Source organism: Dendrobates tinctorius, unplaced genomic scaffold (assembly GCF_039654945.1).
Source record: "Dendrobates tinctorius isolate UK_male_01 unplaced genomic scaffold, ASM3965494v1 ptg000102l, whole genome shotgun sequence".
Classification (NCBI taxonomy): domain Eukaryota; kingdom Metazoa; phylum Chordata; class Amphibia; order Anura; family Dendrobatidae; genus Dendrobates; species Dendrobates tinctorius.
In genome coordinates, this window is record NW_027361770.1 from 40,843,276 (window position 1) to 40,987,454 (window position 144,179).

Genomic DNA, 144,179 nt, shown 5'->3' on the forward strand with positions numbered 1-144,179 from the left:
GGAAAGAGGTGTGCGGTGACGTCACCGGTTACAACTGGACGGAAGTTGTTACAACCGGAAGCTGCTTAGGGCTTTTATTATTATAGATGATACCTGTGGCCTGCTGGGGTAAGTGACGGAGTCAGGGACTTTGTGCTTCGTCACAACAGTAAACAGTTTGGGTGTCTGGAGAACACTGATTCTTTTAACAACGTAGCAGACAAGGCAGCCCACGACCAGACAGGTTCTTCTGGCATTTGCCAGAATTGCCAGATGGCCAGTCTGGCCTTGAATGTCACTGATGATCATTGTATTAGCAGTACACTGACACTATACACAGAGGTCCTGTGTATAATGTCACTGGTGATCACTGTATTACCTGTACACTGACTCTGCATACTAAGTACAGATCTCCTGTGTATAATGGCACTTATGGTAATATTAGTATTGTTTTTTTTATTAATGATCAGTATTGTAGTATTCAGTCACTATGTGGTCTGGTCATATTGTGGTGGTATTTGTTCCTTGTATGTGCTATTATTTGGTCACTGGTGGTAATATGGTGTCTGATCATGGAGTGGCTGTATTTGTTCCTTGTATGTGGTATTATAGGTCACTATGTGGTGGTAATATGGTGTCTGGTCATGGAGTGGCTGTATTTGTTCCTTGTGTGCGGTATTATAGGTCACTATGTGGTGGTAATATGGTGTCTGGTCATGGTGTGGTGGTATTTGTTTCTTGTATGTGGTATTATTGCTCACCATGTGGTGGTAATATGTGATCAGGACATGGTGCTGTGGTATATGTCCCTTTGGATGTGATATTATTGGTCATTTTAAAAATTGAAAAATAAATAAAAATATACCTAAATTGTATTGGATATTTTAACAAATGTTTAATAGGTTAGAGTAGAGTAGGGCCCAGCCAAAAGAGTCTACCTTGTTGTGGTGGCAGATTAAAAAAAATATTTTTGCCAAAACAAGAGCTGCTGGCTATATGTGTGATCTGGTGATGGGAACTGTTAATGTATGATTGGTGAGAAGTGGAGTTTTCCAAGAGAGCGGTGGTACTGTGGACAGTTCGAGGGGTGGAGGTAGGGCTGGGGTGGAGCTGGTTGTTGCTATGTATATTATCAGAGTCTTGGGGTCTGCTGCAATGTGTACTATGTGAGACTGGTGGTCTGCTACCATATCAATTATGAGGGGCTGGGGGATGCTACGCTGTTATGAACGGGTAACCGAGGAGGAAAAAAAGACAACAAGCTAAGTCTCAGAAAACCAGAGAAGTTGGTAACTATGCAGATTGCAGATCCCTGATCTTAACCGCACAACTAGCAGCAGTCGTGGAGCGTTGCTATGATGGTTCTAGACGCCTCATCACAACCGGAGAACTACATAAGCCTAAAGCAGGAAAAAAGGAAAACTAACTGCCCCAGAGCAGACCCCAAAGGAAAGACAGCCCCCCACATGTATTGACGGTGAAAAAAGATGAAAATACAAACAAAGGCAGGAAAATAGGCTGACAAATGATGGGGCCCGGCTAACTAAAAAGGACAGGAAAGGAAAGACACTGTCTGCAATCTAGACTTCTGAACCTATATCAGCACTCTGAAATATTCTGAGACAGAGCAAAAAAAGGCCAATCTAATAAGGAACAAAAAGCAGAATGGCAAATACTGATTAATAGGAGTGGAAATTCAGCATAGCCCCAGCAGGGGCAGGCTGATTACACAAAAAACTGAATTGACCAACAAGTGCAAGTGTGAACAATAGCAAAAAACAAACTTAACTTGAGAAGACTGGAAGAGAGCTGAAGTCCAGGACCTGAGAAGCAGACTGAATCACCAGCAACAGGATAGGGCGTTGGCTGTCTTATATCCAGTCTGATACTCCAGAGATCCAATCGTTATCTTCCTCATCAGGTGGCAGATCACTACCACTTAAACCAACCGCACTACCTCCTGTCACCACCAGAGGGAGAATGGAAGGGGAATTCTCAACTGGTGGAGCAGAAAATGAGTTCATGACAGTACCCCCCCCTTGAGGAGGGGTCACCGAACCCTCATCCATGCCACCAGGCCGATCAGGATGGGCCCGGTGAAAAGCACGAACCAATTTATTGGCATGAATATCAGAGGCAGAGAACCAAGCATTATCCTCCTGGCCATAACCCTTCCATTTGACCAAATACTGGAGTCTCCATCTAACCAAACGAGAATCCAATATTTTCTCTACCTCATATTCCACATTGCCTTTAACCAACACAAGATCAGGAGGTGCCGCCACAGGAACCACTGGCTCAACAAACCTCTTCAACAGTGACTTGTGAAATACGTTATGGATTTTGAACGTAACTGGAAGAGCCAATCGAAAAGAAACAGGATTAAGAATCTCCAAAATTTTATAAGGTCCAATAAATCTTGGCTTAAATTTTGGAGATGCAACCTTCATAGGAATATTCTTAGACGACAACCAAACCATATCACCCACTTTAAACTGGGGACCAATGGTCCTACGCCGGTTGGAAAAACGCTGGGCCCTTTCCTGAGAGAGTGACAACTTATCCACCACTTGGTCCCATATCTGCTGCATTCTCACAACCACAGTGTCCACACCTGGGCAGGACGAAGATTCCACTTGCCCTGAAGAGAATCGAGGATGAAACCCAAAATTACAGAAAAAGGGTGACATCAGAGTGGCAGAACTAGCACTATTGTTCAGCACAAATTCGGCCAAGGGCAAAAATGAGACCCAATCATCTTGATCAGCAGATCTAAAACATCTTATATAAGACTCCAGGGTCTGGTTTGTTCTCTCAGTCTGCCCATTGGTCTGGGGATGAAACGCGGAGGAGAAGGATAACTGAATTCCCAGATTGGAACAAAAGGCTTTCCAGAATCTGGAAACAAACTGGACCCCTCTATCGGACACAATGTTCTCAGGAATCCCGTGTAACCGAACCACCTGTTGTAAAAACAAGGGCACCAACTCAGCGGAAGATGGCAACTTTGAGAGTGGTACAAGATGGACCATCTTCGAAAATCTATCACAAAGCACCCAGATAACAGTCATTCTCTGAGAGACAGGAAGATCATAAATAAAATCCATAGAGATATGGGTCCATGGCCTCTTGGGCACCGGCAGGGGCATCAGCAACCCACTAGAACGAGAACAGGGTTTAGACCGAGAACAAGTCCCACAGGACTGTACAAAATTCCTGACATCACGAGATAAGGCAGGCCACCAAAATGACTGACTCACCAAATCTCTGGTACCAAAAATACCCGGATGACCAGCCAATGCGGAGCAATGGACTTCAGACATCACTCTCTTTCTCCACTGGTCAGGAACATACAATCTTCCCATAGGGCAACGCTCAGGTTTATCCTCCTGAAATTCCTCCAGGGCGCGTCTCAAATCTGGCGAAATGGCAGAAAGAACTACCCCCTCACCTAGGATAGTAGTAGGCTCGGTCACATTAAGAGAATCAGCAAAGAAACTCCTAGAAAGGGCGTCTGCCTTAATATTTTTAGTGCCCGGAAGAAAAGAGACTACAAAATTAAAACGCGTGAAAAACAAGGCCCATCTAGCCTGTCTAGGATTCAAGCGTTTGGCCGAATCCAGATAAATCTGATTCTTATGATCGGTGAGGACCACAAATTGATGTCTAGCTCCCTCCAACCAATGTCTCCACTCCTCAAATGCCCATTTCATGGCCAATAATTCCCGATTCCCCACATCATAGTTGCGTTCAGATGGGGAAAACTTTCGAGAAAAGAAGGCACAGGGATTCATCTTAGAAGTCACAGGGTCCTTTTGGGACAACACAGCTCCTGCACCAATCTCAGAAGCGTCCAACTCCACTTGAAATGGAAGTGAGACATCAGGTTGCCGAAAAACTGGAGCTGAAGTAAATCTCCGCTTAAGCTCCTGAAATGCTGAGACAGCCTCAGGAGACCAATTCAGCACATCAGCTCCCTTCTTGGTCAGATCAGTCAGTGGTTTGACAATACTAGAAAAATTACCTATAAATTTACGATAAAAATTAGAAAAACCCCAAAACTTCTGGAGAGCCTTCAAAGAAGTAGGCTGAACCCAATCATAAATGGCCTGTACCTTGGCCGGGTCCATTTCACTAGTCGATGGAGACATGATAAATCCCAAAAATGAAATCCTCTGTACACCAAAGAGGCACTTCGATCCCTTAACAAACAGGGAATTCTCCCTCAAAATCCGGAACACAGTCCGGACATGTTCCACATGGGAATCCCAATCACTAGAAAAGATCAAAATATCATTCAGACAGATGATCAAAAACTTATCCACAAAGTCTCGGAAAATATCATTCATAAAGGATTGGAAGACAGAAGGGGCATTAGAGAGCCCAAAAGGCATCACCAGGTACTCAAAATGTCCCTCCGGAGTATTAAACGCCGTCTTCCATTCATCCCCGTGCTTGAAGCGAATAAGATTATACGCCCCCCTGAGGTCAAGCTTAGTAAACCAGCAGGCACTCTTAAATCTGGAGAATAAATCAGATATAAGAGGTAGCGGGTACTGATATTTAACCGTCATCTTGTTGTGGGAACGATAATCAATACACGGTCTTAATGAACCATTTTTCTTGGCCTCAAAAAAAAAACCAGCGCCTAACGGTGACGCGGATGGTCTAATATGACCCTTCTTCAATGACTCCTTAATATAGGATCGCATAGCATCATGTTCGGGTACAGATAAGTTGAAAAGCCGACCCTTGGGAAATTTAGACCCAGGCATCAACTCAATTGCCAGGCATCAACTCAATTGCACAGTCATAACTCCCATGAGGAGGCAAAGATGCAGACTTACTCTCACTAAAAACATCAGAGAAATCAGCCAGATAATCAGGAATATCATGAGACTGAGGAGAGGTGGAGAAAACAGGAGCGTCCCTAAGAACACACTGACAACCCCAACTCACCACAGACACAGATTTCCAATCCAAAACTGGGTTATGAGTTTGCAACCAGGGGAACCCCAGAACAACAGTATCATGCAAATTATGCAGCACCAAAAATTTACAATTTTCTTGGTGGTCTGGGGCAACTCGCATTATCACCTGGGTCCAAAGCTGAGGTTTATTCTCCGCCAAAGGAGTGGCATCAATACCCTTCAAAGGAATAGGCATCTGCAGAGGCGTCATGGACAAACCACAACATTTAGCAAAGTCCAAATCCATCAGATTCAGAGCTGCTCCTGAATCCACAAAAGCCTTAGTGGAAAATGTGGACAAGGAACAGATCAGAGTAATTGCCAAAAGGAACTTAGGTTTTATACTGCCCACAGCAAATGTGTGTGCAAAATGTTTCTCTTGTTTAGGGCAGACAGAAATAGTATGAGAGGCGTCTCCACAGAAAAAACACAGCTTATTAAGCCTTCTAAACTCCCGACATTGCGCCCTAGACAAAACCCCATCACATTGCATAGGTTCAGACATTTGTTCAAAAGGTGGCAGCGCCTCCCGTGTAGTTTTACGTTCACGTAAATGCCGATCAACTTGAATGGCTAATGACATAGAGCCATCCAGACCAGAGGGAACAGGAAATCCCACCATAACATCTTTTACGGTCTCTGACAAACCTTTCCGAAAGAGAGCTGCCAATGCACTATCATTCCATGTAGTAAGGACCGCCCACTTTTGGAATTTTTGACAGTACAACTCTGCAGGATCCTGACCCTGGTTTAATGCCAACAGGGTTCTCTCAGCTTGATCAACAGCATTAGGTTCATCATACAACAACCCCAAGGCCTGAAAAAATGCATCCACATTAGTCAGAATAGGATTTTCAAGTGTCAGAGAAAAAGCCCAATCTTGAGGATCGCCGCGCAGCAAGGAGATGACAATTTTAACCTGCTGCACAGAGCTCCCCGATGAGTTAGGCTTCAAAGCAAGAAATAATTTACAATTATTCTTAAAATTCAGAAATTTAGACCGATCCCCAGAAAACACATCAGGAGTAGGAATCTTGGGTTCAGCAGCATGTGACTGAATAAGGTAGGTGGAAATTCCCTGTACTTCAGCAGCAAGCTGCTCTCCATTAGGAAAAAATCCTCTTGCGACCTCAGAGAAAAAGAGGAAAAAAGTCTGACACTTTTTTTTTGTTTTTTTTCTAACAATTCTTTCCTGCTTTGGAGTACCCTAGAATCTGCAGTATGGCTAGTGATTCTGTTATGAATGGGTAACCGAGGAGGAAAAAAAGACAACAAGCTAAGTCTCAGAAAACCAGAGAAGTTGGTAACTATGCAGATTGCAGATCCCTGATCTTAACCGCACAACTAGCAGCAGTCGTGGAGTGTTCCTACAATGGTTCTAGACACCTCGTCACAACCAGAGAACTACATAAGCCTAAAGCAGGAAAAAAGGAAAACTAATTGCCCCAGAGCAGACCCCAAAGGAAAGACAGCCCCCCACATGTATTGACGGTGATAAAAGATGAAAATACAAACAAAGGCAGGAAAATAGGCTGAGCAAACGATGGGGCCCGGCTAACTAAAAAGGACAGGAAAGGAAAGACACTGTCTGCAATCTGCCAAAAAAAAACTGCAAAAATATTGTCCAACACTTCTGATAGTAAAATTAACCCTGAAGTCACTAGACTTCTGAACCTATATCAGCACTCTGAAATATTCTGAGACAGAGCAAAAAAAGAGGCCAATCTAATAAGGAACAAAAAGCAGAATGGCAAATACTGATTAATAGGAGTGGAAATTCAGCATAGCCCCAGCAGGGGCAGGCTGATTACACAAAAAACTGAATTGACCAACAAGCGCAAGTGTGAACAATAGCAAAAAACAAACTTAACTTGAGAAGACTGGAAGAGAGCTGAAGTCCAGGACCTGAGAAGCAGACTGAATCACCAGCAACAGGATAGGGCGTTGGCTGTCTTATATCCAGTCTGATACTCCAGAGATCCAATCGTTATCTTCCTTATCAGGTGGCAGATCACTACCACTTAAACCAACTACCTCCTGTCACCACCAGAGGGAGAATGGAAGGGGAACTCTCAACTGGTGGAGCAGAAAATGAGTTCATGACACTACGCTTTATACTCTGTGTGTTTGAGGGGTGTTGCACTGTTTACTGTTAGAGTTTGGGGACATATAACCTTGTGTACTGCGTGTAGCACTGAATTCTATATTGGTGGATGTTATACTGTGAGGGGCATGGGGATTAATTCAATTCATCGCTGCACACTCTGTGCTGCTATAAATTTTCATGGACTGGGGTTGTCACAGTGCATGCTGTGTGTGTGGGGAGCAGTAGTGTAGCTACCAAGGGGGCAGAGGGGGAAGTTTCCCCGGGCCTCACTCACAGCTACACTACCCTTACGCCGTGGTCACACTAGGGAGAGCATCAGATGTGATATGCTAATGACTCTCAGCTCCTGCTCTGCTGCGAGCAGGAGCCGAGTGTCGTGCTACTGTGCTCTGAGTCTCTCGCACAGCTGTGGAAGAGGCAGAGAAATGAATTTCTCCATCTCCTCCATTGCCGGCGTCGGCGTATATCGCATAGCGTTATGGTGGAAAATAAGCATTTGGTCTTTAACAAAAGTTCATTTCCACCATAATTTGCAAAATAAATCTTACCAAATCAGATAAGGTGATTTTCTGGATTTGTTTTCTCATTTTGACTCTCATAGTTGTGGGCTACCTATGATGTCAATTACGGGCCTCTCTCATCTTTTTAAGTGGGAGAACTTGCACAATTGGTGGCTGACTAAATACAGTAGTTTTTTTTCCCCACTATATACACTCAGTGATTGAGGAGGATGGGACTGTATATACTGTGACAGTCACTGGCACAGTGTATGAAGGGAGATATGTGTCACTGTGCCTACTGCTGTCAATGATGTAAAACCAGAGTGTTTTTTTCCTCCAGCACACTAAGTGCTGAGAGGGTTAATAGGAATGTATGTTATGGGCTGGTTTTAGTGGACTTTCATAGAGCGGGTGGGCCGAGGTCTACTGTATCTCCACATGCAGAGTCCTGCCAGGACCTGTGTGAGGTCAAGGTCATGTGACCATCACATGGGTGTTAAATACCTAGCCATGAGATTCAGTGTAGGTGTGTATTGGGAGAGCAGGAGCTACCACGTAGCTCCCGGAGGAGCTAAAGGACTGTGCGGGATTACTGCAGGTGAACACTGCAGGGTATGGGCTCAAAAGGACTGTGTTTTTGTTTGTTTTACCATTATGCCAGCAAGGCTCTGTTTATTTTGCTGAACCCTGCCAAGGTTTATACATCCACAATCAACCAGCAGTTGATTCTCTACCAGAATGGTTCCTGTGTCTACCTGAGAAAGCAGGCAAGTTGTGGTGTTTTGCGTGTGGGCAGCATTCCAGGAACAAGCATGGAGGAGCATGTCAAGCATCTCATCCAAGTACAGCAGCAACATCCACTCACCAGTCAGTAAAAGCGAGCGGCGCAGCAGGAGACAAATAAGCCATTAGTACAGCAGCTTCAACACCAAATGCAGCAGCAGCGACAGCAGCATGAAGCGCTAACACGGCAAATGGATCTCCTCGCAGAGGCGGATCTTGTAAAGCCGGTGGTCTCCTCTCTGTCTCCAGGTGATAACTCGCACGTTCGGAACACAGTAAGACGAGCTTTACAGAAAATGACCCCGGGTGATGATGTTGAAGCCTTTTTTACTGTGCTCTAGCCGGTAGCGGAGTGTGAGAGGCTACCAACAGAGCAGTGGGCAGAAGTGCTGGCCCCCTATTTGACTAGTGAACCCCAAAGGGCATATTACAACTTAGCCCTCCGGGATGCCAAAGAGTATGGCAAATTAAAAAATGAGACTTAGGCATGCCTGGGAGTGACAATGTCGGTAAGGGCTCAGCGAGTCCCCACGCTCCCAGATGTTTGATCTGTTGCACCTGGTTAAAAAGTGGCTGCAGCCAGAGACTTCCACTCCAGTCCAAATGGTTGAGCATTTGGTGATGGACAGGTTCGTCCACTCCCTCTCCAGGCTAATACAGACTTAGGTTGCCCAGGACGACCCCCAGAATGCAGATGACTTGGTTTAGACACCAGGCTGTGGAGAAATCCCTTAGGAAACCAGACCTTGCTACTTCCCCATACTGGGATACCCCAAACGGGGTGGGCTCACCATGGAGGGTGGCTAGACCCACAGCTGAGGGGCGTCCCAACCCTGCTGAGGGGTCACCTAAGCCTGTTCTGAAGGATGTGGTCTGTTGGCGGTTTCACAATCCTCGACACGTCGCCATCCGGTGTTATATGCCCCCTGAGCCTATGAACTGTAGTTTAGACCGGCGCTGCTCCTACTATGCCTACCTTGCCTGCAGTTTGGACTGTCAGCCCAGCGAGGGTCCACAGTCCTGTGCCATATCCGTCAATGGGGTAATGGTTCTAGCACTGTTGGACTCTGGAAATCTGGTGACCCTAATGAGCACTACACTGCCCCATCAGTTAATCCTAAATAAGTTTGTAGGCATCCGTTGCATGCATGGAGACACCAAGGACTACCCTGTAGCCCGCGTAACCATGGGAACAGCCTGTGGTGATAGAGCCCATGAGATTGGGATAGTAAAGGACTTAATCCATCCTGTAATCATGGGGCAGGATTTTGCTCTGTTTTGAAACTTGTGGCAAAAGGGGAATGTACAGAGTGTCCCGGTTAAAAGCCAGGCCCCTCTGAAGGTGAATACATCAAAATCAAGGTGAAGGAGTTCCCCTATGCGTCCTCACTGGAGAGGAGGACAAGACAGTAATAGAGGAGTCCAGCTTCCCTGACTTAGAGGTGCCAGAAGAGAACTTTGGGACTGCTCAACTTCGGGACCTTACATTGAAGGGGGCATTTGAGAATGTGAATGTATGCTATGGGGTTGCTCAAGAGCCGGGGGCAGACACCAGGTTTCCTTATTTTGCAGTACATGGTGAGTTGTTGTATCGGGTGACCAAACTGAGGGGAGAAGAGATAGTAGAGCAGTTGTTAGTTCCAGAACCCTACTGGCGGAGGGATTTAGACATGACCCATTCACATGTTTTAACACACAGTAATCTCCAATGATCTCAGGCAGGAAGGTGGTTAAAAAAAATTATTCCTTTATTTCTTTTCGTTAAAAGAGCATGTTACAGGTAGTGTATACCCCAGTGGATGGTAAAAATCCAACGCGTTTCAACTCAAGAGTCTTTTTTTAGTTTAAATGTGTCGGATTTTTTACCATCCACTGGGGTATCCACTACTTGTAACATGCTCTTTTAATGAAAAGAAATAAAGGAATAATTCCTGCCAGAGATCGCTGGAGAATATTGTGTGTTTGGACCTGTATCCGCCAGGCCAGGGCGGCTCCGTGCGATGGTGTGGATCCTGTTATCCGGAGGACGCTAAGGGGTGAGCTGAAACATTTTCTTCACATTCACATGTTTTGGGTGGACATCAAGGGGTGGAGAAAACTCAGGAGAGAATCTTACAGAGGTTCTATTGGCCAGGGTGTTACCGAGAGATCCTGAATTATTGTGGGTCCTGTCCCACCTGTCAAATAACTGCTCCTACCTCTCACTTCCAAAGCCCCTTAGTGCCCTTGCCTGTGACAGAAATCCCCTTCGAGAGGATTGCTATGGACTTGGTAAGTCCCCTCATTAAATCAGCACGTGGCCATCAGTACATATCAATGGTCATGAATTACGCGACCAGATACCTGGAAGCAGTGCCACTGAGGAACGCCTCAGCTAAGAGTATAGCCTGGGAGCTTGTCCATATCTTTGCCAGGACCGGTTTGTCCAAAGAGATTTTAACGGACCAGGGGACCCTGTTTATGAGCAAAGTGATTCGGGAGCTGTGTAGACTCCTCCAGATCGCCCAGGAACAAACCTCCATTTACTATCAGCAGACCGATGGGCTGGTGGAACAATTCAACAAGACCTTGAAGGCCATGCTCAAGAGGGTCATTGAGAAGAATGAACAGGACTGGGACTATGTGCTCCCGTTCTTGCTTTTTTCTATCAGAGAATTCCCACAGGCCTCCAGTGGCTTCTCACCGTTTGAGCTCCTGTACGGCTGACATCCACGAGGGCTATTGGTCATTGCCAAGGAAACTCGGGAAGCCGAGGTCATGCTGCAACGGAGTGTCATTGAACCTGTCGCCCAGCTGCAAGAAAGGATGGTACACGTAATGCCTATCGTAAGGGAACATCTTCTCCAGGCACATGAGGCCCAAGCGAGGGTATATAACCGATCAAATTGGCCAAATACATATTGTAATCAAATGTTCATGCTTTACAAAGATGGCCTCAAAATAAATTTACCTATATTATGTAATTTGCTATTATTAAAATACTTGTAATTTAGCCTATCCTTGGCTGGAGATCCCTCTGTGTACAGTTATTTGGTTACATACATAAAAAAATTGTAAAACTTCCCGCATATCCATGTTAGCTGCTTAGTTACCTGCTTCATCTTTAAATTGTATATTTTATATGTATTTACCCTTAATAAAAAATTAGAATTTTAATTTTGAAGCATTTATCCCTTCATAACCTGAGATGATAAATTTTCTTGGGCTGTGTCCAGAAGTGATGATAGAGAAGGGGTATGCACTTTATGATTATTGTGACAAGTGTGGAAATTTACAAATGCTGATGTAAAACTCTGACCAAATACTGAATGTGTGAATGTGGCCATGTCTGAAGATAATACATACAGATGCTTCTCACAAAATTAGAATATCATCAAAAAGTTAATTGATTTCAGTTCTTCAATGCAAAAAGTGAAACTCATATATTATATAGAGTCATTCTCATTACCAACAAAGTGATCTATTTGAAGTGCTTATTTCTGTTAATGTTGCTGATTATGGCTTATAGCCAATGAAAACCCCAAAAGTATTAATCTCAGTAAATTAGAATAATTAACAAAAGAAAAACCTGCAAAGACTTCCTAAGTATTTGAAAAGGTCCCTTAGTCTGTTTCAGTAGGCTCCACAATCATGGGGAAGACTGCTGACTTGATAGATGTCCAGAAGGCAGTCACTGACGCATTCCACAAGAAGGAAAAGCCACAAAAGGTCATTGCTAAAGAAGCTGGCTGTTCACAGAGTGCTGTATCCAAGAATATTAATGGAAATTTGTGTGGAAAGAAAAAGTGTGTTAGAAAACGGTGCACAAGCAACCGGGATAACCGCAGCCTTGAGAGGATTGTTAAGAAAAGGCCATTTAAAAATTTGAGGGAGATTCACAAGGAGTGGACTGCTGCTGGAGCCATGGCTTCAAGAGCCACCACACACAGACGTATCCAGGACATAGGCTACAAGTGTCGCATTCCTTGTGTCAAGCCACTTATGACCAATAGACAATGACAGAAGTGTCTCACCTGGGCCAAGGAGTAAAAGAACTGGACTGTTGCTCAGTGGTCCAAGCTGTTGTTTTCAGATGAAAGTAAATGTTGCATTTTATTTGGAAATCAAGGTCCTGGAGTCTGGAGGAAGTGTGGAGAGGCACACAATCCAAGCTGCTTGAGGTCTAGTGTGAAGTTTCCACAATCAGTGATGGTTTGGGGAGCCATGTCATCTGCTGGTGTAGGTCCACTTTGTTTTATCAAGACCAAAGTCAGTGCAGCCGTCTACAAGGAAATTTTAGAGCACTTCATGCTTCCCTCTGCCGGCAAGCTTTTTGGAGCTGGAAATTTCATTCTCCAGCAGGACGTGGCACCTGTCCACACTGTCAAAATTACCAATACCTGGTTTAAAAACAACAGTATCACTGTGCTTGGTTATTCAGCAAACTTGCCTAACCTTTACCCACTAGAGAATCTATGGGGTATTGTCAAGAGGAATATGGGAGACACCAGACCCAACTATGCAGACGAGCTGAAGGCTGCTATCAAAGCAACCTAGGCTTCCATAACTAAACACCTCAGCATTGCCACAGGCTGATCGCCTCCATGCCATGCCGCATCGATGCAGTAATTGATGCAAAAGGAGCCCCCACCAAGTATTGAGTGCATTTACTGAACATACATTTCAGTAGGCCAGCATTTCGAATTTTGAAATCATTTTTCAAGCTGGTGTTATAAAGTATTCTAGTTAACTAAGATAATGACTTTTGGGTTTTCATTGGCTGTAATAATCAACATTGACAGAAATAAACACTTGAAATACAGTAGATTACTCTGTTTGTAATGACTATCTACTATATGAGTTTCACTTTTTGAATTGAAGAACTGAAATAAATTAATTTTTTGATCATATTCTAATTTTGTGAGAAATACCTGTAAGTCTGTAATAAACTGGATGTCACTACGGATCCAAGACAGACCAAGAAGTAAAGGTTTACTTATAGGGAATTTTCTCTCCATGCAGGGAGGAGCAGTGGGGGGTTAAATTTGACAGAGTAAACAGTAAAACATCAAAATAGAGTAAAGAAAGCTATTTAACAGTTATGCAGCATTGAAATGGTTAAACTGGGAGTATTATATCTTATCAGTCCGGGGAAAGCTTAATTGAAGGGTCTCCTCTCACGTTGGCACTTACAACAGCGGCGCTTGCAGTCTCTGTAGTCTGTCTTCTGCACGAAGTTGGAACTTCAGGGGTTAAAGCAAGGAGCAGGGAGACACTGCGGACCTGAGTCTCCCCTGCTCTGAGTCTCTATATGATACCCCGACTCTTTCCACAGGAACGATATTGTGCACACTGGGAAGTCTCTCTGCCACACTCAGGGGCTCCGGCTTGTCACTGTGGTCACCGGAACTGCGCGCTCGGGTCACTGTCTCTGCAGTGTCAGCGAGGAAGTCTCCTCTGCTCACGGAGGCTACCGAGTACACGTACTCACATACAGCACTCTCAACGTCTTATCCTACAGTCCAAGTGCTCTGACGGGGAGTTCTCTCTCTCTGGGAGCGCAGTGCTGGAGCCTGCTCTCCGTCTGGCACGCTCAGCTCTGTCTCTAGCGCACTCTGCTCTGTGTCTGGCGCGCTCTGCTTTCGCGCACTCTGCCTGCATAGCTTCCGGTCCACCGCCCCTTCCCTTTCCTCATTACCCCCAACAGTCACATGGTGCAGTCGGTCCAGGCCAGAAAGTCTTCACCCCGGCAACCCTGCTACTCGGCTAGTTGGTTCTGGACATGGAGCATGGGAGGTAAACCCTTTTGGGCTCTTCTTCCTCTTCACCCTCTTACAAGTCCATCGAGGTCCACCTATTATCCTGCAATTGTGATCCAGCAATAAACAAAAAAAAATAGGTTGAACTTTTGAAGCTACCAATATTTCTGTTAATTACTAATAAAATGTCATCTGATGTACAATTCTAGACAAACACTTATGTAGCTAAACACATAGAAAATCATACCATACAGGTCTTTTATTACCGTATTTTGTGGATTATAAGACACTTCGGATTATAATACGCACCCCAAATTTTGAGGGGAAAAATAGGAAAAAAACTTTTTTTTAATAAAATGGTGGTGCTTCTTATAATCCATGTGTCTTATTGCTTACTGGGGGAGGTGGCTGCGGTGAAGCAGGGTCCCAGGGTCGCTGCTGGAGGAGGCAAGAGTGGAGCGCTGCTGCAGACCGCAGGCTGGGATGAGGGGGTGTTTGGAAGTACGTTGCGCCACTGTGGGTGTCTGGTGCTGCGGGTGTACAGTGCTGCGGGTGCTCTGCCAACATTTTGTGAAAGGCCAGAGCCCCCGCAGTTTCATGGTTTCCTATGCGGTGGACTCCGGGAAAATGGCTGCTGGGGGCGGTGCATGCACAGATGGAGATCTCGGCACCAAGATCTCTGGAGATGAGATGTCAGTGCTGATCACTGATAGTACTGAAGGTAAAGATGCCGGAGCCACCACCCTTGCCTTATCTCCTGAATCAGCCCTCCGTCTGTTCCCTTCCCCCACCCAGGGAAGAGAGGAGCTGCCGTGCACCGCAATGCACCAACCCGAAGTACAAGGCAACACAAACAAGGGGTAACTTAAAATACCAGGCATGCAAATATTCACTCACATACAACAGAGGAATGCACCGGTGAGTGCAGGATGGGTAGAAACCAAAATAGGAGGGAAGGGAATTATCATACTTACAAACCCAAACAACAGTCACAAATAACTCCTCCAAACTCCTTCTCATATAAGCACCAAAATACACCTCTCCTCCTAGCCATGCAGCATAAACTAGCTCTGACATGTGTTTGAATCAGGACCCAGATTATATAGAGGATAGGAGTGGCTAACCGAGCTCAACTGAGAGCTCAGACTCCCAGAGCTTCCAACATGGCCAATTAAACTCTGTTCTGCCAAAATAAATAAGCACCATTTCAAAAGAACGTGAAGTGCTTCCTTTCAATGCATTAGTAGGAGCAATCGGAAGCTGCGGTCTTCTGGCTCCTCTCTGTGGCGGTAACCCCATGATACCATCATTAGGTTGGAAAAAAGGAAGAAATCCATCAGATTGCAGAAATGTCAGAAGTGGCCAAATCAACAGTTTGGCACAATCCAAAAAAAAAGTGCACTGACGAACTTGGGAGCTCAAATATAATATGATTGGCCCCAATCTCTATCCTGGCATGCAGGGACCCCATCTCCATCCTAGTATGCATAGCCCCATCCTTATCCTGGTATGCATAGCCCCATCCTTATCGTGGTATGATTGGCCCCATCCTTATCCTGGTGTGCATGGCCTTCATCCTTATACTGGTATGCATGGTCCCATCCTTATCATCATATGCATAGCCCCATCCTTATTCTGATATGCATGACCCATCTTCAAGGTATGCATGGCCCCATCTTTATCCTAGTATGCATGGCCCCATCCTTATCCTAATATGCATGGCCCCATCCTATGCATGGCCCCATCCTTATCCTGCTATGGTTGGCCCCAATCCCTATCGTAATATGCAGGGACCCCATCTCTGTCCTAGTATACATGTCCCCATCCTTATCCTGGTATGATTGGCCCCCATACCCATCCTGGTATGAGTGGCCCCCAGCAGAAAAAAAACATTCTTACCTTCCCTGTGCGCCCTCACAGAGTCCGGCTCAAGTGCCAATAGATGCTTTATGCTTGTAAGCAGCACATGGCAGTGACGCCATGCAAGTGGAATGCAGTGAATATTCATTGTGTTAAGTAGCCCGCATACTCTTAAGCCAGGCTGCTGTGGATAACACTGTGCTCGTTATTAAAGAGAAATGAATATTCACTCCTTTCCACACCCATGGGAGTGGAATGCAATGAATATTCGTTTTTCTTTAGCAGTGGGCACAGGAGTTAGCTGAAACAGCCGGCTACTGCCTCCTGTGACCCACTGCTCCGCCGCTGCCGCTCCACCACCACAGCCAGATTAGGGACATCCGGACTATAAGACACACCCCCATTTTCCTCCACATTTTTGGAGGAAAAAATTGCGTCTTCTGCCTCCTGTGACCTGCTGCCCCGCCGCTGCTGCTCCCCCACCTCCCCATCACAGCCAGATTAGGAACATCCAGACTATAAGACACCCCCCATTTTCCTCCACAATTTTGGAGGAAAAAAGTACGCCTTATAGTTCGAAAAATACGGTATGTCCACCATAAAGAGAAAACTTCATGAGAGCCTATAGAGGGTTCAGCACAAGGTGAAAATCATTAATCAGCCTTAAAATGAAAAGGCCAGATTAGACATAAAAAAAATCCAAAGAAGCCAGCCCAGTTCTGTAAAGCATTCTTTAGACAGATACAACTAAGAACAATTTGTACTAGAATGATGGGAAGAAGAAAGAATGGAGAAGGCTTGGTTCGGCTAGTGATCCAAAGCACAGCATATCCTCTGTAAAATATGGGTAGAGACAGTGTGATGGCATGCATGGCTCCCAATGGCACTGGGTCACTAGTGTTTATTGAGGATGTGAATGAAGACAGAAGCAGCCAATTGAATTCTGAAGTGTACAGGGCTATAGTTTCTGCTCAGATTCAACTAAATACAGCATGGTTGATTTTTCAGTCCATCACAGTACACATGGATGAAGACCCAACCCAAAACATACTGCAAAAGCAACCCTGGAGTTTTTATGGCAAAGAAGTGGAATATTCTGCAATGGCAGGGTCAGTCACCAGATTTCCACCCCATCGAAAATGCATTTCACATGCATAAGACAGAACTCAAAACAGAAAGACACACAAACAAGCAAGAACTGAAGCCAACTACAGTAAAGACCTGGCAAAGCATCACAAAGGAGAAAACCTAGAGTTTGGCAACGTCCATGGCTTCCAGACTTCATGCGGTCATTGCCTGCAAATGTCTCTCTACAAAGTATTAAAAATGGCCATTTTATTTATGGTAAAATTAATTTGTCCAATTACTTTGAGCTGCTGAAATGAGGAGGCTTTGTAGAAAATTGGTTGCAATTTCAAAATGTTTCACAGGATATTTTTGTTCTATCCTTTTATTTAACAAGAAAGTCTTCACTTTAATTGTTTCTCAGTTGTTTCATTTTAAATAAAAAATAGTGGCATGTAGAGCCAATATCACGATGATCAGGTAACTGTCCAAATATTTCTGGACCTAACATTATTTATGAATCCTTGATTTATCTATTTCAAGTTTTAAAAGACTGCGGTGTGCATTTCCTTGGGTTAAATAGGCATCATTTAATGAAGAGTTTACTATGTCCCTCTGCATTTCACCTGACATTTCATTTTCCTCTGTGACTGCAATAGAAGTTAAAAATTAATATAAACCTTCTCGTCATAACGCTGCAAATTTTAATCTCATTACCTATTAAACGGCCGACCCATTTAGATTTAAAATTTTCACACTTTCTATCAATATAGAACATTTTAGGATTCACGTTATTATGTCTCTTTGCCTCTTTTATCTGTTTTTCTTTTACTTTTTTTCCTTATAGCTTTATAGTTATTCTTGATTGTTTTTGTGTTTTTAGTAGTTTAAATACTTTCGTTTTTGCATTTATGGCCCCATGACATGTTTATTTATCCACATAGGTTTTCTCCTGTTTTTACGCTTTTTATTCCCATGATGAAAAATACGTGAAAATTAAAAAGGTTGCTGAGCTAATATTAGGTACAAAAAGATTGGTAAAAGAAACTGAATATTTTTTGGCCACCTGGTAAAATAAAGTCAAATGGAATTGAATGTCATAATCTAATAATTCCACTAGAAAGGAACGTTTGTATGAATTTACTATAAATTACAAAGTTATTAAGCTGCAAACATGAAGATCGGGGTATCTTATGTTCATGTAAAATGGAGCTTTGGTTGATAAGATGAAGCTGTGACGGCTAACTTTGAGATAAAAAAGCATAATCGTACAGTGCCAGGAATAACACATAATTATTGTTTAATAAACCTACCTTCTCTTATCGATACACAGTGAACAATCCAGAATGAAACAGATAAGAGTCAGCAGGGCTGAATAGGAAATGAAAAACCCACTTAAGAAGCAGAGGTTTTCCAGATTATTTATGTCATGGAGGACAGCTGAATGACAGATGAGCTATAGGGAATTGAAGAAATCTTCAAAAAAGTAGCAAGGTTACAAAAAAAAGATAATGAAATGTGTAAAGCAGAAAATAGCAATACCTTTCGATTAGTTTGTATCAGTTACAAAATATGTAAGATAGTATCAAGGCTTTTACCAGTATGAGGAGATTAAAAACAGATACAAGAAGAACAGTAAGAAGCAAATAATGAAAAGGGGGGAAAAAGGAAAACGTAAAAAAAAATGCTAGGATGGTTCCATTTGGGAAATAGAGGGTTATGGTATTTACTGTTAGGTGAATAAACTATACAGCATTCCTTTAAGATATCAATATAATCTGTAGAGTTTATCAACAGTTATATGAGAGTAAATGATATTTCTACATGAAATATTAATGTGAGATAGTGACTGGCAAAACGATTGGGGTCAGATATTTTTTTCCCAGAACTCAGATTTTGTGATTGAAAAGGTTTTGTGATGGTTCAGGAATATGTTGAGTTTTGAAAACTGTGATCTTTAGTAGTCTAGAAAAGGAAAGGGCTAGCAAATAGTAGTAATTTGCCACGTGACTTGCTGACAATTCTGCAGATTAACACACAAAACAGTGTCCGTTAACAATCACGTTAATAAGTCAGGACTATATTACTGCAACAGGGAAAAAGAGACTGGCCGGTATTAGTTGGTATAAAAAGAGGGGCATCGGGAGAGCAGTATGGTAATTATTGCTTATTTTTTATTTTATTTTTTACAGAATGTGCATATTGTAAAGAACATTCTAAAATCAATTTTGCTATAGTCATAACTTTAATTTCTGTTGTGATTTTAATAAATTAACTTTGTTCAACCCAAGAGGAAAGTATCCCTATTTAGGGTACAACCATAACACATTACAATAGTAAGAAAAGAAAATTGCATAAAAAGTGCATCAAAGATGTGGGTTTGTGTAGGAGAAGAAGCCAGTTGAATTGGGCAAGAATTTTAATTGTAATCCATTTGAGAAAAATACCATTGCATCCAAAGATTAGAGGTATGACTCGGAGAAGCCTAGTTTCATATGATGAGCAGATGGCTACCAGTTAATCTAATTTACAGGCAATGAACTATTTAACCTTCCTGGCCATTTCCTCACATCACTTAACCATGCAGCCATTAACATTGCATTTGTCTAATGAACTGGAGGGGTAAAGGCTACAAACCTGAGAGCATAAAAATACGACTGGCTTTTACAAGCACTGAAATTTTTATATTTCAAGGAGTATACCCATCTCCATTATTCTATCCCAATATCTAGTAGGTGTAATATGTCCCATTCCTCATGTGTAGGCATTGCAGGACCTTAGGCATCCATGGTTATGTCCACTGATGAAGTGACAGTTAGCTAGTTGCAAGTGGTCGTAACCATGGATGCCTAAGGTCCTGCAATGCCTACACATGAGGAATGGGACATAGCAAATAAAAAAAACTGTACTACATTTAGAATTGGAGGTATTTGCTACTATTATTATTATTACATCTACTACATATTGGGATAGGATCTACTACATATTGGGATAGGATCTTGGAGATGGGAATACCCTTTCAAGGTTAACAGGATTCTATGGCCCCCCAACTAAAATTGAACTACTTTAAAATTATACAGGATCTGTACATTATAGTAAATTTGTTGTACAGGAAAACTGTTTTATTAGATATACAAATGATGGGGCTTCAGTGCACTCTTGGCATGGCCAAGGGCTCTATGCACCATTTCGCCCCCTGAATTACCATCCTCTGTCCCTCCCATTATGGTGATTGACAGTGCTTGCTTCGAAGCACTGTCTGATCTCAATTTCCAGTTCTGCGCACACTGACACAGCATGGGCTGAGTTCTCATCCCCTCCTCCTGTGTGCAGCAGGTGCTCGCTGCATACAGGATCCCAAAGTAGCAGTGACCAGTGCTGACAGGAGATGAAGAAAGTTTGCGCCTGTGCTTGGCCCCTGCATGTTAGTGTACGGGAGCTCTCATCTGCCTTTCCTGTTTGTAGTGGCAGCTTGATGCAAATGGTATCACATGGCAGAATGCAGCTACTATATACAGGAGAGGGGTTGAGAGTGTGTACACAATAACATTGTGCACATTTTTATTTCAGTCTACTTTCAGCAACTACATACAGGAGAGGGAGATGAGAGGATTTGGCCCCTGCACATAGTGGAGCTGTGCGCTCATGGTCCATGCAATGTGAGCATGTGCAGGGCTTGGAATTTAGATCAGGCAGAGCTCTGAAGCAGATGTTGTTAATTACCATAAGGGGAGGGGAGGAGGAAGGTAAAGGCCCCGTCACACTAAGCGATATTGCTAGCAATATCGCTAAAGCGTCACCGATTTTGTGACGTAGCAGCGATATTGCTAGCGATATCGCTATGTGTGATACTTACCTCCGACCGGCTCCCCCGCTGGTTATCGCTGATCGCGCGAGAACGTCCTGGGTTGTTTCTCGGCGGCGGCTTCCTGCTGGGCTTCCTGCTGGCGCCGACGAGCGACGCGTGGACGCGGGCGGGAGGACGTCATCATCGCCGTGTCTGACAGGTAAGTAACGACCGCTGCTGCGTCGCTACATCGCTAGTGAGATCTGCCTGTTTGGCAGCTCACTAGCGACCACTTAGCGATGCAGTAGCGATCCTGTCCGGGTCATATCGTTGTCGGGATCGCTGGTGCATCGCTAAGTGTGACGGGGCCTTAATTGAGGGGGCAGAAAAGTGCGCAAAGCCCTTAGCCATGCCTAGAGTGCACCGTAGTACCATCATTTACATGTGTAATAAAACTGCTTTTCTATACAACACTATTAACAACAACAACAATACTAAAACCTAACGTAGCAGTATGATTTTTTAGGGGCTAGGTCATATATGAACAGTTAAATAGTTTTAAGGATAACTCCCTTTATACTTTAAATGAGTTGTCCCTTTCAGACATTGTTCTTTCTGCAGGTTGTTAAAAAACAACAAACTGCGCTATATTCACCTTTCCTGTATTCACCACTGCTCCCAGTGTCTGGCATTTGCTTTGGCATTAAAGTCACATTGATAGTAGAGCAGCCAATCAGTGGATGCAATGGCTCTGCCAGTGTTGTTGAAACTCTCGCTTCAGAGCCGCCGAGCTCAGTGGTTTGCTGGCACGCTGTCGTCATAAGGTCACTACTGAAGCCAATGACGGACACTGCATGGTTTGGTGAGTACTGCGTGGTTTGTCTTTTGTTAACATACTGCAATGGGTGTAGAACATTGTTTGAAAAGGGACAACCCCTTTAACCCCTTTCTGACCTTGGACGTACTATTCCGTCCATGTGCCCTGGGACTTAATGCCCATGGACAGAATAGTACATCATACACAATCAGCCATGCTCACGGGGGGAGCGTGGCTGATCGCGGCCGGGTGTCAGCTGATTCTCACAGTTGACACCTGGAACTAAGTGCCAGGAGTGGTCACGGACAAACACGATCGCAGTGTTCCAGTGGCATACAGAAGCATTGCGCAGGGAGGGGGCTCTCTGTGTGCTTCCCTCAGAACAATGCGATGTGAGTGTTTCCATGGAGACCCCTAGCTCCAAGATGGCCGCTGGGTCCTGCAGTGACGTGGCTTGTCAGTGTCTGCTGAGAGCAGGCATCGGCAAGCCTCCTTCACTGCCTGTCAGATCGCTGATCTGACACAGCGCTGTGCAAAGTGTCAGATCAGCGATCTGACATGATATAATGATATCCCATCCTGGAACAATGTAATAAAGAAAAAAAAATAACATGTGAAAAAATATTTTTTAAAAATTCCTAAATAAAGAAAAAAAATGTTTTCCCAATAAATACATTTCTTTATGCAAATGAAAAAAACAATAAAACTACACATATTTAGTATCGCCGCGTCCATAACAACCCGACCTATAAAACTGTCCCACTAGTTAACCCCTTTAGTGAACCTCAGAAAAAAACAAGGCAAAAAAAATGCTTTATCATCATACCGCTGAACAAAAAGTGGAATAACACGTGATTAAAAAGACGGATATAAATAAACGTGGTACCGCTGAAAATGCCATCTTTTCCTGCAAAAAATGAGCCGCCATACAGCATCATAAAGCGATCCAAAAATAATTATTTATTATATAAAATAGTCTTTATTGTATAAAAGCGCCAAAACATGAAAAAAATTATATAAATGAGGTATCGCTGTAATCATACTGACCCGAAGAATAAAGATGCTTTATCAATTTTACCACACGTGGAATGGTATAAACGCTCCCTAAAAGAAATTCATGAATTGCTGGTTTTTGTTCTGCCTCCCAAAAATCGTAATAAAAAGCAATAAAAAAATGTCATGTGCACGAAATGGTACCAATAAAATCGCCAACTCGTCCCGCAAAAACAAGACCTCACATGACTCTGTGAGCCAAAATATGGAAAAATTATAGCTCTCAAAATGTGGTGATGCAAAAATCATTTTAAACCCCACTATAAATAGTAAATCAAATCCCCCTTTATCACCCCCTTAGGGAAAAATAATAAAATAAAAAAAGTATTTATTTCCATTTTTCTGTTAGGGTTAGGTGTAGGGATAGGGTTAGGGTTGGGGCTAAAGTTAAGGTTGGGGCTAAAGTTATGGTTAGGGTTTGGATTAGGGTTAGGGCTTGGATTAGGGTTAGAATTAGGGTGTCATGTCCGCCATGTCTGCTATGTCTGTTTTGTCTCAAGAACTCCTGGATCAATGTGCATGCGCATATCTTGTCTGCTATCCTGCTTGTTCCCTAGAGCAGTGTGCACACTCACCTCATGTCTGAGCTGCAGGATGCCTGCGTTTCTGCTCTGTCTTCTGTGATCTTCTCGTCATGTCTAGAATCTCTGATCAGGTGTCCCTGTCTGGATCCTGCACTGTCTGGTTCTGCAATCATCTCGTCATGTCTGGAACGCTGATCATGTGACCTTTCCTAGGATCCTGCACTGTCTGGTTTGGCAGTCGTCTCGTCATGTCTGGAACTCTGATCATGTGACCTGTCTAGGTTTCAGCACTGATTCTGCAGTCGTCTCGTCATGTCTGGAACTCTGATCATGTGACTACGCTGTTATCCTGTGGATCTGAACCCGGAAGTGCTCCCCTGGTCCTGACCTGGAAGAGGAGGTGCTATGCCTTATATCAGGCCGCCCCTTCCTATGCTCAGGGCCTGAGTATTGTGTGGTGTCCCTGCATGGCTGCTTGGTCTGTGGGGTGCTCCCTCTATTCTGTGCCCTTGCAATCTGCTCTGTCGTGCGTCTCTGCACATGCTCCATGCTCGTATTCCGTCTCTGGTCTTGTGTCTTGTCTAGTGTTTGTCCTTCGTGCCATGTCTTGTCCCTGCTCTGCTTTGCCTTGTAGTCCTTGTTTGCTCTGATTCTGTTTCGTGTTTCTGTCCTTGTTTCATGTCTCGCTCTGCTTTGTGGCTTCAGGTACCCTGCCTCTGTACCATGTCCCTGACGTGTCTCCTCACACATGCAGGCCTCCGCTCTGAACCTCTCCCTGACGTGTCTCCTTACACGTGCAGGCCTCCGTCTCTGTACCATGTCCCTGACGTGTCTCCTCACACATGCAGGCCTCCGCTCTGAACCTCTCCCTGACGTGTCTCCTTACACGTGCAGGCCTCTGTCTCTGTCCCTGGCGTGTCCTTACACGTGCAGGCCTCCGTCTCTGTACCCTGCCCTGACGTGTCTCCCTACACGTGCAGGCCTTCGTCTCTGAACCTGGCCCTGACGTGTCTCCCTACACATGCAGGCCTCTGCTCTGAACCTCTCCCTGGCGTGTCTCTACACGTGCAGGCCTCGCTCTGTACCCTGTCTAGTCCCAAGGTCCTCCCTTGGCCCGGCTCTGGGCTTTGGCCTACGCTCCGCTGCTAGACTGTCCCTGTCCCTGGCGTGTCTCTACACGTGCAGGCCTCCGCTCTGAATCTCTCCCTGGCGTGTCTCTACACGTGCAGGCCTTGCTCTGTACCTTGTCTAGTCCCAAGGCCCTGCCTTGGCCAGGCTCTGGGCTTCGGCCTATGCTCCGCTGCTATACTGTCCCTGTCCCTGGCATGCCCTCCGCATGCGCAGGTCTCTGCCTCGTTCTTTGTCTTGTCCCTGTTTCGTGCGCTCTTGCACATTTCGTACTAGGCTTTGCCATGCTTTCTCGCATGTGGCTCTGTCCTGTACCCTTTGCCTAGCTCTGCCTTGTGACTCCGTGCCTCTGTGCACATGCCTGGTCGCCTGTGCCTACCTGGTGTGCCTCAGCCGTGCCGCCTCTAGCCGTGCTCGCCTGTGTGCCCCAGCCATGCCCCGTCCAGTGCTATAGTGGTCTGGCTGCGTGGCCCCGCAGTGGTGCCACCTCTAGTCATGCCCGCTTGCAACTGCCATCATTGGTACCACCTGCCGGTGCTCCCAGCCATGGTCTCTGTGCTTCCTTGCACTCACGCTGGTTCTCTCTCTGTGCCTTTTCGTGCTACTCTTGCGCAAAGCCTTTGTCTCTTTTGCTCTTCTCTGTTCCCTAGTTTGGCTGCCAGATTCCATAACCTGCTGACCGCTGCCAGAGGTCCGGACCTAGATGACTGCGGCCTGATGTCCGGAGCTGATGTCCGTAGCCAGATACCTGGACCCTGTTGGTCGATGCCAGCATTTGGATTCCGATGCCACCGTACTCTGTGCCTCTCCCTGGCATGCCCCTTGGCATGCGCAGGCCACCGTCCTGTGAACCTGACCCATCCCTGGCATGCCCCTTGGCATGCACAGGCCACCGTCCTGTGAACCTGACCCTTCCCTGGCATGCCCCTTGGCATGCGCAGGTCTCTGTTCTGTGAACCTGATCCTGGCGTGTCCGTTGACACGCACCATGTCATTAACCCTGTCTTGTTTCCTTGCATGGAACCCTGGCTGACTTCTGGATGTCTGGATCCTGCCGATCACCCTCTGAGCTACAGGCCCGGATGCCCTGGTGGATCGTGGACTGTTGTCCGGAGTCCGATGTCCGCATACCATCTGCACGTTCCATGCTTGGACCTCGGCGTGCCATTGCACACACCCTGTTCCACGAACTCTGTGTGTTCACGTTTGCTCCTGTTGCACCCTGAAGAGTTCCTCAAGTCTTGGACCTCGGCGTGCTCTTGCACGCACCTTGCCTTATGTTCTGTGTGTCCACGTTTTGCACCTGTTGTACCTGAAGTCTTCCTTAATGAAGTTTCTTTGAATTAACGACTCATCTTGCCTTGTTTTGTTTCCCTGAGCCGGCCGTCTGGTCCAGTTGCCGTGGTGGCTCACCCCCTTGGTCTTGCTCCTGACACTCCCTGTATAGGGGGTGGTTCTCATTAGGTCAGCTCGCCCTAGGTGGGTGGGTGCCACGGCCCAGAGGGTCCACTCTTTCAAGAAAGAAACGACTCAGTGTAAGCTGACACTCGTCACATAGGGTTAGGGTTGGGATTAGGGTTAGGGCTGGGATTAGGGTTAGGGGTGTGTTAGGGTTAGGTTTGTGATTAGGGATATGGCTAGGGCTGGGATTAGGGTTAGGGGTGTATTGGGGTTAGGGATGGAGTTTGAATTGGAGGGTTTCCACTGTTTAGGCACATCATGGGCTCTCCAAATGTGACATGGCATCCGATCTCCATTCCAGCCAATTCTGCGTTGAAAAAGTCAATGGTTCTCCTTTCCTTCCGAGCTCTGCTGTGCGCCCAAACAGTGATTTACCCCGACATATAGGGTATCCTCGTGCTCAGGACAAATTGCACAACAACTTTTGGGGTCCAATTTCTCCTGTTACCCTTATGAAAATAAAATATTGGGGATGAAAAAATAATTTTTGTAAAAAATATGATTTTTTATTTTTATGGCTGTACGTTATAAACTTCTGGGAAGCACTTGGGGGTTCAAAGTACTCACCACTAGTGTTGAGCATTCCGATACCGCAAGTATCGGGTATCGGCCGATACTTGCTGTATCGGAATTCCGATACCGACTTCCGATATTTTTTCAATATCGGAAGTCGGCATCGGAATCGGAAGTTCAAAGTTGATTGACAGCCTGACGTCATCATGATGCGCGGTGTGTGCGCATCATGATGCGCTGTCATTTCGGGCCTTCCGGGGGTCTCTGCCGGCCTGCCGGGGGGCTGTGTCGGCCTGCCGGGGGGCTGTGTGGACTGCCCGGGGTCTGTACCGGCCTGCCGGGGGGCTGTGCCGGCCTGCCGGTGGTCTGTGCACCCTGTGGGGGTCTGTACCGGCCTGCCTGGGGGCTGTGCCGGCCTGCCGGGGGGCTGTGCTGATGTCCGGGGGTCTGTGCAAGCATCGTCCGATGGGACTACAAGTCCCATCTGGCGATGCCTGCTACCATGACAGTGATTGACACATTAGCCAATGATGGGACAGTAGTAGTCCCATCATCCGGCTAATGTGTTAAATGTTAAAAAAAAAAAAAAAAAAATACTACATACATACTACATGCATGCTACATACATACTACATGCTACATACATACTACATACATACTACATATATACTACATGCATGCTACATACATACTACATATATACTACATGCATGCTACATACATACTGCATGCTACATACATACTACATACATACTACATACATACTACATACATGCTACATACATACTACATATATACTACATGCATGCTACATACATACTACATACATACTACATGCTACATACATACTACATACATACTACATACATACTACATATATACTACATGCATGCTACATACATACTGCATGCTACATACATACTACATACATACTACATGCATGCTACATACATACTACATGCTACATACATACTACATACATACTACATACATACTACATACATACCACATATATACTACATACATACTACATACATACTACATACATAACACATATATACTACATACATACTACATACATACTACATACATACTACATATATACTACATATATACTACATGCATGCTACATACATACTACATACATACTACATGCTACATATATACTACATACATACTACATACATACTACATGCATGCTACATACATACTACATGCTACATACATACTACATATATACTACATGCATGCTACATACATACTGCATGCTACATGCATGCTACATACATACTACATACATACTACATGCTACATACATACCACATATATACTACATACATACTACATACAATACATTCATACAATACATACATAGACATACAGTACATATAACATAGAGTAACATACTTACCAATACTTGTCACATTGTTCCCCGAAGCCATTGTCTTTTACGGAATAAATATTAACATAACAAACCACAAAAATACTCACCCACGATCCGAAGCAGTCCACGAGTGTGTCCCACGACGATCTTGGGTAGAGAACTGCAGCATCAGCTGTTGCTGCCGTTCTCTACGGGCTGCAGGAATCCAATGACGGAAGGTAGGTATCCTTCCGCACTGTATTCCTCCGCCACTTAAAAAAAAAGTCCCTAGTCTCACTTTATGCCATTGCTGTGTGGGAAATTCTGCCAAAAAGTCCAGCATGCTTGAGTCCAGCTCTCAGCAACCAAGTCCAGCATTTTGAGTGCAGCTCTACACCACAGCTGCCACTCCACCAATCCATGCACGAACTCCTTGCTGACACCATAACTGCGACTCCACCATGCCATGCCAGCACTCCTTGCAGACACCATAGTTGACACTCCAGGAATCTCACTGAGCTGCCCATGACTCTCCTTTAGCTCCATCCTTCAACCAGGCTTGCTTGCAAATGAATACTTTATCATCACCCGTGATTAACACACCTGATACTCTCTTATAGAGCACTCACACCTGTAACATAATTATGTGCACAAACTAAGGTAACCAGAGTGTAATGACCCTAATGGCCACCGGGGGGAAAACTACAACTGAAATCACCACAGTGCAATGACCCTAATGGCCACCAGGGGCAAAACCACCTTTTGGCACACAGCCAAAGGGAAAAAAAAGTTACTTTGTGCATTTACTCTGTCAGATCCAACCTGGATCATGACATTATCCCTTAATAAGCCTAACTTTTACTAAAATAATGCCTTTTTTGGTGGTGTGAATCAACTTGCATTCCAAATGGAAGGTATATACAAAATTGAATGAGTCAAAATAGTTTAACCCTTTAATGTTGTATCTATGAGTCATGCTTGGAAACTGTATATAAAACAATAGATACGTTTTGAGCCTGCTTATCAGAAAATAGTTTTTTAGCAATAACAGAAAAAAACAAGATGATCAATGGTCTTATGTTTAACTCACCATTTAATGTGAATTTTACTTTATGTAAACTGATTCTGCAGTTGTACTGACTGTAAATTGGGGCAATGTTACATGTCTATCCAAAACATTAAGGTAACATAGAGGTTGGGAGTTTCTACAACTGGGAAACAATGCAATGCTAAAGAACTGTCTTTTCACAGTGGTACAAATTGAACTGAAATTATTGTTTGTTGAAAATGCACATTCAATGAAAAATTGCAATTTTAACTCTGTAACATCCAGTGGCACGTTCATTTATGAAAAGCACCCGTGTAGTCAAAATGTTCTTTACACAGTTGGATGGGAGCAGTTCTAGAGTCAGTTTCTGTTGTACTTGTACTTTAGCAGCTTTGCAAATGCAAAATGTTGACCCCAAACTATTCCAGCAATATAACTATGCCAATTGGTGTTCTTTCTATTCTGCTGTATGCCCAAACAGTAGGGTATGACGTAAATAAGGTATTGCCATACTTGGAAGATATTATAAAACAAAATGCAGGGTACTTTTTCTGAAAAATAAACTACAATCAAATGTTTATAAAATAATGACTGTTGTGAGTTCATTTTCCCCTTCGTCACTGAGGTCTGGTGAACTCCCTATTCTGGTAAAGGAAGGTAATGAGCCTGATTATCAGGCACCTGAGCCTAATGAGGATGACTGGCTGAGTGGAGTCACGGACTGGATATAAGGCTGCCGACGCCCTTCTGCCCTGCAGGTGATTTCTCTGTGGACTTCTAGGACACCAGTCTGATTCTTGCTCCTCTAAAGCTAAGTTTCTGTTTTGCCTGTTAGCATTTGTTTTTTGTTTTTGTTTTCCTTGCTTTTCTGGATTCTGCCATTCCCTGCTGGGGTGAGCTGAATTTCCTTTTGCCTGTTGCTCTGTCTTCAGAATATTCCTGAGTACTGACATAGCTTTTTTGAAGCCTAGCGTCTTCAGGGCCTTTTTCACTGTCAGTCTGTTGGCTCTTATTTTTATAGGGTTTTTCACGGATTGCAGACAGCAGCCTTCCTGTCCTTTCCTATCTAGTTAGCTTGGGCCCCGTCTTTGCTCAGTCTATCTTTCTGTCTGTGTTAGTGTTTTCATCTTGCTTCACCGTCATTATATGTTGGGGGCTGCCTATTGCTTTGGGGTCTGCTCTGGGGCAGTTTAGATTTCCCCTTTCTTTCTTTAGGCCTATTTAATTCTCCGGCTGTGATCGAGGGGTCTAGGGCATCGTAGGAACCCCCCACGGCTACTGTTAGTTGTTGTGGATAGGATCAGGGGTCTGCAATCCGATAGCTGCCAACCTCTCTGGTTTTCTGGACTTAGCTAGCATTTCTGTTTTTGCCTCCTACGGTGACTCAATCATAACAAATGACATATTTCAATTTCATGGCCAAAAGTTATAAAAATCTATGAAACACCATTGAGGTAAAAGTGCTCATTGTATCGCTTTTTCTTGCTTGATTTCTGTGTTTTGACAACTCAAGTCTGCAGTAAGAAGAAAGCCGATCAAATGCCTCCTCATCGTTTTTACGTGTGTCTCATTGAATTACTTCCTGGATAATCCATTCTGAATGTATAATCTGTCCAAGCCAGAATTGAAAATACTAAAAGAATATCTAGACGAAAATTTAGAGAAAAGTTTCATTAAACCTACTTCTTTGCCAGCAGTAGCACCCTTGTTTTTTGTAGAAAAGAAGGACTCAACCCTGCGGCCATATATTGATTATAGAGAAATAAATAAAATTACCATTAAAAATTGCTACCCACTCCCCTTAATCCCTGAGATGCTGGAGAGACTGCGTTCTGCCAGAATTTTTAACAAACTCGATCTAAGAGGGGCTTATAATCTCATACGAATCCTCCCGGAAGATGAGTGTAAAACTGCCGTTAGAACTCAATTAAGGACATTTTAAATATCTGGTTATGCCTTTCAGCCTCAGCAACGCCCCTGCCACCTTTGAGCACTTCATTAATCATGGTTTTCAAGATTTCTTGGACTGATTTGTTGTTGATTATCTTGATGACATTCTTATATTTTCAGATTCCTTGGAGGAGCATCACAGACATGTCCAGTTAGTCCTGTAATATGCAAATTGCCTCTTCAGAAAGAGAGAGGATTTTTACACTACAGCGCCACCTATTGGTAGTAGCGATCCTACAAGTCACAATCAACCCTTTAATGAGTCTTGTAATATGACTTAGGATAACAGCCAAATCAGGATCTCAATTTGCAGACACGGTGTTTCGGGCTATTGGCCCTCGTCAGTGCAAATTTAATGTGCAAATTGCCTCTTCAGAAAGAAAGAGAACTTTTACTCTACAGCGCCACCTATTGGTAGTAGCGATCCTACAAGTCACAATCAACTCTTTAACGAGTCTTGTAATATGACTTAGGAAAACAGCCAACTACCAATAGGTGGCACTGTAGAGTAAAAGTCCTCTTTCTTTCTGAAGAGGCAATTTGCATATTAAATTTCCCAGAGGAGCATTGCACGGCGAATAGGCCTCCTTACCTTGACAAGCCAGAGCTGGTATGTCACTCTCCACAAGGAGAAACCTTACCCCTTAGTCCTCAGTCCAGAGCCTCTCACCTAGCCAAATCAGATCTCATACTTTGCACTGACGAGGGCCAATAGCCCGAAACACCGTGTCTGCAAATTGCGATTGTGATTTGGCTGTTATCCTAAGTCATATTACAAGACTCATTAAAAAGTTGATTGTGACTTGTAGGATTGCTACTACCAACAGGTGGCGCTGTAGAGTAAAAGTCCTCTTTCTTTCTGAAGAGGCAATTTGCATATTAAATTTCCCAGAGGAGCATTGCATGGCGAATAAGCCTCCTTACCTTAACAAGCCAGAGCTGGTATGTCACTCTCCACAAGGAGAAACCTTACCCCTTAGGCTTCAGTTAGTCCTGGAAATCCATCTCTATATCATACGCAAAAAATGTTTATTTAAACAAACCAGAACTCAATTTATCACTGATCCACACTATAGGAAAATAAAAGAGCAGAATAGGGTCTTATCTGGTGGATAACTCAGGAACAATATTCCAAATGTACTCACTTGCTATGTGAGAAATATCCCCTGAGGAAGACGTTTCAACCCCTTTACATGGTTTGCACGTTCATGACCGGGCCAATTTTTACAATTCTGACCACTGTCCATTTATGAGATAATAACTCTGAAACACTTCCATGGATCCCGGTGATTCTGACACGTTTTTCTCGTGACATATTGTACTTCATGAGAGTGGTAAAATTTCATTGATATAACTTGCATTTATTTGTGAAAAGAAATGGAAATTTGGCAAAAATTTTGAAAATTTCGCAATTTTCCAACTTTGAAATTTTATGCCCTTAAATCGCAGAGATATGACACACAAAAACTTAAGTAACATTTCACATATGTTTACTTTACATCAGCACAATTTTGGAACCAAATTTTTTTTTTGTTAGGAAGTTATAAGGGTTAAAAGTTGATCAGCGATTTCTCATTTTTGCAACACCATTTTATTTTTACGGACCACATCACATTTGAAGTCACTTACAGGAGTCTATAAGATAGAAAATACCCAAAAGTGACACCATTCTAAAAACTGCACCCCTCAAGGTGCTCAAAACCACATTCAAAAAGTTTATTAACCCTTCAGGTGCTTCACAGGAATTTTTTGAATGTTTAAAAAAAATGAACATTTGACTTTTTTTCACAAAAAATTATTAAGGTCCGATATTTTTTATTTTATCAAGGGTAACAGGAGAAATTGGACTGCAAAAGTTATTGTGCAATTTGTCCTGAGTACGCTGATACCTGATATGTGGGGAGGAACCACTGTTTAGGCGCATGGCAGAGCTCAGAAAGGAAGGCGCACCATTTGACTTTTTTAGCTGGAATTGAGATTGGAAGCCATGTCGCGTTTAGAAAGCCCCTGATGTGCCAAAACAGTGGAAACCCCCACAAATGACACCATTGTGGAAACTTGACCTCCAAAGGAACTTATCTAGATATGTGGTGAGAACTTTGAACCCACAAGGGCTTCACAGAAGTTTATAACGCCCGGGCGTGAAAATAAAAAAATCATATTTTTTCCACAAACATGAACTTTTAGTCTCCAACTTTTTTATTTTCCCAAGGTTAACAGGAGAAAATGGACCCCAAAGTTGTTTTGCAATTTGTCCTGAGTAGGCTGATACCCCATATGTGTGGGTAAAACACTGTTTGGGCGCATGGCAAAGCTTGGAAGGGAAGGAGCACCATTTGACTTTTTCAACGCAGAATTGGCTGGAATTGAGATCAGACGCCATGCTTCGTTTGGAGAGCACCTGATGTGCCCAAACAGTGGAAAACCCCGAATTCTAACTCCAACCCTAACCCCAACACACCCCTAACCCTAATCTCAGCCCTAACCCTAGCCGTAACCCTAGCCCTAACCCTAGCCCTAGCCATAACTCTAAGCCTAGCCCTAACCCTAATGGGAAAATGGAAATAAATACATTTTATTTTTTTATTTTATAATTTTTCCCTAACTAAGGGGGTGATAACGGGGGGTTTGATTTACTATTTATGGTGGGCTTTTATGTTTGGCAGCTGTCATATGCTAAAAGACGCTTTTTATTGTAAAAACAGTTTTTGCATCATCACATTTTGAGAGCTATAATTTTTCCATATGTTGACCCACGAAGTCATATGGGGTCTTATTTTTTGCGAGACGAGTTGACGTTTTTATTGGCACCATTTATGGGTACGTGACATTTTTTGATCGCTTTTTATGCCGATTTTTGGGACGCAGAATGAACAAAAACCAGCATTTCAAGAATTTCTTTTGGTGGGTGCGTTTACACCGTTCCACATGCGGTAAAATTGATAAAGCGGTTTTGTTCTTCGGGTCAGTATGATTACATCAATACCTCATTTATGTCATTTTTTATGTTTTGGTGCTTTTATGCAAGGAAAATAATTTTATATAAAAAATAATTATTTTTGCATCTCTTTATTCTGCGAACTATAACTTTTTTATCTTTTCGATGATGATGCTGTGTGGTGGCTCATTTTTTGCGGGACAAGATGACATTTTCAGCGGTACCATGGTTATTTATATTCGTCTTTTTGATCGCGCGTTATTGCACTTTTTGTTCGGCGGTATGATAATAAAGCATTATTTTTTGCTTTGTTTATTACTTTTATTTTTTAAGGGGTTAGCTAAAGGGGTTAATTAATGAGACAGTTTTATAGGGCGGGTCGTTACGGACGCTGCGATACTAAATATGTGTGTTTTTATTGGTTTTTTTTATTTCCAAAAAATGAATTTATTAGGGAATTTTTTTTTTTTTTTTAATTTATTTAGCGACGATTTTTTATAAATTATTTTTACACTTTTTTTTTACTTTATTAGGGGGGGACATCTCTGTCATGTGTCAGATCGCTGATCTGACACATCACACAGCGCTGTGACAGATCAGCGATCTGACACAGGCGCTGCACAAGGCTTCCTCATGCCTGCACTCTGCAGGCAGTGAGGAAGCCGCCTCCCTGCAGGCCTCCGAAGGTCCCCGCCGCCATATTTGATCTGTGGACCTGCAGCGAAGGAGGCCCCCGCAGCAGCGCTGCACATCGCACTGCTGTGGGGGTCTCAGGGAAGCAAGGAGGGAGTCCCCTCCCTGCCGATGCTTCCCTAAACCCCGATACACTGCGATCGTGTTTGATTACAGTGTGCCAGGGGTTAACGTGCCAGGGGTGGTCCATGACCGCCCCTGACACATAGTGCCGGGTGTCAGCTGTGATAATCAGCTGACACCCGGCCCCGATCAGTGGCGCTCCCCCCCGAGAACGCCGCTGATCGCTATGACGTACTATCCCATCCATGGGCATAGGGGCCCAGGTCCCATGGACGGGATAGTACGTCAGATGTCAGGAAGGGGGTTAAACTTTGAAACACATTGGGATAATGAATAAACCATCATCTCCTTTATGAATAATTGATCTTGAGTCATAATTTGGCAGCGCATTAAATCCACAAAATCTCCATTATTTAAAAGAACTTAATTCATGGTATATATCTTGTCCCCAGAAGGTCTGAGCATGGATCACAGCAAAATCAGAGCGGTAGTTGATTGGCCTAACCCAAGAAATTTAAAAGACTCTCAGTGCTTTACAGGATTTGCAAATTTCTACGGAAGATTCAATAAAAACTTTTCAAAAGTCATTTTACCAATTGCTTCATTCACAAAGAAAACAAAAATGTTTTTCAGGTCTCTAGAGGCTCAAGTGGCTTTCGACAATCTAAAGACACTTTTTACTTCCACGCCATAGTCCATCCAAATCCTGAACTGCTGTTTGTAGTCAAAGTAGATGCCTCAGGATCTGTGGTGGGAGCCGTGTTGTCACAGCGAGTTGGAGACAAAATGACACTTCATCCATGTGCATTCGTTTCTCATACCATGTCATCTGCAGGAAGGAACTATGACAGTAGAAATAAAGAACTTTTAGCTATTAAATTCGCCTTTTCTGAATGGAGACATCTTTTGGAAGGGGCCAATCATCCGATGACTGTTCTTACTGACCATAAAAATGTAGAATTTTTCCATACAGCTGAGAGGTTGGCTGCAAGACAAGTATGTTGAGCATTATAATTTCTTAGCGGCCTGGTTCAAGAAATGGCAAGGCTGATGCTCTGTCCAGGATATTTACTGAACCTAAATCTCAGGAGATGTCTAACCCTGACTGTACCATTCTATGTCCAAAAATTTTGGGGGGAATACTGGACTCCAAAGAATTTTTAATGAAACTTAAAGATGGATGTCAAACTGATTTTTTCTAATCATCCTTCAAAAGACATAGATCTTTCTTTTCTAAGCAAGGGTTTTGGATGCAGAATCACCAAATTTATGTCCCCGAATTTGCTCGACTTGAAGTCCTCAAACTTGTCCATGATTCTAAACTTGTAGGACACCATGGAGTCATGAAAATGCAAGAACTACTGTTTCGTTCATTTTGGTGGCCTAACTGTAGGAAGTGTTAGGGCTGGCGGAACGCACCAAATAATAAAATAATAGTAAGGTTCGTTCGCAGCCCGGGGTCCACCGTGCAGGGTGGTAAACTGCTGCTTAGTAATGGCGGAAGTATAAAGCGGTATACAAAAGGCCGTACGTGGGTTAACATCACCCAGTGTGAACAGGGCAAACTCTGTTGCCTCACAGAGCTGCACTACCGCAGAACATAAATGCCGGAGCCTGTTTAGCTCACAGAGCTCGGCAACGGAGCGCACAGAATGTGGTCACAGAACTCTGCCCCAAGGACACGGGGTCAGAGTCCCTCTAGACCTTCTGAGCGCGCGGCCTCGCACCTGCGGACGCCACTATAGACGCTGACTATGGTGGAGTGTTGAGCACGTGCACCGTGGTGTGCAGAGCCACCGGTGGACACTGATGCCAGTCTCAGACTCTGACTCTACCTACACCTAAGCCTGGGCGCTTAACAGGCTAGTCTGCACAACACATGCGTACCAAGGGTAGGGGTTTCTTAATGAGTCATTCACCAGAGACATTCATACATGCATACAACACTCACTCCACATAGTCTGGTAATGCATTCTATACTAGCGCATGGCCGAGCGACCATGCAAACCTTTTATAGCAGAGTCCTTCCGGGACCTTCCTGATGGTCCAATCTGAGCTGGAGAAGGACCTGAGCATGTGACCTCCGATCTCCAATGAGAGATTGTCCCATGGGCATGCTCAGTGGACCGAAAGGAGGACTTAGTCCCTGGAGTAGCTCGCTGCTGACCAGCATGCGTTGCTATAGCTGAACCAGAGGTGGCAGCAGCAACCAAACCCACAGAGCTGGTCTGAGCAGAGCGCCAGGATCGACGAGACTGCTGAGCAGCCTCCTCTGCGGCTGGAGAGGAATGGGAGACTGCCGAATGCAAGGCTCGGGATTCCTGCTGTGCCGCGGCAGGAACCTGACGTCTAACAGGAAGATTGTGAGAAAATATGTTTCCTCCTGTTTAAAATGTGCACGGATCAAGACACCATGATCTTCTCTAGGACTCCTTCAACCTCTTCCAGTTCCATCCAGGCCTTGGGGATCAATCTCAATGGATTTTACCATGGGCCTACCTTCATCTAAAGAAATGACTGTTATCCTTGTTGTTGTGTATCGCCTCACAAAGATGGCCCATTTTATTCCAATTAAAGGGATTCCTACTGCTGAACAAACTGCACAATTAATAGTCAAAGAGATATTTAAGCTTCATGGATTTCTTAACAATGTAATTTCTGATAGAGGTGTTCAGTTTACATCAAGATTTTGGAAAAGCCTTCCTTCCAACCTCAATCCAATGGCCACACTGAAAGAACTAACCAAACCCTTGGTGCAATACCTGTACTGTTTTATTTCTTACCTACAGAATGACTGGGTGGACTATTTACCAACAGCAGAATTTGCTTATTATAACTCCAAACACAGTTCTACATCCCAAAATCCATTTTTTGCTAACTATGGCTTGCATCCAGCATTTATTCCTAAATTTCCATTTAGTACTTTGGTTCCCGCTGTTACAAACAGACTTACAGAGTTGCAGAAAGCTCAAAAAGAACTGACTGAGCTGTTACAAAAGGCCCAAGAAGATTACAAAGAATCAGCAGATAAACATCGCAAAGTCCCTCCTTCCCTTCAGGTCGGTGACAAGGTTTGGGTTTCTAGAAAAAAAATCTGAAAACGAACGTACCATCTTCTAAATTGACTATCCCTGACTACTCTACATGCTGTTCCTTTAAAATACAATGCTGCTCCTGTGCACCGACTCCTTGACTATCCCCTAACTATGCGACCTGCCACTGCTGCCTCTAGTGGTTGCAATACCCCCACTCCAACTCAGGTCAGTCCTTAACAATGAGCTTATTTGCTGAATTGATCAACTATCACCCAGATAGCAGTTTTCACGCAAGACAGAGGCAAATCTGTGATGAAACCCATGGACAAATGAGTCCATGGTCTTTCTGGAATTGGCAATGGAGCCAATTACCCAGCTGGCCAGCTATGATTAGCAATAGCTTTCAGTGTAGCAGTAACCCCAGGATGACCACTCAAAAATGATTCATGAAATTACTGTAACACCTGCAATCTTAGGTACACGGGCACAAATAATTTGGACTTTCAGTAGTGGAAGGGGCCAACAACTTGACTTTCACGGATCTCCTCTTCCAATTCCGAGGTTACCATAGAAACTACAGTACACTGAGGAATAATGGAGAATGGAAGTTCTGGAGGAGAAAATGAATCAAGACTACAAGATCATTTGTCAGCTTTCACATTATTAGACCCTGGATTGAATGTAGTTGAAATATTAACCTAGAGAAAAACAAGGACCATCTGGTCTGTCTAGGAGTCAACCTTTTAGCTGATTCAATGTAAGCTAGATTCTTGTGATCAGTGACCACAGTAACTGGTTGAACCGCCCCCTCCAAAAAATGCCTCCTTTCCTCAAAGGCCAGTTTGACAACAAGTAATTCATGGTTCTCAACATCATAATTTCTTCCCGCTGGCGAAAATGTTTTAGAAAATAAGCACACGAACGCAGGTTAGTCAGAGTTTTGGGCTTCTGTGATAAAACTGCCCCTACTCAGACCTCCGAAATATCCACCTCCACATGAAAGGTTCTTGGAGATCAGTTTGGATCAGAATGGCAGTAAATATGAAACACTTTTAATTTTTTGATAGCACCCGGCAACCAAACCTTGAAATTCACCACCTTATGTGTAATGTCAGTAAGTGGTTTAGCATTCTGAAAAAAACCTGTGATAAATTTCCTATTATAGTTGTCGAATCTCAGAAAACGCTGCAAAGCCATAAATTCATAGACTGTAAGCTTGCGAGCAGGGCCCTCATAGCTCTTGGTATCTGTTATGATCTATGTGTTTAATTGTTGCGCTGTAATGTCTATTGTCTGTACAAGTCCCCTCTGAAATGTAAAGTGCTGCGGAATATGTCGGCACTATAGAAATAAAATTATTATTATTATTATTATTATTAAGATCACGAGGTTGAACCCAATCACTTATGACATGCACCTTCTTAGTGTCCATCTTAAACCCTTCTGCTGACAAAATAAACCCCAGAAATGAAATTTCCTGAACAGAAAAAACGCATTTCTCTAATGTAACAAACAAAGAGTTCTTCCTCAATCTCTGTAATACAATACAGACGTGTTCCTGGTGAGAATCCAAATCTGGCAAGAAAATTAGACTATCATCTATGTAAATCACAACATATCTTCCAATGCAATCAGAGAATATATACAGGTGCATCTCACAAAATTAGAATATCATCAAAAAATTAATTTATTTAAATTCTTCAATACAAAAAGTGAAACTCATATATTAGATAGAGTCATTACAAACATAGTAATCTATTTCAAGTGTTTATTTCTGTTAATGTTGATGATTATGGCTTACAGCCAATGAAAACCCAAAAGTCATTATCTCAGTAAATTAGAATACTTTATAACACCAGCTTGAAAAAATGATTTTAAAAATCCGACATGTTGGCCTACTGAAATGTATGTTCAGTAAATGCTCTCAATACTTGGTCGGGGCTCCTTTTGCATCAATTACTGCATCAATGCGGCGTGACATGGAGGTGATCAGCAGACAGAAGCATGAAGTACTCTAAAATTTCCTGGTAGACCGCTGTGCTGACTTTGGTCTTGATAATGTAAGGGGTGAAGCACAAGAAGACTCAGAGAGAGGTTACCTTCTCCGATCCTGATCTGGAACCACTTGGCCAGACAGCAGGCTTGCTAGGGGGAAGACTTTCTGCCCTGGACGTGCTGGGCCATGTGATTGCTGGGAGGCGATAGGAACAGGAAGGAGGGCAGCCTGAGAGCGCGCGAAGCTCAGAGCAGCGTGTGCAGGGGACAGGGCAGGTTGCAGCTGCACGTAGGGGAGAAGAGAGAACTCCAGTTCAGAGGACAAATCCAGGGGGACTGTGCAGAGAGACTGCATCTTGTGAGTATGTGAGACCACAGTCTGCAGTGAATGGAGAGGTGCGCTCTGATCCCCCTGCAGAGACAGTGACCCCTATGTGTAGCCTCGGTACCTGCGGTGTTGGTGAAGAGACCCTGACTCCTGTTGAGATTCTTATAGAGACACAGAGCCCTTGATTCCTGCGGAGAGACTGTTTAGTTTTGCAGCTTAGACTCAGAGCAGGGGACACCCGGAATTCCTTGTGTTCCCCCTGCCTTTCTTCATTAACCCCCGAGACCCCTGTTGTGGGTCTTTAGAGACTGCAGAGTCTACAGCGACTAGTGAGACGACAAGTGACACTGCTGACGGCGCCGATGCGGGAGAAGACGACCCTACAAGCAAGTACTCAGCAGACTGATAAATTCCAAGAACATCTGTTTCTAACTGTTATTCTTTTTGACTGTTTGATATACTGCTTTAAAACCAGTTTAACCCCCACTGCTTTCTCTCTGCGAGGAGTATCATATTCCTGTAAATAAAACCCTTTAACTTTTGATCTGTCTCGGTTCCGTGGTGAGATACCAGCACCTGCACGTTTATTACAATAAAACATAGTGTACCTACACCAGCAGATGACATGGCTCCCCAAACCATCACTGATTGTGGAAACTTCACACTAGACCTCCAGCAGCTTCGATTGTCTGTATCTTCACTCTTTCTCTAAACTCTTGGACCTTGAGACCAAAGTCAGCGCAGCCGTCTACCAGGAAATTTTAGATGGAACTTACCTTCCTCAGGTCCAGAGCTTGATCTCTGCTTCTGCTCCAGTCTATGTGTATGGGCTGTAGTGATGTCACCACTGCTCCAGTATCTCTGGAGGAAAGCTGGCCCTGGCCACAAGGAAGGTGAGTACCATCTTATTTTACATTTTTCACACGGTGTTGGATGTAAGAGAATGGTCAGCCATAATATAGTGAGCAGCCATGTTGGCTCTAGCAGCCATCTTGTGCAAAGTTATAAACCAACTAATTCTGGTTCTAAAAAGCTAATAAGAAGTACTTCTGAAAGCCATAGACAGATTGGAGTCACAAGATGAAATAATGGCCTTTAGCAGGTATAGCTGGCACACACACAGGATAATTGGATCAGCTGCAGAGTAATGAGATAATAAAAAAGGGGTAATATATGGTAATAAATGTAAATAAAAGGCATGTCACACTAAGAGATATCGCTAGCAATATCGCTATAACTAGTGATGTTATAGCGATATTGCTAGCGATATCGCTGTGTCTGATACTTACCTACGACCGGCTCCCCGCTGGTTATCGCTGATCGCGCGAGAACGTTCAGGACTGTTTCTCGTCGTCAGCTTCCTGCGGCGCTTCCTGCTGTGAAGGCGAGCGACGCGTGGAGCCGGGCAGGAGGACGCAGGATCGCCTAGTGTGACAGGTAAGTAGCGACCCCCGTCCCCTGCGATGTCGCTGGTGAGATCTGCCTGTGTGGCAGCTCACTAGCGACCACTTAGCGATGTACCAGCGATCCTGACCACGTCATATCGCTGGTCGGGATCGCTGGTACATCGCTAAGTGTGACAGTACCTTAAGTGTATTAAGTGATCAATGACAGTAGCCAAGAGGAACATGGAGATTTACGAGTTCTAATGGAGTTTGGTGAAAAGATACTCAAAGTCATTACTTAACTATTGCATGCTTTGTTCTTAAATATGTTTTTCTCCACAGTATGGTGTTATCATGTATATGCCCTTTTGCTGCAATGTTCTTTCTTTGTCTCTATCCTGTATAAAAAGCCCCTGTTACTGTTGTTCGGGGCCAGAACATCACCATTCTGCCACCATGCCACACCATGGCCAGGCTATGGCCAGACCACTGCCAGATATCCCAGCGTCACTTTGTTTGTCTGGACTCGTGTTCGTGCCTGCATGCTTTGTCTCACTGACTTTCCATGAAACTGTTCTGCTGCAAAATATCCAAATAAACTTCAGTCTCAGCGTGATAAGAGGATTGTCTACATATTTTCATGGCTCTTCCAGCCATCAGTAAGGACTTTCTTATATTGGTTAGCAAATTTCCCTGCTTACAGTGAGGTTTTAAAGGGGTTCTCCAATGGAGATATGTTACCTATACTCAGTTCAATAAATTTAGCCTTGGTGGTTGCACCAATCCTTATCTCCAGAAGTACCTTTTAGAGCAAACACTTTTAGCTGAGGTAATCAACTATAATTATAGTCAGGCTCACTCACATTTGTGTTCTAGAAAGTACTGAGCAGAGAAAGTTTCTTTGAACATAACCGATACAGCTTTTTTTTTAGCATATAGCCATTTACAGTATATTGGTGATGTATCCTCTTCCATTCAATTTTTGGAACAACTCTGCACTGTGCTACAGCAGATAGCTGTTGAGAAAACAAAGAACAATATATTTTTTTCTCTTGTCAAGTAAAATACAGCACAAGCCATTTCTGGTCTGACTTTTAATAAGACCTGTTATAGAAACTGTGTAGATGGTAGAACAGTAATGATTTTCTTTTTAGAATCAAGAAAACATAAAAGCAAACCAATACTATTACATTTTTCCACGTATAGTCTAATGGAATAACACCTCCATAAGAAAAACATAACCGATTTTATATATTGCAAGGTTAAAGATTTTCTTTTTCTAATAAAAAAGCAAGCAAGGAAATCACACTGCTCAATTGAGTGTCTATACAGATGAGAAGAGAAATCTTAATGTTAGCATGTCTCCTCATTTTGAAAATAGTATTTCCTGATGAAGGGGGGATGAGACCCCTGAAATGCGTAGAATAAAACCACTGCAATCATACAGCATTCTCCTGGAATTTGTCTAAAGCGGCAGCGCGGACTATAGCTACGAACTCCCTTTGGATTTATCATTTCTTCTGGTCATTGAAGACCTGTCGATCTTCAGCAGCCGCTACTTACACGCTCTTATCTCATCCTAACCAGGTGAGCATATTTCAAGATATACTGTCCTCTGTAACGTGGATAAGACCCTATTGCGCTTTTTGTCTCCCCCCCTTGCTAACAGTTTCAATGGGACCAGTGATGTAATGATCATGTTCACAGGGGATACAACCACAAACAAGCCCATGGGTGTGAGAGGGCCGCTGGAGCCATTGCTGTTTTCAGATGCATCTGCTGTTGAAAACTGTAAAGGAGCAGAGAAACACAGGCACCCAACAACATTTACAATTTACTTCTAAATTGCAAGCCTATAAGAGGTTTCCAAATGCAGAGCAGTGTAGTGTAATGACATCATTATGCTACCTGCAATGTGATGCCGGCGTGCCTTGCAGCTGCCTGCCTTTGATAGATCTGTGACTGTAAAGTAAGAGTGGTGCAAGGAACCAGGAGAAGGAAGGAGAGGACTAACCTGATTGGTGTTGGAGTGTGGACACGTGAGAGATTGGGTTGTTTTTTTTACATAGTTATATAGCATTGGTGAGGCAGACAGCGTGGTCAATAGGGGTCAATACTAATGTATGTGGGTCAAAATTTGGGGATATTATTACAATATCGGGCATATGAGGCATAAGTTATGGGGGCCAAATATTGAGGGACCTAATTTATTGGGGCCAGAAACTGGGGACATTATTACTAGTGATGAGCGAGTGTAATTGTTACTCGAGATTTACCGAGCATGCTCAGGTAATCTCCGAGTATTTGGATGTGCTTGGAGATTTTAGTTTCTGTCACCGTAGCTGCATGATTTGCGGCTGCTAGACAGCCTGAATACATGTGGGGATTGCCTGTTTCAAATACTCAATGATCACCCGAGCATTCTCGGGAAATTTAGAGTAACTAGTATACTCGCTCGGCACTAATTATTACTATACGGGGGTCAGCTAGTGGGCCATTATTTATTTATGGGGCAAGGTAGGGGGACATTATTACCACATGGGGGTCACATGGAGGATCTTTTTAATTAGTGAAGATCGAATAGTGAAATATTCGGATTCTAGAAAAATCGACACAAATAAATTCTAATATCCGTGTACTCATACCGAATAATGAATCCAATGCAAGTCAATGGGAAAGCAGAATATTTTTCTGCTGGACCCAACAAACAAGTCTGGGGGCCTGAGAAAAATACTGAAATGGATGGGAAAGAGCTAAAAGTAAATGGGAAAAGCATGGGGAAGATGCCTGCATGCCTTTCTGACTTACATATTGTAATGTATAATAATTAGATCTGTCTCTTTAAGCAAGCCAGACTTATGGGACTTGGGGGGTGGAGACAAGAGGGATGAGAAGGAAAGTTTTAGTTTCACTTCTGTGTAGCATGGGAATGCAACTGTTATGCTGTGTGCTGGAGGACGAAGAATAAAACATATCTAAAGTTTAATACCTTGAATTCTTCATAACGTGTGGATATTACAACTGGCGACGATGATGGGATATAATCACCTACTGCTGTGAGTACAGACTATATTTTACCGCTTCACACGCCAGCACCACTGAGAGACTCTATCATGGCTGACTACTTGCACACATTCCCACAATTTGATATGACTGATGTCATTAATCTCTCCCATAACTGGAGAAAATGGCTAAACAGATTTGAGAATTTCCTAGAAGCCACGGACATAAAGGAGGAGAAAAGAAAGAGAGTTTTGCTCCTGCATTGTGCAGGCACAGGAGTCTATGACATATACAGTACGTTACCTGCAGCAGAAACAGACACATACAGCAACTGCACTAAAGCTCTCACTGGCTACTTCAACCCCAAACAGAACATCAGATATGAAAGATATAAATTCAGGATTGCCAAGCAGCTTCCAGAAGAGTCCATAGACACTTATGTCACACGGCTGAAAGAGTTAGCACATGGATGTGCCTTTACAGATGTAGATGATGAAATCCTAACTCAAATAATTGTCACCTGCTCGTCTAATAACCTAAGGCGTAAGGCTCTGCAGCAGGATATCTCTCTACATGATTTGCTCAAAATGGCCCGTGCTATAGAAATAGCAGATCATCAGGCTACCGTAATGGAGAATGGGGATAAATTACATGTGCATAATCTCAAACAGAAAAATTTACCAGACAAACAAGCCCAGAAACAGAAGAAATGTTATAGATGTGGACAGGATTTCCCTCACCACCAGAACAAATGTCCAGCTATGGGACAAACCTGCAGTAAATGTGGAAAAGGGAATCATTTTGCAGCTGTTTGCAAATCAGCGCACTACAAGCCTCCGCTGCCTATGACAAAATCTGCAGATGTAAAAGTAATAAATCAGGACACAGAAGAAATGTCTGCGACTGAGAACTATGTGTTCACTACCTCTGTCACTGGTTCAGTACAGTCTCCCTGTGTTACACTCTCAATCTGCAACACTGACATTACCTTTACAATAGATACAGGAGCTGCAGTGGATATCATAGATGGCACTACTAGAGTTGAGCGAAACGGGTCGAAAAAATTCAAAAGTCGCCGACTTTTGGCAAAGTCGGGTTTCATGAAACGAAACCCGACCCTAGGATGAGGTTGGCCACGAGGTCGGCGACTTACGCGCCAAAGTCGCGTTTCAAAAGTTTGTTTTGCGCTCTTTTTCAGCCAATCAGGATCCACGGACACTGTGGGCAATGTGATGACATAGGCACGGGTCACCACCATCTTTCAGAAGGGCATGCAAGTGATTGGCTTGCTTTGGTGGGCGTCACAGGGGGTATAAAAGGGCGTGCACGCCGCCGCCATCTTCCTTCTGCCGATCTTAGTATAGGGAGAGGTTGCTGCTGATTCTGTAGGGAGAGCGTTAGGCAGGGAAGAAGACAAAAAAACTGCTTCTGCTGCTAGCGATTTGGCCTGCACAACACACCAGTCACTGTGTGTGCAGTGCAAGGGGAGGCTATATAGTGGTGTATCAGTGGTGTTGGTTGTTGGGCTGCCTTCTAAGGCTTCCTGACATTCCTGCATTGCTGTTTACCCACTGCTCCGCAAACTGCTTTTTTAAAAGCAATCCCAATTTTTTTTTTTGTCCTGCTGAGAAGAAAAAAAAACTGCTTCTGCTGCTAGCAATTTGGCCTGCACAACACACCAGTCACTGTGTGTGCAGTGCAAGGGGAGGCTATATAGTGGTGTATCAGTGGTGTTGGTTGTTGGGCTGCGTTCTAAGGCTTCCTGACATTCCAGCATTGCTGTTTACCCACTGCTCCGCAAACTGCTTTTTTAAAAGCAATCCAATCTCCCTTATCCTCTAGTCACTTTTGTCACAGCTGTGCCATCGAGCCTGTCACATAGCGCTCAGATATCAGTGGGCCTCACACAATCCAAAAGTGTCCAGTGTCCAAAAGTGTGTGCAGAGATTCAAAATCTCCCTTATCCTCTAGTCACTTTTGTCACAGCTGTGCCATCGAGCCTGTCACATAGCGCTCAGATATCAGTGGGCCTCACACAATCCAAAAGTGTCCAGTGTCCAAAAGTGTGTGCAGAGATTCAAAATCTCCCTTATCCTCTAGTCACTTTTGTCATAGCTGTGCCATCGAGCCTGTCACATAGCGCTCAGATATCAGTGGGCCTCACACAATCCAAAAGTGTCCAGTGTCCAAAAGTGTGTGCAGAGATTCAAAATCTCCCTTATCCTCTAGTCACTTTTGTCACAGCTGTGCCATCGAGCCTGTCACATAGCGCTCAGATATTCATTGGGCCTCACACAATCCAAAAGTGTCCAGTGTCCAAAAGTGTGTGCAGAGATTCAAAATCTCCCTTATCCTCTAGTCACTTTTGTCACAGCTGTGCCATCGAGCCTGTCACATAGCGCTCAGATATCAGTGGGCCTCACACAATCCAAAAGTGTCCACTGTCCACAAGTGTGTGCAGAAATTCAAAATCTCCCTTATCCTCTAGTCACTTTTGTCACAGCTGTGCCATCGAGCCTGTCACATAGCGCTCAGATATCAGTGGGCCTCACACAATCCAAAAGTGTCCAGTGTCCAAAAGTGTGTGCAGAGATTCAAAATCTCCCTTATCCTCTAGTCACTTTTGTCACAGCTGTGCCATCGAGCCTGTCACATAGCGCTCAGATATCAGTGGGCCTCACACAATCCAAAAGTGTCCAGTGTCCAAAAGTGTGTGCAGAGATTCAAAATCTCCCTTATCCTCTAGTCACTTTTGTCACAGCTGTGCCATCGAGCCTGTCACATAGCGCTCAGATATCAGTGGGCCTCACACAATCCAAAAGTGTCCAGTGTCCAAAAGTGTGTGCAGAGATTCAAAATCTCCCTTATCCTCTAGTCACTTTTGTCACAGCTGTGCCATCGAGCCTGTCACATAGCGCTCAGATATCAGTGGGCCTCACACAATCCAAAAGTGTCCAGTGTCCAAAAGTGTGTGCAGAGATTCAAACTCTCCCTTATCCTCTAGTCACTTTTGCCACAGCTGTGCCATCGAGCCTGTCACATAGCGCTCAGATATCAGTGGGCCTCACACAATCCAAAAGTGTCCAGTGTCCAAAAGTGTGTGCAGAGATTCAAAATCTCCCTTATCCTCTAGTCACTTTTGTCACAGCTGTGCCATCGAGCCTGTCACATAGCGCTCAGATATCAGTGGGCCTCACACAATCCAAAAGTGTCCAGTGTCCAAAAGTGTGTGCAGAGATTCAAAATCTCCCTTATCCTCTAGTCACTTTTGTCACAGCTGTGCCATCGAGCCTGTCACATAGCGCTCAGATATCAGTGGGCCTCACACAATCCAAAAGTGTCCAGTGTCCAAAAGTGTGTGCAGAGATTCAAAATCTCCCTTATCCTCTAGTCACTTTTGTCACAGCTGTGCCATCGAGCCTGTCACATAGCGCTCAGATATTCATTGGGCCTCACACAATCCAAAAGTGTCCAGTGTCCACAAGTGTGTGCAGAAATTCAAAATCTCCCTTATCCTCTAGTCACTTTTGTCACAGCTGTGCCATCGAGCCTGTCACATAGCGCTCAGATATCAGTGGGCCTCACACAATCCAAAAGTGTCCAGTGTCCAAAAGTGTGTGCAGAGATTCAAAATCTCCCTTGTCCTCTAGTCACTTTTGTCACAGCTGTGCCATCAAGCCTGTCACATAGCGCTCAGATATCAGTGGGCCTCACACAATCCAAAAGTGTCCAGTGTCCAAAAGTGTGTGCAGAGATTCAAAATCTCCCTTATCCTCTAGTCACTTTTGTCACAGCTGTGCCATCGAGCCTGTCACATAGCGCTCAGATATCAGTGGGCCTCACACAATCCAAAAGAGTCCAGTGTCCAAAAGTGTGTGCAGAGATTCAAAATCTCCCTTATCCTCTAGTCACTTTTGTCACAGCTGTGCCATCGAGCCTGTCACATAGCGCTCAGATATCAGTGGGCCTCACACAATCCAAAAGTGTCCAGTGTCCAAAAGTGTGTGCAGAGATTCAAAATCTCCCTTATCCTCTAGTCACTTTTGTCACAGCTGTGCCATCGAGCCTGTCACATAGCGCTCAGATATTCATTGGGCCTCACACAATCCAAAAGTGTCCAGTGTCCACAAGTGTCTGCAGAAATTCAAAATCTCCCCTGTCCTATAGACACCTTGTACCTTGTTTTACATTACTATATAGTTTGTTGGATTTTGTCTACATTTCTACCAAAAATGAGGAAGGCTGGTGGAAGAGGCCGTGGAATTGGGCGGGGGTTGGCAGCTGGTAATGATGGTGTTGGTGGTGCATCTGATGGTAGTGGCAAGAGCAAAATAGGACCGAATGCAGGAGGTGCTGACCCTGCGTCATCGTCTGGCTACATAAGGCCTCGAACGCTTAGTTTTCTAGGAGTTGGCAAACCGCTTTTAAAGCCAGAGCATCAGGAAAAAGTTTTGTCTTACATTGCTGACTCAGCCTCCAACTCTATTGCCTCCTCTTCTTCAGTTGTAAAAAGTAAAAGCACTGAGTCGTCATTGGAGACTCATGTTCATGAACCACACCTTTCCTTGTGTCCTTCACCCCAACCAAGATTGAAGGATGACGCAGGCCATACTACTGATTACTCCATGGAGCTGTTTTCACATACCATGCCTGGATTATCAAGTGAATGGTGAATTACCCAGGCCAAGATGAATCTGACATGGAGTGCACTGATGCACAGCCGCTGATGGATGATTCTGCTGGTACATTCACTCAGAGCACTACATTGTCCTCGCAGTGTACAGAGCCAGATTCTGACCCTGATGAGACTCAGGTGCCCCTTCCCGCACACTATACCACCATACACGGTGACACAGAGGAAGGTGCACATGACATAGAAGAGGAGGTGATAGATGACCCAGTTGTTGACCCAGATTGGCATCCATTGGGGGAAGAGGGTGCTGCTTCCAATAGCTCAGATGAGGAGCATCCACAGCAGACATCGACATCGCAACAGCTGTTATCTGGCAGGCCCGGAGCACTCCAAAGACAGGTTCCAAACATCAAAAGAGTTGCTGGACAGCTTGTCCAGAGGGTCAAAAGATCACAGCGTGCTAGGCCGCAAAATGTCTGCCAAAGTAGGAAGAGTGCAGTGTGGCACTTTTTTGACCAAAATCCTCATGATCAGGCCAAGGTTATCTGTAAGAAGTGCGCAAAGACCTTTAGCCGAGGGAAAAATCTGAAAAATTTGAATACCAGTTGCATGCTTAGACATTTAACCAGCATGCACTTGCAAGCGTGGACACAACACCAAACCTCAAGTGCCACATGTGCAACTGATCACAACGAAGGTAGTCAGCAACGCTACATTGTTTCCCCCACTGTAAGCACACCGGTTAGCACAGCAGCAAATGTTGAGGTGTCGTTGCAAGACCACAGCAGTCAGGGAATCCCACTGTTATATCAACGAAAGACTGATTCTAGGCCATCAGAAAGAACACCAACTCCATCACCATCATCAACCCTCTCTCAGTCCGCCCTGTCCACCGCTACTTCCACCATATGCAGCTCTCAAGTCCAGCTCACCCTCCCAGACACTATGAGTAGGTCAAGAAAGTACTCAGTCTCTCATCCGCGTACACTGAGTTTGAACGCCCACATTGCCAAACTAATCTCGTTTGAGATGATGCCCTTTCGGTTGGTGGAAAGCACAGCTTTCCGCGAACTCATGGCCTATGCAGTACCACGCTATGACCTACCCAGTCGCCACTTCTTCTCTCGCAAAGCCATCCCAGCCCTCCACCATCATGTGAAAGACCGCATTGTCCATGCACTCAAGCAGTCAGTGAGCGGAAAGGTGCACCTCACAACTGATGCATGGTCCAGTCGGCATGGCCAGGGCCGTTACGTGTCCATCACTGCGCACTGGGTAATGTGGTGGATGCAGGGTCCACAGGGGACAGCGGTGGTGGGACAGTACTGCCTAGCCCACGGTATAGGAAACAGTTGGCTGTAGGCGTTCGACCCTCCTCCTCCTCCTCCAGAAGCGAAAGCTCGTCCACAGAGCGCAGTCGTACGAGCACTCCATCTGCAGCTGCCACTGTTGCACACGATGTGTCCCCCTATCGAGCAGCTAGTGGAAAGCGTCAGCAGGCTGTGTTGCAGATGATGTGTTTGGGCGACAGACACACCGCCGAGGTGCTGGCCGAGTACTTGAAGCGACAAACTGAGTCATGGCTGGGCAGTGTACATCTTGAGGCAGGCAAGGTAGTTAGTGATAACGGCCGTAATTTTGTGGCAGCCATAGCCCTTTCAAAACTCAGCCACATACCTTGCTTGGCTCACACCTTGAACCTGGTGGTGCAGTGCTTCCTCAAAAATTATCCGGAGTTAACAGCCCTGCTCCAGAAGGTGCGAAAACTGTGCGCGCACATCCGCCGGTCGCCTGTACACTCCGTTCGTATGCAGAAGCTGCAGCGATTGCTCCACCTTCCCAACCACCGCCTCATTATCGACATTGCAACAAGGTGGAACTCCACCCTGCACATGGTGGAGCGGCTGTGCGAGCAGAGGCAGGCCATAATGCATTTGTGGGAGGATACACGGCCAGGCACTTTGAGAGCAGACATGGAGTTGACAGGTGTGCAGTGGTCGAAGCTGAAAGACCTTTGTAAAGTCCTTCAGTGTTTTGAGGAATGCACACGGTTGGTAAGCGCAGACGACGCCATCCTAAGCATGAGCATCCCACTTATGCGTCTGCTCATGCAAACTTTGACGCACCTTAAGGAGCAGGCGTCTGCAGCCAATGTTGATGAGGAGGAAGAGGAGGAGGGAATCCTTGATGACATTCAGCCATTGTCTGCTCAGGGACCTCTCCTGGACGAGGTGGAGGAAGAAGAGGAGGAGGAGGATGATGATGGGGATGATTACTTAGGGGAGGAGGATGCATCTCGTGGGGCAAGTGAAAATGTTGGCGTGGCAAGGTCTGGTACAGGGTTTGTGCGTGACTGGAGGGATGTGGATTTGCCAGAAAGTGCTCCTCCACCCAGCACTCGCAGTGCATCATTGACACCGGGAACATTGGCCCACATGTCAGATTATGCCTTGCGGATCCTAAAAAGGGACCCCCGCATTGCCAAAATGATGAATGATGACGACTACTGATTGGCCAGCATCCTGGATCCACGCTATAAAGGCAAATTACAAAACATCATGCCACAGGAGAACCTTGACCTAATATTGGCTAATAAACAAGCAACTCTGGTAAATCGGTTGCTTGAGGCATTCCCAGCACACAGCAGCGGTGATGGTTCTCACACGAGCCGTACGGGCCGGGGGCAGCTTGGCAGAGGTGTTCGTGGTGCACACAGCAGAAGTGGCGTTGGAGACAGGGGTTTCATGACAATGTTGTGGACTGATTTTTCAAATACCGCTCACACAACTGGTAATACTGCATCGATGGAAAGTGACAGGAGACAGCAGTTGTCAACTATGGTTACAAACTACTTTTCCTCCCATATCGATGTTCTCCCACACAGGTCATTCCCCTTTGACTATTGGGCCGCTAAACTGGACACCTGGCCTGAATTGGCCCAATGTGCCTTACAGGAGCTCGCTTGCCCAGCTGCAAGTGTGCTATCGGAAAGAGTCTTCAGTGCAGCTGGATCAATCATGACAGAAAAAAGGACCCGTCTGTCAACCCAAAATGTGGATGACCTAACCTTCATTAAAATGAACCACGCATGGGTTTCCAAGGATTTTGTCCCACCTTCCCCTGATGACACATAGGGTGACAGAAAAATGGCTTGCTTTGGTCCACCTCTTCCTGGTACTTCACCTATTTCGCCTTTTGCATCAGCTGAATGTCCAACATCAACATATGCCACTTTCTAAAACTCCCTAACTGTGCTGCCTCCCCCCCCATGGCCGGGGTCACCACCTACCGCACGACACCGTGCGAGTGCCGTTGCCCTGGACAGGTGGGTAGGCCGACTCTTGGGCGCGGGCACTGGCACAGGGTCCCTCATAGTGCAATCAAGTGTCTCTGACGGTGGTGGTGCACACCCGCCGTCAGACACACCGCTGTACTATGAGGGGCCCAGTGCCAGTACCGACGCCCACGAGTGGGCCCCCCTTGCTTGGGCAGGGCCCCAGCATTTGCAATCTTTACCTCTCCCTGCTCCTCCGCTGTGTAATCTGGGCCGTCAAATCCATACTGTGCCTGACACCGTCTGAGCCTGCCTCCTGCTGTATAGACATATATTTTGAATGTGTACGCTATCCATACATGTTATCCAGGGATACGGTACCCTTTCTAACCTTTGTGCAATCACGTGCAATCCATACTGGGCCTAACACCGTCTGAGCCTGCCTCCTGAGACATATATTTTGAATGTGTACGCTATCCATACATGTTATCCGGGGATACGGTACCCTTTCTAACCTTTGTGCAATCACATGCAATCCATACTGGGCCTAACACCGTCTGAGCCTGCCTCATGCTGTATAGACATATATTTTGAATGTGTACGCTATCCATACATGTTATCCAGGGATACGGTACCCTTTCTAACCTTTGTGCAATCACGTGCAATCCATACTGGGCCTAACACCGTCTGAGCCTGCCTCCTGAGACATATATTTTGAATGTGTACGCTATCCATACATGTTATCCGGGGATACGGTACCCTTTCTAACCTTTGTGCAATCACGTGCAATCCATACTGGGCCTAACACCGTCTGAGCCTGCCTCCTGAGACATATATTTTGAATGTGTACGCTATCCATACATGTTATCCAGGGATACGGTACCCTTTCTAACCTTTGTGCAATCACGTGCAATCCATACTGGGCCTAACACCGTCTGAGCCTGCCTCCTGATTCATATATTTTGAATGTGTACGCTATCCATACATGTTATCCGGGGATACGGTACCCTTTCTAACCTTTGTGCAATCACGTGCAATCCATACTGGGCCTAACACCGTCTGAGCCTGCCTCATGCTGTATAGACATATATTTTGAATGTGTACGCTATCCATACATGTTATCCAGGGATACGGTACCCTTTCTAACCTTTGTGCAATCACGTGCAATCCATACTGGGCCTAACACCGTCTGAGCCTGCCTCATGCTGTATAGACATATATTTTGAATGTGTACGCTATCCATACATGTTATCCAGGGATACGGTACCCTTTCTAACCTTTGTGCAATCACGTGCAATCCATACTGGGCCTAACACCGTCTGAGCCTGCCTCCTGAGACATATATTTTGAATGTGTACGCTATCCATACATGTTATCCAGGGATACGGTACCCTTTCTAACCTTTGTGCAATCACGTGCAATCCATACTGGGCCTAACACCGTCTGAGCCTGCCTCCTGAGACATATATTTTGAATGTGTACGCTATCCATACATGTTATCCGGGGATACGGTACCCTTTCTAACCTTTGTGCAATCACGTGCAATCCATACTGGGCCTAACACCGTCTGAGCCTGCCTCATGCTGTATAGACATATATTTTGAATGTGTACGCTATCCATACATGTTATCCAGGGATACGGTACCCTTTCTAACCTTTGTGCAATCACGTGCAATCCATACTGGGCCTAACACCGTCTGAGCCTGCCTCATGCTGTATAGACATATATTTTGAATGTGTACGCTATCCATACATGTTATCCAGGGATACGGTACCCTTTCTAACCTTTGTGCAATCACATGTAATCCATACTGGGCATGAGAACGGCTGGCGAGCTGTTAAGCAAGCTACAGCACCTGTCCAGACAAGTACAGGGATTCCCTAGCGAGGAGACTTATTTGATTGTTTTCAATGTTGGGACAGCAATTTTTGGGGAGCACTATACTCTGGAGAATGATAGATGGGGCCCACCATACACTGGAACATTCCAAAGGTGGACATCAGACACTGGAGCAGCATTTACAGGGCCCATTATACACTAGAGCATTAGAAATGGGGCCCATTATGTTTGGAGCATTATTTGGGCCCATAAGACAGTGGAGCTTCATCCATGGGGACCAACATATACTGTAGCATTATGTGGAGCTCATCATATACTGTTTCAAACATTATATGGGACCAATGATTCTGTATGGAGAAATAGATGGGCCTCGTAAATGTAGATGTAAAAAGTGAGGTATTTTTCATTGTACTATACCGCTATTTCTCTGCCGTATCGGAGCATGATGAGTTGTGGTATGTGTTAAAGGGGCGCTCTTTCGCCCAGGGCACATGAAAACCTGCAGCCAGCCCTCCCCCCCCACAACTTTAGCCAAATAACCCCCATTTTTCAGTGCATAACTTGTATTATGAAGTTAATTAAGGTTGACAAGCTTTAGAAAGAAGAATTGATGCTTTTGGCATTCAAATGGGCACTGTAGGTGTGTTTCCTGTCCTCCTCTCACTGCCGACTTTTATTCCCCATTGCAATCACGTGCAATCCATACTGGGCCTAACACCGTCAGAGCACTCACTGCTCTGGCACCATTGTGCAGACTTCACACTCCACTGAGCCACCAATAATACAGTGGCATATTTACCAGTCCACCACCTTTTCAAGGAACAGGATTTAGCGGCAACTTTGAATATGCTATCAACTCATTTATGCCTAGCAGTGACACTATCGATTTGGTGAAAACAGACCCTACATTCAATTGAAAAGGCGACTTTGTGATAAAGGCCGATGTGGCCGAAACGTCATTTGATGTCGCTTCCTCACTGTCAAGCAATAAATTTACTTCACATTAAGTACAATCAGCGTGTGCAGTGACTATACATTGTCTAATAATTAGATCAGACTCTTTAAGCAAGCCAGACTTATGGGACTTGGGGGGTGGAGACAAGAGGGATGAGAAGGGAAGTTTCAGTTTCACTTCTGTGTAGCATGGGAATGCAACTGTTATGCTGTGTGCTGGAGGACGAAGAATAAAACATATCTAAAGTTTAATACCTTGAATTCTTCATAACGTGTGGATATTACACATATGGTATCTGGGAATAATGTTATCAGACATTGCGCCAGATTTACGAATTTTTAAAAAGACCTACCAAACCAAACATAAATTGTTTTAAAGGGAAAAATGCTAAGAAGCATTATTTCCTTCATAATTACATGTATATAATGCAAAATAAAAAAAAAATTATACCTCCCTTTTAGCATATGTTCACACGGAGCATTTTGGCTTTTTTTTACTTTAACATTTGTGAGGGCTCTTAATCCTACATTTGGGAGGACACTCTCTCATGCCAAATAGTTAGCAAGATAGTGGAATACATAGTCCCCTTCTGTCAGGAATATCATGTATTTTTTTTACTGTTCTAGTCACACATACAGAGCTATGCTACATCCCCTTGGTTTTTGAAAGGCCAGGCAGGCACAACTCACAGACAGCAGCCCCCACCTATTTCCCCCTCCCTCTGGCTGTTACAGCATGGTGTAATCTGTATCGTAAGACCCTAGTAGCACAAGAGTAGTTTACGACCCTAAACTGGTTGGAAACAGTTCGAAGCACATGGCTCTTTGTCTAGTACAGTGTTCATTTTTAGATCAAATTTAATAGCACCAATTAGTCATATATACAAGAAACCTATATTTGTGAGTTCTACATCATTAGAGCTGAGAAATGGGTATCTGCTTCCCTGTAATATCTAGAGATATGATGTCTAGTCTCAAATGGAAGATGATGTTGTAAGCAGACATATAATACTTCCGTCGTCCCTCTACGAGCTTCCCCCCCAAGAGTTATGGCCAATAGAAGGTTTTTCATAACTTTCCAAAGAGGGCGTAACCAACCACCCGGTGAGGTTAGCACTAAGAAACGAAGCGCGCGTCGGGGCAGAGGGACTCCATCGCATGTGCAGCGGACAGCACTCTTGGTGACAGGTATAATTTTCTCCTTCATTTCAAACCTTGGTTCATATTGATTTGGGCATGTTTTGTTTTACAGCCTGTGAATACATTGGGATTTTTTCCTGTCACTTTTAAAGCACACTTGCTATCTAGGGGTAATAGGTGGGATAGCAAATTGGCAATGCATATTTATTTAACATAGATTACTATTTTTAAAGAATCCCCCTTGTTGGCTCTCTGATTATATATTGTATATGGCATGTGCTATTAACATAGCTATTTTGCTGTCCGTGCATTAATTGTGCACAGCTTTGATTGTTGGTCCCTCTTTTTATTCCATCCTTTTTGTGTATATTGTGGTTCTATTTGTTCTAATAAAATTATATTTTTATATGAATTTATGATGTGCTTCTTGGTGTTTCCATGTGAAAATTATTGGTAACCTAGTTGATGAAACATCTTTCTCAATCCACGATAACATCTCCACATGTACCTCACTCACTGTCCAGCAGTTTGTCCTGTTCTTCGTACTCCACCCTTTCTCCAAACAGCAGCCAATCCTCGGTCCCGCTGTTGTGGTCAGGTAAAAGAATGTTTCCGATTGTGAACTCTCTCGATTTGACTTCTGCGTCGGGGCTCCCTCTGGTGGTTACTGTGGGTAGTGGAGCTGGCCGAAGTCTGCCACCTGACGATGATGATTGGAAATCAGAGGTTACTGACTGGAGTATTTAAGTGAGCAGGCTTCCTTCAGTGGCTGCTGGTGATTAGTTTTCTTCCTGTGCATTCTGAGGTCTGCTGTTTCCTGCCTGATCCTGCATTTTTCAGTTAAGTTGTTCATTTGCTAATCCTTTGCATCTGATCTGGTTTTGCCTCTTTCTGCTTTGCTGTGAGGGTTCAGCGTGCTCCCTGCTGGGGCAGTGCTGGACCCCGCTCCATATGTTACAGCTTGTGTCAGTTTGTTCAGTCCCCTGTTATATTAGTCTCTTTTGCTTTGCTGCCAGTTCGTACCAGAATGCTGATATAGTGGGGGAGAGGTCATGAGACATCAGTGTTTTTTTGTACATCAGACGTGTTGGATTTTTAGGGTTTTTGCGTGATTGCAGACAGTGTCTTTCCTTTCCTATCCTATCTAGTCAGTTTGGGTCCCATCATTTGCTCAGTCTATTTTCTGCCTGCGTTTGTGTCTCATCTTGTCTCACCAACAATATATGTTTGGGGGCGATCTATTCCTTCGGGGTTCTACTCCGGGGCAGTTTAGATTTCACCTTTCTTGCTTTAGGCTTAGTTAGCTCTCCGTCTGTGCCGAGGCATCTAGGGCATCGTAGGTGCGCCCCATGGCTACTGCTAGTTGTGTTGTTAAGATTAGGGGTCTGCAATCCGCTAAGTTACCAAACGTTCTGGTTTCCTGGTGGCCTAGCCTATTCCTGCCATCCTTCTCGGTGACCAGTTTATAACAGTTTCCTCCTACACGTTAAAGCTAAGAGCTTGAACTCCACCATCCCCAATCTTTTGGCCATGGAAATGCTGCCTTTCCGCCTGGTGGATGCAAACAGTTTCAGAAAGTTGATGGCCATCTCAGTCCCCCAGTACCAGTTGCCCAGGCGCCATTACTTCTCTAAGAATGCTGTTCCTGCGCTACACCAGCATGTCTCACACAACATCACCCTGAAAAAATCCATGTCTGCATTTCACCACTGATACCTGGATGAGCAAACAGGGGCAGGGCTGTCACATCTTACTGACTGGGCACTGGTTGACTATGGTGGCTGTGGGGGTGGGTGGTCAAGGGGCTGTATCTAAAAGTGCATCCACTGCTTCTGGCTCCTCCACCTCCACTAGAGCCTCCATTTGTGCTCTCAACCACTCCCTTAATCAGACACGTGTTCCAACAGTGCAGATAGAATCCCCTCTGCTCCGTACTGCGCAGCCATGGCTCACCGCAACAAGGATGGCTTGGAGAACAAATTATCATAGAATAGTTTGTGGACTCCATATACAGAGCCCCTAAGTTCCAGAAGAAGAAGAAGAAAATATACAGTAAAGTGACACCATTTTGGAAATTACACCCTCTGGGAATTTATCTCCAGGCGCAGGTTTGATTTTGACTCCCTGGCTGTTTGCCAGAAGCAAGCAGCAGTGAATGTTGCTGAGCGAAAATTGCAAATCTGCTAGTGCATTGTCCATACATTGTAGTGCCCAGTGCATTGTGCCCAGCTCATGCATCTGGAGTCATGGACGCCACAAGTTAGGCAGGATCTCATCACTACAGAAATGACAAATGTGGATGCTAACTGCTGTTTAGGAACACTGTGGGACTAAGGAAGAGGCATTTGAATTAGGGAGCACAGAATTTACTTATTTTGGGGGGGCAAGAAGCCATTTTGCTTTTCCAGGGCCTTTGTGCTACCAGTAACGTGGAAGCCCACTATATTTGAATTTGGGAGCACAGAATTCACTTATTTTGGGGGGGAAGAAGCCATTTCGCTTTTCCAGGGCCTTTGTGCTACCAGTAACGTGGAAGCCCGCTATATTTGCATTCACAGATGGCAGACCTTAGTGGGGACATGTTTTTTTTTCCTGATTGAGTTGGGGCTTTTGTTGGGAATATTACATTATACTGAGCATTTACATCGGGTTTCCATCTAAATCTCCAAATGAAGTGATTCAGAAAAATAACCTCAGGGATCTATTCACTACAATGTGGCAGCAGAGTTATTCTGGATGCCGTCTGTTTTTTTTTCAGCAGTGTCCTTTTCAGAAGTGCACAAAACTGTGGTTGATTGCACTTTTATGCACTTTTAAAAAGACGGACACCGCGGGATCATACATAGGTCAGACGACGTCCACAGTGTCTCCATCTGCTTTATTATAGGGAAAATTCTTCATGGGTTCTGTCTGAATAATGTATTTCAGAGATTTACACGGAAACCCCGGTATAAGTGCTCAATGCAGAGTCTAGGATAAATGCGAGCCCAGCCTTACTATGATTTTTGAGAGGCAAAATGAACAAATCAATGGTAGATGAAGAATTGTTTTTATTTATTTTTTATGCCATCCCTTGTATGGTTTAAGTGATTAGATAACTTTATTTTTTGGGTAGGTGCAATTACAGTGATACCTGATTTATATCTTTGTTATATTTGGCTGCTATTGCACACTAAAGGATGCTTGTTTTTTTGCAAAAATAAGTTTTTGCATAGTCATATTTGAGAGCTAGAATTTTTCTACATTTTTGCAGACAGCCATGTGAGGTCTTGTTTTTGGAGGGACGAGTTGCCGTTTTTATTGGTACCATTTTTGGGCATATGACATTATTGATAGCTTTCTATTCCAATTTTTGAGAGGCAGAATGAACAAAAAACAGCAATTTAGGATTTGTTCTTTTTGTTTTTTATTGACATTCATTGTCTAGTATAACTGATAGAATGGCTTTATCCTTCGCGCCAGTACAATTACAGTGATACTACATGTGAGGCAATGACCCCTGTTACAGTTAGGGGGCACTGTATGTGCTCCTCAGGATACGCATGGAGGCATATCTGTGATGGTGAGACAGTGACCGGCATCATTGTGAATGGACGGTATGTGTTGCAGAGATCTTCTGCACTGTAAGCCAGTAATGTTGCTCTGGGACCTGTAGTCCTATGAGCTGTGCTTTGTTTGTTTACTTATAAGGGAGCCTTACAGGGTTAGTTGGAGAGCTGGACGGGACCAACCTACCACACATATACCGCCCACGTGTGGGGGTGGCTACAGCTACATAGTGTGACCATGGTTTGGGTCACATGGTCGGAGTGTATGGACCTGAAAGGTCTATGTGTTGGAAAGTCCCAGGAGGGGACGGGGTGAGACCATGAACTGGCAGAGTCGGTGATGGCACTGCATTGGATAGCTACCGTCCGGCTGAGGGTCTGGAACTGTCAGGTGGCCTGGTGCATTTTCTGGGACGGTGATCCCATTTCGGCAGCTTCCCTGGGAACCAGGACTGACAGGAGGTCAGTGTGTGGAGCAAGAGCTCCAGGAAGGTAACTCCAGATAAAAGGGGTTTCTATGAACTGTGCGGTCACCCACAGTAACTGGACGAAGTGAGGTCAAGCGTAATTAGAGACTGCGAACTAATGTCGTGTAATGCTGTCCGAGTAGAGACATTGATACGACGCACGGACACCCCCGGGAACTAGTCAGAGGAGGACTGGCGGGTGTAGTGTCTGTCTAATGAAGGAATCCATGTATTATATGTTACAGTGGTTTATGCGTGGATAAGGTTTATTATGGACTGTTTAATGGAGAAATCGTTCCTGTGTGACTGAATCCTGTGGCCAAGCGAGTGTCCCCCAATACACTCAGTAAGCTCTGTCTTACACACATTTATATATTTTTTTATGTTTTGGCATATTTAGACAATGAAAACTATATTATAGAAAAAAAAGAATTGCTTTGGCATATTTGCATTGAGAACTATAGTTTTTTTTCCACTGATTGAGCTGTACGACAACTTGTTTTTTGCAGGACAAAATGGTGTTTTCAGCTATACAACTTTTATTTACATTGTTTTTTTAATCTTGTTTATTACGCTTTTTGTTTTTTGCGATATGGCGAAAAAGCATATTTTTTTTATTTTTTTTTATTTTATCTTTTTATGGTGTTCACAGAAGGGGTTAACTAGTGTGGCAGTTTTATAGGTTGGGTCGTTTCAGACTGGTCGATAACAAATATGTGTACCATAAGACGGCACTTTTTTCCCAAAAAATTTTGAGGTGGAGAAGGAGAGAGGGGGAGGGGGGGACTCCTAAATGTTGTGCTTGATATTGATCACATCATTTAAGGAGTTAAACAGTCTGGGGATTTGCGGGCATCGCTCTTGGCTATGAGAGCCAGGTGTCAGCTGTCATGTTAAGGTGAACACCCAGCGGTAATCGAGAGAGCACAGCTCCTGTGCCGGCCATGATTCCCTTGAAGTACCTATAATTCCATGACATATAGGTACATCAAATGTCTTGAAAGGATTAATACCTCACCACACTTATTCTGATTCTCACCATACTTTCTTCTCTGCTTTCCACTTGTCTAATCACACAATGATCTCCAAGAATTTGTTTGTGTATCTCTTGTACTTGGAATTCGATATTTCAACACATGACTTTGTCCATTTTTCTTAAAGCTTTCAAATGCAACAGGAAAACCCACATCTTCAGAAATGCCTGCAACCTTTGATAACCATCCTCTCATTATCATCTGAGCTACTTCCAAACCCTGGACCTAAATTCTCAGATCCTATATTGTAGAGATTATAATCGCATGTTGGGAGGGTCCTCGCTCCCTCTGTACCAAGCTGTCATTGTTAGTTCATGTTTACTGTACTTGTTTTGTATTTTATGTATGTAAGCACTATCATATACAAAACCATTGAATTAATACCGTAGTTATAAAATATATAATAACAAAAATAATAAGATTAAAAACAAAGCACATTTCTTTCACTTTACAGTACTATAATTTGTACTGAGAAGACAAGTCTAATTAAACATAAAGGCTTAGAAATTTTCTAAATTTCTAACATCATGCTTAACATTAGACATTTTTTCTGTTGTATTTTGGTTTATTTTCCACAAAAATTGCACCCTGATGTAAAATTATTGAGATTAGTTACTATGGATGAGTCTAATATATTTTTCAGGATTTGCTTGAGCTCTCAAGTTCATCTGGGGATTCCGGTTATGTAAAGTGTACAGATGACTCATTTTGAGGCTTTTTTTTCGATTCCATTGTATCTCAACAATGCAAGGAGAATTGTAAGTAATATTCCCTAAGGACACAAGTAGAAGTTGACCTAAATTGTAGAACTGAAGTGAATAAAAGTAAAACTAAACTGAACATTAGCTCAATGAATTTACACACAAAATGACCTATTATCTGTGCTTATTACTTGCTTTTGTTCTTTATGCGCTACATGATTGATACCTAAACAGTGGTGAACAACACACAGTTCTTGCCGGCACTTAAAAAGCCTTTACTTAGCTACTGTAGGTAAAATGTGCTTCTATTTCAGTAGTCCAATGATTTGTTCAAAGACTTGCCTTGCTGTACAGATCTACAGAAAGGATTATATGGTGTCACGCTAATTTCAGCAGAGGTGGATCCTCTAAACTGGCCACAGATTCTATGGGATGATGGCACTTAAAGCGTGAACATAACCGGAAAGAATCCCTTGGTTCATGGTGCTCAAAGTAATCAGCATTGTTAACACTAAACTGATAGTTGGTGCTATAAAAGTAAAATTATTATTATTATTATTATTACAGTGGTATGGATAGTGTGGTAAAACAAGTAACGTTAGGTCAGCAGATGTATTAGAGTAGCACAGGAAGACAAAGACCAAAAATGCAAACCAAAGTTCTGTTGAACAAAATGTCACTTCAAGCCAGGGGTTAACCAGAAGAGGAATCAGTAGACAATACAGTCAGTAATAGATATTAATCAAAAATAGTCAGCACTGAAACAAATTAGCAACATACATGTGTTTCTCACAAAATTAAAATATCATCAAAAAGTTAATTTATTTCAGTTCTTCAATACAAAAAGTGAAACTCATATATCATATAGAGTAATTACAAACAGAGTGATATATTTCAAGTGTTTAATTCTGTTAATGTTGATGATGATGACTTACAGACAATGAAAGATGATTTTAAAATCCGAAATGTTGGCCTACTGAAATGTATGTTTAATAAATGCACTCAATACTTGGTCGGGGCTCCTTTTGCATCAATTACTGCATCAATGCGGTATGGCATGGAGGCGATCAGCCTGTGGCAATGCTGAGGTGTTTAGTTATGGAAGCCCAGGTTGCTTTGATAGCAGCCTTCAGTTCATCTGCATTGTTGGGTCTGGTGTCTCTCATCTTCCACTCGACAATACCCCATAGATTCTCTATGGGGTTAAGGTCAAGCAAGTTTGCTGGCCAATCAAGCACAGTGATACTATTGTTTTTAAACCTGGTATTGGTACTTTTGGCAGTGTGGACAGGTGCCAAAACCTGCAAGAGAATGAAATTTCTATCTCCAAAAAGCTTGTCGGCAGAAGGAAGCATGAAGCGCTCTAACACTTCCTGGTATACGGCTGTGCTGACTTTGGTCTTGATAAAACACAGTAGACCTACACCAGCAGATGACATGGCTCCCCAAACCATCACTGATTGTGGAAACTACACATTAGACCTCAAGCCTTGAATTCCAAATGAAATGCAACACTTACTTTCATCTGAAAACAACACCTTGGACCACAGAGCAACACTCCAGTTCTTTTTCACCTTGGCCCAGGTAAGATGCTTCTGGCGTTGTCTATTGGTCATGAGTGGCTTGACATAAGGAACATGACACTGGTAGCCCATATCCTGGATACATCTGTGTGTGGTGGTTCTTGAAGCAATGACTCCAGCAGCAGTCCACTCCTTGTGAATCTCTACAAATTTTTGAATGGCCTTTTTCTTAACTATCCTTTCAAGGCTGCGGTAATCCTGGTTGCTTGTGCACCTTTTTCTTTAAAGAACTGCCATCCTGCTCTGGTCACCCCCATTTTCCATACTTAGAGAAACATACAGGCCATTAACACCCAGAAACGTATGAAGGACTTGCAGTCATCATTGGCCCCTTCCTCCTCCCTCTCATGTCCTGATTTTGCACTGAAGTATTATAATGAAACACTACAAAGCGCCCTGGATGAAGCTGGACTTCCCATACATAGAACAACTCTGCACAGATGGCGACAACCCTGGCACACATTGCAAACACGTTTCCTACAGCTGTGCTACACGTATGCCGAACGCCTGTGGAGAAAATCCAATCTACCCGAAGATTTCATCCTTTATAAGTTTATGCTTAAAACATACAACACTGCCCTTCACCTCTCCAAACAAACCTATTTCAACACCCTCATCACCTCACTATCCAATAACCCTAAACATTTTTTTGACACTTTTCATTTCCTACTCAACCCAAGAGTGCAGGCCCCAACCATGCATCTCTGAGATGGTGATCTGGCCAATTATTTCAAAGAAAAAATTGACCATATCCGACAGGAAATTTTCTCCCAATCCCCTCATACTATGCACTGTCCTCCCTCCCCCACTGCATCTAGCTCACTCTCTGATTTTGAAGCAGTTACAGAAGAAGTGATTAGGCTCCTTGCATCTTCTCGCCCTACTACTTGCGCCAGTGACCCTATTCCCTCACATCTTCTCCAGTCCCTTTCCCCTGCTGTCAGCACTCATCCAGCAAACATATTCAAACTCTCTCTATTCAGGTATCTTTCCCTCCTCATTTAAGCATGCTATCATACATCCATTACTCAAAAAACCATCCCTCGACCAAAACTGTGCCGCTAACTATAGACCTGTCTCTAATCTTCCCTTCATCTCTAAACTGCTTGAACGTCTGGTCCACTCACGTCTTATCCACTTTCTCTCAGATAACTCTCTTCTCGACTCTTTTCAATTTGGTTTCCGCTATTTACACTGTACAGAAACTACCCTCATTAAAGTATCTAATGATCTACTAACAGCTAAATCTAATGGTCACTATTCCATGCTAATTCTCCTAGATCTCTCTGCAGCATTTGACACTGTGGATCATCAGCTCCTTCTCACTATGCTGCGCTCTATTGACTTCAAGGACACCATTCTCTCCTGGTTCTCCTCCTACCTCTCTGACCGCTCCGTCACTGTATCTTTGCTGGCTCCTCCTCCTCTCATCTTCCCCTTACTGTTGGACTTCCTCATGGATCAGTCTTAGGCCCCCTCCTATTTTCTTTGTATATTGCCCAAATTGGACAATCAGTAGATTTGGTTTCCAGTACCTATGCTGATGACACCCAATTATACACCTCCTCTCATGACATCACGTGTGCCTTTTTAGAAAACACCAGTGATTGTCTTACCACTGTCTCCTACATCATGTCCTCCCTCTATCTGAAAGTGAACCTATCAAAAACTGAACTCCTTGTGTCTTCTCCCTCTACTAACCTTCCTATGCCCTACATTGCCATTTCCGTGTATGATTCTACCATTATTCCCCAGCAACACGCCCGCTGTCTTGGGGTCATACTTGGTTCAGAGCTTTCATTTACCCCCCACATCTGATCACTGTCTCGCTCTTGTCATCTGCACCTCAAAAACATTCGACCCTTTTTTACTTTCGACTCTGCAAAAACTCTTACTGTTTCTCTTGTTCATTTTCGTCTGGACTATTGTAATTCTCTACTAATCAGTCTCCCTCTTACCAGACTCTCCCCTCACCAATCGGTCTTGAATGCTGCAGCCAGGATCATATTCCTCACCAACCGATACCCCAATGCCTCTACCTTGTGCCAGTCATTACACTGGTTACCCATCCACTCCAGAATTTAGTATAAAATTATTACTAACACCCACAGAGAACTACATGGCTCAGCACCACCCTACATCTCCTCACTCATCTCAGTCTATCACCCTAACTGTACCCTCCATTCTGCTAATGACCTGAGGTTAACATCCTCAATACTCAGAACCTTCCACTCCCGTATCCAAGACTTTTCACGTGCTGCACCAATTTTTTGGAATCCACTACCCAGGTTAATTCGGTTAATCCTCAATTCCCACAGTTTTCAGCGTGCATTAAAAACGCATTTCTTCAGACTGGCCTACTGCCTCAACTATCCCTGGGTTGCCCACTCAAAATTTTTACCATAACCAGGTTCCTCATAACACGTTCTCATATGCCTTATGCATTTAATAGCCCTCTGTGTCTGTACTTTTACATATTCTGGCTGATAACCGGTTCATGCAGAATTACATGAACACCCGATTTCCTACATTTATGGCTGGTCCGAAAAAAGAAAGAAATTGTTACCATCCACCTTTCGTGTCTCCCCTATTTCCTCGTAGATTGTAAGCTTGCGAGCAGGGCCCTCATTCCTTTTGGTATATGTTGATCTATGTGTTTATTGTTATGCTTAATGTCTATTGTCTGTACAAGTCCCCTCTAAAATGTAAAGTGCTGCGGAATATGTTGGCGCTATAGAAATAAAATTATTATTATTTTATCATAATTTTTCCTTCCACTCAGCATTCCATTAATATGCTTGGATACAGCACTCTGTAAACAGCCAGTTTCTTTAGCAATGACCTTTTGCTCTTACCCTCCTTGTGGAGTGTGTCAATGACTGCCTTACCCTCCTTGTGGAGTGTGTCAATGACTGCCTTCTAGACATCTGTCAAGTCAGCAGTCTTCCCCATGATTGTGGAGCCTACTGATACAGACTAAGGGACCTTTTTAAACATTTAGAAAGCCTTTGCATATGTTTTTTGTTAATTAGTCTAATTTACTGAGATAATGACTTTTGAGTTTTCATTAGCTGTAAACCATAATTACCAACATTAACAGAAATAAACACTTGAAATAGTGTTTGTAATGACTCTATATAATATATAAGTTTCACTTTTTGCATTGAAGAACTGAAATAAATTAACTTTTTGATGATATTCTAATTTCGTGAGAAGCACCTGTATATAATTAGGCAATGTCTGCAGGCTGAATCGAAGTTTACGAAGGCTCCTTCACAGTGCTGCAACAGGGAAGACCTGGACTGAAGTCTATGGATATGTTAATGTAAGGTTTTAGTAGGAATGCGGGATGCAGTGACAAGCAGGAGGTAGAGCAAGAGTAAACGGGTATTTTATGCACGAAAAGGAAATAAAGAGTAAATGCTCCACGGAGGGAGCACAAGAGTTTGTCCGGTTAAGAGGTACACAAATTGTAAACAAAATACGGTGAAGATTATGTACAGTATTAAACAAGTTAACTTATCAGTCCAGGGGTTCTTGAAGGAGGAGGATGGAAGATCCCACGATGGTGCCAAAGGTGGCGTGAGACGTAGTTGAAGCGGTCCTAGATACAGTTGTAACAGTCGCAGAACTGAAGCGGCGGTTACCAGTTTTCCCCGGCGAGATCTCTCAGTCCAGGTATACGGCATGGAACAGGAGGAGCTCTGTAACACAGAGAGCAGAGTACGTAGTCCTGGAGCCACAGCCATGGCTGCACATTCTGAAGCCGCTTTGTGAGGGGGCCTAGCCCTGTGTCGCGTGCCCGGTATAGTTGGGGGCACCGGTCTGTCTGGACCCTCACGGTTACACATTGGAAGGGTCATAGCTGTACAGTCAGTGCGCGCAGGGGAGGATAGTGTCACAGGGCGACTGGTAATAATGTCACGGGGCGACTGGCCCTGCGTGACGCGACCCGATGATCGGTCAGTCACCAAACAACAAGACAAAACAAGGGGACACTGGGGACACAATTACAATGGTGGGCCCTACAATAGGGAACGGGAAAGTGGACACCTTCTGCACTCTCCTAAGGAAGAGTCCTGATCTCTCCTCACGTTCCCTATACAGGTTCTTTCAGCCTGTCGCTGACCAGGATACCTAGGTCCCTCACTTACCCTGCACCTATCCCTTACTAGGGAACTGGCAAGTATGGACACTGGTCCCACCGCTGTACTAATAAGACACCAGGGAAAATAACAGACAGGGAAAAACAACAACACTTAGCTTGCTCTTGTCATGATCTGCTGAGTTTGTGTGATCAGGTAGTTCAGAGGTTAATCTGGACAGCCTCACTCTGAGATTCTGGGAGGCTTTTTATAGCCTCATTGTGGGCTCATTCCTTGTCGCTTATACTCAGACCCTTGGCCGAGTGTGTGACCCTGGTGTGCTTTGTGACTGTGATACTTTGTGCTTGCTTGGTTTTGATCCGGTTTTGTCCCTGTTATGAGTTCTGCCTGTTCCTTTTGTACTGCTTTGCTATTCCCGTGTATGACTCTTTTGCCTTGGACCTGACTACTCCCTGTCTGCCTCCCTTGTACTGCGTTGCTATCTCTGTGTATGATTCATTGCTTACGTTTTGACTATTCTCTGCTTGTCCCTCTGGTACTGCGCCGTCCTCCCCATGTATTACCCCCGCTTGTCTGACCTGAGTTTCCCTAGTTTTTGCTCCAGGATTCCTGTAATAGAACCCTATCCTGCAGCAGGATGCTAAGCCATGCCCCCTGTGGTCACATGATCGTAGGTCCTTGTACTGCTAAACTACTTACAGTGTCGCAGGTCCTGTTGTCTGAACTTTCCCTGCAGTATCGGACCCTGGGTCCTCCCGTAGTCTGGGTGAGTTACCCTGTTCAGCCGCGGCAGTCCGCCGGCACTGACGGGATCCTGATAGCTCTGCAGTCACGCACCGGACCGCAGAGTAAGGCACCCGAACACCGCTTCCGGCAGGATAACCACTGCTCCAAATCAGCTGCAAACAGCACTGCTCAAGATAGCTTCTCTCTTCAGCACGGTTGGCTTACAAATGACCAACAGTGAGCTACAGCACCTGATGAACTTTTATAGGAAGAAGCGGGATGGTCACCTGTTGTGAGTTCATTTTCCCCTTCACCTTTGATGTCTGATGAACTCCCTCTGCTGGTGAAGAGAGGTAGTGAAGTTGATTGGGATGGGAAGAAACTGTTATCTGAACAGGCGGAGTGTGATTGGACATCTGGAATTTCTGAGGGGATATAAGGCAGCCAACGCCCTGCAGGGTTTGCTGGTGATCCTTTCTGCTCTGAGCTCTGGCATCCAGTTCTAGTTCCTGTCTACTAAAAGCTAAGTTTTTGCCCTACTATTATTCCATGAGATTTTGTCTGGTTTCCTTAGTGTTTGTATTCAGCCAGTCCTGGTTGGGACTGGCTGAATTCCATTTTGTCTCTGATCAGTTGATCTCTATGCTCTGTTTTCAGAATATACCTGAGTGCTGATATAGTGATTTTGAAGTCTAGCGACTTCAGGGCCTTTTTTCCTATCAGACGGTTGGGACATTTTTGTAGTGTTTTTTGCGGATTGCAGCCAGCATCTTTTCTGTCCTGTCCTATCTATTTAGTTGGGCCCCATCGTTTGCTCAGCCTGTCTTTCTGTCTGTGTTTGTGTTTTCATCTGTTTTTCACCGACAATACATGTTGGGGGCTGTCTATTGCTTTGGGGTCTGCTCTGGGGCAGTTTAGATTTCCCCTTTCTTTCTTTAGGCTTATGTAGTTCTCCGGTTGTGACGAGGGGTCTAGGGCACAGTAGGAACCCCCCACGGCTACTGTTAGTTGTGGTGAATAGGATCAGGGATCTGCAATCCGATAGCTACCAACCTCTCCGGTGACTCATTCATAACAGTCACCACCTGCTGACTAATTAAACATGTAGTAACACCAGCAGCCACCGGGGGGGAAACCCAGCAGCAGACTCACTAAACTTGTAGTAACACCAGTGGCCCCCTGTGGCAAAAACTGACATTAACCCCCCCGATGGCCTGAAAGGGAAAAAGTTTATAAAAGAGAATCCAGAATCTGACAGATCCAAAAATGGATCATGACAGTACCCCTCCTTCAATGAGGGGCCTCTGGACCCGCAACACTGCACTTCACCAGAAAACCACCTAAGGTGAGGACGCATAGATCCACCAGAGTTCACCTCAGCAACAACCTGACTCGCAGGTTTATGGCAAACGTGGGCAGATGGGAGTGGTAACGTATGCTCCGGAGGCACCACAAATCTCCAGAGCGCTGACCTGGGGAATGAGTTGTGTATGGGCATTATTGGGGGTAGCTCCAGCTGGTAAGTCCCCGGGCCGAGGATGGCTGACACCCGATACGGCCCGATCACCCGAGAACTCCAGACCCCAGCAGCACATCTCCACCAGATGTTTTTGGTGGACAGCCATACGTACTCATTCACACACAGGTCTGGACCTGAACGTTTATTGCCATGCACACGTTTGCCACAGGATGGTGAACTCTTCACAGCACCGACAACAGAGGCATCCCCTGTGTCATCACACTCACACCACCACAATGCACAGAAGGAGTCACCACCCTCTTCTGACCCCTCCTCCTAAGAGGACTCCGACAGCCAGGGTTAGCATGTGGTGAGGGTAAAGATTTGCCCCTACTCCCTGGCAGCACTTCTGCTGCATCCACTAGAGAAGAAGGGAACGGTTGTAGTATGACGGCAGAGACAGTAGCCCCCAGGCAGCAGCCCTCACACAACTGACCCCAGCCAACTACTTCCCTAGACCACCAATTTACTACCGGGTTGTTTTTTCAACCACGGGAGGCCTAAAATGATAGGAGATGGCATTCCCCCAAGACGTAGCATGACAGGGACTCTTCATGATCAGTCCCTATACTCAGATGAATATTATCTACGACTTGGGTTATCCTCCCCTGGCTCAGTGGGACAGAGTCAATGGCCTGGATGCTTAGGGGTTTGACCAGCATCCTACACCTGAGGCCATGGGTCTGGACAAAGTAAGTGTCCAAAAGATTGACTCCAGCTCCACTGTCCACAAACACCAGTATGCCCTCAGGTACCTCGCCAACTACCACTTCCGCAGACAGGTAACACTGAGGGGAAGAAATGGAGGAAATGTACACTCCCTGGTCGCCTCCCTCCACACGACCAGGGGGAAGTGGCTTCTTAGCTGGTACCGAAGATTTGGTGCCAGCCAGGCAGACCCTGAAAAAATGGCCAATCTGCCCACAGCAAAAACATGCCCCCAAACCAAGACGAACCGCAGGCAACACCGCTGGGGAACCAACTCCTCCCACCTGCCTGGGCTCGTCCGCCTGCACCAGTGAGTCCTCCTCCATAGCAAGGACTACCAGGGGCATATTCGCCAAAGCAGTGGGGACCACTTGCTGACTAATTAAACATGTAGTAACACCAGCGGCCCACCGAGGGGAAAATCCAGCAGCAGACTCACTAAACTTGTAGTAACACCACCAGCCACCGGGGGAAGGGGAACCCAGCAGCCGACCAACTACAGTTGTAGTAACACCAGCGGCCACCGGGGGCAAAAACTGACATTAACCTCTGATGGCCTGAAAGGGAAAAAGTTTATAAAAGAGAATCCAGAATCTGACAGATCCAAAAATGGATTGTGACAAATAGGCTGCGGAGCGGGCTGAATCTTTGGTCAGGGTCAGCGGACATGGAGTCAACCTTCTCCCTCTGGGTAAGCTGTCTTCCCCCCAAGAGTCCCGACCTTGCATGCTTGCCTCTATTTATCTCTGATCTCCCCCTTCAGTCACTTACTTTCCCAGCCTTTTGTTAACCTTGACGCAATTTTATTGAGATGTGTTGTAGCCATCAATTTCTAAATTAGTTGTAATATTAGTTGTATTATTTTCAAATGAAATGGAAAATGTCTAATTTTCAACTTCTGATCTGTGTTTTATCACTTGTTATTAATAAAACACGTCTGTAAGAGATTTCAAAATCATTACATTCATAGTTTCTTTATATTTTACAAAGTGTTCCAGTGTGCGTGTGTACATAACGTGGGGGAAATAAGTATTTGATCCCTTGCTGCTTTTGTAAGTTTGCCCACTGACAAAGACATGAACAGTCTATAATTGTAGTGGTAGGTTAATTTTAACATTGAGAGATAGACTATCAAAAAGTAAAATACAGAAAATCACATTGTATAAATTATATAAATTTATTTGCATTTTATAGTGACAAATAATTATTTGATCCCTCTGGCAAACAAGGCTTAATACTTGGTGGCAAAACACTTGTTGGCAAGCACAGCAGTCAGACTGTAATGACCCAGGGCTGGTGTCACAGGGGATTATGCCTAGTGGGCGCTGCAGGGTTAACGGGGATGCAGAGCGGATAGTGGTTCATGCACGCCGCTACCAGCAGGGAGAGCGGGTGTCAGGAACACCACACTGTACTTGCTCACTGAGCCAGTGCGCGTGTCCTGAGTGTCAGCGCCGGCGTGCAGCCTCCGCTGAGCAGTGACTCACCCGCAATGTAGGGGTACCGGGGTCAGGTACAGCCAGAAAGTACCGATGCACAGGACCTGTGGATGCTGAAGTTTAGGAAGCCAGCATAGGACCTATGGTCATGTGAATGGTCATGTGACTGCAAGGGGGCGGGGCTTAGCGTCCTGCACACAGAGAAGGAAGAGAACTCAGAGTCCAAGCAGAGGTTATGCACAGTACAGACCAGCGAGGTACAGGAGAGATAAACAGATGGGAGGTCAGACAAAGCCAAAGGTCATACACAGGATCACAGTACAGTACCAGGGAGGAGACAGAGCGGATAATCAGGGCCAAGCAGAGATCAAAACCAAACAGACATATAAGGTACCAGGCAGAATCCAAAGCGATATCCAGGGAACAGACCGAGTCATACACAGAGAATCAAGTAACCAGAACACAGCACAAACACACTCAGGGGTCACCACACAATGCCAAGGGCGAAAGTATAACTGACGGGGATGGGAGCGTCCTGAGGCTATAAGAAACCTCCCCCAGAACCAGGGAGAGGCCACAATCATAGCCCCAGGTGTGCAGGTAAGCCTGCACCGGGATCACAACCTTTAACCCCAGAAATGCCAGTCATCAGCACTGGTTCCAAACATTAACCCCACGTGTGCGAGTCAAACCCGCACTGAGATCATGACAGTGGGAGCCTGAAACAGGCTGGGTGCGCGATGCATGGAGAGCCGAGGGAGGCAGAGCTTAATGACCCGCTGGTGTCACGCCGTTCTGTCTGTATCTGCTTGTCGGCGTGACAATGCATGTGTTTGCTTTAACCCCTTACTCCTTTCCCCCTAATTGAGCTGGGATACTGCTGGCTGTTACCTGTATGGAGCCTGCTCAGTTTCCTGCTCTGCTGCGTAGCTGCACATGTGGTGTTGGGTCTTTGCTCTGCGACTTGACCATCCGCATGTGCGGTCTCTGGTCGCCACTGTGGAAGGTGTCCGCGGGTTGTGAGGTCATTTGCAGCTGGTGCATGACTTTCCACGTGTGTCTAGCCTTGCAGACAATGCCAGGTGCTCTAAGCTGCTGTTCCTGCACTAATTGTGCTGCAATGGTTTCTGTGTGTGGTTTGGGCGTGCGCAGCCACACCTTCACTGCTTTTATCAGGGTTAGTGTGTGTACTTGAAATGCTGTCCCCAGCCAATTGCTGAGAGGCAGCCCCTTTATAAACTTACCCTGCCCTCTGGGTGGGGCCAGAGCTACTAACAACTCACAAAGCTCCTGGACTTTGCCATGTGTGTCTTGGTTATGGTACCAAATTCCCTGCCTTGATTCCTGCTTTGCCCTGTTCCCTCGCCCTGCCCCGGAGGCGGTATATCCGGGCCTGAATCCCTGATCCTGTACCCGACCCTGTCTAAATTCGCCCTGGCCTGGAGGCGATGTATCCAGGCTTGAATCCTTGATCCTGTACCTAACCTGTACCTGACCATGTCTGAACTGTCTGCTGTGTTATGTTCCTGGAATCCCTTTGAGTTTGGTGCCCTGCACCCAGTGACTCTGAGACTCTTGTAACCGGTGTTCATGCTGAGCATATACTATGCTGTGCTCTGACTACCATGCGGTGCTAGCTCCATGCAGGCCCAGCAATCCTGCAGTGTTAGCACCATCACGCTTGAGTTCCTTCCTAGGTCCAATGTCCGGAGCCTTTCGACCGCAGTCTGGAACCTGATGACCGCTGCCTGGAGCTGGATGACTGCAGTGGTGCCTGTATGTCGTGTTGGATGACCGGAACCAAACGACTCCCGCCTGATGTCCTGATGACCTCGTGTGTCCTGATAACCTCGTGTGTCCTGATGACCTTGTGTGTCCTGATGTCCTGCCTGTGTCCCGATGTCCTGCTTATGTGTGCCTCAGTGATCTGACTCCCGCCTGATGTCCTGATGACCTTGTGTGTCCTGATAACCTCGTGTGTCCTGATGGCCTCATGTGTCCTGATGTCCTGCCTGTGTCCCGATGTCCTGCTTATGTGTGCCTCAGTGATCTGATGGTGCCTTGGGGACCACTGGGTGGTATCCTTCTGGGAGGTGTGGAATCAGGAGCCTGGTTTAGCCCTGTTTTGTCTATGTACTGTGACTTTACTTTAAGTAAACTTTACTTTTATCATAGCTGAAGTTGTGCGGTGTCTTCAAGTCCTACGTGTCCTTGTCCACATGCTCAGCTGCTACAGTATCCCAGTCGCTGCCCTTCCCTAGTTTGGGTAGGCCTGGATCCCCTCTGTGGTATAGAGGGTCCATATTGCGTCCCTGGGGGACGCCCGCCCCCTCGCCATGGCGTGGAGGTGCCTGCTGGGCCGCGTCTGCGGCCGCAGTCGTGACAGAAGCTCTGGCCTTGGACTCAGCTGAGCATGTATGGACGGTAGGACTTTTTCCGAGCCCCGCTTGGCCAGCGGATGAGATGGCTCAGATCCCAGCTGGCAGTGGACTAGGTTGCTCAACCCTGCGCTTGGTAAGCAGTTTGGATTTCTGGAGCAATGAACTCTGCTGCTTGTGAACTGGGACTTACCGCCTATCCCAAGAAAAGTTTCTGTGGTTTTTTTTGGGACTTCAGAAGAGGGGGCTTTAGTAGGGGATAATGTCACGCCGTTCTGTCTGTATCTGCTTGTCGGCGTGACAATGCATGTGTTTGCTTTAACCCCTTACTCCTTTCCCCCTAATTGAGCTGGGATACTGCTGGCTGTTACCTGTATGGAGCCTGCTCAGTTCCCTGCTCTGCTGCGTAGATGCACATGTGGTGTTGGGTCTTTGCTCTGCGACTTGACCATCCGCATGTGCGGTCTCTGGTCGCTGCTGTGGAAGCTGTCCGCGGGTTGTGAGGTCATTTGCAGCTGGTGCATGACTTTCCACGTGTGTCTAGCCTTGCAGACAATGCCAGGTGCTCTAAGCTGCAGTTCCTGCACTGATTGTGCTGCAATGGTTTCTGTGTGTGCTTAGGGTGTGCGCAGCCACACCTTCCCTGCTTTTATCAGGGTTAGTGTGTGTACTTGAAATGATGTCCCCAGCCAATTGCTGAGGGGCAGCCCTTTTATAAACTTACCCTGCCCTATGGGTGGGGCCAGAGCTACTAACAACTCACAAAGCTCCTGGACTTTGCCATGTGTGTCTCGTGTCTGTGGACCTCGTCTGTCTCGGTTATGGTACCAAATTCCCTGCCTTGATTCCTGCTTTGTCCTGTTCCCTCGCCCTGACCCGGAGGTGGTATATCCGGGCCTGAATTCCTGATCCTGTACCTGTCCTGTACCTGACCCCGTCTAAATTCGCCCTGGCCTGGAGGCGGTGTATCCAGGCTTGAATCCTTGATCCTGTACCTAACCTGTACCTGACCATGTCTGAACTATCTGCTGTGTTATGTTCCTGGAATCCCTCTGTGTTTGGAGCCCTGCACCCAGTGACTCTGAGACTCTTGTAACCGGTGTTCCTGCTGAGCATATACTATGTTGTGCTCTGACTACCATGCGGTGCTAGCTCCATGCAGGCCCAGTAATCCTGCGGTGTTAGCACCATCAGGCTTGAGTTCCTTCCTAGGTCCAATGTCCAGAGCCTATCGACCGCAGTCTGGAACCTGATGTCTGCTGCCTGGAGCTGGATGACAGCAGTGGTGCCTGTAGGTCGTGTTGGATGTCCGGAACCAAACGACTCCCGCATGATGTCCTGATGACCTTGTGTGTCCTGATGTCCTGATAACCTCGTGTGTCCTGATGTCCTGATAACCTCGTGTGTCCTGATGTCCTGCCTGTGTCCCGATGTCCCGCTTATGTGTGCCTCAGTGATCCGATGGTGCCTTGGGGTCCACTGGGTGGTACCTTTCTGGGAGGTGTGGAATCGGGAGCCTGGTTTAGCCCCGTTTTGTCTATGTACTGTGACTTTACTTTAAGTAAACTTTACTTTTATTATACCTGAATTTGTGCGGTGTCTTCAAGTCCTACGTGTCCTTGTCCACATGCTCAGCTGCCACAGTGTCCCGGTCGCTGCCCTTCCCTAGTTCGGGTACGCCCGGGTCCCCTCTGTGGTATAGAGGGTCCATATTGCGTCCCCGGGGGATGCCCGCCCCCTCGCCATGGCGTGGAGGTGCCTGCTGGGCCACGTCTGCGGCCACAGTCGTGACAGCTGGGAGGACAGGAGCGCGAGATCCGAAGCACGAAACGATAGCGTAGTCAGAGGTGAGCCAAGGGTTAGAAGCCAGACGGGAGCGTAGAAACCAGAGGGCTATACGGGAGAGTAGTCAAGGGCGAGCCAAGAGGTCAAGGAACCAGGAAAGATGGAGCAGTACAGAAGTGGAAGACAGAAGCAATAGTCAGGGGACAAACCGGGTCACACACAGCAGAGCTCAGTCAAACAGAGGCACAACGATTACAGAGGAGTAACCTGGGTCAGCTCCTCTAGCCGAGTAAATGGAAGTATCACTGACACCGGACCCAGGAAACACCAGAAATAAATAGCCACCCCAGAACAAAAGAGAGAACTAATTTAACCCTGACCTGACCAGGACGGAGACAGAACCACCCCGTCCTGAGTCATGACACATACATTTTTTGTAGTTGATTATGATGTTTGCTCACATGTCAGGAGGAATTTTAGTCCACTTCTCTGTGCAGATCATCTCTAAATAATTAACATTTTGAGGTTGTCGCTTGGCAACTTGGAGCTTCAATTCCCTCCATAAGTTTTCTATGGGATTAAGGTCTGGAGACTGGCTATGCCAGTCCATGACCTTAATGTGCTTCTTTTTGAGCCACTCCTTTGTTGCCTTGGCTGTATGTTTTGGGTCATGATCTTGCTGAAAGACCCAGCCATGACCCATTTTTAATGTTTTGGCGGAGGGAAGGAGGTTGTCACTCAGGATTTTACTGTACATGGCTCCATCCATTCTCCCATTGATGTGGTGAAGTACTCCTGTGCCCTTAGCAGAGAAACACCCCCAAAACATAATGTTTCCAACTTCATGACTGACGGTGAGGACAGTGTTATTTGGGTCATAGGCAGTATTTCTCTTCCTCAAAACACGGCGAGTTGAGTTAGTGGCAAAGACCTCAATTTTTGTCTCATCTGACCACAGCACCTTCTCCCAATCACTCACAGAATCATCTAGGTGTTCATTGGCAAACTTCAGATGGGTCTGCACATGTGCCTTCTTGAGCAGGGGGACCTTGCGGGCACTGCAGGATTTTAAACCTTTACGGCGTAATGTGTTACCAATGGTTTTCTTGGTGACTGTGGTACCAGCTGCCTTGAGATCATTATCAAGTTCCCCCCATGTAGTTTAGGCTGATCTCTCACCTTCCCCATGATCAAGGATATCCCACGAGGTGAGATTTTGCATGGTGCCACAGATCGATGGCGATTCACTGTCATTTATTTCTTCCATTTTCTTTCTATTGCACCAATATTTGTCTCCTTCTCACCCAGCATCTTACTTATGGTTTTGTAGCCCATTCCAGCTTTGTGCAGGTCTATGATCTTGTCCCTGACATCGTTATAAAGCTCTTTGGTCTTGCCTATGTTTTAGAGGTTAGAGTCTGACTCAATAATTGAGTCCGTGGACAGGAGTCTTTTATAAAGGTGACTATGTAAGACAGCTGTCTTTAATGCAGGTAACAAGTTGATTAGGAGTGTCTAACTGGTCTGTAGGAGCCAGAACTCTTAACGGTTGGTAGGGGATCAAATACTTATTTCTCACTGCAAAATGCAAATTTATATAATTTATATAATGTGATTTTCTGGATTTTATTTTTGATATTCTATCTCTCAATGTTAAGATTAACCTACTCTTAAAATTATAGACTGTTCATGTCTTTGTCAGTGGGCAGAATTAGTCAGCAAGGGAAGAAACAAATACTTACTTCCCCCACTGTTTTTAATGGAGAGGGAGGAAAGGCTAAGGCTAGATGAGAAGACCAAGGCAGGGAAGCAGAATCAAAGAAAGAAGATCTTCACAAAAGTAGACTTCATGTCAAACAAAAGAAAAAAACATATTACAAGTCTATAAATGTGTCTTTGCTGCCTTCTGGAACCACAGGTCTAAGGAGATTTCAATCTGCCTCACTGGTTTAAGACATACCATATATACTCGAGTATAAGCCGAGATTTTCAGCCCATTTTTTTGGGCTGAAAGTCCCCCTCTCGACTTATACGAGTCATATATCAGGGGGTCGGCGGGGGAGGGGGGGGCGGAGGTGTCAGATCATACTTACTCCCCCCCAGCGTGGTCTCTGCAGCCCCCGTGCTTCTTCCGGTCTCAGGCTCCTTCCTTCAGTGGTCACATGGTACCGCTCATTAAAGTCATGAATATGTGCATATTTATGACTTTAATGAGCAGTACCATGTGACCACTGAAGGAAGGAGCCTGACCGGGAGAAGCAGAGGGGCTGCAGAGACCGCGCTAGGAGGGGGTAAGTATAAGCTATATTCACCTGTCCCCGGTCCACTATGGAGCATCATATGGGGCATAATCTATGGAGCATCATATGAGGGCATAATTATGGAGCAGCATATGGGGCGTAATCTGGAGCAGCATACGGAGGCATAATTATGGAGCAGCATATGGGGGCATAAACTGTGGAGCATCATATGAGGCATAATCTATGGAGCAGCATATGGGGGCATAATTATGGAGCAGCATATTGGGCATAATCTGGAGCAGCATATGGGGCCATAAACTATGGTGCATGTTATGGGGGCATAATCTATGGAGCATCTTATGGGGGCATAATCTATGGAGCATTTTATGGGGTCATAATCTATGGAGCATAATCTATGGAATATTTTATGGGGCCATAACCTTTATGGGGCAGCATGTGGGGAATATTATTCTAAGGAGCATCTTATGGGGGCATTATTAACCTTTGTGCAGCATTATATGGGGTGTATTTTGTACGGAGCATCTTATGGGGACATCATGGACTGTATGGAGCATTATATGGGGCTCCTGATTCAATATGGATATTCAAAAACATTTAACCTACTGATGTCTCAATTAATTTTACTTTTATTGGTATCTATTTTTATTTTTGAAATTTACCAGTAGCTGCTGCATTTTCCACCCTAGGCTTATATGCGAGTCAATAAGTTTTCCCAGCTTTTTTTGGCAAATTTAGGGGGGTCTGCTTATACGCGGGTCGGCCTATACACGAGTATATACGGTATATTGTCTTTACTCATAGACACACTGGCAGTACCTATCTCCCTTATAGTGCACTACCTTGCTGTTTTAGGAGCTAAGCATGCTTGACTTTCTCAATTCACTTTGAGTGCTCCAAAAATAGCAACACATTCTTGCTTGGCTAGTTCTGATAAAAACTTCTAGCATTTCACTATAAATGTCAAACATTTTATAAAATGTTGTTTATTCTTTAGAAAATAAATAGCTGATACACATCTCTTACAGGCACTGACTTACATAGTAAGTTTGATTGCAAAACGTGAAATATACCTTAATGCCAAAATCTAACCAATTGCTCAGGTTATTTTTTAAGGGAATTTCTCAATAGGACCAACACTGTTAAGCTGTGTATATGGGCATTTAGGTAGTAGAAATTGGAATATAATGATACCTTTATATTGGCTATCTGATAATTTAAGCCCCCTTTACATTTAGCGATGCACCAGCGATCCGACCACGATATGACCAGGTCAGGATCGCTGGTGCATCGCTAAATGGTCGCTAGTGAGCTGCCAAACAGGCAGATCTCACAGCGATGCAGCAACGCAGCAGCGGTCGTTACTTACCTTTCAGACGCGGCGATGATGACGTCCTCCCGCCCGCGTCCACGCGTCGCTCATCGACGCCAGCAGGAAGCCCAGCAGGAAGCAGCCGACGAGAAATGGACGTGGACGATCTCGCGCGATCAGCGATAGCCAGCGGGGGAGCCGGTCGGAGGTAAGTATCACATGTAGCGATATCACTAGCAATATCGCTGCTGCGTCACAATATCGCTATGTGTAAAACCCCCTTTATTCTGTAACACCGGTGTCCCTGCATAGTACCTCCTCCTCCCCCCAGCAGGGAAACTGACATACTCACTGCCACCACCCAGAGGCATCTCCTTCTCTAGCTCCCACTGCGGCTCCTAGCTTCCTGGTCTGACTCACGTTGTGCAGGTCTCTGGGCAATGTGCTTAGGGCACTGGCACTGCCTGCTTCTTAAAAGGGCAGCGTGCACACTCTTTAAGTATCCCCAGCTTATAGCTAGAAGACATTAGGTATTAAATGCACCATCCCCAGTAGGGAGGTGCCTGAGCAACCTCCGTATGTTCTATGTCTCTAAGCTACTAGTCTGTTGTCAGGTCCTTGTTCCTGAACCCATCCTGCTATTCTGTACAGTACCTGTCCAGTGATCTTGAGCATGTCCTGTCAGAACCAGCCATTCTGTCCAACCCTTAATCCATGCTGCCTGAGCCTTCAACAGTATCCATACTGCCAGTGATCCTGATCTTCTGCTGCCCGACACTCCGACTCCTGGAGTCAGCTGCTGCAGTACCGGGAACTTAGCTAGAGTGGTACTTGACAGCTTGACATATTCCATATAATTCCATGTTTTTCTTATATGTAAATCATTAGTTAAGATCTATGAGCCATACACTGATCGACATGACAGTCTGCCTCTAAAGCTTGTTTTATATAAAATGGTGAGTTACCAGTGTGAGACATGTAATGGATGACAGTCTACTGTCATAATTACACACAGCTCTGCAGTGAGATCACAACTAACACAGTACAGCAGAGCTAGCAAAGTACTGCAGAAGTGAACTTTGTATCATTACAAACATTTGCAGCAGCACTTGTCCTCTCATAGTACTGGCAGCTCTGCTGCAGAGCTGTGCCTGCTTATAACCAACACAACAAAGATGCACCTTGTCACATTGCAAACACATTTGCAGTGCTGTCAGATCTGCTTTACTTCCCTTTTTCCCCACAATGACTGCCTTTGAGAAGAAAGCTGAAGTGCTGAGATTGGAGGACATTTGAAGTGCAAATGGGTTAGTTCAACAGAAGTAAACTGTATCACATCACCACATTGTAGTGTTAGCTATGATGGTTGTTCTGACCCCACTGTAGAGCTGTGTGTCAGCATGAAAGCAAATTGTCAGTCATTACATGTCTCACACTGGCAATGCCCCTGTCATGATCTAGGCCGGGATTTATTTCTTTTTATTCTGTCCCCGGTCTGGTCATGCGGGGGTTAACTTTCTCTACCTAGTTTTGGGTTCTGTGTGGCTATTTCTGTCTGCTGTGGCCTGCAGACCAATGTCAGTGATAGTTCATGCACCCAGGCTAGGACATCTGACCCCCTTATACCGTGTTTTGTCCTCTGCCCATTTACTCTGTTCCCGTGACTTCCCTTTCCTGCCACCCCACTTGTCTTTGTGTTCGCGCCCTGTGCTTGGACCTCTTGGTATGTGACCCGGCTTGTCTTCTGACCTGTTTCACTGTCTCACGTCTCAGTTATCTCTGCTTCCATCTGGCTCTGACTTCTGGCTTGTATTTGACCACGTGTATTGCTTTGACCTCTGGTACTTCTTTTCCTGACTGTTTCTGACTCGGCTCATCTGACCACTCTTTCACCACCTGGTGGCACCTGTGCTGCTGCTCAGTGTTGCTACGCTGTGTGTACAACCTCTGTCACTGTCATTACGGATCACAAAAACCTGTCTTACATTGAGTCCGCCAAAGGTTTAATCCTGAGACAGGCGAGGTGGTCACTTTTTTTGTCTCAATTTCAGTTTTCAATCACCTTCAGGCCGGGGTCCAAGAATGTGAAGGCTGATGCCTTATCTCACAGCCTGGATCCAATATCACCTCCTGAACGTCTTTCCTCCACTCTTCAGCATGGAGTGGTGGTGGCTGTGGTTTCCTTGGCGTTGGAGCAGGAGATTCATGAGGCCCAATCTCTTGCTCCTCCTTCCGTACCTAATAATAAGTTCTTTGTGCCTGTCCAGTATCAGTTAAGGGTGTTTTGGGAGTTCCATGACTTGGCTCTGAGGGGGCATCCTGGAATCTTGGCCAGGCGGCCATCACTAGGATGTTTTGATGGCCCTCGTTGGCTTCTGACGTCACTGGGTTTGTGTCCTCCTGCGAAACTTGCACCTGCACAGAAACCTCACATAACCGGCCGGTCGGTGAATTGGTGCCACTGCCAATTCCAGAAAGACCGTGGGCTCATCTCTCCATGGATTTTATCACCAATCTTCCCTCCTCTAATGGCAAAACCGTGATCTGAGTAGTTGTTGATAGGTTCAATAAACAGGCGCATTTTGTACCATTGGTGGGTCTTCCTAATGCTGAGACTCTATCAAAACTATTCATTGAGCATGTTGTGGTGTAGTGACCACTGTGTCCGCTAGGGGGCGCTGTGTGGATGTCCCAAGAGAGAGGATGAGTGGCAGAATCCTGAAGGACCATTATGTATCTCAAGGTGGGTGGCCTTGAGATGGAGACTTATGTGTGTGTGTTGATCAGCAATAATATTGCTGAGGTGGTGTTCAATGTATCAGGGAGAAGTCTCCAGGTAGCTGGGGAGTCGGGCGGACCCAGTTACCTACAAACCCACCCAGGGGGTGTGTTTGAGAACGTTGTGATAAAAATGTGTGAATGGTTCAGGGACCTGTGATGAGGTCATAACCATGTGACCCGGTGGGCGTGGCTACGGACCGTATAAGGTGGCCAGGATAGGTCACAGGTGGTGAATGCTGGGACCCGGATGGTCCAGTGTGGAAGGTCCCGCTGAGATGGGGCTTTCTGGCTAACAGCCTGGTGAAGTGGCTGTGAGTAATGGCGACGTGTGCCTGTTAGTTCCCTGGAGGGAATGAACGTGTGCAGCATGGTGAAGCAGCATGAGGAAACCCTGACAGGGTGAGATAACTTGGGGCTAAGAAGCCTGTGCATTGAGCAGTGCATAACTTATATGACTACAGGATAACAGAGGGAAACTCTGTAATGGACGCTATGCTGATTATATGCTGTTTTCTGTTGCTATGATGGTTTATGATGCTGAATAAACCGAAGGGACTATGATTGTTTTGTAGAAAACCCGTGTCGGATCTGGTTTTGTGGCGGCTAAGCGAGTATCCCCTACTTGAATGACAGCGCTACCTCACAATGTGGTCCGATTGCATGGTGTGCCTGTCACTGTGGTGTCTGATAGAGGGGTGCAATTTGTGTCCAAATTCTGGAGGGCTTTTTGTAAAAGGCTGGGTATCAGTCACCTTTTCGTCAGCCTATCATCCCGAAACCAACGGTCAGACTGAAAGGACCAATAAGTCTTTGGAGCAGATATTGCAGTGTCTTGCCACATCTAGACAGGATGATTGGTGCTCTTCGGTACTCATGGCAGAATTCGCTTTCAATAATCGTGTCAATCAATCCACTGGTACTTCCCCATTCTTTTGCAACTATGGGTTTCACACACGCTTTGGTGAGTTTTCCCAGCTGGATTCGGGGTGTCCAGGGGCTGATTCGACATTTCAGCGGTTGGGGGAGGTCTGGAGGGAGGTTCAGAGAAGCATTGGAGAGGCTCAGGTAAAGTACAATTTTTTTGCAGATAAACGACATTCTGTGGGGCTGGCTTTCCAGGTGGGGGATAAGGTATGGTTATCCACCAAGAATATAAGATTGAGGATTCCTTCTGCTAAGTAGGGTCACAAGTTGATTGGTCCTTATGAAATTTTACATATGGTTAATCCAGTGGCCTTTCGCCTGCACCTGTCTTCGTCGTTGCAGATCCGCAATGTGTTCCATAAGGCGCTTCTGAAGCTGTCGGTGTCTTCCTCAGGTGAGTCTCCCTTGCACCTGCCACCTGATATAGTGGATGGCCAGACCGAGTATTAGGTGGAACGGGTTGTGGGTTCCCGTATGCTCCGCTGTTCTCTTCAGTATTTGGTCCATTGGAAGGGTTACGGACCTGAGGACGGTCGTGGGTGCCAGCACCTTCGATCCACATGGATTGGTTGGTCTGGGCCTTTCACGCTCATTATCCAGGTAAACCTGGGGGTCCGGTGGCCCCCCATTGGGAGAAGGGTACTGTCATGATCCAGGCCGGGGTTTGCTTCTTGTTATTCTCTCCCCAGTCTGGTCATGCAGGGGTTAACTTTCTCTACCTCGTTTTGGGTTCTGTGTGGCTATTTCTGTCTGCTGTGGCCTGCAGACCAATGTCAGTGGTAGTTCATGCTCCCAGACTAGAGCAGCGACCCCTTTATACCGTGTTTTGTCCTCTGCCTGTCTTCTCTGTTCCCGTGACTTCCCTTTCCTGCTACCTCGCTTGTTTTAGGCTACTTTCACACATCAGGTTTTCGGCGTCAGGTGCGATCTGGCGTCGTGCCGGAGCGCCGGATCCGGCAAATATTTCATAAAACCGGATGTGACAGATCCGTTTTTCTTGACAGACAAAACCGGATCTGTCTCATCCGGTTAATCCGGTTTTTGTTCCGTTTTTTGACGGATTACGCCGGATCCGGTTTTTAAAATTGACCCTTGTGGCCTTCCGAACGGGATTGGCTACTGAAAAACTATATATAGCGTGTTCCTACAGCCCTTCTTTGACAGGTTGTAGAGGAGAAAGTGCAGGTTGGAGAGAAGAGCAAGTTACTGGCGAAGATGGATGTTGTGATTGGAAATATTTTGAAGAATTTGGCGGATTTTACAGCGGAGGCGAAACGTTTGAGGGTGATTGTTCTGGAGAAGGAGAGAGCGAGACAGCAGCGCATCAGGCATCGTAGACGACGTTTGTGGATCCACCCCATCACAGCCAAGAGAATGACGCGTGGGGTCTATTCTACACTCTGCATGGACCTTAGACGAAACCCGGATAAATTTTTTGGATATGTTCGGATGAAAATGGAGAATTTTGATTACTTGGTGGAGCGCATTGCACACCTCATAAGAAAAGCGGACACCTATTGCCGCTTCTCTGTTTCACCCGCAGAGCGTCTGATGGTGACTTTAAGGTAAGCCACATTTATTGGATGTGCTCGCATCAGAGCACACTTTCACTGCAATCTTGTTGGTGGTAGTTTGTATCTCCAAGTGTTATAGCTGAGTTTTGGTATGTAATGCTGTGATTTAAAACTAATTTATTGTTTTTTAATTCCCCACAGATTTCTTGCAACTGGAGAATCCCTTTCGTCACTGCATTTCCAGTACAGACTCGGGATTTCCACCATATCTGGAATAGTGAAGTACACATGCCGTGCACTGTGGGACTCCTTAGCTGAAGAGTTTTTACCAGAGCCCACAACAGAGAGGTGGATTGAAATTTCAGAAAAGTTTCTACAGATATGTCAGTTTCCGAACTGCTTCGGCGCTGTGGACGGGAAACATATCCGCATTGTAAAGCCAGCCGGATCGGGATCGGAATATTTCAATTACAAGAAATATTTTTCAATTGTCCTCATGGCCATCGCTGACGCGGAATACAAATTTATTGCTGTTGATATTGGGGCCTATGGCCGCTCCAATGACTCTCAAGTTTTCAAACTGTCTGCCATGGGGCGTAAACTGTATGGAAACACCTTCCAGTTCCCACCCCCTAGACCGCTGCCGCAAACATCTGGTCCACCTATGCCATTTGTCTGTGTAGGGGATGAAGCCTTCCAGCTGTCAGAACACCTTTTGAAACCGTACTCTAGCAGAGGATTGACAAGAACAAAACGCATTTTTAATTACCGCCTCACAAGAGCAAGAAGAATGGTTGAATGTACCTTTGGTATTCTGACAGCCAAATGGCGGGTCCTATTGACTGCGATCAACCTCAAGACAGAAACTGTGGATGAGGTGATCAAAGCTTGCGTGGTACTCCACAATTTTGTTAGCTGCAAGGAACCCATTTCCATTGAGGACACCTCTGAAGAAACCACCTTGCAAGATTACCATGACATTACCACTAGAAGTTCTGTGACGGTTTCAGTAATGAGGGACAATTTTGCACTATACTTTATGTCACCTCAAGGCAGAGTACACTGGCAGGATGACAGAGTGTGAAAGATTTGTGCCCTTAACCAAACTTGTGTACCTTCTGTACCAACAGTATATACCTTTGCCAACCAAAGTTGGCTATCTTGTCATGGTCTCTATTTTTACCTTTAGGCCACAGGTGTGTACCTGGTTTTGTTTTATGCAAAGTATTTCACCTTGTAACAAAAGTTGTGTACATTGTTAGGAAATCACCAACAATAAACACAACTTTTTAGGTGAAATACTTTGCTTCAAACACAACCAGGAACACAACTGTGGCAAAAAGGTAAAATTTACCCACAGTTATATACCTGGTTTTGAATACCTTTTACCTTTGAAATACCCTGTATTTAACCTTTTTTTTAAACATAGTTTGCCGCAGAAAGAAATGACAGACAACCATTGTAAAACGATAATTTAACTTTTATTTAAAATATTTTTTTTTTGTAAAATGTTTTTAAAGTTTAAAAAACTTTTTTAATAAATGTTTGAAACCAACCAAATGGGCATTTTTATTACAACAAAAAATATTATAACTCGGTATAGTGTGGGGTGGAAATAGTGCTGGAGGGGCTGCGGGACACTTCGACACTGGGAGTGTGGAGAGAGGACTGGGATCGTGGTGGGGAAGGAACAGTTAGAGGTGAAGGTGTGTGGAAAAAGCTACAGAATGGGTGGACATGTGGGAGGCAGAAGAGGTGGTGGGCGGTGGAGTGGAGGGTTGGGCAGGGACTGTAGGAGCAGATGATGTTGATGGCAAGTTGTATGGGGAAGGAGTTTGGTACGGGGAAGGAGTTTGGTACGGGGCAGGTTGCTGGAAGTGGGGAGATGTCTGGTACTGGGGAGGTTGCTGGTACTGGGGAGGTTGCTGGTACTGGGGAGGTTGCTGGTACTGGGGAGGTTTCTGGTACTGGGGAGGTGGCTGTTGCTGGGGAGGTGGATGGTATGTAATAGGAGGGGGAGGATGGAAAGTGGCTGGAGGGGGTGCAGGTGGAGGAACTACTGTGGTGGGAGGAGGAGGTTGGGAGGTAACGTGCTGGAGAGCACCGTGGCATGAATGCATTACATGCATCTGCTGGGTAGGAAAGAGCGTTTCCATGCGCTCCACAACAGACCTGAAAAAGGTGTGGTTTGGCGAAGATCTTGCTTCTGAATGCATGGTTTGCAGAAGTGTCTTCACCTCCAGAATGCTGGAGTTGATCTGCTGAAAGCCTGCGGAGATTTGCTCTGACAAGACTTTTAGACAGTTCTGGAAAGATGCATTCAGATGCAAGAAGTCTGGCGCATAAGTCTTTTCCTGACCCCTCTGCTGCTGCCGCCCAGTACCCGCAGGTGTACTAGAGGTGGCAGGGGCAGAAGGGTGGGGTAAAGGGAAATCGATCTCCTCACCAGCAGCTTCATGTAATGTAGGCGGCCACGATGCTCCTGTGCTGGTGGATGGGACAGATGGGTCGAATGTGTGGGAAGGCTGGGAAGGTGCAGATGTACCGGGGCGGTCGAAGTGTCCCTCGGTGCCGGTCTCCTCAGGGATCGCCTCAGAAGGGTCCAATCGTGCAGGCTCCCGAGTGCTGCTCACCGTGCTGTGGAATAAAGAGAAAAAAAAACAATTAAAATAGTGACATGGTATGGCCCTGGCTGAAAAAAAAAAGTTACATCTAAACATTTTTTTTCACATGTGGTGTGTAATATTTACCTTCTGGTGACCATTGTTTCCCGGAGGAACGACAGGGCTTGTGCGTACTTGTACTTGCTCCTGCGTCCTCCAGATCCACTCGGGGCCCGCATCTCTTTATTGAACTCCTTCCTGAAACGATCCCTCACAGACCGCCACCGCTTCACAATTCTGTCCCCTGAAACGAGAAAGGAGTGGTTAGTATACAACATCAGTGTTTCCCAAACTCCAGTCTTCATGGTCCCCAGGGGTCATGTTTTCAGGATTTCCATAGTAAATGGAAATCCTGAACACATGATCCGTGGGGACCACGAGGACTGGAGTTCGGGAAACACTGGTTTACATCAAGCAACCGGTACTGTATATACTTACGCTCTTTAATCTGGGCCCGAGCATCGAGGTCCTCCCAGCGGTCCACAAGGAGCGAACAGATTTCCTCCCAGAGTCGTCGGGTAACGATCAGGTCAGCATGGCGGCGGTCAGCCATATTCCATAGCGGCTCCCTTTCTCTGACGAGATCGATGAGGTGGTCCACATCAATCCCTCCATCCTCACCGTCAGAGTCGGGAGCACGCTGTGAAGGCTGTTAAAGAAAAAGACAAAAATAACATAATTTGCCTCCACAAAAGAAATGAAATAAAAAGTGCAAAAAAACAAAGCAAAAATGTTTATACTTACACGCTGGTGACCGCCGCGTTGCTGTCGCCGACGACCCTGGGAGGCACTGCGAGGACCTCTTTGCCGAGCACCAGATTGGGAAGATTAGAGAAGAAAACAAAAAATGTTATGTCTTTGGAGGTAGGCATTTGTTTGCTGTGTGTGGTTTGCAGAACATTGTTTTCTATGTGTTGTGTGTAGTGTGATGTTGTGTTTCTGCGTTTGATGCAAAAAAATTACCAATTGTGAGCCCACTCCAGGTGTCTGTCCACCCCTTCCTTCTTCTTCTGGGAGCTCCTCTTCATCTTGTGATTCCTGTTTTGAAATAAAAGGCAATGAATACACATATATTACAAAGATGATGGATTTTGGAAATAAAAACTTACCGTCAAACGCTGACGATGTGAGGGAGGGCTCCCAGAAGAAGATGTGCTGTCTTCCTGCTGGCCAGACTCCATGCCAGTGGGTGGTGGTACTGCTGATGCCAGTGCTTCCACTGTTGCTGCTGCTGCATCTCTTGGGCGGCTGTTGAATAAAGAGAAACAAAGGGGCAATGAATATCTTGATATTCCATGGCCCTAGTTTGGAGGAATGGGGGATTTGATAATTACCGTCTCTCATCTGCTGCTGGACTCCCCTCCCGTTGTTCAGCATGCTGCTCCATTTGGGGTGGTGGTGGTGCTGCTGATGGTGCTGCTGCAGTGGTCTCCTGCCTTCTCCTGCGCCTGGTTGCTGTCTTGGGTGGCATGTTGGGTGTGGCTGAGGGTCCCACTGTCATGCTTTTATATATGTGTCTTGTGGGCAGAGCTACTGAGCATGCTCAGACCAAAAAAAACAGATCCGGCCACCGGATCCGGCTGTCACCGGATCCGGCGCATTGCGGCGCTCATAGGCTTTCATTGTTTGAAAAAGCCGGACACGCCGGATCCGGCTTTTTCGCCGGAGACAAAAAACGTTACAGTAGCCGTTTTTTCCAGATGCCGGATCGCGACACATTGCCGGATCAGGCGAAAACCGGATGAAACGCATGGCCATCCGGCGCGATCCGGCGCAAATGCAAGTCAATGGGGGGGAAACCGGATCCGGCATTGCATTTCGCCGGATCCGGTTTTTGTCAAAAGCGCCGGATCGCGCCTGACGGCTAAAACCTGATGTGTGAAAGAGGCCTTAGTGTTTGCTCTCTGTGCTTGGACTTCTTGGTATGTGACCCAGCTTGTCTTCTGACTTGTCTGACTGTCTCACGTCTCGGTTATCTCTGCTCCCATCTGGCTCTGACTTCTGGCTTGTATTTGACCACGCGTATTGCTTTGACCTTTGGTACTTCTTTTCCTGACTGTTTCTGACTCAGCTCGTCTGACCATTCTTTTGCCACCTGGTGGCGTCTGTGCTGCTGCTCCGTGGTGCTACACTGTGTGTCCAACCTCTCTTCCCTCACCAGCATCCCCTGGTGGAGGTTGTGCTATACTGCACTGCAGCAGCAGCATTACATTATCAATAACCCATACATTTAAAGGGGACTTTGAATTTTTTTTCTCTGGTCATGGATCCGCTTCGTAACTTGGCAGATCAGTTGTCCAGTTTGACACAGATGATGCGGGATTTATCAGTGGAACATCTGACCCTAGCCACGTCCCATACTCAATTACAAAAAGTGTTGATGGAGACTGTTAAGACCGTGCAGGGAACCACCCCTGTGTATATAAAAAAGACATGGATTTCTCAGGGATAAGACATTGGATCGCAAACTATCACGTTATTCAGCTTCCTATGACCTATATGCCCATTTTGACAGTTTAGGAGTTTGTTGTACTGACAAGTTCCCTCTCATTAACCTTTTCCCTCACTGGCTATCTAGTCATAATTGATATTCAACATAATTATACAGGCTTTAAAAATATGAAGAGAAGATAAAGCTTACCAATATTGCAAAGAGATGCAATAGTATAACTTTCTAATACACTTGATCAAGACTGACATTTCTGCCTTTTCTTACATTTTGAAGAAAAGTCTATGCCCATATGGCTGTGCACAAATTAGGAGCAATATTTAGCGTGCCTGTGCACCAGAGTCAGAAAACTACATCAGCTATGAGATGGATATTTTTGCTATAAATTACACCATCTTCTGCTGTATATCATAGAGAATCTGGTGGTCTATAGGAATCAAATCCTCTCCCCCTAAGCATCACCCTCATTTTATAAACATAGATCGGGGCTGGTGAATAAAGTCAGGACTAGAGTGACTTAAAAAATGAGTGCCTTCTTTATGACAGTTTTGTACATTTTAAAACTTTGATGAATTTATATTTTTATTCAGTATAATTTTCAAGGTCATTTCAAGGCTGACAATTTGTCTGATAATGTCCAACTACCACAGACATATTTATTCTGGATTTAAATAAGAATGTTTTTGCTCATTCAGCAAGAATACTGTCACGAAATGTAACGACCCAACAGGGGGTCGGTCAGCGAGCGGCACAATACACACTCAACTGGATGGAATTCGGGAGAGGAAGGCCTTACCGATAGGGACTGAGAGATGGACCTCACCGGAAACAATGTACGGTGAGGATGCCTCGATCCACTAGAATTCACCTACGCAGTCACCTGATCCTTAGGTTTAAGGCAAGCGCAGCCCAATGGAGATGGCAATAACGTAGGCTCCGGAGGCGCAACAAATCTCCAGAGCGCCAACCTGTGGAATATGTTGTGTATGTGTATTACTGGGGGTAGCTCCAGCTGGAAAGTCCCCGGGCTGAGAATGGCTGACACCCAATGCGGCCCGATCACCCTAGAACTCCAGATCCCAGATGCGAACTTCCACCTAATGTTTTTGGTAGACACCCACACGTACTCATTCACACACAGGTCCAGACCTGAACGTTTATTTCTGTGCATGCATTTGACAAAGGATGGCGCACTCTTTGAGGAACAGATAACAGAGGCATCCCCCTGTGTCACTAAACTCATACCCTCACTATACACAGAGGGAACCACCTCCCTCCCTTGACCCCTCCTCCTAAGAGGACTCTGTTATGAATGAGTCACCGTAGGAGGCAAAAGCAGAAATACAGGCTAAGTCCAGAAAACCAGAGAAGTTGGCAACTATCAGATTGCAGACCCCTGAACCTATCAACACCACTAGCAGTAGCCATGGGGGGTTCCTACGATGCCCTAGACCCCTCGATCACAGCCGGAGAAATACATAGGCCTAAAGAAAGAAAGGGGAAATCTAAACTGCCCCAGAGCAGACCCCAAAGCAATAGGCAGCCCCCAACATATAATGACGGTGAAGCAAGATGAAAATACTAACACAGACAGAAAGATAGACTGAGCAAAGACGGGGCCCCAAAACTACCTAGATAGGAAAGGACAGGAAGGCTGCTGTCTGCAATCTGCCAAAACCCTATCAAAGACATAAGCCAACCAGCTGATAAGAAAAAGGCCCTGAAGCAGCTAGGCTTCAAAAACTGAATCAGCACTCAGGTATTTTCAGAAGACAAAGCTAAATGAATTCAGCACACCCCAGCAGGGAATGGCAGAAATCCAGAAAAACAAAGCAAAAACAAAGTCAAAGCACAAAAGCAAAAGGCCGAGCAGCAAACTTAGCTTTGGAGGAGCAGGAATTCAGACTGGTCTCCAAGGATCCCACAGAGAAATCACCCGCAGGGCAGAAGGGCGTCGGCAGCCTTATATCCAGTCCGTAACTCCACTCAGCCAGTCCTCATCATCAGCCTCAGGTGTTTGACAATCAGGCTCACTACCATTCTTAACCAGAAGAGGGAGTTCCTCGGGCCTCAGTAATGAAGGGGAAAATGAACTCACAACAGGACTCTGAGACTTGGTTTACTTGTGGTGAGGGTTGAGTCTTGTCCCTACTCCCTGGCAGCACCTCAGCTGCCCCCACCAGAGAAGGAGTAGGTTGGAGAAGGATGGCAGAGATCGTAGCTCCCAGACAGTAGTCCTAACACGACTGGTCCCAACTGACTACTTCCCTGGACCGCCTATTTATGATTGGGTTGTGTCTCTTCAACCAAGGAAGGACTAAGACGATGGGAGTTGGCATACCCTCCAAGACATAGCATGACAGGGACTTCTCGTGAAGAGTCCCTTTATGCAGGTTAATATTATCTACGACTCGGGTCACTCTCCCCTGGCTGAGAGGGACAGAGTTAATTGCCTGAACATTAATGAGTCTCGCCAGCATCCTACCCATCAGACCATGGGTCTGAACAAATTGAGTCCAGCTCCACTAACGATAAGCACCGGTATAGTCTCAGTAACCCAGCCAACCACCACTTCAGCAGGAATGGTACAATGAGATGAAAAGTTGGAGGAAATATACACACCCTGGTCGAATCCCTCCACACGACCAGGGGGACACGGCTTTTGAGATGGTGTACATACTTTGACGCGAGCTGGGCAGACATTGATGTAATGATCAGTCAGACCACAGAAAAAACATGTCCCCATCCCACGGCGAACCACAGGCAACCTAGTCTGAAAAGAGACTCCTCCCACCTGAATGGGTTTGTCCATCTGTACCAGTGTGTCCTCCTCCCTAGAGAGAACGACAAGAGGTAGATTTGGTGTATACCTGTCCCGGAGGCATCTATCCACCCGGATAGCAAGGGCTAAGACGGCCTCCAACGACTCAGGAGTAGCATACTGCACCAGAGTATCCTGAAGCCTAGCTGACATACCCTGACAAATATGGCTCCTAAGTGTAGGGTCATTCCACTGCGTGTCAGTGGTCCATCTCTGAAACTCAGAGCAGTACTCAGCCGGCCAGCCCCTTGCTTGATCTTACAGAGTTGAGACTCAGCCAGAAAGACGCCATCAGGATCCCCATACACCAGCACCAATGCCACAAAAACCTCATCCACCGACCGCAAAGATGGTGAATCAGTCAGCAGGGCGAAGGCCCAGGATTGGAGATCACCCTTAAGAAGGGAGACTATAATCTCCACACTCTTCTTTAAATACAATAAATGTATCTCTCCCTCCAGAGAACCTGTTAGGGAGAGATATCTTGGGTTCCAGTTGAGCCAAGACATGGGCCGAGACCATGAACCCAGACACCTGCTGGAGCTGCTGCACAACCTGAGACTGCAGCTCCGTTAACTCATCCGTAGGGGTCTGGATCAGGTGAGCCAAAGCCTCTGCTTGCTCCATAGGTTCACCAGAAAAAATATGGGTTGGTGATAATGTCACAAAATGTAACGACTAACAACCCAACAGGGGGTCAGTCAGTGGACAGTACAACACACATTCAACAGGATGGAAATGGGGAGAAGAAGGTCCTACTAATAGGGAATGAGATCCAACCTGAGCCTGTCCCTGCACTCCCCTAACACACTAAGCAGGTCCTTCCCCCCACAGCCATCACGAATCTCATCCCTTACTGTCAACTCACACTGCCCTGGCTAGATCACTGGCCAGCAAGGGCATTAGCTTCACCACAGCAGATGGTACAACACAGGGGACAGTGAAAAGCACGAGATAGACAAGATAAAAACACAAAACTTAGCTTAACAACCTTTCTCTGCTGCAAAGCACTGCACAGCAGAAGAAAGGCTCCAGGACTAGAGATGAGCGACTTTGCCTTCTTTAGGGTCGAGTCGGGTTTCATGAAACCCGACTTTCTCAAAAGTCGAGTTGAACGAAATCGGACGACTATAGGGAAAAGTCGGGGTCCGACTGAAACACGAAACCCAATGCAAGTCAATGGGGAAGCAAAGTCGGCAGGGAGTGGAGGACAGTAAACACACCTACAGTGCCCATTTCAATGCCAACATCAATTCTTATTACTTAAGCTTGTCAACCTTAATTTACTTTATAATAATAGTTACGCATTGAAAACTGGGGGTTATTTGGCTAAAGTTGTGGGGGGGGGTAGGGCTGGCTCTAGGTTTTCGTGTGCCCCGGGCCAAAGAGTGTCAGTGCGCCCCTTTAACACATACCACAATTCATGATGCTCCGATACGGCACAGAAATACAGGTATAGTACAATGAAAAATACTTCACTGCTTACATGACATGACTGATATCTATTTTAAATTCTACAATAGCTCAAAAAATGGACAGTATATTACTCCATACAGTATTATGGCCACCACATGGTGTGCCATACAGAATAATGAGCCCCATATATTTCTCCATACAGAATAATTGGTCCCATATAATGTTCCATACAGTATAAGATGAGCTCCACATAATGCTACAGTATATGATGGTCTCCATGGATGATGCTCCAGTGTGTTATGGGCCAAAATAATGCTCCATATATAATGAGTCCCATTTCTAATGCTCCAGTGTATAATGGGCCCCATAAATGCTGCTCCAGTGTCTGATGTCCCCCATTTGGAATGCTCCAGTATATGATGGGCCTCATTGGATGATGCTCCAGTGTATTATGGGCCCAAATAATGCTCCATATATAATGAGCCCCATTTCTAATGCTCCAGTGTATAATGGGCCCCGTAAATGCTGCTCCAGTGTCTGATGTCCCCCATTTGGAATGCTCCAGTATATGATGGGCCTCATGGATGATGTTCCAGTGTCTTATGGGCCCAAATAATGCTCCATATATAATGTGCCCCATTTAGAATGAACCCAGGCATGGTATGTGAAAAGAGCTAAGTGGAGTAATCTGAAGTGTGGGCTGCCGCATCCTTCACTTTTGGTGTGGGTGAAGGACCCAAGGAAAGGAGTTGCTCCTGACCAGAAGCCTGCACTGACGACTCAGTGCTTGCATTTTTTGAAACTTCAGAAGAGGAAGCGATAGAGCTGGAGGCTGTTTCAGCAATGTAAGGCAAAACCAGTTCCTGATGCTCCAGCTTTAAAAGCAGTTTACCTACTCCCAGGAAAGGGAGCCTTCCAGGTCTTCCGGAGCCAGACCTTGACGCAGGCTCAACACCTCCTGCCTTAGCTGCTATTGTGCTTTTGGCAATACCAGCAGATGCACCATCAGTACCAGCTGCCCCCCCGCCCACGTTCGTGGCCTCTTACACCATACTTCCTCATGTTTTTCAAAATGCAGCAAAAATACCAGCAGATATATGGTACTGTATGAGGAGCGTACAGCTGTATAAGATGTAGGTAAAAATTTAAATCTCCGTATATATTTCCTTAGTCACAGACGCTCTCCCAGTATGTATTTATGTATTTGACCGTAATCCAACCAGCAGATATACGGTACTGTATCAGAAGTGGACAGCTCTATACGGTGTATGTATGGAAAAATGAAAATCTCTGTCTATTTTTTTACGGAGTCACACACACACACTGTCTCTGTATAGATTTGACTGTAAGACATATGGCAGATATACGATACTGTTTGAGAAGCGGATAGCTCTATATGATGTATGTATGAAAAATTTTAAATCTCCATCTATTCAACAGCAGATATACGATACTGTTAGAGAAGCGGACAGCTCTATACGGTGTATGCAAAAATGGAAATGTCCGTCTATGTATTTACGGACTTAAACACACACGCGCTGTCTCTGTATAGATTGGACCATAATCCAAACAGCAGATATACGATACTGTTTGAGAAGCGGACAGCTGTATACGGTGTATGTATGGAAAAATGAAAATCTCTGTCTATCTTTTTACAGAGTCACACAGCATGTATTTGTCCGTGATACCAGCCGGTACATGGTAGTGTGTGAGGAGCATACAGCTCTATACGGTGTATGTATGGAAATTTTTAAATCTCCGTCTAATTTTTTCCAGAGTCACACACACACGCTGTTTCTGTATAGATTTGACCGTCATCAAACAGCAGATATACAATACTGTTTGACAAGCGGACAACTCTATACGGTGTATGTATGAAAAGTTTTAAATCCCAGTCTATTTTTTTATGGAGTCACACACACACACGCTGTCTCTGTATAGATTTGAACATTATCAAACAGCAGATATACGATACTGTTTGACAAGCGGACAGCTCTATACGGTGTATGTATGGAAAAATTAAAATCTCCGTCTATCTTTTTACGGAGTCACACACAGATAGCATGTATTTGTCTGTTATACCAGCCGGCACACGGTAGTGTGTGAGGAGCGTACAGCTCTATATGGTGTATGTATGGAAATTTTTAAATCTCCATCTAATTTTTTCCGGAGTCACACACACACGCTGTCTCTGTATAGATTTGACCGTTATCAAACAGCAGATATACGATACTGTTTGACAAGCGGACAGCTCTATACGGTGTATGTATGGAAAAATTAAAATCTCCATCTATCTTTTTACGGAGTCACACACAGATAGCATGTATTTGTCTGTTATACCAGCCGGCACACGGTAGTGTGTGAGGAGCGTACAGCTCTATATGGTGTATGTATGGAAATTTTTAAATCTCCATCTAATTTTTTCCGGAGTCACACACACACGCTGTCTCTGTATAGATTTGACCGTTATCAAACAGCAGATATATGATACTGTTTGACAAGTGGACAGCTCTATACGGTGTATGGAAAAATTGAAATGTCCGTATATGTATTTACGGAATCTCACACACACACGCTGTCTCTGTATAGATTTGACCGCAATACAAACAGCAGATATACGATACTGTTTGAGAAGCGGACAGCTCTATACGGTGTATGTATGGAAAATTTTAAATCTCCGTCTATTTTTTTATGGAGTCACACACAGATATCATGTATATGTCCGTGATACCAGCCGGTACATGGTAGTGTGTGAGGAGCGTACACCTCTATACGGTGTGTGAAAAAATGAACGCTCTGTAAGGCTAGTTTCACACTAGCGCTTATGAGCGCAGCGACGGCCTGGGCACGGCCACCGCTAAACCCCGCCCCCTGCCGCGCCTCCGCCGGTAGCTCCGCCCACCGGCGCATGACGCTACATGCGCCTTGCGTCCCCTATCTTTATCACAGGGGGCGCAGGCCGTGCGCAGTTTGCGTTTGGCGGCGCATGCGCCTTTTTGACGGTGCGCCAACGCAACCAAACTGCAGCAGGTTGCGTTTGGCGCAGGTCGGCGCACCGTCAAAAGGACGCATGCGCCGCCAAACGCATAATGCGCACGGCCTGCGCCCCTGTGATAAAGATAGGGGACGCAGGGCGCATGCAGCGTCATGCGCCGGTGGGCGGAGCTACCGGTGGAGGTGTGGCAGGGGGCGGGGCTTAGGGGCGGCCGTGCGCAGGCCGTCGCTGCGCTCATAAACGCTAGTGTGAAACTAGCCTAACTGTGCAGAAAATCAGATTAAAAGTTTTTTTTGCTTTGAAATAAGCAGTCTGCACAGCAGTGTGCACACAACAATGCAGCTATCAGGTAGCCTTATAAGGCAGCCTAATGACCACCAGCGCTGCTGCACACACAAAAATCCTCCTGTCACTGCACACTAACTGTACAGTTGAAATCGCTATCAGAAGAAGCACTGATTTTTTTTTCTTTGTTGCCTAACGCTCTCCCTATTGAGAATCAGCGGCAGCAACCTCTCCCTATGCTAAGATCGACAGAAGTAAAATGGCGGTCGGCGGTCAGGGCTTTTATAGCCACTGTGAAGCCACACAAAGCAAGCCAATCACACGAATGCCCTTCTCTAAGATGGTGGTGGCCGCTGCCCATTTCATCGCGTTGCCCACAGTGTGCGTCCTTGATGAATGGCTGAGAAAAAGCGCTGTCGGCGACTTATGAATTTGACCGACCCGTTTCGCTCAACTCTATCCAGGACCATAAACTCCACAAAACCAGCAGATTCACCACTGCAACCAGAGAGCTCCATACTCCTGACTTGGTCAACAAAGATTGCTCTATCACCGACAGTCTGCTGATGCACCAGGTAACTATTTCAAAGTTGGTGGGAGTGGTCATCACCCACATAAGCTGACCTAGCAACTCTGCAATTGCGGAACGCTGCCAGCAAGGGAAACTGACATTAATCCCTGCTGGCGTGAAAGGAAAAAAACTGCATTAAAATCATAGTGGAACCAGAGCTGCCACGCATCCAAAAATGGATCGTGACAAATAGATCTTGAAACTGGTAAGGAATTAAAATAAAAGGTATGTAAGAAACTTGCATACATTTTTATTAAACAGTGATTAATAGTCTTTTTATGCAAAGCTGAAGCTTCCTGCATTAATTGTTTTCATTGTTTGGTTCCAGAAACTTCAGACTACCTAATGAAAGGCCCTGGGATTTGCTAGGCATGTCTTCTGGCTTCACTGACACCTGGATAAGTCACTCCAAGAGCTAGCATCACATATTAATACACATAGATGGTACAAAAACAAATCTGACCCGCACCTCCTGGGAAAATGAGTCAAATTAGAACAGGCGCAAGCAGCTGTGAGTGCAATAGTATACAAAATATACACATATATACACATAGTTGGTGCAACGTCAGAGTTATAAGCATGGTGGACACATTGTCTAGGACTAGAGAGAAGATGACTAGGTAAATGTTTTTCTTTCATTTTAACATCATTTTTGGCAGTTGTAAAAGACAAAGGAGTTTTCAAAAAACTCAACTCCCTTGTTGATGTTAAGAGTCCTTAGAGGGAGTTGACTTCTGTGCCACACAAAGCTGGTTGTATTTGAACATGCACTAGACCTAGGGTGCATAATCTTCAGTCAGTCAGCTATGCCATTCTGTGTGATCCCCTGCCATCTCTGACTCCTCTGTGTTCAAGAACTTTTATAAACTAGGGGATAGCTGTATTCATTAAAGGGAATCTGTCAGCAGGTTTTTGCCACCTCATCTGAGAGCAGCATAATGTAGGAAGAGACCCTGAATCCAACAGTGTATCTCTTCCTGTGTACAGCGATTCTGACACCATCAGAGTTTTTATATTTAGAAATGCAGCAGAACTGAAAAGCTAAGTGTTGTGAATTCACTTTCTGGCCTACCTCTGGTTACTAGTGAAGGTAGTGGAGCTGGTTATATTGACAGAGGGGTCGCGAGTTCTCTTTCCGGGCTCCCTCTGGTGGTTACAGGAGGTAATGGAGCTGATCTAATTAACAGAGGCTTGCCACCTGATAATGAGGAGGACGATTGGACATCTGGAGTTTCTGACTGGATTTAAGACAGCCGACTCCCTCTATCCCTGCTGGTGATTTTTTCCTGCCTCCTGAGGTCTTAGTTTCCAGCTCAGTCCCTGCATGCTCAGCTAAGTGTTCTTTTGCTATTGTTCACATTTGATTTGGTTTTGTCTATTCAGTTTTGTGTAGTCAGCCAGCCCCGGCTGGGGCTGTGCTGAATTTCCATCCTTATGTTACTGCTTGTGCCAGTTTGTTTTTGTCCTTTATTAGATTGACCTCTTTTTGCTCTGCTTTCAGAATATGCCAGAGTGCTGATATAGTGGGCGAAGTCGAGTGACTTCAGTATTTTTCTATCAGACGTGTTGGACATTTTTTGCAGGGTTTTTTGCGTGATTGCAGACAGTGTCTTTCCTTTCCTGTCCTGTCTAGTTAGTGTGGGCCCCATCGTTTGCTCAGCCTATTTTCCTACCTGCGTTTGGGTTTTCATCTTGTCTCACCGACAATATGTTTGGGGGCTATCTGTTCCTTTGGGGTCTGCTCTGGGGCAGTTTAGATTTCCCCTTTCTTGCTTTCGGCTGTGTCAAGGCATCTAGAATCATTGTAGGTACACTCCACGGCTACTGCTAGTTGTGTGAATAGAATCAGGGGTCTGCAATCCGCTTAGTTACCAACCTCTCTGGTTTTCTGTGGCTTAGCTTGGTCTTGCTTTCCTCCTCGGTGACCCAATCATAACAGCTAAGTCTGCCCACACCACAGCTAATCTCGCCCACACCAGGCTGTCTATGTACATTGTCTATAGACTGTGGTGCTTATCACAGAAGGGGACGGAGTCGGACTAGTCACAGCAATGATAATAACCAGATGATAAAACCTTCACTCTAAGTAAACAACAGCACACAGCCTGACATATATACCTAGGATTAGAATACCCCTTCAAATGTTATGCAGCCTTCAATCTACAGTACATCTTTAATAAAGTTGCTTTTGTTTTATACTTTTTTTTACAGCTTTTTTTGCTTTCTGTGATTAAAAAATGCTATATAAATGCTGAAAGAATTGACATGCTGCAGATTGACATGCTGCAGTGCTAAGATTCAGGCAGAAAAAAAAACAAGCACGTGAATGAGATTTGTAACGTCTTAGCTTTTGCTGGTACTGTAAAAAGCAGCTTTTAATTTTCATAAACAAAACGCAGCAAAAGAGCGCTGAATGTGAACATAGCCTTAGGCTAGGACAGATTTATGTGCCTCGACTTAAAAGTTCATGCCTTTTATTGAGAATTTATATATAAGTTGTCAACCGCTGCAAGATTTGAAAGCTTTTTCTTGTAAACAGAAACAGATTTGTCTTTTTTCCTGATGCCTTATATTTCTCAAGGACTATGAGATGCTTGTCTAATTCTGGTGATCTTAGCTTCAGATAATAATTTTCTAAGTTAAACTGCACTCTATATTAGATCTCTACCCTGCAACACTATGAATCCCATTGTGACATAAAAATTGCAAAAAATGGGAAAATGTCAGCTTTTAACCCCTTGGAATAAAAAGAGTACTCTATAGAATCTGTAAATACTATTTTAATAAATGTCTCTCTGTACAGAACTAGACCTTGAGTGAAAAGCAAAAAAAACTTACTGTCACTTAGTCTCACAGTATAAATAAAAAACACTAATTTCTTTCATTTAGTTCTGAATGTTACATTTTTTTGTAACCATAAAGTATAACGGCTGGAAATGTTGGCAGCTGGAAATGATGAGTAATGAATTATTATAATAAAACCATCCTTGTATACTTTCATTTTTATCTTGCAATTAATCCACTGTATCGTCCTTCCAAATATTTATCTCATTTATAAATATGATGAGTGCCTGATGATATTTAGTAAATGTTATCCGTGAAAACATGAAGTAATAGCTACCAAATCACTGGGGTACCATTGTAATATCACAACGACAAAATAATAAGTGAAATAAGATTACGGCTGAAAACATAAGTAATCAAATTGATTTCATAATGGCATATCACACCATTTAATGATGTTCCCTGGTTGTTAAAAGTACTTGAGAGGAAAGTAGTTATTTTGATTTAATTAAAAGATAATTAGATTTATGCCTTTTTTTTCAATAAGGCAGAGTTGTTAAATAAAAAAAAAACTAAATACATTTTTTTTCACATAATTTTAATGTAGAAAGTCAAGAGATGGTAAATGGATTTTTTTTTGGAGAAATACAACTTAGAAAAGGAAATCAATGTTTGATCAGTGGGGTCACTCCCATGATCCCCACCAAAGCGTAGGGGCACATCTTTTGCTATTTATCCAGGCACAGCTAGCTGAATGTATTACATTCAAAAAGGCACAGCTGCACATACAAGCCAATGTTCCTGGATAAACACTAAGACATTGTAAACTAAACACTTTAGTGCTACAGAAGTTCTTTAACTAACTTTTCCCACCTCATTCATTATGGCACATTAATCTATAGATATGCCCTAGTCTCATCATGTTTGGGTCCTACATATATTGACTAAGGCTGCCAAAAAAATCTGTGCACTAACTTCTTACAATCTATAATGAAAATGTCTCAAAGAAACTTTTCTATTTCTGCATCCTGGTTTTATTTAAGTGTGCAGCAAGTGTCCTACACTCATACAGCACAAGAAAACCTTAGATGGGCATTGTCATGCAGGGACTACACTTAGTTTTTAGACTGAAGACTGCAATTTATATGTCTGCCTGTTTAGAATTAACATTCACTTATAATGGACCATTTAGAACAGCAGCATCTTCCATATAGTTTGTAAAAAAAAGTTGAGTATTATCAATCAGCCTTAAATAGGGAAAAGGATTGGTTAAATATTAGAGAATCTCTCTAAAAGGTCACATCAATACAGTATACAGTATATATAAAGCTGTATGTGTTTGTGTGTATCAAGCCACGCCCACTCTGCATATCCCCGTCCACTCTGCATAGCCACACTCACTCCACATGCAAAGCCCCGTATAATAAAAATCTAATATATATATATACATATTGTAGGGATTTGACTCGCTTAGGTGCAGCGGGAGACAATCATGAGGCACGTTCCTTTAAAATTTCACCAGGTTTATTACTCCATAAACCATAGACAGCATAACACTGAAATGTAACCTTCACTTCAGGCAAAGGAACAGAAATGTCCGTGGCTTCAGACTCGGACTGAGAGTCTCAGCACATGCTGGGAGCTGTAGTCCTCCCCATATCCACACTCAGACAGACTCACTCTCACACTCTCTCACATGTGCCAAACACCTCAATTACATAGCCCTGTAACCACACCCAAAGGGGATCACATGGCTATGACATCACTAAAGGTTGTATAGACACACACAGGCTTCCCTGACACAGTGTAACAGAAAGATCAGCAGTACCTCTGCTGATCAATACACCCTGGAGCCTGCATCCCAAGGCCACCCACCTTGAGACCCATAATGGTCATTTAGGACCCTGCTCCTGTTACCACACTGAATGTGCCTGTACACCCGTCCTGGGACACCCACACAGCGCCCCCTAGCTGACATAGTGGTAACTACACCACATACCTCCCCCCTCTGTTCAAACTTGTGGGGTTGAACACATGACATCACCCAGGTATCTTGAGACCTGGCACCCATGTCACCTTGCCCTACAAGTCGAGAGGATCATCTCCGTCTGTTTCGGTAGTCAAACTGCCTCATATTCACGTTAGGCCTCCCCCGCCCCCAGCGGTCAGTATCTCGGCCTTGGGCTTTGGCCTTCCCGTCAACGTCCGTCAGTGTGATCAGACACTCTTTAGTCTCCACCTGTTTGCAGTGCGCTCCGTCACCCGACCTTTCTCTCACCGGCCGGCTCTCCCAGTTCACACTGTCATGAGTCCCACGTCCAGCTGGGCCAACTGGCTGGTCTGAGTCTGACCCTCTGTCACTATGTCCACCACCGGGTCTCGTGCCTATGTTACTACGATTAGAACGGCCACTTGCGGACTCTCGACGTTCTTGCCTTCGACTACCTGTCCTTTCATTCCTTGGAGGATCCCTTCGGGTCCTTACACCTTGGGTTGGAGGTGGACGCCACCTGACGTTCTCTATCTGCTCATTCATCTGCAGTCGATCCTGTCTTAGCTGCTCAATCTCCTTCAGGTACGCTACCCGATATTCCAGGAGCATGCGAAGCTTCCCAATGCTTTCCACCGAACCAACCACAATGACAGGAACCATGTCATCTTCAATAACGACTTGGATTTCACCAGCAGGTGGGATCCTCACTCTCTTCACACAGGATCGATTCACCATCTCCTGCATCACCTTTCCAAGTCTGCCAACGACTTTCCCCACCAGATTTCTGGGTACCGGAATTATGTCTTCCACAAAGCCCAGCCGACTTTGTGCTTCCCTTGCAAGCTCCAGACGTCGAGCGGCTTTCCTATTACGCTCCACGAGCATCTGTTTCGTGCGGAGACATTGTAGGTGCATCTCCTTCAGGACAGCCACCCTTCTCTCTGTGTCTTCCGTTTCTGCCAGTATCACCAACTGGTCTGTTTCTGGTGCCCAGCTCACACTATAGGCCTTTACTGCCTTTTTAAAGGTCTCATGCACACCTTCGCTGGCACACGCTTCTCGCACGTCTTCGGGTACCTCCATCACGCACTTGAAGGTCATGGACTTGCTCTCATCCTGGACAGATGGCTCTGGGTTGACCACGGACACTTCCCTCAAGGTATCTGCCAAGACCGGGTGACTGTCTTGTGCAGCTCTTAGTTCACCATCTTCCTGAGATTTACAGTCTTCAGGACCCTTTTCCAAGATGGGCTTTGGCAGTTCTGCCTTGCTATCAGTCGGGCACGGCCGCTGTACGTCTTCACCCATCCACTTCTTCTGCAGAAGACCTTTTACTACTCCACTGAGTTCTTGCAGAACTTTATCTCGCTCCTCTGCCAGGTAGCGACGCTGATCCTCTCTCCTGAGAATCTCCTGTTGATGCTTCTCTTGGGCCTCTCTGACCACCTCCATATCTTCCAACAGGGTCTTGTTCATGGTTTTACATGCTGACAGGTGACCTCTGAGCTCAGAGACTTCCTTCTCCAGCTCATCCACTCTGTGCTCAGCTGCTTGCCTTAGGACTCTTTCCCGTTCGACATGTTCTGTTACAGTCTCCTTTATCAGCTGTATCTCATGATCTTGTTCTCTTTTGGCCAGCACGTATCTCACCACTACCTCTTTAATTATATCATCAAAGGGTACCACTGGGTCAGTCACACCAGTCGAGTGAACCCTCCAGTTACCGTCCAGCACCAATGTGTCTAGTCCAGTAGTCTCATCTCCCAGCCCACCATCTGTCTTATCACGAGACGTCAGGTCCGTCAGTTGGGCAGATGTACTTCTTCCTCTGGTCAGTTCTACCTCTGACCTGTCCATGTCAGGAGCCGTCACTGTCTCAGTGTCTGCTGGCCCCACAGTCGAAGCATCTCCATCATCCGACCAAATGTCATCAAACAAAAGAAAGTCCCGGCCCCTCTCCCAGGCATAGACTAAGTCCCGTGGTATCCCTCTACCTTGGCACTCACCACCTTTGGTCCCCTCAAACACTACTGTGTCTACTGCGTAGTTCACCGTGACCCCGTGTTTACAGCGAACCCTGACGTTTTTCTCGGTCAGAGAGAAAACGAGAGGCGTTCCTGTCAGAGTCACCTGACTCTCTGAGTCCAGCCGACCAAAGGCTCCTTCCCGGTGCAGCATCACTGTACACATCTGTGGCCCGTCATTACTACCTGGAAATGATATTCCACATTCTGAAAAAGACCTGCACATACACTGCGGTACTCCAGACGTACCTACTGAGTCACCAAGTGCTGTCACTTCTTCAAACTTGGCCCCTTTCTGGACCACCACCCCGCTTTGGGTTGCCACTCCAATTTGGGTCACCGCCCCCTTTTGGGACTCCACCCCCTTTTGGGTTACCACTCCAATTTGGGTCACCTCCCCCTTTTGTGACTCCACCCCTTTTTGGGTTACCACTCTAATTTGGGTCACCGCCCCCTTTTGGGACTCCACCCCTTTTTTGGTTACCACTCCCTTTTGGGTCACCGCCCCCTTTTGGGATTTCACGATGTCCGTTCTGCAGAACTTCTTATGCCACAGTTCACACAGTACAGTTTGTCTCTCACGATACCAGACAAGTCCTTGCTGGCACCACCACAGCTTCTGCTGTCACAAACCACCGGCACCTCCGGCTGCTGTTCACACACACACAGCGGCTGGTGTCACTGCAGTCCCTGCTGCTCCGTCTTCGTGGACGCGCCGATCCACCGGAAGCCGCTTGTCACCTTCGTAACCCCTCCGGGTTACTGGAAGCCGCTTGTCACCCCTTAATAGTTGTGTAAAGCCACAACTACTGTATCCGCTTAGTCACATGCAATAAAGCTGCAGCAGGATGGCGTAGACAGACAGCGTCTGCTACCAATGCTCCCAGGGCAGATCCCAAAAAAGGAAAAACACCAGGACCCTGTGCTGCGAGACCTTCGTGACCCCACTGAGCCACAGCAAGCACCTTCAGGTTTTGCAGAGGAAAAGAAAAAAAAAAACAAAAACACATGCACAGTCTCTAATGTCCTGTCCGTGTGCTGTTCAGGACGTACCGTCTCCGCCTGAGACCGTCCAACACACAGGCGCACACCGGGTGCTATTCAGGGAGCAGCCCTCCTCCCAGGGTTTCCCAACACACCGGTCTCACCAGGTCCAGGGGCTCAGCGAGTGCTCTTCAGGACATCCGTCTCCACCTGAGACTGCCCAACACACGCCTTACCAGGTCCAAGGTCATAGCACGTGCTTCAGGGATCCGATTCCTCTCCCAGAACCTCCCAACACTGACCCTCCAGGACCTTGCTCACTGACCCCTCCAGGAACACAGTCTCTCACTGACCCAGGTCAGTGCAACACAGACTCCTGTCTGTTACCTGTGTCGGCCACACAGGTTCCTGGACGCCTCTTCTCCTCCAGAGGTATCCCACAAATATTAATACAGTCACTTTCTCTGACCTCGGTCAGTATTACTCACGGTTGTCAGACCGTCTGCTCTCCTGGCTCAGAATCGCCAGCACTGCCACACGTGCTTCTGGGAATCGCTGCCCGCAGTCTGTCACCAATTGTAGGGATTCGACTCGCTTAGGTGCAGCGGGAGACAATCATGAGGCACGTTCCTTTAAAATTTCACCAGGTTTATTACTCCATAAACCATAGACAGCATAACACTGAAATGTAACCTTCACTTCAGGCAAAGGAACAGAAATGTCCGTGGCTTCAGACTCGGACTGAGAGTCTCAGCACATGCTGGGAGCTGTAGTCCTCCCCATATCCACACTCAGACAGACTCACTCTCACACTCTCTCACATGTGCCAAACACCTCAATTACATAGCCCTGTAACCACACCCAAAGGGGATCACATGGCTATGACATCACTAAAGGTTGTATAGACACACACAGGCTTCCCTGACACAGTGTAACAGAAACATCAGCAGTACCTCTGCTGATCAATACACCCTGGAGCCTGCATCCCAAGGCCACCCACCTTGAGACCCAAAATGGTCATTTAGGACCCTGCTCCTGTTACCACACTGAATGTGCCTGTACACCCGTCCTGGGACACCCACACAGCGCCCCCTAGCTGACATAGTGGTAACTACACCACAATATATACACAGTATATATATATATATATATATATATATATATATATATATATATACACACACACACGGTCAAAATTGTTGGTACCCCTCATTTAATGACAGAAAAACCCACAATGGTCACAGAAATAACTTGAATCTGACAAAAGTAATAATAAGTAATAATTTTCAGGGGTACCATCATTTCAATCAAGGCCTATTACATGAGTTTAGTTTTTTTAAAATCTGTGGAAGCATGGTTGAAAAGCAATGTCTACTTTCATTTGTTCATTTTCATAGATTTTTGAGTATTACTTTTGTCAGATTCAAGTTATGGGTTTTTACGTCATTATGTGTGTGTGTATATATATATATATATATATATATATATATATATATACACACATACTGCTCCAAAAGACAAAGGGAATACAAACAGTCTATTGCAAATGGAATAGTGTTCCCTTTATTTTTTAGAGCAGTGTTATATATATATATATATATATATATATATAACATATATTTCATAGGCACATCTTCTTGACCACAACAGGTTACGCTACATGTGTTGCCCATAGCAGCCAATCACTAAGCATCTTTCATTTCACCAGAGCTGTTTAAAAGATGAAAGCTGAGCTTTGAGATTGGTTGCTATGAGCAACAGTTTTCCCACTCCACAACACCTCAGCAGACACTGACCGGGTGGGAATCTAGCATCCCCAGGAATATAAGCTCCCAGCCATTGTCCGCCCCCCAGAAAGGAGCAGAGAACAAAAGAAATGAATCACTCCCTCCTCTATTACTGCTGGGTTCTATTGTTACCGGTGTTGAAAATCACATTATCAGCAGCTGCACACAGAGCCACACTGGCATGTTACATAACAGCACATCTCCAGGAACTCCCTGCTCAGCGCCACCCAGATTGGGACTATGGTATGGAGGATGTGTGATGGGTATATGGGCACAGGATTATGGGTTGGAGGATGTGTGTTTGGTATATGGGCACGGGACTATGGGATGGAGGATATGTCTGCCCCAGAAAGGAGCAGACAGCACATGATAGAAATGAATCACCCCCTTTGCTATTAATGCCGGGCTCTATTGTTGTCGGCATTGCAAAATCGCATCATCAGCAGCCACACACAGAGCCACACTGCCAGGTTACATAACAGCACATCTCCATGAACTCCCTGCTCAGCACCACCCGGCTAGGGACTATGAGATAGAGGATATGTGATGGGTATAAGGGAACGGCACTATGGGATGGAGGATGTGTGATGGGTATATGGGCACAGGACTGTGGGATGAAGGATATGTATTTATTTATTTTAATCACTTACGTATATAGCACCATTAATTCCACATATACATTATTGTATGATGGGTATATGGGCACTGGACTATGGGATGGAGGATATGTATGATGGGTATATGTGTACGGGACTATGGGATGGAGAATACGTATGATAGGTATATGAGCACGGGACTATGGGATGGAGGATATGTATGATGGGTATATGGGCACGGGACAATGGGATGGAGGATGTGTTATGGGTATATGGGCACTGGACTATGAGATGGAGGATAATGATTATAATTTGTTATAGCTAACCACAGTTAGCTACTATGCCCGGGCAAGCTAGTCCTTTTATAAAACTTAAATGCTTATCCCCTTAGTGACAGAGCTAATTTTGACCTTAAGGACCAGACCAAATTTTTGAAATCTAGCCATTGTCACATTATTAGAATCAACAAATGTGAACATGGACAAGTAGCATTGTCCAGTGCACAATATAAGAACCAAGATAACAACTGAGTTTGCTTAAAAATTCATATTTATTATTATATTTAAAATTAATAAACCAATTTTACATACAATTATATAAGGTGCCTCACAAAAAAAAAAGGAAAAAAGAAACTTAAGCACAAAAACATAAATAGAGGTTTTTTTTTAGAAAAATGTCCCAGTTTGGACCACTATTAGAATTGCACTGTGCCCACTATAATAATCCTTCTGACATAAGTATAAAAAATTGGGTATTTCAATATAACATACAGATATGGAGGGAGGTATAAATACCTTAATCACAAAAACCCCATATGACTATCCATTGAAAAACATATGAGAGTTACAATGTGCCCACTATAGCAATGTGAAAACAACATTCATGTTCCAATGTGACATATACATAGGGGAGGAGGAATAAATACCTCAATCGAAAAAGCCCCATATGACTATCTATTAGAAACATATAATTGGCACTAATGAAATATATTGCATATTACCTATGTGGAGATCAAATTCACAGTGGTACACAGAGGTCCAGTAAAGTGCTGTAGTGCTGGTGGCGTTCTTTCCCACCCCAACGCACGTTTCGTTATTCCTTCATCAGTGGGCGTGTTTAAACATGGGAAATCATGTGGTATAAATAGGGGTATGTAGCCAATTGCGTGCCGATATCATAATTAGCCGCAATGAACAGCTGTGTCGGGAAGCCGGCTATTAGGATATGTGTGGCGCACAGTTAGTTGTGCGCATGACTACAGCGAGGGCCCTCTGCCTCCGGTAGTTGGAGAGCAGGAGACCAGCGCCATCAATGTTTTGATGGCGGTGCGTTCCAGCGCTCCGTGAAACCGGAAGTCGTCAGACCCTGGTCAAAGGCCAACCAGACCGCGTGCTCATTAGTGTAATGACAAAAAAAATTATTTTATGAAACCATGTGCAATGGAGGAACTTTTATGGGTTATTTAAGAATAAGTATTGCTTTTTTTTGTTTTTTTAAAAAAGTTCCCCCTTTCATTCAAATGAAATAAGGCAAAAATGGTATTTTTCCGCCAAAAAAGGACATGCAATTTTGCATTATTATCTTTTATGTTGACAATAGGAGGGCAGATTCCTCGTCCAGATAGACCTGTTTGCTTTTACACTGTTGCTGGAATTTCTAGAAGACATTTTCTGAATGCACTTCTTGATCGTAAAACTTGAAGCTTTGCACTGAAAATGAAAAGATAATACTAAGTTCCAAAATATTTTAAAATATTCCAGAATGTTCTAGATGTGAATAAAATACCACTTTTTGTTACAACTTAGAAAGATATTTTCTTTAAAGATTAAAATTAAAAGATGAAAAATCTTTTGAAAAAGAGGGGGAACTTTTTTGAATATTTTACAAATTTGATGATACTAATGTCATTTGAATGCAATTGTTCCACCAATGTAAGGGGTTTCATTTTCATTTTGCAAAATTTTTAAAATTGTCATCACCCTAGTGCTCATCCAAAACAGCCGCTTGCCGTGCATTATCAGAGGGATACAGAGGAAAAAATGGGACTATCTATGAACATACAGTGGGGAAAAAAAGTATTTAGTCAGTCAGCAATAGTGCAAGTTCCACCACTTAAAAAGATGAGAGGCGTCTGTAATTTACATCATAGGTAGACCTCAACTATGGGAGACAAACTGAGAAAAAAAAATCCAGAAAATCACATTGTCTGTTTTTTTTTCATTTTATTTGCATATTATGGTGGAAAATAAGTATTTGGTCAGAAACAAGCAATCAAGATTTCTGGCTCTCACAGACCTGTAACTTCTTCTTTAAGAGTCTCCTCTTTCCTCCACTCATTACCTGTAGTAATGGCACCTGTTTAAACTTGTTATCAGTATAAAAAGACACCTGTGCACACCCTCAGTCTGACTCCAAACTCCACTATGGTGAAGACCAAAGAGCTGTCAAAGGACACCAGAAACAAAATTGTAGCCCTGCACCAGGCTGGGAAGACTGAATCTGCAATAGCCAACCAGCTTGGAGTGAAGAAATCAACTGTGGGAGCAATAATTAGAAAATGGAAGACATACAAGACCACTGATAATCTCCCTCGATCTGGTGCTCCATGCAAAATCCCACCCCGTGGGGTCAGAATGATCACAAGAACGGTGAGCAAAAATCCCAGAACCACGCGGGGGGACCTAGTGAATGAACTGCAGAGAGCTGGGACCAATGTAACAAGGCCTACCATAAGTAACACACTACGCCACCATGGACTCAGATCCTGCAGTGCCAGACGTGTCCCACTGCTTAAGCCTGTACATGTCCAGGCCCGTCTGAAGTTTGCTAGAGAACATTTGGATGATCCAGAGGAGTTTTGGGAGAATGTCCTATGGTCTGATGAAACCAAACTGGAACTGTTTGGTAGAAACACAACTTGTCGTGTTTGGAGGAAAAAGAATACTGAGTTGCATCCATCAAACACCATACCTAGGGTAAAGCATGGTGGTGGAAACATCATGCTTTGGGGCTGTTTCTCTGCAAAGGGGCCAGGACGACTGATCCGGGTACATGAAAGAATGAATGGGGCCATGTATCGTGAGATTTTGAGTGCAAACCTCCTTCCATCAGAAAGGGCATTGAAGATGAAACGTGGCTGGGTCTTTCAACATGACAATGATCCAAAGCACACCGCCAGGGCAACGAAGGAGTGGCTTTGTAAGAAGCATTTCAAGGTCCTGGAGTGGCCTAGCCAGTCTCCAGATCTCAACCCTATAGAAAACATTTGGAGGGAGTTGAAAGTCCGTGTTGCCAAGCGAAAAGCCAAAAACATCACTGCTCTAGAGGAGATCTGCATGGAGGAATGGGCCAACATACCAACAACAGTGTGTGGCAACCTTGTGAAGACTTACAGAAAACGTTTGACCTCTGTCATTGCCAACAAAGGATATATCACAAAGTATTGAGATGAAATTTTGTTTATGACCAAATACTTATTTTCCACCATAATATGCAAATAAAATGAAAAAAAAAACAGACAATGTGATTTTCTGGATTTTTTTTTCTCAGTTTGTCTCCCATAGTTGAGGTCTACCTATGATGTAAATTACAGACGCCTCTCATCTTTTTAAGTGGTGGAACTTGCACTATTGCTGACTGACTAAATACTTTTTTCCCCCACTGTATATGCATATCCCAAATATGTATATACAGAAATAAAGTGCAAGAAGTGCATAATAAATGCAATATTGTGTCATTATTACAACCAATATAATGGGAAGCGATTACCATATTAAAAAGTGCCAAAGTGCAAACTAATACATAGTGTAATTAGCAATGGTATATAAATAATATATATTAGTGTACTAATTTTTTTGTTTTTGTATAAAGAAAATTGAAGTGCAAATTTGTATATTATTGTAAATTAATTATAAGTGCAATAGTGCATATATATAAAAAAAAACAGGATACAAAGCACAGATGATCAAATCATCAGGCAGACTGCCATACATAATGATATAATAATGTCCGTCATTAAATCATCAAAATACAAAGCACAAATGATAATACATAATAACGTGATAATATCCATTATTGAATTAACATATATTACAGTACAGATTTATATATAATTAGTTGTTAATAAGTGCAATAGTGCATATTAAAACTAAGATGCAAAACACAAATGATTAAATCATCAGGCAGAATGCCATGCATTAAAACATGATAGTGTCCATTATTAGATTATCCTCTTCAGCCTCCTGGCTTTGCAAAAAAGGGACATCCAAAGGAATATAATATGGGAAAACATCATCCTCTGTATATAACAGTATATATCTTAAGTAGGCCAGTGTCACATTATGTAGTAATAACTCTGGAACACTTCAACTGATCCCACTGATTCTGAGATTGTTTTTTCATGACATATTGTACTTAATGAAAGTGGTACATTTTAGTCTATATGATTTGCGTACATTTATGAAAATATAAAACGTGACGAAAATTAGAAAAATGTCACAATTTTCAAACTTTAAATTTGTATGCCCTTAAGTCAGATAGTTATACCACACAAAATAATAAAAAAATAATATTTCTCACATGTCTACTTTACATCTGCATCTTTTTTGAAACATCATTTTTGTTTTGTTAGGAAGTTAGAAGGGTTCAAAGTTGATCAGCAATTCTCATTTTTCCAACAAAATTTACAAAACCATTTTTTTAGGGACCACATAACATTTGAAGTGACTTTGGGGGTCTACGTTAAAGAGAATACCAAAATGGGACACTATTCTAAAAATTTCACCCTTTAAAATCACATCAAGAAGTTTATTAACCCTTCAGGTGCTTAACAGGAATTAATGGAATGTGGAAGGAAAAAATAAACTTTTTTCACAAAAATTTTCCTAAATGTATAATGAATTTGAATAAATGAAAAACAAGTTGTTTCTAAAATGTATGCCACGGGGTTATTTGGTGTCCAGAGTCAATATCCAGAAGGGTTCCCTAAATGCTAGTTGTTTTTCACAACTGCCTTTGTGACGCTTCTGGGGTTTTGGCAGCGTCCGAGAGTGGACCCTCTGGGTCGCGGAACTGAGGCCCTCGGGGCGAGCGCACCAGGTGGAACCGACCCCTATACAGGGACCGTTAGGGGCAGGCCCGCGGGGGATCAGACACCACAACTACTGGAACCAAGAGGGGCGACTCGAAGGACTGGAGAGACCACAAACAGGAGAGAAGGCTGCACCGGAACCAAAGTACGGAGCTCCCTGTGAAGCGGCTGAGGAGAGATGCAGAGCAGTGGAACCTGAAGCAACAAGGAAGACAGACGGACAGCAGGCAAAAGGACAGGACTGGGAAAAGGCCAGAGACTAGGGAGTGGGACAGAAGCGAAGGCTAAGGAACACGGACCAGGCAGGACGGAGGGCAGACAAGGAGACAAACAGAGGCAGAGACAGCAAGACAGAGACTAGGGAAAGCACTAAACAGAGGGGACACCTATAGGGAACCTATAGGCGGCCAAATAGTGTAAAGGATTTCACACAAGAACCAGGCGTCTTCCCCTTATGGAAGACGCCTGATAAATCCCCTGCCGGCAGGCGATTGGCTGACCGCTAATTGGCCGCCACCCACTGCAGGGTTAAACATCATGACAGGCACGCGCCCTAGTGCGCATGTGCAGGCGGGGAGCAGCAGGAGGAGAGGTAGCGCGTGAGCCGGAGGAAGGAGGGAGTGTGCGAAGCGTCGGGTGAGTGACTGCGGCAGGGGAACCCGATGCCCGTGGGACGGCGGTGGCCACGGCCGCAGCGGTTACAGTTCCCCCCTCCTTACATCTCCCCCTTCTGAGATTGGCCAAAAATCTTTTTCAGAATTTGCGGGGCATTTACATTCTCCCGAGGCTCCCAGGACCTTTCCTCGGGACCAAATCCCTTCCACTCGATAAGGAAGAAGGTTCTACCCCTGACCTTTTTCATGGCCAAAATGTCTTTAACATGAAAGACGTTATCATCCCCAATCGGCTGAGGGGAAGAGATAGGGACAGGACGGAACCGGTTGAGAATGCAAGGTTTAAGGAGCGAGACATGGAAGGCATTAGGGACTCGAAGTGAAGCCGGCAACCTCAATTTGTATGCAGCGTTGTTAATGCGTCCAAGTACTTCAAAGGGCCCAATGTACCAGGGGCTCAACTTTTAAGAGGGGACTTTCAGATGGATGTGTGTAGTTTAAAGCCAGACTTTGTCACCAGGATGGTATGGAGGAAGGTCCCATTGTCTTTTGTCCGCATGCTTTTTCATCCGGGCACTGGAGTTGACAAGAGCTTCTCTGGTCTCCTTCCAGACTTGCGCAAAGTCAGCGGCGACAGCATCTGCCGTGGGAACCCCCGAAGATGTTGAAATGGGCAGCGGGATGCCGGGGTTCTGGCCTGAGACCACAAAAAACGGTGACTTGGAGGTGGACTCATTAGGATGGTTATTGTGGGCAAATTCCGCCCAAGGAAGAAGCGAGACCCAATTGTCCTGGTGTGCGTGGGTGAAGTGATGCAAGAAGGACGTCAGTACTTGATTGACCCGCTCCACTTGCCCGTTGGTCTGAGGGTGGTAGGCGGAGGAGAAATCCAAAGACGTACCCATGTGCCGACAGAGGGCTCTCCAGAAACGAGAGGTAAACTGCACTCCCCGATCAGACACGATCCGTTAAGGAAGTCCATGCAGCTTGAAGATCTGATGGATGGAGATCTCGGCCAATTTAGGATCCGAAGGCAAACCGGGTAATAGGATGAAATGGGCCATTTTGGAGAAGCAATCTACTACCACGAGGATAGTGGTGCACCCAGAAGAGAAAGGCAGGTCTGTCACAAAATCCATGGCAATTTGCTGCGAAGGGGCCTTTGGAATAGGTAACTGATGAAGAAGACCGGAGGGCAGGTTCCTAGGCACCTTGTTCTGCGCACAGGTAGAACAGGACGCTACATAATCCATCACGTCCTGGTGGAAAGAGGGCCACCAATAGTAGCGGGAGAGAAGCAAGCGGGTCTTCTTGGTCCCGACGTGTCCTGCAATCTTGGACGAGTGCCCCCATCGTAGCACCTCCAATCTTTTGTTCTGAGGAACGAAGGTCCTGCCTGGCAGAAGGGTAGAGAGGCTTACGGGAGCCACGGTAATAACTTTCGCAGGCTCGATGATATATGATGGGACCTCCTCCATTTCTGGTGACTGCAACGACCTAGAGAGTGCATCCGCCTTGGTGTTCCTATTCCCGGGTCGAAAATGGAGCTTGAAATCAAAGCGAGAAAAGTATAGGGACCATCGGGCTTGCCGTGCGTTGAGTCTTTGGGCGGACTGAAGATAGGCTAAGTTTTTGTGGTCCGTGAAAATAGTAAAGGGGTGAACCGCCCCCTCGAGCAGATACCGCCATTCTTCCAGAACCATCAATATAGCGAGCAACTCCAGATCTCCGATAGAGTAGTTACACTCAGCAGAGGAAAAGGATTTGGAAAAAACCCCACAGGAAACCAGATGATGCCCGCTGGGAAAGCACTGCCCTAGCCCCGGTGGAGGAGGCATCTACCTCTAGAATGAAGGACCTGCTGGCTACAGGCGATGCAAAATTGGAGCTGACGCAAAGGAGCGCTTCAGGGCAAGAAAGGCATCTTCAGCCTCAGGAGACCAGGTGTTTGTTTTGGTTCCTTTTCGGGTCAGAAGCGTGATGGGCTTGGTCACTGAGGAAAAGTGAGGAACAAACTGTCTGTAATAATTAGCAAAGCCCAAGAAGCGCTGAATGGCCTTCACACCGACAGGACGAGGCCATTTGAGTACAGCAGAGCGTTTCTCGGGGTCCATCTTCAGTCCCAAATCCGTGATGATGTAACCCAGGAAAGGCAGCAAGGTTTGTTCAAACAGGCACTTCTCCAATTTTGCATAGAGACGATTCTGCCGAAGGCATTGCAGGACCAGGCGAACGCTTCTTCGATGCGAGGAGAGATCGGGTGAAAAGACGAGAATATCATCCAAGTACACCACAACACAGAAGTACAATAAATCCCAAAAAACCTCGTTGACGAATTCCTGGAACACTGCCGGGGCATTGCAGAGTCCAACGTAATGAACAAATATTCATAATGGCCATCCCGAGTATTGAAAGCCGTCTTCCACTCGTCCCCGGCGCGGATTCGGATCAAATTATAGGCTCCTCGTAGATCCAGTTTGGTAAAAACCCGGGCCCCTCTCAGTCGGTCGAAGAGCTCTGGGATCAGCGGAAGAGGATACTGATTTTTAATGGTGATATTGTTCAGGCCTCGATAATCAATGCATGGCCTGAGGGATCCGTCTTTCTTCCGGACAAAGAAAAAACTCGCGCCAGCTGGGGAGGAAGACTTCCGAATGAAGCCCTTGGCCAAATTTTCTTGTATTTACTCTGTCATGGCTGAGATTTCTGCTGGAGACAGAGGATACGTTCTTCCCCTGGGGGGAATGGCTCCCGGAATCAACTCAATGGGACAGTCGAAAAACCGGTGTGGCGGCAAGGAATCTGCCTCCTTCTTACGGAAGACATCGGCATACGCGTGATACCGTGCTGGGAGTCCCGGAAGATCCGCTGGCTCCTGTAGCGTTAGAGAATGGGCCACTGAAAACAGACAGCGTTCCTGGCAATTATGGCCCCAGCGCAGAATCTCCCCAGAGCGCCAATCCAGAACCGGTTCATGCAACCTGAGCCAGGGTAATCCAAGGAGGACGGCGTGGGACAAATTGGGCAGTACGTAGAAAGCTATCTTCTCCAGATGAAGAGCTCCCACTTGAAACTCTACTTCGGCAGTAACCATGGTGATGAGCTCTGGAAGTGGTCTGCCATCCACATAGGCAATCGCAAGGTAACCACCGGAATCTGGAACTTGTCAACCTCCTCCAGCCGAATGAAATTACCAGCCGCACCCAAGTCCACATATGCCTCCACAGATCTACGCTCCTGACCTAGAATAATTAAAGCCGAAATGGTAAGGGGCAGAGAGGAATTAGGGTCACCTAGGGAGGCCTCTCTTACCTCGCCTAGGTGGAGGCGCTTCCCGGGCTCACAGGACAGGTGCGCAGAAAATGATTGGCACCGCCGCAATACAGACAAAGACCCTCCGTCATTCTCTCCCTGCGCTGTTGCTCAGACAATCTGACACGGTCTATTTGCATGGGCTCAGGGGCAGAACTGGCAGAGGTTGTGGAGGAACGTGGAATAGGGGCTTGATAGAGCCTAAAGGGTCTCCTTTCTCTGGCTGCCTCCCTGGAACGTTCGAGAAACCGGAGATCTATACGAGTGGCCAGGGATATGAGATCTTCCAAGGTGGTAGGGGTATCCCGTCCGGCAACCTCGTCCTTTATTTTGCCAGAAAGGCCCCTCCAGAAAGCTCCCACCAGGGCCTCATTATTCCACCCAAGTTCTGAAGACAGTGTCCGGAAGCAGATGGCATACTGTCCCATGGTGAGCGAACCCTGACGGAGGTTAAACAGAGCCTCAGTAGTAGAAGCCAACCGCCCAAGTTCATCAAATACCTTGCAGAACATGTCAAAAAAATTCTGAATGTTAGAAACCACAGGGTCATCCCTTTCCCACAACGGATTCACCCAGGCTAAAGCCTCTCCCTCAAGATGGGACACGATGAACGCCACCTTGGCATGGTCAGAGGGGTATTGCTGGGGTAACAGCTCAAAGTGCAGTCTGCACTGGTTCAAGAAGCCCTGGCATAGCTTGGGATCCCCGCTATACCTAGGGAGCTTTCCCAGGCGGGGTGGCGGATGAGATACCGAATCCCGGGGTTAGACAGAGGCAGCCTTATGGAAGACGCCTGATAAATCCCCTGCCGGCAGGCGATTGGCTGACCGCTAGTCGGCCGCCACCCACCACAGGGTTAAACATCATGATGGGCGTGCGCCCGTGCCCTAGTGCGCATGTGCGGGCAGGGAGTAGCAGGAGGAGAGGGAGCGCGTGAGCCGGAGGAAGGAGGGAGCGCGCGAGGCGTCGGGTGAGTGACTGCCGCAGGGGAACCCGGTGCCCGTGGGACGGCGGCGGCCACGGCCGCAGCGGTTATAGCCTGCTTGAATGGATTGGTTTACTTTTTCGATCACAAAAAAGACCAAACTAGAAATATCACCTTTATGTGTTAAAGTAAAGTATTTGGCAGCTCCAGAGTAGCCAGAATCTCCACTGGTCATATTGCCTATGTGTTAGATTATTCTTTTCGTTAAGTTTGTGTGTGGTGTATCCTATACCTGTATACTGTAAATGGCAAATATTGCAGTAAATTCAGAGGATGACATAAGTGGTGTCACAGTTTATGAACTGTTTGTTGGAAAAGGAAGCATTCTGTGTTGAATAAAAAATGTGTTTCTTATTATTGGCATAGAAGCAAACATTACACCCGTCCTGTGCACACTTGAAAAAGCCTGTAGCAGAAAGCCAAGATGTAAAGGGTTTGGAGCTTCACACCAGACTGGGTGATCACACATCTCCGAGTGTCCTACCTCTTTTTGCTATTACTTGGCAACCATGATCTATAATAGTGTGCTGTCGATTATTGTGATTGACCACCGGTAAATATTTCAAAATAATTTTTTTGATGGCTTTACACTGGCAGCTATAAGCAGTGGAGAAAGTAATAACACAGGGAGAAAAGGATTTGTATTTATTGTTTACTCCATAAAGTGTATCTTCACAGGAGGTACTGAAAGCTTGTACAAATGCATGGTTAACATTGGATGGGTTATAACCCCTAACAGCCTGTTTTTAATAATTTTGCTTTCCTCAAAAAATGCCTCATCGTTTGAGCTCTATCAAATTCTCCCTTAGGGATAGCATTGATAGTGTGTTTAGGGTGTGCACTGGATGATATTAGGTTTGTATTGCAGGCAGTGTCTTTTCTAAATAAAGATGTATTCTGACTCTTCAAGGCAGTATGAATATCCTTAGCCATGAATCCCTTAGATAACTATATGATTGTTATACTCACATGCAGAGCGTCCTCAGATATTACAAGTCAGTGTAGATGAGTTGGAACTATGAGTCCAGGAGAAACAGTTGATTTTTCTCTGGAATCTTGTATTAAGTACAATGCAGCAGGTGGAAAGAGTAATCCCAAACAGAGAAGTACACATGTACATCCAAAGATGGCTACAGCAAACTGAATGAGGAAGAAGGGAGTACCACTCTACTATCTGTGTATAATGTAAAGGAATCGATTGCGATGTCCATTTCATCTCTCACGTCTTAAGCTATTTCTACCGCCAATACTGCGGCACAAAGTTCAAGTCTTTGTACTGAGTGTGCATGTTTATGGGTTAGTTTGGCCTTATCCAGAATGAAATCATAGTGCACTTCATTGTGTGCTTCCGTGGTCTTCAGATAAGCTACTGCGGCTAAGGCTTCTGTAGACACGTCGGAGAAAATGTGGACCTCTTCTGGCGGCAACTGAAGATTTTACAGAATAACAACGTGGGACTTGGAGATGTTCTAGGACCTTATGTGACTTCTTCTAGGCCTCCCATCTTTGTTGCTTCTGGGACAGCAGCAGAGCATCCCAATCGGTATTTTTGGCAGTGAGCTGTCTTAGCAGAATCTTGTCTTGAATAGTGATGGGTGCGACGAACCCAAGAAGATCGTAGATACTGTTTATGACAGATAGGAATCCTCATTTGGTGAATGGTTTATCGCAGGGTGACACTTGAAAAGTAAATGCATCCGCTCTTTGCGGTCTTGGAGTGGTTTCTATTTGAAGCTGATGCATTTCTTCATCAGAATTGGCTTCTTGTGAATGAGACACTGAAGGTTTGGATTCTCGACTCTATCACCCTTGTAGTCCTTGTCACGATGCTGGTGTGGGAAGAACTTCAGTCTTTTTCACAGATACTGGGCCTCTACGTTTTCTGTTAATTTGATGAGGCCTCTCATATTTGCAAGAGGATGAAGCTGTGCTGGTGGGCTCTCCACAGGTGAAGCTTGGGTCGACCTTACACTCTGCAATGTCTTTGAAGAACTCTCAGAAGTAGGAGAACGGCGGAAAGGACACCTGGTGTTTCTTTTTCTAACTTGTCCCTAGCGTAGTCCACCTTTCTTGCACGTTATATGGCAGCTTGGCGACTATGGGTTTCACCCCACGTGCGGTGTCCAGGTAGATGAGGTCAGATAAGTGTGTATCTGTCTTGGCAAGCTGGAGTTCGAACAGCAGGTCGCCGAGTTCCTGCAATTTTAAAGCAGCCTTGTCGGATATTTTAGGAAAATCCTGTAATTGTTTGAGTAGTGTGTTTTCTATAGCTTCTGGACTACTGAAACCTTTTTCTAGTCTGTCCCATGCGGTCGTAAGACCAGGCGTTAGATCACTGATGTAAACGGATCTGAGTCTCTTGATTCATTCTGTGGACCGTGGTCCCAGCCACCTGATCAGCAGGTCCAGCTCTTCAGTAGCAGTAATGCACAAGTTGCTTTTTTAAAGGCACACTTCCACCCTCTGTAGTTTTTGGATTAGTCGTCGAACCTTGTGAGACCGGTGTTGATGAGTTCTTGGCGAATCGTGTACCTCACAAAGTCGGACACGTCTGTTCTTTCTGACTTTGGGAGCACACTTGCTGATTGAGTAGTGCTGATCACTTTGGTTGTAGTTTCTTGGTTCAGAAACATGGGACGGTATGGAGTGGCATAAGCGTTTAACACAGCACCTGAGAGGAACAAGGGCTAACATCAAGTACAAGAGAGAAGAGGGGACAACTTCAAAGGGCAGGGGTTCTGCCAGGCAACAACAGAATGCAATGCATAACACAGCAAACACACAACAAGCTGTTCCTGTTCATGGGGACACAACAAGTTGAATCCACCTTGTTGATAATGGCATTACCTTGTAGTATAATGTCCAAAAAGGGAGTTTTGTCAGAAAGAGGATTGCAAGTAAATCTGATATTGCAGTTATTGGAAATTTAAGTATAATGCTAAATCTGGGTATACAGATATGTCACCCTTCAACACTATGAGTACATCATCGACATAACTGCCAAACCATGTAAAATGTTATATAAAAGAATTGTTAATTGAATAAAATGTATATTTCCTTATACTAAGCCATGAATTGAAAGAGATAGGGAAAATTAGGACCCCGTTGCAGCCCCTAATGTTTGCAAAAAAAATTTGGATTGAAACATGAAAAAACTGTGTTTGAGCAAGTAATCGAAAGGTAGCAAATTATACTGTTTGAGAGGAGTAGTAAAAGCACTATCGTTGTAGGTGATATCTGATGGCTACTATGTGTAACAACCCTGCTGGCATCACTGCATGGCCTCCCATCCCCCCACACACCAACTTACCTTCTGCTTCAAGCCATGCTGTGAAATCTGTCTGTTGCCAGTCCTGTGCTCCGTGCTTCTGCTCTCCATGTTTCCTGACTGTGTGTATAGGGGGGCAGCGCCAGAACTCTCTGGTTCTTATGCAGTCAGGGTGCACCTGCCTAATCTGTCCCTGACCGATCACCTAGAGCCCTTGACTATTTAGTTTCGCCACACCCACTGAAACATTGCCTGTGCAATGTCTAATCTCAGTTAGTATCTTGCTGCTGAGGAAGCCAGGCCCTGTTCTGTGTATTTCCTCCTTCTCTGGAGGAATACTTCTTGTCTTGCCTTGTACCTTGTCTGCCTGCCAGGAGGCTGAATATCCTGGCCCTTGAGTCTTGGTTCCAGTACCCTGTCTGTACTCTGTCCTACCTTAATCTCCCTTTCTCCTTGTCCGTGGCTTCCTTCCCTGCTGTGTCTTTCCTTGTGTCCTCCCTGTCTGTGCATCTGCACCCTTGCAGCTCTGTCTGTGCATCTGCACCCTTGCAGCTCTGTCTGTGAATCTGCACCCTTGCAGCTCTGTCTGTGAATCTGCACCCTTGCAGCTCTATCTATGCTCGGCTCCCTAGCCGCTCTGCCTGCTCGGCTTCCTAGACGCTCTGCCTGCTCGGCTCCCTAGCCGCTCTGCCTGCTCGGCTCCCTAGCCGCTCTGCCTGCTCGGCTCCCTAGCCGCTCTGCCTGCCCGGCTCCCTTGGAGCCCAGCCTACTCCGCACTCCTGTGGCTCTGCCTACTCCACACTCCTGCGGCTCCGCCTACCTGCACCTCCTGTGTGAACAGGTCCAAACCTGTTCTCTCATATACCACTCCTGCTTGCCCTGTATCTCAAGCCGTCACGTACCTGCTCTGTCTCCAAGCCGTGCCCGCTTGCCCAGTGTCTCCAAGCCGTGCCCGCTTGCCCAGTGTCTCCAAGCCGTGCCCGCTTGCCCAGTGTCTCCAAGCCGTGCCCGCATGCCCAGTGTCTCCAAGCCGTGCCCGCATGCCCAGTGTCTCCAAGCCGTGCCCGCTTGCCCAGTGTCTCCAAGCTGTGCCCGCTTGCCCAGTGTCTCCAAGCCGTGCCCGCTTGCCCAGTGTCACCAAGTCACGTCTCCAAGCCGTGCCTGCCTGTGTACCAAGCCGTGCCTGCTTGCCCAGTGTCTCAGCCTGCCTGTTAGTCACACCTGTCCAAGTGACTTGTCACCGAGTGGGATCAGCAGCCACAGCCAGACACCACCCTGGAGTGGCACCCGACAGCTACCTGCCGCACAAGCCTGACCTCACCATCAGAGGCTCCAGTGAAGACCGAGGTAGCTGTCGTAGTCACGCCCCTTCCAGGGTAGCCTGGTTTGTGGCACAGTGGGGCCACAACCCCCTGGCTCACGCCATTCAGCCAAGGCGTGAGCGTGACACTATGGCTGTGGTGTGAGGAATGGAGGAATATAGATTTACAAAATCACATGTTGCAAACACAAAATCCTTCTGCCAAAAAACTTGTCAAAAATCCTAAGAACCGAGGAGGTATCTTTCAGATATCCAGGGGTTCTAGGAATGGTTGAAGGTAACCTATCAATCGATTTGCTTAGATTTTCACTCAATTAACCTATTCCTGATATTATAGGTCTTAAATAGGGAGGAAAAACCCCTTTATGAATTTTGGGTAGACTATGAAATATAGGGGTTATAGTGTATTCTGGAATTGACCATCTATCTAATTTAGAATTAAGTACACCAAGTCTGGTGCCCTCGTTGAGACATTCTAATAAAGTTGATTTAAATGCAATAGTGGGGTCAGATCTCAATGCCATGTAAGTGTTGGTGCCACTCAAAATAGAATAAACCAAAGTACAGTATAAATTGGTGTCCAATATGACAACACATCCACCCTTGTCTTGATTGACGTATCAGGTTAAAATTATGCTGTATTTTTCTAACAGCAATGAACTGGAGTTTGACTAAATTACCATTACGACTGACATCCCAGGCATCAACATGCAATTGTTTCAAGTCTCTTTTGACCAAAGTTTGGAACAAGTCCAGAGCCGGAACTCTGGATTGCTAAGGACGGTAAGTAGAGTTGGAAGGGCTTACAAAGACATTACCTTCTTGTGGTTTAATGATACTCAAACCAGGGTCCTGGAGTGAGTCATTATCGAAATCCGCTCTGAAACCGTAAGAGATGCCTCATTAGCTTCAAAGCAGTGTGCATTAGACTGATCAGAATGTGGGGTATTGAATTGTTCATCAAGAAAATGTCTCTTAAATGTAAGCAACCGTATAAAACTGTTAACATGTTTCATAGTGAATTACAATTTTTAGATGGCACCTAGTTCAGACCTTTAGCCAAAATGTCTATTTGTAGTGGAGAAAAAATACAAGGGGTCAAGATGGCAACAGTGATAAGAATTTTTTTCTACCGATAATAATGGCGTTTTCTCTCAATCGCCAGATATCGCTTCCAATCTGATGTTCCTCGGTTTTCTACCTCCCCTCCTTCTTCTACCGCATTTTTTTTGGAAACTGGTGCTGCGTTCCTATCTCCTGTCTATACTTGATAAGAAGTGGTGGTACCGCTATTAACTGTGTTGAATTCCGCAAATGAAAATTAAACAGACCTATTGTGTGTCAGTTATGGGCAGTTTCCAGGACGGCTTTTCAAAATAGACCTAAACAGCCTTCTGTAGAAATCCTTCGTCAACGTATAAACTTTATAATTTTGGTAATCCAATGAGTACCTGGTGAATTGGGACTTTTTCGCTTTGGTTATAATGTCCTCCAAAGTCCTCCATTAGGTTGTTATATTCCATAACATACGAAAATGTATGACGTTCTGATTTAGTACTATCAATTAGTCAAACCTTTACTTGCCAAATACCTCAAAATGTAAGCTCACAATTGCAACACATATCCACCAACTGGTAGCTGAATTTACAGCACCAAAACATATGAGCATCAAACCAAAGAATAAAAATTATCACATTTTTATTAGTTACCATTAAAAATTATTTGCATATATGAAAGAGTACAGGAACAAAAAAGTAACAGATTGACTCCACAAAAACTATATCTTGCTGCATGGCAAACGACCTGGGGTACATCCAAAAATCACAAAGGTTATGAACCTGCATAAAAAACAAACACCCAGTGCGCATTGCTGTGTAAACTCACTGACCAAATGTTACCACATGGGGAATGCAAACCAGAAAAACAGGCATTCATAACCCTCTATGCACTCCCCTTCAATCACTACAAGGTTACCAACCAAGGATGAACCATAAGGGGATTTAACCAAGGGATAATGCACCCAACCTAATAAATATTAATCGCTATGAGCAGCCATGACCACATTACCTGGATCCCCGCAGCGTGAGAAGATGAACAAGGAGTCCTGTCACCCAGCCCCGACGCGCACGTTTCGCCCAGCTTCCTTGGGGGGAACACGCATACATGAGTCAACAGTTATTGTGATATATTAGGATTATAGATAGTGGCTGAAAATGTCATAAAACGGTCCAAAATCTGTGTGCTGAAGTGACCCAAAAATTAGTGAAATTCCAGTATATCATAAAGGGTAAGAAATATATACATACACCATGGATTGTGGCTGTAACAATGGAGCTTCCAAGGATCATATGAAGGAACTAGATGGTGGCCCAATTCCAACTCATTGGGTATTCTAGAATCTCTCTCTCTCTGCGCCGCAAATCTCCCGACGGAGGTGTGCGTCGTTCGGTCGGACGCAACCAATCAGCGCCGCAGGATTTCCGTTACAGACAGACAGACAGAATTAGTCAATTATATAGTAGATGAGTAGTTATCACCTTAGTTATACTATGAATAAGGGTGTTTTCATACACTAGAAACGCGTTAGATTCTGAGGTTTCTATTTTATGTTTTTAGTCATTTTTTCCAATAAAGAAATAATTTTATTATATCCTAGATGGTTGTGCTGGTGAACTTCCCTTTTCTACTATTTTTACTGCTGTTGCATCAGCAGCTTACTTGCCTCCTGTTGTGCCATCTGTTGCTGCTGCATCTTTTGCTTGTGCTGCTTCTGGACCTTCTGCTGGTGCTACTCGCTTTGGACCACATGCATGATCAACGACTCCATTTTCTCTGATGGCAGTTCCATCCTTACAGCCGCCTTCACTGAGGACATGCAGTTTGTCAACAGTAGTCACACTTGATTCCTGAGGATCTTGCCTGCACTTCTAGCACCAACTGTGGTAGATCGGCTCACTTGGCTGCACATATAGGTAGATATAGGAACACTGTCTCTTTAAATCTTACACTGGTTTATTAAAAGTACTGTATAAACCAGTGCAACATTAACAAAGCTAAACCCGGCCATACTGGCCTAAAAAGAAAAACAAAATATATCATATGGCACACTGCTTGTTGCTAGGGGAATCCACCTGCTTTAGGAACAAACAAAAGGTTCAGCTTTTCTTAACATGAAAAACACACAGTTCCAGAGCTTTGCATCTCCAGGCCAACCCCTCCTGAATGCTCTAGAAGGCTGGGGATTTATCCTCTGGACTCCTCCCACTCTAAGGCTGTTCAGTTAACCTAGAACTAAACATGGCTGAATAACCCCTTTCAACACTTAGTGTACTGGAGCAATATCCTAAGTTGCTATCACTGAAGCTAACACCCTCAGTGAAACATTACTCCAGTACTTTGCCAGTGAGTTAAAGGTTGAAGCCCAGGGCTCCTTGTTCACTGATAGACTTTGCACTAGCTACTACAGCTATCTATGGAAGCCGTATTTAGAGCTGTTAGGTGACTTCAGACACATCCATTTTAAAGATTAATTGTATATATTTAGATATTTTATGTTTTATCTCTGCCACTACTATGGGAACTTGTCATGATCCAGACCGGTTTTTGAGTCCTGTTTTTCCTTGTGCTGGTCTGATCATGTCAGGGGTTAACTTTTCTCAGCCTCAGTCTGGTTTCAGGTTTGCTATTTAGCTCCGCTGCATCCTGCAGGCGGTGTCAGCTATAGTTCTGCCTATGGCACGTGTATCCGACTCTGGTATATACTGATTTGTCCTGCTGTGATCCCTGACTTGCTCCGTGTCTGTTTATTCCCTCTGTCTGTCCTGACTCAGTGTTTCCCTGTTAGTGTGTTAACTCCCTGGCTTTTGACTTGGCTTGTACACTGACCTGCTTCTGTCTTTGGCTTATACACTCCTGACTGGCTTTGACCTCTTCAGCTTGTTTGTGACCTTGAGTTTGCTTATTCCTTTGGTACTGTGCTACAGTCTATTTTCTTTTTTTGAAAAACTTCCACCTGATGAAGACGGATCCTCCGTCGAAACGCGTTGTGGTTTAAACCCATCTCTTGTCTGAGTCTCTTTCCTGTGCTCCTAAGACCGTTTTCCATTTTCTCCTTGCTACTATCCTCCATTGGAGGTTTTCGGCTGGAGCTGCGGTGGAGACCTGACATCCTTGTCTGCCCCTGGGTTGCTTCCTAAGCGCTCTTGTATGATCGCTTATCACTGACTCCTTCCTCCACTCTATTGCCATCTAGTGGAGTCTGCACATACCTGCATTGCAGCAGCCTGACAGAACTGAGGTTTTCAGAACCCTATCTCAACAGAATGCAGGTATGCATGCTTCAGCACTGCTCTATTTAAATGGATTCTGCAGAGCCAAGTTTTTCAGTGGGTACTGTAGGTCATCAATATGAGATTGAAGAGTTCTCACATCCAGTACCCCCACCAATCAGCTGAAATCTACTTCAGGATCTGAAATTTGCATTCGCACTGATCTCATAATAATGACCTATCTAATTAATAAGTAATTCCAGGACAATCCCTTTCCGACAATGGACTTACTGGTACATCCAATTTTAGATTCCCTTGTATGAAGCCAGTGCAGAAGTTGATCCTGCATCATACCCGGCAGATGATGGCTATGTTACACAGCTCGTATCTTCCTCTAATACCAGCATGTAGAGTTTTGTTCCACTCTCTACTGGTAACTACTGAAATGACACTATCAATCTCTGTTCCTTGTTCATCGACCCTCCTGTGATGCAAATGCGGGATACAGATGGGTTGTCAAGGCAGCCAGGGGCTTGCTGTATTCTCTTGTCTCTGTTATGATAGTGCCTTCAAAATCAGACTGTGCTTTGTACAAAACCATGATTATTAATACATACTGCAATACTGTGGTATTGCAGAATACAGTACAAGTGATTGGATAACAGCACGAGCAATTCCCCAAGGGGACTAAAATATAAAGTAAAAGAAAAAACTAGAAATATGTATCGCCTAATTTTTCAATTTAAAAATAAAGTTGTTTTTTTTTTTAAATAGTATAATTGGTATCACTGAATATGAAAAATTACAATCTATCAAAATACTAAATTAATTAACTCGTATGTTAAAAGCAGAAAAGAGAAACAAAAATTGAAATACCAGAATTGTGCTTTTTGGTTACCAACACTCCATCAAAATGCAATAGGAAACTAAAATAAATTTGTCCACAAAAACCATAAAGGCGTGACCTAATTTCATAAAGCACTTCCAAAATACCATTAAACCTATAAATTACAAGAAGTATATGCCAAATATATGCCTACCCCCTGTAAGAAGAAGCTAACACGAAACATGCGTCCAGGGAGCCCTCCTGCAACCAGGTCATGTATTCCCTCTCTAATTAGAATATAATTTATCCTCCTCCTCCCTTCTGCACAATGCTGTTTCACTATTTATAGTATTTGAGTAGCATGCTTGCACACTTATCATTATATACTATGGTTTTATCATAGCATTATCTTTTAAGCAGATACATATACAGTACATATATATATATATTTTGTTTGTGTCAGGAATACACTAAGACACTTTATGCACTATTGCATTTTATTAATTTGTTTATCTGTTATTTTTTCTGTAACTTATTTGAGGAATGGTATATACAAATACATTATTTTATTTTCTACGCTGTTATGAGCTCTGTATAACAAATTATAGCTTTCATGAGAAAATAAATTTATCATCCTTATGGTTCATTTAACCCCTTCCCGACCAATGACGCAACATAGGCGTCATGAAAACTGGTGCCAATCTGACCAGTGACGCCTATGTGGCGTCATGACTTTAAAGCCCCCTGCGGGTCGGGTGACCAGGGTCACTGAAAGGTCACCCGACCTGCAGATACAAGGGGCTTTGTTCTTCACCACAGGGGGCGTGGCTTCGCCCCCACGTGGCTACGATCGCTCTGATTGGCTGTTAAAAGTGAAACAGCCAATCAGAGCGATAGTAATATTTCATCAATGAAAATTTATGAAATATTACAATCCTGCCATGGCCGATGCTGAAATAGCATCGGACATGGCTGGAGACACTAAGTTAACCCCCCCTCCGACTGACGGCGCCGATTGGGCACCGCCACCAACTGACGGTGGCGATCGGCTGCCATTGTCACAATCTGCCCCCCTCTCCCTTCCATCCGCTCCCCCCACCTTCCGATCCCCCCCACGATACTCATTAACCCCCCTTGGCCGTCCCGGTGTCCCGCCGTCTGGCCGTCCCGGTCCATGGGCGCCGCCATCTTGGAAAATGGCGGGCGCATGCACAGTGCGCCCGCCGGCATTTCCCGGCGGCAGATTCATTTTTTTTTACTTTGATCACTGTGATAAACTCTCACAGTGATCAAAATAAAAAAAAAGTAAATCACTGCCCTCCTTATCAACCCCCATAGGGACAAATAATAAAATATATTTTTTTTTCAATTAGGGTTAGAAATAGGGTTAGGGTTAGAAATAGGGCTAGGGTTAAGGTTAGGGCAAGGGCTAGGATTATAGGTGGGTTGGGTTTGGGATTAGGGTTAGGTTTATGATTAGGGTTAGAGTTGGTATTAGGGTTAGGGGTGTGTTGGGGTTATGATTAGGGTTGGGAATAGGGTTAGGGGTGTGTTGGGGTTAGGGTTGGAGATAGAATTGAGGGGTTTCCACTGTTTAGGCACATCAGGGGGACTCCAAAAATGACATGGCGCCACCATTTAGTCCAGCCAATTTTGCGTTCAAAAAGTTGAACAGTGCTACCTCCATTCCGTGCCCCGACGTGTGCCCAAACAGTGGTTTACCGCCACATAAGGGGTATCAGTGTACTGAGGAAAAATTGCACAAGAACTTTGGGGGTCTAATTTCTCATGTTACCCCTGGGAAAATTAAAAATTGGGGGCTAAAAAAATAATTTTTGTGGAGAAAAAATTATTTTTTATTTTCACGGCTCTGCGTTATAAACTTCTGTGAAGCACGTGGGGGTTCAACGTGCTCACCACACATCTAGATTAGTTCCTTGGGTGGTCTACTTTCCAAAATAGGGTCACTTGTGGGGGGTTTCCACTGTTTAGGTACATCAGGGGTTCTGCAAACGTAACATGACGCCCGCAGACTATTCCATCAAGTCGACATTTCAAAACGTCACTACTTCCCTTCCGAGCCCCAACGTGTGCCTAAACAGTGGTCCCCCCACACTTATGGGGTACCACCATACTCATGACAAACTGGACAACAACTTTTGGGGTCCAATTTATCTTATTACCCTTGTGAAAATAAAAAATGGGCTAAAAATCATTTTTTGAGGGAAAAAAATATTTTTTATTTTCACGGCTCTGCGTTATACACTTCTGTGAAGCACTTTGGGGTTCAACGTGCTCACCACACATCTAGATAAGCTCCTTAGGGTGTCTAGTTTCCAAAATGGGGTCACTTGTGGGGGTTTCCACTGTTTAGGTACATCAGGGGTTCTGCAAATGTAACATGACACCAGCAGACCATTCCATCAAGTCGACATTTCAAAACGTCACTACTTCCCTTCCGAGCCCCAACATGTGCCCAAACAGTGGTCCCCCCCCACTTATGGGGTACCACCGTACTCAGGACAAACTGGTCAACAACTTTTGGGGTCCAATTTATCTTATTACCCTTGTGAAAATAAAAAAGAGTGGGCTAAAAATCATTTTTTGAGGGAAAAAAAATATTTTTTATTTTCACGGTTCTACGTTATAAACTTCTGTGAAGCACTTGGGGTTCAGAGTGTTCACCACACATCTAGATAAGCTCCTTAGGGGGTCTAGTTTCCAAAATGGGGTCACTTGTGGGGGAGCTCCAATGTTTAGGCACACAGGGGCTCTCCAAACACGACATGGTGTCCGCTAACGATTGGAGCTAATTTTCCATTCAAAAAGTCAAATGGCGCTCCTTCCCTTCCGGGCCCTGCTGTGCACCCAAACAATGGTTTATGATCACATATGAGGTATTGGTTTATTCAGGAGAAATTGACCAACAAATTTTAGGATCCATTTTATCCTGTTGCCCATGTGAAAATGAAAAAACTGAGGCTAAAGGAACATTTTTGTGAAAAAAAGTACTTTTTTTTACGGATCAATTTGTAAAGCACCTGGGGGTTCAAATTGCTCATTATGCATCTAGATAAGTTCCTTGGAGGGTCTAGTTTCCAAAATGGGGTCATTTGTGGGGGAGCTCCAATGTTTAGGCACACAGGGGCTCTCCAAACGCGACATGGCAACTGCTAAATATTCCAGCATATTTTCCATTCAAAGTCAAATGGCGCTCCATCCCTTCTGAGCCCTGCCGCGCGCACAAACAGTGGTTTATGACCACATATGAGGTATCGGTGCACTCAGGAGAAATTGCCCAACAAATTTTAGGATCCACTTTATCCTGTTGCCCATGTGAAAATGAAAAAACTGAGGTTAAAAGAAAATTTTTGTGAAAAAAAAGTACTTTTTATTTACGGATCAATTTGTGAAACACCTGGGGGTTCAAATTGCTCATTATGCATCTAGATAAGTTCCTTGGAGGGTCTAGTTTCCAAAATGGGGTCACTTGTGGGGAGCTCCAATGTTTAGGCGCACAGGGGCTCTCCAAACGCGACATGGTAAACTGTTGTGCGTTCATTTTCCCCTTCACCATTGAGGTCTGATGAACTCCCTCTTCTGGTGAAGGAAGGTAGTGAGGATGATTACCAAGCACCTGGGCAGGATGATGATGATTGGGTGATGGGAATTACTGACTGGATATAAGGCAGCCGACGCCCTTCTGCCTTGCTGGTGATCTCTCTGAGGGATTCTAGGAGACCAGTCTGAATCCTGCTCCTCAAAAGCTAAGTTTTCTGCTCTACTATTTGTGTTTTGGTTTTGTTTTGCATTGTTTTCCTTGATTTCTGCCATTCCCTGCTGGGGTGAGCTGAATTCCTTTTTGCTCTGTCTTCAGAAAATACCTGAGTACTGATATAGTCTTTTTGAAGCCTAGCGTCTTCAGGCTTTTTTCCCTATCAGCTGTTGGCTCTTGTTTTGATAGGGTTTTGGCGGATTACAGACAGCAGCTTTTCTATCCTGCCCTATCTAGTTAGCTTGGGCCCCATCATTTGCTCAGCCTATCTTTCTATCTGTGTGAGTGTTTTTTCATCTTGCTTCACCGTCATTATATGTTGGGGGCTGCCTATTGCTTTGGGGTCTGCTCTGGGGCAGTTTAGATTTCCCTTTCTGTCTTTAGGCTATGTAGTTCGGCTGTGATCGAGGGGTCTAGGGCACCGTAGGAACCCCCCATGGCTACTGCTAGTTGTTGTTGATAGGTTCAGGGGTCTGCAATCCGATAGCTGCCAACTTCTCTGGTTTTCTGAACTTAGCTAGTATTTCTGTTTTTGCCTCCTACTGTGACTCATTCATAACAGCAAACGCTAAATATTTCAGCATATTTTCTATTCAAAAATTCAAATGACGCTCCTTCCCTTCTGAGCCCTGCCGTGCGCACAAACAGTGGTTTATGACCACATATGAGGTATCGATGTACTAAGGAGAAATTGCCCAACAAATTTTATGATCCATTTTATCCTGTTACCCATGGGAAAATGAAAAAAATTGATGCTAAATGAAAATTTTTGTTGGAAAAATTAATATGTCCATTTTTTCCTTCCACGTTGCTTTAGTTCCTGTGAAGCACCTGAAGGGTTAATAATCTTCTTAAATGTAGTTTTGAGTAGCTTGAGGGGTGCAGTTTTTAGAATGGTGTCACTTTGGGGTATTTTCTGCCACATAGACCCCTCAAAGTGACTTCAAATGTGAGGTGGTCCCTAAAAAAAATGATTTTGTAAGTTTTGTTATAAAAATGAGAAATCGCTGGTCAACTTTTAACCCTTATAACTCCCTAACAAAAAATAATGTTGTTTCCAAAATTGTGCTGATGTAAAGTAGACATGTGGGAAATGTTATTTAGTAACTATTTTGTGTCACATACCTCTCTGTTTTAACAGAATAAAAATTCAAAATTTGAAAATTGCAAAATTTTCAAAATTTTCGCCAAATTTCCATTTTTTTCACAAATTAACGCAAAAATTATCGACCTAAATTTACCACTAACATGAAGCCAAATATGTCACGAAAAAACAATCTCAGAATTGCTAGGATCCGTTGAAGCGTTCCTGAGTTATTACCTCATAAAGGGACACTGGTCAGAATTGCAAAAAATGGCCTGGTCATTAAGGGGTTAAGTATCTATAGTGTAATTTAGCATTAATGCTCATATATTATGGATATAATGTCCTGACATTTTACAGATGCTTTCTAGTTCAGTTTGAACGTTAGGATTAATCCATTATTCACACATTGATTGGAAATTAACTGTTTTCATATCCATTGAACCATATAAGCACCAATTGTACCAGATAGTACTTTTTTGTATTAGTATTTATTTTTTCATGTTTTTTCTCTTTTTTATTTACTTTGATCATTAGCTCATTAATTGGGTATTACTGATCCTGTGTTTTCAGGTCCATTTGTGTGTTTACCCACTAAATTAATAGAATTAATTTTTACCAATTGTTTGTCAATAATGTTAATAAAGATTGAATTTTAAATTTATTTGGCATATACTTCTTGTAATTTATAGGTTTAATAAAACAAATTTGTGTCTACCTGGAAATGGTATTAATAAAAATGTTAGCTTACCATACAAAAAACAGGCTCTCACACAACTTCATTGAGATAAAAATGAAAATGCTATGGGTCTTGGAAAATGATGACTAAAAACAAAATTTCAGACTTTTATTTAAATAAAAATAAAATCTATACAAGCTTGGTATTGCCGTAATCCCACTCCCGTCTATAATCATATTGCAAGGCCATTTTCACTGCATTTGGCGTTTTTTCCCCTCATTTTCTAGAAAAAAGTATACCTTAGGTGGCTATATTGATACAAAGAAATAAAAATTGGCTGTTGAAAGAAGGGGTTGTAATAATTGAAAGCACAAAAATATAAAATTGCCCAGTAGGGAAGCAGGTAAGTAAAATATATAAATTCACCTTTTTATTCTGATATCTCTGAACCCACTATAAAACACTAACCAATTTACGCATGCTGACTTTTTACAAGCTTTTGTGAACATCCTTTTAAAATAAGATGTGTCACAGCATGGAAGAGTAAAAAGAAACAAATGTGACTTTTCCAAAGAGTTTCTTTTAGGCTGAGTTCACACGTGGCGTTTTTTTCGCGTTTCCGCGGCGGTTTTAACCGCGCGATTTTGCCGCAAAAACACGAAAAATAAGCATCCCATGCATTCCTATGAGATTCCGCAATGATGTGCTAATGCTGCGGTTTTTACCGCGGCGGAATCGCTTTGCGGTAAAAACCGCAGCATGCTCATTAATTTCGCGGAATTGCGGCGATCCCGCACCCATAGGAATGCATTGTTCTGCTTACTTTCCGCATGTGGCTGTGCACACCATGCGAAAAGTAAGCAGAATACTTGCGGATGGTACCCACTGTCCGGAGGAGAGGAGACTGTCCTCGGGGCTCTGGGTACCATTTCCCTGTAAAAAATAGAATTTAAAATAAAATATATTGTTATTCTCACCTTCCGACATCCCGCGCAGCCTTTCCGCCTCTCCCCACGCTCCCGGTCCCAGTAATCCTTTGCGAGCGATGACGTCCGTTCTCGTGGGATCGCGAAGTCTCGCGGTCATTCGCGAGACGTCGCGATCCCACGAGAACGGACGTCATTGCGGTAATTCGTGCAAAGGACTACTGGGACCGGGAGCGTGGAGAGAGGTGGGAAGGCTGCGCGGGACGCCGGAAGGTGAGAATAACAATATATATATTTTTTTTAATTATTTTGTACATCCTATCTTTTACTATTGATGCCACATAGGCGGCCTCAATAGTAAAAAGTTGGTCACTATGGTCAGTTTTCCAAGCGATGCTACAGATCGCTTGGAAAACGCTAGCAATTCTGCAAGCTAATTACGCTTGCAAAATGCTAGTTTTTCCGCGGGAAAATCGCGGGAATTTAAAATGCGATTTTCCCGCGGAATGGAATTCTCTCAGTAATTTCCGCGAGCGTTCCGCTACGTGTGAACCCAGCCTCAAGATTGAGGCCGGAGTCACACTAGTGATAAAATCGGACGAATGCAATGCGATAAAAACTCGCATTGCATTCGTCCCAATGTTATTCTATGTTGCTGCTCCCATCATGCGTTTTTTTATCAGATCCGTTCCTCGGACTGAGACAATCGCAGCATGCTGCGACTGTCACCGATTTTTGGATCGGATTCGACAATGCAAGTCTATCGATGCGATTAAAATCGCATGGAAAAGGCACCAAACGTGTGACTTGCGATTAAATCGCAAGACTTCTCTAGGTCAACAGGAAAGAGCATCAGGCATTGGCATTGGATGTCAATTTGATGCTTAGATGCGAATAAAATCGGTTCATCGCCGGAAAATGGGATCCCTGGACAAGAATTGTTTGTGCGATTTCGTACCGTTAAAATGGGACCGATTTTTTATTCGTTGTGTGTGACTCCAGCCTAAGATGTTGTTTATGACTCAGACTTTCTAAAAAATACATTTTCAATGTCCGAGAACTACAGTACTTCCTTAGTAATATTAGATAGCAGATTTAAAATGAAATACACTTTATATTCTAGATGCCTTAGAGCACACCATCTGTAAATGCAGTCATGCTTTATCTCGCCAGTACAGAGTAAAAAGTTAGTGGCACGAGAGAAAATGTAGTCCAGGCTTGTGTCAAAGCAAATAGATTTACAAATTCGTGAAACTAGTACAAAGCTGGCCATGACTGAAAAGGAAAATTTACTTTTTTCAAGGCAAAAAGAAATTTGTTTGGTTACTGGTACAAAGTCTATTCAATATATTGCACAAGTTTTTCTGGCTTAGGATTTAGTGCCCACACAAGTTTATAGAGCTGTAAATCCTCAGCTTTCTACCATATGTATATGTATTAAACTAAATTCTTGCTACCATCTAGGCTTTTATTTCTACTGTAAGGTTCAAGTTTTGATGCAAATTTTACATACATAGAAGGAAAAATGGGCCACAGCCTCAGTATTTATGGCAAAAGACTTTGATTCTGTGGAATGGTGCTGCTTAAAGTGAATTGGTCAGCCCAACCGTCCCTCCTAAACTGCCACCATAACTTTGTATAAGTCTGTACCTAGTTTATAAGAAGGTCCTTTATGTACCATTCACTTATTTCAAAATTAAAAAAATCAATATTAACCCCTTACCTACAATTGACGTAATATTCCATCCATGTGACCCTGGACCTAATTACCATGGACGGAATATTACGTCACCACGATCAGCGGCGCCCACGTGGTGAGCACCGCTGATTGCGGCCGAGTGTCAGCTAATTATCATAGCTGACACCCGGCACAATGTGTCAGGGGCGGTCACGGACCGCCCCGACACGTTAACCCCTTGTACACCGCGATGAAACACGATCGCCGTGTACCAGGGGTTAAAGGGAAGCATCGGCAGGGAGGGGGCTCCCTCCGTGCTTCCCTGAGCCCCCCACGGCAGCGCAATGTGCAGCGCTGCTGCGGGGAGCTCCTTTCCTGCAGGTCCTCGGATCCAATATGGCGACGGGGACCTCCGGGGGCCTGCAGGAAGCTGGCTTCCTCAGTGCCTGCAAAGCGCAGGCATGAGGAAGCCTGTGCAGTGCCTGTGACAGATCGCTGATCTGTCACAGTGATCTGTGATGTGACAGATCAGCGATCTGTCACAGGACAGTTATGTCCCCCCTGGGACATTGTAATAAAGTAAAAAAAAAAAAAAAAAAAAAAAAAGTGTAAAAATAATTTTAAAAAAATCGCTAAATAAATTAAAAAAAAAAACATATTCCCCAATAAATTCATTTTTTGGAAATAATAAAAAAACAATAAAAGTACACATATTTGGTATCGCCGCATCCGTAATGACCCGCCCTATAAAACTGTCCCAATAGTTAACCCCTTAAGTGAACCCCTTAAAAAATAAAAATAAAAAACGAAGCAAAAAATAATGATTTATTATCATACCGCCGAACAAAAAGTGCAATAACGCGCAATCAAAAAGACGCATATAAATATCCATGGTACCGCTGAAAACATCATCTTGTCCCGCAAAAAACGAGCCGCCACACAGCATCATCAGCGAAAATTAAAAAAGTTATAGCTCGCAGAATAAAGTGATGCAAAAATAATTATTTTTTATATAAAATTGTTTTCATTGCATAAAAGCGCCAAAACATAAAAAAAGACCTAAATGAGGTATCACTGTAACCATACTGACCCGAAGAATAAAACCGCCTTATAAATTTTACCGCACCCAGAACGGCGTAAACGCACCACCCAAAAGAAATTCATGAAACGCTGGTTTTTGTAAATTCTGCATCCCAAAAAACTAAATAAAAAGCGATCAAAAAAGTCACATGCCCGAACATGATACCAATAAAAGCGTCAACTCGTCCCGCAAAAAATAAGACCTCACATGACTCGGTGGGTCAAAATATGGAAAAATTATAGCTCTCAATATGTGGTGATGCAAAAACTATTTTTATAATAAAAAGCGTCTTTTAGCGTGCGACAGCCGCCAAACATAAAAACCGCCATAAATAGTAAATCAAACCCCCCCGTTATCACCCCCTTAGTTAGGGAAAAATAATAAAATTAAAAAAATGTATTTATTTCCATTTTCCCATTAGGGTTAGGGCTAGGGTTAGGGTTGGAGTTAGAATTGGGGGTTTCCACTATTTGCGCACATCAGGTGCTCTCCAAATGCAACATGGCGTCTGATCTCAATTCCAGCCAATTCTGCGTTGAAAAAGTCAAATGGTGCTCCTTCCCTTCCAAGCTCTGCCATGCACCCAAACAGTGTTTTACCCCCTCATATGGGGTATCAGCCTACTCAGGACAATTTGCAAAACAACTTTTGGGGTCATATTTCTCCTGTTGCCCTTAGGAAAATAAAAATTTGGGGGCAAAAATATCATTTTTGTGGAAAAAAAATATTTTTTCATTTTCACGCCTGGGCGTTATAAACTTCTGCGAAGCACTTGGGGGTTCAAAGTTCTCACCACACATCTAGATAAGTTCCTTGGGGGGTATAGTTTCCAAAATGGTGTCATTTGTGGGGGGTTTCCACTGTTTTGGTACATCAGGGGCTTTCCAAACGCGACATGGTGTCCGATCTCAATTCCAGCCAAAAAAGTCAAATGGCGCTGCTTCCCTTCAGAGCTCTGCCATGTGCCCAAATAGTCATTTACACCCACATATGGGGTATCAGCATACTCAGGACAAATTGCACAATAACTTTTAGGGTCCTGTTACCCTTGGGAAAATAAAAATTGGGGGTAAAAAGATCATTTTGTGGAAAAAATATGATTTTTTAATTGTACCGCTGTACATTATAAACTTCTGTGAAGCCATTGTGGGTTCAAAGTTCTCACCACATATCTAGATAAGTTCCTTAGGGGGTCTAGTTTCAAAAATGGGGTCACTTGTGGGGGGTTTCCACTGTTTAGGTACATCAGGGGCTCTCCAAACGCGACATGGCGTCCGATCAGAATTCCAGCCAATTTTCCATTGTAAAAGTCAAACGGCGCTCCTTCTCTTCTGAGCTCTTCCATGCGCCGAAACAGTGGTTCCCCCCCACATATCAGGTATCAGCGTGCTCAGGAGAAATTGCACAATAATTTTTGCAGTCCAATTTCTCCTGTTACACTTGGTAAAATAAAAAAAATTGAACCTGAAGTACTTTTTTTGTGAAAAAAGTTAAATGTTAATTTTTTTTAAACATTCAAAAAATTCCTGTGAAGCACCTGAAGGGTTAATAAACTCCTTGAATGTGGTGAATGTGGTTTTGAGCCCCTTAAGGGGTGCAGTTTTTAGAATGGTGTCACTTTTGGGTATTTTCTGTCATATAGACCCTTCAAAGTGACTTCAAATGTGATGTGGTCCGTAAAAATAAAATGGTGTTGCAAAAATGAGAGATCGCTGGTCAACTTTTAACCCTTATATCTTACTAACAAATACAAATTTTGGTTCTAAAATTGTGCTGATGTAAAGTAAACATGTGGCAAATGTTACTTATTAAGTTTTTCATGTGCCATATCTCTGTGATTTAAGGGCATAAAAATTCAAAGTTGGAAAATTGCGGAATTTTCAAAATTTTCGCCACATTTCCGCTTTTTTCACAAATAAATGCAAGTTATATGAATGAAATTTTACCACTAACATGAAGTACAATATGTCACGAGAAAACAATGTCAGAATCACCGGGATCCATTGAAGCGTTTCAGAGTTATTATCTCATAAAGGGACAGTGGTCAGAATTGTAAAAATTGGTCCGGGAGTTAACGTGCAAACCACCCTTGGTGGTGAAGGGGTTAAAATTAGGCTTGCAGTATTAAAATTATCCAGAACTAGTTTGACAGGGCAATGATCCCTTCAGTTTAGTCCTGCCTTAGGAATGAAATTTTATCGAGTCCCAAAATAGGTAAAATCCTCAAATTATTTCAATTAATATAAAAGATCATAGGGGTTGGGGATACATTTCAACGAGTTTCTGGCAACAGCCCTTATTCACTGAGATACAGATTCCTTATGATACATGGCTTAAAAACCAATGGTAACCAACCGTTGATCAATGAACACACATTTGAGAATAATTTGCATAATCACCAAGCTAAATCTCCCTCCCCAAAAAAGACCTTTAATAAAAATAAAGTATCATTTCTATAATTCATACCATTGGGGCATTTTGTATCAAGTTTTATGATCCAAAATAGTTCTCTTAGGAGGAGTTTTTTCCTCCAATCACTGCCTCTAATAGGATTATCCACTCTTTCTATCCCATAGGATGAAAAAATATTCAATTCCCCTTTATGTCTCTCTACAAAATGTTTATACGCTCCTGCATAGGATGCATTTTTATTTTTGATGTTAGTAACATGCTCTGCCATCCTTTTCTTTAGTTTAAGTATTGTGCAGCCAATGTATTTCATTTTACATTCTTTGCACAATATGCAATATACAACATGGTTTGTGTTACAATTAATGAATCTTTTGATATCATTGGCTGCATCAATCTTTTGAGTTTGCAGTGTATATTGACACATGGTGCATTTAGGACATGCACATTTAAAAAAACATTTGCAACTTAGCCAGGTTTTTTTTTTTTATCACTTTTTGGAGGCATGTATAGACTTGGGGAAAGAGTAGCATTGAGTAGTATTGATCTCCCTTTTCGTGGCACACATACTAATCCATTTTCCAGGATTTTATATAAGTCCCGATCTTGGAATAATATAGGGACATATCTATGTACAATATTTTTTATTTCCTGAAATTGGCAACTAAATGGGGTACTAAAAATGGTTTTATTTTTCATTTTGTTAAATTTTGTTGTTGTTGATTTCTTATTGTTATTCATTCCATCATCTCTATTTTTTGAGTGTTTCCTACAAGATCTTTTTTTATTGCTATATCAATTTGTTTTTTCCTATATCCCCTTTCCATTAAACTCGATGTCGCTATCTCTGCTTGTTCATTGAATAGTGTGATATCAGAACTGTTTCTATAGATTCTATTTAATTCACCATAAGGAATTGAATTCACAGTGTGCGTAGGGTGGCAGCTGTCCGCTCTATGTGTAGTATTCCCACTAATAGGTTTTCTATAGTTCCGATATCTGACTTTTTGTTGTTTTACGTCTCCCATAAGGAACAAATTCAAGAAACTGATTTTATCCTGTGAACAGTGTAAGTGAATTTTAAGTTTACATCATTGGCATTGATATAAGATACAAAATATGGGATTTTCTCCACTTCCCCCACCCATATTAGTAAAACATCGTCCAAATATCTAATATAAAGTTCAATATCATTTTTAAAGAAATTTTTGTCTGTAAAAATAATGTTTTCTTCCCACCATGATACAAAAAGTACTACTAAATATGGAGCGAAACATGAGCCCATTGGGTAACCTTTGATTTGGAAATAATATTCCTCATTGAACATAAAAAAATATGCTCCAAAAGATATTCAATGCTGTGGATAATAATTTCCTTTGTTTCATCCGTGTATGTCCTATATTTTTGTAGATGATGGAACACAGCAGTTAATGCTAAATTATGTGGAATAGATGAAAACAAGTTTACCACAACACGACAGGAATTTCGATTTTTCAGACCATTTTACTTTTTCATATAATTGATTATTGATGACGTATCTTTTAAATAACCTGGGGTTCTGGGAATTAATGGCTGTAGATAAAAATCTATCCATCAGCTTAAATTTTCATTCAAGGAAGAAATACTTGATATAATGGGATGCAGGGGTATAGGAAATGCTAATTTATGGGTTTTTGGAAACCCATGAAATATTGGTGTTATCGGATTATCAGGTATAATATTAAAACTTATTTTTTTTAGAAAACACCCCCATTTTTTCTCCATCTTCAACCAACTTACTCAGGATTTGTCTACATGATTCTGTGGGGTTAAATTGAATCCTTTTATAGGTTTCATTATCATCCAAGATATCATAAACACATTTTCATAACATTTCTTATCCATAAGGACAATGCAGCCTGCTTTTTTGATTTCTTAATCACCAGGTCATCTCTTAGTCCTGCCTTAGACCTTGCAATCACGCCCAGGGGACATGATTAACATCCACCAGCTAGGCAATATGGTCATCACGTCTTGGCAATTCTTATGCATGAATGCGAAGTTCTGCCTTCTTGGCCATGCCCATTGAAGTCGGGTGTCCGCTCTCTGACTTCATGGGGCAGTGTGCACGTCCAGGTAGGTATTAGTGATGCCTATCCTGCTCTATAGTCTGTGTCATTAATGACCTTCTGGGAATGAGAAGTTTACTGATGAATCCGGGGAGTATCAGCTGGCAACACTGTGCATGATAAGAAGGGCAGAACATTGCACTCATGCCTGAGAGTTGCTGAGCCCTAATGATGACCTTGTCTGTGTGGTAAATGTTAATCAAACCCTCCTAGGTTTGAGTGTAAGATCCGAGACTGAACTAGTCTGGAGAAATAATTTCCTGGCTGGACTAGTCATGGTTAATTTGAATACTACAACACAGATTCATAACTTGGTTTTTCAGACTAAGGGGCTAACAGGATCCGTTCAAGTTCAGTTTTAGGAGAAGGTTCTGTTGTTTCATTACAAAGTTAAATAATTGCCTGAAGAAAAATTTATAAGTAAAAGGGAATTGCACAAGTTACTTTAAATCCTTCCTGACCAGGGAAAATATTTTAAATCTGTGGTAATAACTCTGGAATGCTTCTACATATCCCAGTGATTGAGAATTTTTTTAAAATTTTTTGACACATTGTACTTTAGATTAGTGATACATTTAGGTGAATTTGATTTGCATTCATTTATGAAAGGATCTAAAACCTGACAAATTAAAAAAACAGAAAATTGCAATTTTTTTAACTTTTAATTGTCATATCCTTAAAAAAGATCATTACAGTACCTATGTCTACTTTACATGAACATCATTTTTGCTGTTTTATTTTGGAATGATGTTAGACTGCTTAAAAATTTAGCAGCAATTTTTCATTTTTGTCAATGAAATTAACAATTACCTACAATAATATTCATATAGCACAAAATTAATCTATGGGTTAGGAACAAAGCTGCATTATACAGTTCCCCCATTAATATACAAAACTGGAAATATACAGGGTGGAGAACTCACATGTGATATAATGCCTACAAAAAGATACAAAATGAGTAATTAAAGGCCCCCAAACCAAATTAATAAAATGCCAAATACAGTACTTTCTTGAAAAATGTTAAGCACAATTGGTCAAAGTATTCTAAAAGTAAACAAAAGACAAAAAATGATCATCAAATATATAGTTAATCTCAAATGAGGTATATATGGGTATATTGCACATGCCAGTATCAAGTAAGCTTAATTATCGTACATGTGAATCTATCTAAAAATTCCAGACCTAGGACCAAACAATCGTATACTGAAAGGATTTGTAATTAGATAATAAAATGTATTGTAAAGTGCAGTCCGGACATGTATTTGGAGTAATGCTTTCTCAAGGGGTGACTGGTGGTACTGTCCTGCTTGTTCATATACTGTATGAAAGGAAAGCCCATCAATTGACTTATGTGAGTCATGCCTCACAATCATTACCTGCATCCATTTCGGGCTCTTAAAAGCCAAGTGTGGATATAGGGAGAAGAAATCTATCCTTGAAGTCATATATACAAGACTACAGCACATAGTGGCCGTCAGAATTGCAAAGGCTCACTAGAGCACAGCGCACAACTGCATACCAAAGTGCATTATTTTGAAGTCACAGAGGGAAGACATAATGTGTATATTAGATGATGCAAAAGAGAAATAGCAAAAATAGAGTCTATAGAGACACGGGGGTCTGCGGGCTGTAGTCCACTAGCAGAAACCACATGGACCAGGGCTGATCCAACAAATTGCCCGCTCTCCTTTTACCAAGGGTGTAATACTACTGAGAAAACACAGGGTGAGTGTAAAACAGTGAGGGTTTATTGAACCACAAAACCGACAAATAACACATAAAACATTATCAGCCAGAGGCGTAGCTAGGGTTTCAGATCAGGGGGGGGCGAACCATCTGAGTGGGCCCTTAATGCTTGATTACAACTAAAGTATGGTGGCACACTTTAATCATGGGCATAGGGGAACCTCAGTAGATGATAATGATGTAACTAAAAAGAAATCAGTACACAAAGACCAACACTACTGCCATATGGTGACTTTATAATGGCAAATACCAGTTCTGCAGAAAATATAAGAGATTAGAGTACAGTAACGAATAGTGACTTACAGCTGACATTATTTCTGATGGAATTGTTCACTTTTCTCATCTTTCCCATCTGGCTCAGACCGACATGACGACTTCTCTAGCCAAGACTCACTTGCAGAGATTAGAACAAAAACACATTTGAATGCTCACATTTCCAGCCCCATCATCACCTGCACAAACTCCTCATCCTACCTATAACCCAATACTGAGTCGCTGCTGCCATACATACCCCTATTACTGCACCTACTGTGTGGCAGAAAAGGAATGCTCCTCATACTTCCTCACATAATAATGCCATCACTGAGTCTCTTACATAGTAATAACCGCTCCTTTGTGACTCCACTGTAGCAACCACACTGTATGTTTGCCTCCACAGTAGCCTTCAATCTGTATAATGGTCCTCACATTAGCTATCATGCTGTATAATGGCCCCCGCATTAGCTCCCATGCTGTACAATGGCCCCCGCATTAGCTCTCAGACTGTATAATGGCCCCCGCATTAGCTCCCATGCTGTACAATGGCCCCCGCATTAGCTCTCAGACTGTATAATGGCCCCCGCATTAGCTCTCATGCTGTACAATGGCCCCTGCATTAGCTCTCAGACTGTATAATGGCCCCGGCATTAGCTCCCATGCTGTACAATGGTCCC

The 144,179-nt window shown here is 44.5% G+C and overlaps 1 long non-coding RNA gene across 1 annotated transcript; it reads right to left on the reverse strand.

Moving 5' to 3' along the window:
* Positions 1-13,286: 13,286 nt before the first annotated feature.
* On the reverse strand, positions 13,287-72,878 carry LOC141099820 (uncharacterized). Its single transcript, XR_012234536.1, has 3 exons — positions 72,650-72,878; positions 66,762-66,964; positions 13,287-14,180 (listed from the first exon to the last, which is right to left on the reverse strand). It is a non-coding gene; the product is annotated as an uncharacterized lncRNA (long non-coding RNA).
* Between the last annotated feature and the right edge of the window lie 71,301 nt (positions 72,879-144,179).